The sequence below is a fragment of the Gossypium hirsutum genome, chromosome A01, assembly GCF_007990345.1.
Source record: "Gossypium hirsutum isolate 1008001.06 chromosome A01, Gossypium_hirsutum_v2.1, whole genome shotgun sequence".
Lineage (NCBI taxonomy): Eukaryota > Viridiplantae > Streptophyta > Magnoliopsida > Malvales > Malvaceae > Gossypium > Gossypium hirsutum.
This window is the reverse complement of record NC_053424.1, coordinates 117,189,914-117,323,523: the sequence shown is the minus strand read 5'-3', so window position 1 is coordinate 117,323,523 and position 133,610 is coordinate 117,189,914. Positions and strand designations below refer to the sequence as shown.

At 31.7% G+C, this 133,610-nt stretch overlaps 10 protein-coding genes, 1 long non-coding RNA gene and 3 other non-coding genes across 20 annotated transcripts; 5 read left to right on the top strand and 9 right to left on the bottom strand.

Moving 5' to 3' along the window:
- The first annotated feature begins 18,794 nt into the window (after positions 1 to 18,794).
- Positions 18,795 to 22,361, top strand: LOC107942127 (enolase). Its single transcript, NM_001327462.2, has 16 exons — positions 18,795 to 18,922; positions 19,262 to 19,325; positions 19,409 to 19,473; positions 19,552 to 19,599; positions 19,847 to 19,933; positions 20,032 to 20,112; positions 20,184 to 20,285; positions 20,591 to 20,746; positions 20,837 to 20,899; positions 20,990 to 21,067; positions 21,170 to 21,364; positions 21,450 to 21,500; positions 21,599 to 21,687; positions 21,771 to 21,822; positions 21,910 to 21,966; positions 22,078 to 22,361. Exons 1-16 carry the CDS (start codon positions 18,854 to 18,856, stop codon positions 22,156 to 22,158), a joined length of 1,338 nt encoding a protein of 445 aa, NP_001314391.2. The 5' UTR covers positions 18,795 to 18,853; the 3' UTR covers positions 22,159 to 22,361.
- A 1,815-nt stretch (positions 22,362 to 24,176) lies between these two features.
- TRNAL-UAA (transfer RNA leucine (anticodon UAA)) lies at positions 24,177 to 24,259 on the bottom strand. The gene has a single exon. It is a non-coding gene; the product is annotated as a tRNA-Leu (tRNA).
- Positions 24,260 to 33,783: 9,524 nt separating this feature from the next.
- LOC107942125 (nascent polypeptide-associated complex subunit alpha, muscle-specific form-like) lies at positions 33,784 to 57,717 on the bottom strand. Its single transcript, XM_041096266.1, has 48 exons — positions 57,592 to 57,717; positions 57,125 to 57,552; positions 56,319 to 56,386; positions 56,021 to 56,082; positions 55,802 to 55,862; positions 55,343 to 55,423; positions 53,857 to 53,941; positions 53,669 to 53,721; positions 53,200 to 53,280; positions 52,779 to 52,840; positions 52,569 to 52,621; positions 52,131 to 52,183; positions 51,882 to 51,977; positions 51,662 to 51,742; positions 51,221 to 51,301; positions 50,557 to 50,641; positions 50,297 to 50,420; positions 50,115 to 50,214; positions 49,899 to 49,979; positions 49,656 to 49,773; positions 49,374 to 49,543; positions 49,240 to 49,320; positions 43,172 to 43,303; positions 43,011 to 43,072; positions 42,800 to 42,852; positions 42,333 to 42,427; positions 41,880 to 41,996; positions 41,682 to 41,762; positions 41,021 to 41,116; positions 40,581 to 40,676; positions 40,361 to 40,456; positions 40,161 to 40,222; positions 39,304 to 39,356; positions 38,644 to 38,696; positions 38,396 to 38,491; positions 37,494 to 37,595; positions 37,296 to 37,376; positions 36,414 to 36,497; positions 36,196 to 36,291; positions 35,889 to 36,056; positions 35,535 to 35,615; positions 35,097 to 35,192; positions 34,876 to 34,956; positions 34,656 to 34,736; positions 34,454 to 34,516; positions 34,238 to 34,310; positions 33,997 to 34,076; positions 33,784 to 33,857 (listed from the first exon to the last, which is right to left on the bottom strand). The coding sequence occupies exons 1-48, from the start codon at positions 57,715 to 57,717 to the stop codon at positions 33,784 to 33,786; spliced, it is 4,482 nt and encodes a 1,493-aa protein (XP_040952200.1).
- Positions 57,718 to 63,912: 6,195 nt separating this feature from the next.
- On the bottom strand, positions 63,913 to 64,838 carry LOC107942123 (uncharacterized). Its single transcript, XR_005928257.1, has 2 exons — positions 64,416 to 64,838; positions 63,913 to 64,328 (listed from the first exon to the last, which is right to left on the bottom strand). It is a non-coding gene; the product is annotated as an uncharacterized lncRNA (long non-coding RNA).
- A 1,491-nt stretch (positions 64,839 to 66,329) lies between these two features.
- On the bottom strand, positions 66,330 to 66,412 carry TRNAL-UAA (transfer RNA leucine (anticodon UAA)). Its single transcript has one exon. It is a non-coding gene; the product is annotated as a tRNA-Leu (tRNA).
- A 1,126-nt stretch (positions 66,413 to 67,538) lies between these two features.
- LOC107942128 (histone deacetylase HDT1) lies at positions 67,539 to 70,645 on the bottom strand. 6 transcript variants are annotated; one of them, XM_016875773.2, is made up of 8 exons: positions 70,407 to 70,645; positions 69,400 to 69,476; positions 69,081 to 69,312; positions 68,812 to 68,993; positions 68,308 to 68,415; positions 68,116 to 68,206; positions 67,844 to 67,991; positions 67,539 to 67,754 (listed from the first exon to the last, which is right to left on the bottom strand). In XM_016875773.2, the coding sequence occupies exons 1-8, from the start codon at positions 70,417 to 70,419 to the stop codon at positions 67,691 to 67,693; spliced, it is 915 nt and encodes a 304-aa protein (XP_016731262.2). In that variant the 5' UTR covers positions 70,420 to 70,645; the 3' UTR covers positions 67,539 to 67,690. The 6 variants fall into 6 exon arrangements, with proteins under 6 accessions (XP_016731262.2, XP_016731265.2, XP_016731264.2 ...); XM_016875776.2 differs by having other exon boundaries at positions 67,844 to 67,976; XM_016875775.2 differs by having other exon boundaries at positions 69,087 to 69,312; positions 70,407 to 70,623.
- An 856-nt stretch (positions 70,646 to 71,501) lies between these two features.
- Positions 71,502 to 77,185, top strand: LOC107942121 (delta(14)-sterol reductase-like). The gene is given in 13 exon segments (NM_001327461.1): positions 71,502 to 71,595; positions 71,687 to 71,804; positions 71,897 to 71,967; positions 72,486 to 72,542; positions 72,990 to 73,081; positions 73,622 to 73,669; positions 73,798 to 73,918; positions 74,012 to 74,058; positions 74,974 to 75,055; positions 76,081 to 76,157; positions 76,243 to 76,362; positions 76,783 to 76,857; positions 76,951 to 77,185. Coding segments are annotated over 13 exon segments (1,110 nt in total). The 5' UTR covers positions 71,502 to 71,547; the 3' UTR covers positions 77,105 to 77,185.
- Positions 77,186 to 77,776: 591 nt separating this feature from the next.
- Positions 77,777 to 80,101, bottom strand: LOC107942119 (ribosome production factor 2 homolog). Its single transcript, XM_016875763.2, has 7 exons — positions 79,854 to 80,101; positions 79,683 to 79,757; positions 79,386 to 79,589; positions 78,623 to 78,868; positions 78,303 to 78,545; positions 78,153 to 78,218; positions 77,777 to 78,075 (listed from the first exon to the last, which is right to left on the bottom strand). The coding sequence occupies exons 2-7, from the start codon at positions 79,749 to 79,751 to the stop codon at positions 77,959 to 77,961; spliced, it is 945 nt and encodes a 314-aa protein (XP_016731252.1). The 5' UTR covers positions 79,752 to 79,757; positions 79,854 to 80,101; the 3' UTR covers positions 77,777 to 77,958.
- A 1,070-nt stretch (positions 80,102 to 81,171) lies between these two features.
- LOC107942120 (putative phytosulfokines 6) lies at positions 81,172 to 82,085 on the bottom strand. 2 transcript variants are annotated; one of them, XM_016875765.2, is made up of 3 exons: positions 81,909 to 82,085; positions 81,725 to 81,789; positions 81,172 to 81,612 (listed from the first exon to the last, which is right to left on the bottom strand). In XM_016875765.2, the coding sequence occupies exons 1-3, from the start codon at positions 82,009 to 82,011 to the stop codon at positions 81,505 to 81,507; spliced, it is 276 nt and encodes a 91-aa protein (XP_016731254.1). In that variant the 5' UTR covers positions 82,012 to 82,085; the 3' UTR covers positions 81,172 to 81,504. The 2 variants fall into 2 exon arrangements, with proteins under 2 accessions (XP_016731254.1, XP_016731253.1); XM_016875764.1 differs by having other exon boundaries at positions 81,725 to 81,795; positions 81,909 to 82,067.
- A 5,569-nt stretch (positions 82,086 to 87,654) lies between these two features.
- On the bottom strand, positions 87,655 to 88,449 carry LOC107942122 (putative phytosulfokines 6). The gene is made up of 3 exons (XM_016875767.1): positions 88,238 to 88,449; positions 88,053 to 88,120; positions 87,655 to 87,969 (listed from the first exon to the last, which is right to left on the bottom strand). Exons 1-3 carry the CDS (start codon positions 88,341 to 88,343, stop codon positions 87,862 to 87,864), a joined length of 282 nt encoding a protein of 93 aa, XP_016731256.1. The 5' UTR covers positions 88,344 to 88,449; the 3' UTR covers positions 87,655 to 87,861.
- A 10,857-nt stretch (positions 88,450 to 99,306) lies between these two features.
- TRNAL-AAG (transfer RNA leucine (anticodon AAG)) lies at positions 99,307 to 99,387 on the top strand. The gene has a single exon. It is a non-coding gene; the product is annotated as a tRNA-Leu (tRNA).
- An 8,142-nt stretch (positions 99,388 to 107,529) lies between these two features.
- LOC107905362 (uncharacterized) lies at positions 107,530 to 108,716 on the top strand. Its single transcript, XM_016832011.2, has one exon. It carries the CDS (start codon positions 107,731 to 107,733, stop codon positions 108,595 to 108,597), a length of 867 nt encoding a protein of 288 aa, XP_016687500.1. The 5' UTR covers positions 107,530 to 107,730; the 3' UTR covers positions 108,598 to 108,716.
- Positions 108,717 to 115,003: 6,287 nt separating this feature from the next.
- Positions 115,004 to 117,307, top strand: LOC107905363 (fructose-bisphosphate aldolase 6, cytosolic). The gene is made up of 3 exons (XM_016832012.2): positions 115,004 to 115,157; positions 115,786 to 116,013; positions 116,271 to 117,307. Exons 1-3 carry the CDS (start codon positions 115,130 to 115,132, stop codon positions 117,089 to 117,091), a joined length of 1,077 nt encoding a protein of 358 aa, XP_016687501.1. The 5' UTR covers positions 115,004 to 115,129; the 3' UTR covers positions 117,092 to 117,307.
- Positions 117,308 to 127,048: 9,741 nt separating this feature from the next.
- Positions 127,049 to 129,684, bottom strand: LOC107905365 (trihelix transcription factor PTL). Its single transcript, XM_016832013.2, has 2 exons — positions 128,910 to 129,684; positions 127,049 to 128,329 (listed from the first exon to the last, which is right to left on the bottom strand). The coding sequence occupies exons 1-2, from the start codon at positions 129,389 to 129,391 to the stop codon at positions 127,264 to 127,266; spliced, it is 1,548 nt and encodes a 515-aa protein (XP_016687502.1). The 5' UTR covers positions 129,392 to 129,684; the 3' UTR covers positions 127,049 to 127,263.
- Positions 129,685 to 133,610: the final 3,926 nt, after the last annotated feature.

Here is a 133,610-nt window from a genome sequence, read left to right as displayed (position 1 = left end):
GCGATTTCTGGATCCCCTGTTCTGACTTTGGAAATTCACCATAAATTTTACAAAGATAATTAGAAGTCATGCTTTATATGTACAGATTCATTATTGAGTCTAATTTTATTAGAGACAAACATCATAGTCATTGAAGCTCTCTACAGGGAGATATCTGATTTGTAATACAGAGAGGTCAGAGTAGTCGAACCTTGAAACAGGGGAGACTTTAACTAATAAACTGTACTAATTGGCCTGACCAAAAATTATATAAAAAAATTACTAGATAGATATATGAGTCTAGTTTCAGGAAAAATTTACGGGATTAGATTTCGAGTTTCGAAACTCGAGATATGATTCTTAAAGCGACTGTGATGCAGTTAGCCAGCTTTTCTGGAAATTTTAAAATGAATTGTATGAGCTGTTTAAGTAATGAATTAAGTCCGTTAACACCTCGTGTTCGACTCCAGAAATGGTCTCGGGTACGGGGCGTTATATTTTATTGGTATCAGAGCTATGGTTTAGTCGGTTCTAGGACTACTATAGCGCGTATGAGTCTAGCTATACATGCCTTAATGTTAGTATTTGATAGTGTGATGACTTCTGACGGTCGAAATTATTGTTTTGATTAGTAAATGGAACCCAATCTAGAGAGAACCTTAGCGGATGACGTTGAAAGTGTAGCGGCTGCTCCTGCGCAAGGGACATCCCCTGTTGAGCCTCAATCATCCGCGAATAATCAAGATGATGGGGCAAAACAAGCCTTCTTTACCCTGATGAATGAGTGGGTCGCACAATATGCCCGAACAAACCCGGCTGCTCAACCATTCCCGAATTTAAATAATCCACCTCAGATGCCTATAATACCATCAATTACTGATCCTGTAAGGCCAAGTAAACCTCCTGTGGATTTGATCAGGAAGAGCGGGGCCGAGGAATTCCGAGCCATAGCTACTGATGATGCTGAAAGGGCCGAGTTTTGGCTTGATAACACCATCCGGGTTTTTGATGAGCTGTCTTGCACACCTGATGAGTGTTTAAAGTGTGCCATATCTTTGTTACGAGACTCGGCCTACTATTGGTGGAGAACTTTGATTACTATAGTCCCGAAGGAACGAGTTACTTGGGATTTCTTCCAGACGGAATTTCGAAAAAAATATATTAGTCAACGGTTCGTCGATCAAAAGCGTAAAGAATTTTTGGAACTTAAGCAAGGTCGTATGACAGTATCTGAATACGAATGTGAGTTTGTAAGACTCAGTCGATATGCCCAGGAGTGTGTAGCTGATGAAATTGCTATGTGTAAAAGATTTGAAGAAGGATTGAATGAAGATTTAAAGCTACTAGTGGGTATTTTAGAGATAAAAGAATTTGTAACACTAGTTGAACGAGCTTGCAAGGCAGAAGAACTTGGAAATGAGAAAAAGAAGGCTGAATTTGAAACTAGAGACTTTCGTAAAAGATCGGCAGGTAAAACTTCATTCTCGGCTGTAAAGAAGTTTAGGGAAGATACTAATAAATCGAAGATGACTGCAGGAATTTCTATTAGAGAGCGACCATCAACGGACTCTCGAGCTACTTCGGTTGCTAGTGTGGGTAACAATCGCCAAGAAAAACCTGAATGTCCACAATGTGAAAGACGACACGTAGGTGAATGTTGGGGTAAGTCTACTAACAGGGCCTGTTACATATGCGGTTCGAAAGATCACTTCATTAGAGATTGCACGGAACTTGATGAGAAAAATAAGATGCAATGTGCAAGACCTAGTGGAACAACGACTAGAGGTAGACCACCGAGAATTTCAGGAGGTAGGGGTGGTAGTTAGAGAGGGACTTCTGATACGGCTGTTCGATCTGAGACTCGTGCTCCTGCCAGAGCTTATGCCATCTGCGCACGAGAGGAGGCATCCTCTCCTGATGTTATCACTGGTACTTTCACTCTCTTTGATACTGATGTGATTGCATTGATTGACCCTGGCTCTACTCATTCATATGTATGTGAGACTTTAGCATCCAGTAAGACTCTACCTGTTGAGTCTACTAAGTTCGTAATTCGAGTGTCAAATTCTTTGGGTCGATATGTACTTGTTGACAAAGTGTGTAAGAAATGCCCTCTAATAATTCGAGATTCCTGTTTTCCGGCTGATTTGATGCTTTTACCGTTTGATGAATTTGATGTTATTCTTGGTATGGATTGGTTGACCGTACATGATGTAGTGGTGAGTTGCAAAAGGAAGACTATTGATTTGAGGTGTGCAAATAATGAGATAGCCCGAGTTGAGTCTACTGACTTAAAGGGAGTACCAGCAATAATATCCTCGATGATCGCTCAGAGATATGTGAGAAAGGGGTGTGAAGCATATCTTGCGTACGTATTTGATAGCAAAGAGGCGGAAAAGAAACTTGAATCAGTACCAGTGGTTTGTGAGTATTCAGATGTTTTTCTTGAGGAGTTACCGGGATTACCACCTGTTCGAGAGATAGAATTTGGCATCGAACTTGTACCTGGTACTATACCAATCTCGATAGCTCCGTATCATATGGCACCAACGGAATTGAAAGAATTGAAAATGCAGTTACAAGAGTTGACGGATAGAGGCCTTGCTCGACCGAGTTTTTCACCTTGAGGTGCACCGGTATTATTCGTGAAAAAGAAAGATGGAACCATGAGAATGTGCATCGACTATCGTCAATTGAACCAAGCCATAATAAAGAATAAATATCCGTTACCACATATTGATGATTTGTTTGACCAGTTAAAGGGAGCATCAGTATTTTCAAAGATAGATTTGAGATCGGGTTATTATCAATTGCGAGTTCAAGACTCAGACATACCTAAAACTGCTTTTAGAACAAGATACGGTCACTACGAGTTCTTGGTGATGCCGTTTGGACTCACTAACGCCCCTGCGGTATTTATGGACTTAATGAATCGAATTTTCAGACAATATCTGGACAGGTTTGTGGTTGTGTTTATAGATGACATCTTGATTTATTCACGAGATGAAACTGAACATGCTGAGCATTTGAGATTGGTATTACAGATGTTACGAGACAAGCAGTTATACGCAAAATTCAGTAAATGCGAGTTTTGGTTGAGAGAGGTTAGCTTTTTAGGGCACGTGGTATTCGCATCGGGTATTAGAGTTGATCCGAACAAAATTTCGGCCATACTCGATTGGAAGCCTCCGAGGAATGTTACTGAAGTTAGGAGCTTTTTGGGACTTGCTGGTTACTACCGACGGTTTGTAAAGGTTTTTTCGATAATAGCTACACCGCTGACAAAACTACTTCAAAAAGATGTTGAGTTTGAATGGTCAGAAAAATGTCAGGAAGGTTTCGATTGATTAAAAACCTGTTTAACTGAAGCTTCAGTGCTAGTACAGCCAAAATCCGGTAAAGAGTTTGTTATTTACAGTGATGCATCCTTGCTTGGGCTAGGTTGTGTGTTGATGCAAGAAGGTCGAGTTGTGGCTTACGCGTCGAGACAATTAAAGCCGCATGAGAAAAACTATCCGACCCATGATCTTGAATTAGCGGCCATAGTATTCGCCTTGAAAATATGGCGACACTACTTGTTTGGAGAGAGGTGTCATATTTATTCGGACCACAAAAGTCTTAAATATTTGATGACTCAAAGAGATTTGAATCTGCGACAAAGACGTTTGCTTGAGTTGTTGAAAGATTATGAACTCGTCATTGATTATTGTAACACTCCTAACCTATATCCGTTGCCGGAATAAGGTTATGAGGTATTACTTGACTGAACAAAACTTCTATAAGGTCAAAGATACTTACCAGACATAAATTATCAACAATGCAAACATGTCTCATTGATTTTCCATAAGAGCTCTTATAAATTTCTAAAATGACTCACTATCAAAACATAACCGAATATCTAATAACAAATTAACTACTATCAAGTTATAACTAAAACATTTCACCACATTAGTTCAATTATAAGGCTTCTCTAAACAAAATGAGCAAGCCATCTTCGCATGGCTATAATGTATACAAAGTCGAAATATCATTCTACCTATAGTCTATCCTATACATGCCTTAAACCATGATGATATACAATCTTCTCAACTCACATAATGACTAGATAGTGTGATGATATCTCCGGCCCTTCCAACTCAAGCTAAAGTATATACCTATAAGAAATGGAAAAGAGAAGACGGAGTAAGCTTCAATGCTTAGTAAGTTTTAAGCAATGCAAACAATTAATTTACTTATAGATCGATTATTCAAATTTTCAAGAAATCATTCCTAGATAATTGCCATTTTGGCCAAGTATCCATGAACATAATGCATATTTAGCAAATTCACCTCACTTGAATCTGAACTCAATTAAAACCAAATATTGAAATTACAAATAAGATCATAAGAACTGGAAAAGCATCTCATTAACAAGTTTTAACCATGTTTGCAACAAAATCACAAATTCACTACAAGCTGTCTTCCTGAGCAACAGTCACTAAATCATTTATAACTGGAGCTAAGAAACACCAAATCAAGTACCGTTAATTTTCCCTGAAAATAGACTCATATATCTTCCATCCATCAAATTTTCAGAATTTTTGGTTTGACCAAGCAATACCAGGTTTTTATTGAAGTTTCCCTTGTTTCACTGTTTGACTAATCTGACCACTCTTCACTATGAATCAAATTTCTCATTATAAAGAATTCGAAATATGTTATCGTTTATTTCATTTGAAACTAGACTCATTAGGGAGTCTAAGAATATAAATTTTATCTTACAACCATTTTTGTACCATTTATAATGATTTTCTGAAAACAAAATAGGGGACCTCGAAGTCATTTTGACTCTGTTCCACGCCACTTCAAATATCTCATTATTGGCAACTCTTTTGCTTACACGGTTTCTTTTATAAAAACTAGACTCATTAATATTTCATGACATAATTTATTCAGCCTCTAACTCAACTTCCACAATTTATGGTGATTTTCTGAAATCACGTTACTGCTGCTGTCCCAAGTAGATTTATTACCCATTCTTTGGATTCATATTATTTAACATGTATATCACCAAATCAATCTTATATAACCTTTCACTATAACCGAATACACACATACACATATGAGATTGTCACATATACTTCTCATTTCGCATTCATGATTCAATTCCGATCAATCTAACATATAAAAGTATATAATACATACTTGACTGACTTAATGTATTGAACATATTCAATGGTAGTTTACTACGAACATTCGAAATCATAATCTTACTCCAATCATCGGCATTAAGTCTGCTAGATTTAAAACCAAAATCGAATCACCACCACAAAGCATGCGGGACTTTAAGCCCGGATATAATACCAGCACGAATGCCTTCGGGACTTAGCCCGGATATAACACCAGCACGAATGCCTTCGGGACTTAGCCCAGATATAACACCAGCACGAATGCCTTCGGGACTTAGCCCGGATATAATACCAGCACCAATGCCTTCAGGACTTAGCTCGGAAATAATACCAGCACGAATGCCTTCGGGACTTAGCCCGGATATAACACCAGCACGAATGCCTTCGGGACTTAGCCTGGATATAACACCGGTACGAATGCCTTCGGGACTTAGCCCGGATATAATTCTCCATTATCATGCACACATATATATATATATCATAACACATTAGCATTTCATTTACATTATTTGAACACAAGCACAACATGCTTATCAACCATTCCACTTTCGGCTCAATAGCCACATACAAAGAACACGATTTCGTTTCGCTATCTAACATGATTTCTATAACCATTCGGCTACAAGTCATATGCACAAATTATTTATCCCACTACGTAATTCAAGTAGAACCAATAGGTCACAATTTATTTATTATGCTTATATACCATGATTTTATCAAATCATAAGCTAAGTTTCATTACTCAAAGACTTACCTTGACTGTCGTCGAATGACTACGGATATGCTATTTGGTTAGTTTAGCTTTTTCCCTTATCCGAATTAGGCTCCTTAAGCTCTTGAGCTAGATTAAACAAATTCACTTGTCACTAATTCATTAATCATGCCTTTTATTCGGTTATATTAATAATTTAAAACACAACATCACCAAGCTATTACTCACAATCACGTTCGGCAAGGACCAATTAATAAACCTTAAATTCAAAATAACTTCAATCTTATGATTTTACAATTATCTTATACTTTCACATATAACTTATTTATGGCTGCATATATATATTATCAAAGTATCTTTCGGTTCCAAAAATCAATCATTAAAACACGTGCATGTACACACATAAACATATACTTATGAATTAAAATATAATTTCTTATGTATAAGCATAACAATGACCTCATAAACACTCATATATATATACAATAGATGCATTAACAATTTATCATTCAATGACTAAGCCAAAACATCTTTATCATATCATTTACACTTTTGCTTACAAGTATATACTCTTAAATCAAGGTATAACAATCACACGTGTATATTTTTATAAGTATGTATAATCACGTTTATACAAGTATACACATAATTCACAATTTAGTTTCGTATGCATATATCACTTTAAGCATCAAACCCAATTCATTAATACCTAATTTAACAAGTTCAAAACTCATTTCGACAATGAGGTTCTTGATTTAGAACAAGGATAATCCCTCTATTCACTATCCATAATCAAATTCGGCAACCATATACACTGAAATTTAACATTCGTTCTTTCCCTCAAAATTCAAATTCATAATTCATTTCTTGCCAATTGTCGAACATCAATAGCCATTTAGGACAAATATACCTCATACAAGCATTATTTTAACCCACTATGTACTATTCATGCATTTTAACCCTTATAGCCAATTACTATCTATCTAACTAGCCACAACTAACCTTATTCAACAAGATATAAAATCAAACATACCTCAAATTGCCTTCACAAGGGCCGAACACCATAGAGCCTAATTGTTTCTTTGTTCTTTAAGCTACGGCAATTGAAGGAAAGTAAAGCGTGAAAACTTTGTTTTCACCACCCAATTTCTTATTAATTCCCAATTTCCAACATTATTCACATTTTAAAGCATCAAGCATAAGAATTCTTATCAAAGCATCCATGGCCGAAACATGCTTAACAATTATAAACAAGAATTGGACCATGAGTTAGCTAGACAACTTAACAATAACCTCAATAATCAAGTTTCCATCAAAATTTTCAAGAGAGCTTACCTAATAGAAGAAAACAAAGCGCCAAATGCCTTAGGAATTTTTCTCCTCCCCTCCTCACAAGTTCGGCTAGGTGAGAAGACGAACCCCCCATGAAAACATTGTTTTTATCACTATTGTTATAATATTAGTATTCCTTTAATATTATAATATTCATTTCATATTATAAAACAATTTAACTTATAAAATAAAAATAATAAAATCATATTTTATTCATGATTCATCATCATTACGCCCACTACACTTAAAGATGGGCTATTTGACATGCAAGGACTCTTTTTTTGTAACTACAACTATTCAACCACTTTTTAATTTTGCCTAGCAAGATTTCAATGTTTAACAACTAAGCCCTTTTTGATTAATTCACATCAAATGACAAAAATCAAAGCATTTAAAGATTCACACATGCATTTTCACATATATTAGACATAGAATATAGTATTTAATTATTTTCGTGTCTCGATTTTGTGGTCTCGAAACCACTTTCCGACTAGGGTCAAATTAGGGCTATTACAGATTATCACCCGGGAAAGGCTAACGTGGTTGCCGATGCTTTAAGTCGTAAAGCGCTGTTTGCTTTGAGAGCGATGAATGTTCACCTGTCCGTTTCATCCGATAATGTGCTAGTAGCAGAATTAAAGGCCAAACCATTATTGATCCATCAAATACTTGAATCCCAGAAAGTTGACGCTGGATTAGTTGCTAAATGAGTTGAATGTGCTTCAAATGTGGACTCCGAGTTTCAAATTGACGACAATGATTGCTTGACGTTCAAAAGTCGATTATGTGTTCCAAGAAATTCAGAACTTATTTCAATGATTTTGAGCGAGGCTCATAGTAGTCGAATGTTAGTTCACCCGGGGAGTACAAAAATGTACAACGATCTGAAATGTCAATTTTGGTGGCCTGGCATGAAACGAGACATTTCTGACGTTGTTTCAAGGTGTTTAATATGTCAACAAGTGAAAGCAAAACATCAAGTGCCTTCAGGATTACTTCAGCCGATCATGATACCCGAATGGAAATGGGATCGAGTAACGATGGACTTTGTAACTGGCTTACCGTTGACACAGAGTAAGAAAGACTCAATCTGGGTTATTGTTGATAGATTGACGAAGTCTGCTCATTTTATCTCTGTTCGTACGGATTTCTCGCTTGATAAATTGGCAGAATTATATGTCTCCCAAATTGTCCGATTGCATGGAGTACCTATTTCTATTGTGTCGGATAGAGATCCGAGATTTACATCGCGATTTTGGAAGAAATTGCAAGAAGCATGGGGTACCAAGTTGCATTTTAGCATCGCTTTTCATCCCCAAACTGATGGTCAATCTGAGCGGATAATTCAGATACTCGAAGATATGTTGAGATGTTGTATCCTAGAGTTTTGTGGTTCATGGGAAAGGTATTTGTCTTTGATTGAATTCGCTTACAACAATAGTTTTCAATCAAGCATTAAGATGGCACCTTACGAGGCTTTGTATGGTCGTAAATGCCGTACACCCTTGTTTTGGACTGAACTTAGTGAAAGTAAAATTTTTGGGGTTGATTTAATTAAAGATGCTGAGCAGAAAGTAAAAGTAATCCGTGAAAGTCTGAAAGCAGCATCGGATCGTCAGAAGTCGTATGCGGATTTAAAAAGAAAAGACATTGAATATCAGGTTGGAGACAAAGTGTTTCTTAAAGTTTCACCTTGGAAAAAGGTGCTCAGATTTGGCCGTGAGGGCAAATTGAGTCTGAGATTCATCGGGCCGTATGAAATATCTGAACGAGTTGGACCAGTCGTATACCGATTAATTTTACTCCCTGAGCTTGAAAAGATTCACAACGTCTTTCATGTCTCGATGCTTCGACGATATAGGTCGATCCATCGCACATAATTACCCCATCTGAGATCGAGATTCAATCTGATTTGAGTTACGAAGAAGAATCGGTTCGCATTTTAGCACGTGAAGTAAAAGAATTACGAGATAAAAAAATCTCATTAATGAAAGTAATGTGGCTTAAGCATGGGGTTGAAGAAGCTACTTGGGAGCTCGAAGAATCTATGAAAGAACGTTATTCGAGTTTATTCGCTGGTAAGATTTTTGGGGACGAAAATTTTTAAGTGGGGAGAGTTGTGACAGACCTAATTTGACCCTAGTCGGAATGTGGTTTCGGGACCACAAAATCGAGTCATAAAAATTTACTTTAATTTTAATTGCATATATTTGATGTGTAATAGTGTGTGTATGAAAAATTAATGTTTTAATTTAGTCTTAGGAATGTGAATTTTCTTGAAAGGACTTAGTTGAGAAACTTAGAAAAGATGATAGGTAAATTGTAAGGATCAAATAACAACAAGGTGAGAAAACTTGGGTTTGCATGTCAAATGGCCCAAAACTCAAGTAGTGGTCGGCCAAGCAAGGATGATTCTTCCACTAAGTTGAATTTTTAATGTAATTCTTTTTATTAGTTAATGGTTAAAATAAATTAAAGAAAGGAATTATTAGAAAAAAAAAGAAGATGAATAAAATAAGAAAGCAAGAGAAAGTCTTCATCTTCTTTCTTTTTCAAGTGCCGTAAGCTAGGAGAAAGAAGGAAGAAATGTTCTAAGACATTCGGCCATCCTAAGGGGTTGATTAAGGTAGGATTCATGTTAATTTTATTAAAATTTTTGTGAAAATCTAGTTAGTAGCCAATGCCTTATTATATCCCATATGTTAATTTTCTACCTAAATAGGTAATTAAATGGCATACGGTTAGGGGGAGGTAAATGCTAAGAGTATGGTGCTTTTGATGTTGTCAATGGAAATAGTACAAAGGTGAAAGAAAATTTAGGTAGAAATGTAGTTATATGTGGATTTATATGATGTTACAAATAGATGTGAAGCTATGCTAGATTAGGAAAAATTCGGTCAAGTGTTCATGAGAGGAAACTATGTGTTTAAATGAATTAAAAATGATATTATAATTGATATTATATGTATTCGGCCATCTAATTAAGTGTATAGGTGATGTTAAATCTAATTTTTGCACATTCGGCTGTATAAGTATGCCCATTTGTGATATTACCTTTGATTGTATAAAATCGACTAAAATGAGTAATTAGTAAGGGTAGTTGCCTAATATACAAATATATATATGTATGTGTAATTGGATTATTAATAGTAAGGTGATATTATATGGTTATTAGCCGAATGGCTCAAAAGCATAAGGTAGAAAGATAAAAAATTACCATGTGTTTCTTATGATATGAAATCATTAATATTTTGATATAAATATTTAGCAAGACGGTTAAACTAGTTAATTTATTTGATTAAGCTCAAGAAATTAAAGGAGGGGAATCAAGCAAGGGCAAAGCAAAGAACATCGAGTAGCCGAGTTGGAACCGTTTTACCCAACACAAGGTAAGTCCTTAAGCATTTTTGTAAGGTTGATTAGTTTGTATATAAATAATACTAGTGAATCATAAAAGAATTCCTTTTTATAAGTATTCTTTTGGAGTGATTTTCCTATTTATTAATGTGACCATATGCGCTATTTGAATTAAGTAAATTGCCTTATCATAATGAGTTAACATATGGCACTATGTGTGCGGAATTAAGTGGCACTATGTGTGTCGATTTGGATGTTGAAGCATGAGAGAAAATCCAATGCACTGAGTGTGCGGTTTACTATGGCACTATGTGTGCGAGTGTGACGAGCACTATGTGTGCAAATTCGGTTGATAATATAAAATGTGCATGAAAGAACGAAGTGGTAGAACTAGTAACTAAAATATCGAACTTGAGACATGTGCTGAGTAGGTATAAATTTATCTAGTGCATCATGGTTCCATGCTTTGAGGAATCGGGTCTAAATCAATTGGGTTGTTTTGGTATTTTATTTGATTGTAGGACTTGGCATGAGATTGAACCGAAATTCTAAGAAATTATAGCATAGTTCGGTATGGTTGGAGTAATTGATTTTGCATTATTTGTTTTCTCTTATGATCTTTTATTAATGGACGGTATGTAAGTCTTATGACTTACTGAGTTATATACTCATTTGGTGTGTTTACTTGTTACTTATTTAGGTTTCTTTGATCCATTTTGTGTGCTCGGGACTATCGTCGAAGTCATCACACCAGCTTGCAACTTTTTGGTATCCTCTTCTTAGTTGGTCTAAGAGAACATTTCGGCATGTATAGGTTATTATGTTTTTGTTTGAACTTTGATATGTGTACTTTAGCCATGCGAATATGGCTTGCTATTTATGTTTGGATTTGGTCTTATGGGTGCTTAGTTATAAGGTTTAGTAAGTTTGGTCTTGATAATTTAGTTATGCTTGATAGTGGTTTAAATTCGTTTTAGTTAAAGTGATCAGTACTATGAATGGATGATGTTTGTGGTAAGTATTTCATGCATTGAAAATGACTTTAATCTTAGGTTCGAATTCGGTTTTGGTTGAGTAATAGTCTAAGTCTATTTGATTATTATGCCGTATGTCATGGCTGATCATTTTTGGTGTTATTTTAAAAATGTATCTAAGTATATAAAACTTGTGAAGGTACTTTGTGTTTCGCCTATATGTTTTTATGGGATGTTAATTAAGTTAAGGTTGGCCATGTGCATGTTAAGTAAAAATCAAGACTTATACATGGTATAATTTGATGTTCACTTATAATATATACTAAGGCATGTGTATATAATATTCGACCTTATTATGTTAATTGAAATTTTTTTATATGTTTTACTTGTGTATAGAGGTGTGTATATTATGGGTGTTACAGACGTGAATTTGAAAAATCACTAAAAATAGTAAAAATGAAATTAAATAATGAATAAGTTATGGAATCGAAGCTTGATGAGTCTATTTTCATATGGAAGAAGCGAAACAGGTATATGAGCTATATTTTATGAGATGTTTAAATTTTTGTGAAATAGGGCCAGAGCGATTTCTGGATCCCCAGTTCTGACTTTGGAAATTCACCATAAATTTTACAAAGATAATTAGAAGTCATGCTTTATATGTACAGATTCATTATTTAGTCTAGTTTTATTAGAGACAAACGACATAGTCATTGAAGCTCTGTACAGGGAGATATCTGATTTGTAATACAGAGAGGTCAGAGTAGTCGAACCTTGAAACAGGGGAGACTTTAACTAATAAACTGTACTAATTGGCCCAACCAAAAATTATAGAAAAAAATTACTAGATAGATATATGAGTCTAGTTTCAGGAAAAATTTACGGAATTGGATTTCGAGTTTCGGAACTCGAGATATGATTCTTAAAGCGACTGTGATGCAGTTAGCCAGCTTGTCTGGAAATTTTAAAATGAATTGTATGAGCTGTTTAAGTAATGAATTAAGTCCGTTAACGCCTCCTGTTCGACTCCGGCAACGGTCTCGAGTACGGGGCGTTACACATATCTTATCAACTCGTACTTCCTGTATCACATAATTCCATGTAACACTTACCAAACTTTGTCAAATTAGTGAACGTCTTACGGAATTGAGTACTTCGTTTACTCGATGTCATAATTCAACTATGGTCTTACACATCTTCATATATCGATGTCATAGCCCAGCTATGGTCTTACAAGTAATCACATATCACATATCGATGCCATAGCCCGGCTATGGTTATACACGAATCACATATCTCACTAATGCCATATCCCAGATATGGTATTATACAGTAGCATATATCACACTGATGTCATATCCCAGATATGGTCTTATACTGAAATCACTTGTAGCCGAAGCTACCACTATTCACTGATCAGGTAGCCAGAGCTACCATTTTTCATTGATCAGGTAGTCGGAGCTACCATTTTTCACTGATCAGGTAGCAGAAGCTACCACTTTTCACTTATCAGGTAGCCGAAGCTACCACTTTTCACTGATCAGGTAGCCGAAGCTACCACTTTTCACTTGTCATTTGTCCTTGATCAGATAAGTGTAGCCGAAGCTATTACTTATCACTTTCACTTATCTTTGATCAGATAAGTGTAGCTGAAGCTATTACTTATCACTTTCACTTATCCTTGATAAGATAAATGTAGCCGAAGCTATCACTTATCACTTGTTGCCATGGTCCAACTATGGTCTTTTCCTTCAATTCATCTTGTCACTGAACTGAATCATTTATTCAATTTTCATGCTTTTACATTGTTCACGATTTTATCATTAATACATATGAAATAACACATCATGAAATTCATAAAATTAACAAATAATCACTAAAATTTAGCCATATAAACTCACAAGTACAAATTTTGTATTATAACGATAATCATAATTTCATAATAAATATTTCACATAAAACATTATATCATTTCTAATCCAACACTTATCGATTATAATCGGGCATGTGTTTAATTTATACACGAGTCATTCATATATTTTTCCTCCTCCTCCTCTCCATCCACATCCTTGGCATAAATAACACACTTGTAAGTAACCTTATCCATAATTTTCACTAATTACTTATGTGAATATTCAGACTATCCACCCGTGTCGTAGTCACTAAATTATTTATATTTGGAGCTACAGAACTCAAAATTAAGATCCGCTAATTTTTCATGAAACTAGACTCATATATCTTCTCACCATAAAAATTTCATAATTTTTGGTTGGGCCAATTAATACAGTTTATTCATTGAAGTCTCCCTTGTTCTGCTGTCTAACAGTTTTGACCCTTATTCACTAAAAATTAATTATCTCCTCGTACAGTATTCGAATGATGTTCCCGTTTGTTTCTCTTGAAAATATACTCGTTCAGGATTCTAAACATATAAATTTAATCCCCTAATTATTTTTATCCAATTTTTGATGATTTTATAAAGTCAGAACAGGGGAACCCGAAATCATTCTGACCTTGTCTCACAAAATTTATCATATCTCATGATTTACAATTCCATCGCTTACATCATTTCTTCTATAAGAAACTAGACTCGATAAGATTTAATTTAATATTTTATTCATCCTCTAATTTCATTTCTACAATTTTTGGTGATTTTTCAAAGTTAGACTATTGCTGCTGTCCAAAACAGTTTTAGTGCAAAATGTTGATTTCCATTTTGCCCCAAAGCTCACAATTCATACAATTCAATCCTTGCTCAATTAACCCCTCAATTAAGATAATTTTCTAAATTAATACTTTTTCTAGACATTATAAGTTATTTCATAACTATTGAAATTCAGAATTTCTACATAAATCTCTAACTTCAAACTCTTTTACAATTAGGTCCCAAACATTCACTTTCTATTCAATTCTTTCAATAAAATCAGCATATAAACAATTTAAAGCTCTAATTCCATGCCAAATCATCATATACTTCCAGAACATATTCATAGCAACTTTCAATTTCTTTCATAGAATAAAAAACTAATGAATTTAACGAGTGGACCTAGTTGTAAAAGTCACAAAAACACAAAAAATTCAAGAAATAATAAATAATTGAACTTACCTGAAGTAAAAATATGAAAAAACCAGCTTAAGGGAACTCTTCCATGGTGTTTTTGCTGATGAGAATACAGAAAAATAAAGAAAAATCTAGATAATTCCACTTTAGTTCTAGCTTTATTAAGTAAATTTTGCAATTTTCCAATTTTGCCCTTAATTCTCATTATTTTCTTGCTGATTTCATGCCATTTCCGTCCAGCCCAAAGAGACCTCGGGTCTATTTTCCTTTTAAACCATCTTTCTTTTATCATTTAAGCTATTTAATCACTTCCCACAATTTTGCATTTAATACAATTTAGTCTTTTTTGTTCAATTAACTATCAGAACTTTAAAATTTCTTGACGAAACTTTAATACTGACTTATTAACACTTCATAAATATTTATAAAAATATTTATGGCTCAATTTAAAATTCTCGAGGTCTCGATACCTCGTTTTCGATTCTAATTATTTTAATATTTATTTTTAGTACACTATTCACTACTTCAAAAATTTTCCTAACTTCACATTTAACTTATACTCACTAAATTAATAATATTTCCTACTCATTTGTCTGATTTAGTGATCTCGAATCACTGTTCCGACACCACTGAAAATTAGGCTGTTACATGAGTTTTGCTGAATTTTTTAGAACTTCAAAACTTAAACTAATATTGATACTAGGTAGGGGTATCAATACTTGATGTAAGGTACTGATACCTTATTCACAGTATCGATACTTGGCCCCTGTTTTATATTTATAAATGGTTGAAACAAATTTTCACTCGAAAATTTATCCAATTTTATACAAAATCAAGTCAACATAAAGATATTATGTTTGTAATATCAAAATATTCACTATATGAAACTCAATTCACTAGAGTATGATCTTTGTTGCTATGGCAACAAATGTAGCATTCCTATATCTTGACTTGGCAATCGAGTTGAGTATAGGGGTGTTACATTATCATCATTAATATGATCTATCATGATAAGACCCTTTGAGAATTGTTCTTAAAAAATCTAGCAGTACCATTATATGACAAATATCACATATACCTCATAACATTACTAAAAACTAAAAACTAAAAATAAAAACACATCAACTTTTAAAGAAAACGAATTGGACAAAACAAAAACTATGAAAAGTGTGGGCAAAATAACACCATGAAATTGTAGACAAAACCACAAATTAAAAACAAAATAAAAACCACAAAAATTTAATGTTGAAGAAGTCATGATAAGTAACTAGCCCAAAGGCCAAAACCGCCACCGACGAAGCAAATATTTAGTTGAAAAGTTGAACGGTTAGGGTTTTTCTATAAAAAGAATAAGAAAAAGACTTGGGCAATGATTGATAAGTTAAAAAAATTAAGTGTTGAAAAATTAAGTATTGGAAAGTTAAGTGTTGAATTTAAGTTATAAAATTTGTTTGGTGTATTAGTTAAAATTAAATACTAATTATAATTAGATTGTTTGATAAAGGATAATATAATCTTAAATGAAATAGAATAAAATAAAAAATAATTAAAAAAATCATTTATTGAGTGATAAGTATGTATCTATCTAATTATCATTTTCCATTTTTTTGAAAAAATAATCTATCTAATAAAATTCGTTATGGGTTATCAACATTTTGTCAAACATAATCTTGTTAGAGTTTTAATATATAACTAGATTATGACAAACCTACAACATGGGTGAAATTTTTTTATGTAATAATCATAAAAAATGAATATAAAAATAAAATGTAGTTTTGGTTGAAATGGTAAAATCGAAACAATGAACATTATGATGTTTTATGTTCAAATCTTATCATGTGTATGTAATTTTTTAGATTTTTATATAAAAATATGAAAAGACTAAAGTATCCTAAAAAAAATTATTGCTTGATAAAAACGATGACTTTTAATAATTACATAACTGAGTTGAAATATGGTTAATTATTAATACAAACTCAATCAAACTCTTAACTAATAGTAGTGGCGAAGCCATGGGGTAAAATTTTCCATTTAGCTATTTTATAATTTATAAAATTTTAAATTAATAATAATAAAATTACACTTTGCCTCTCAAAAATGATAAAAATTTGATTCACTCCTTTAAAAATTATAAAGATATAAATTATTAAAATAGTGAAATTACATTTTTAGTAAATATATAATTTAATTCAAGGCAAAGATGAAACACTTTAATTTGATTATGATATATAAATGGTCAATTTATGTTTCTAACCTCTCTATTAATTTTAAATTTGATATTTTATTCTTTTACTTTAATTTGGTATTATTTATAATGTTATTAATTTGTTAACACAATTATTTATTCTCGTTAATATGCTTTCGTGGAATATTTTAGGATTTTATTTTATTTTTCAGTTTAAATTTTGGATTTATTTTTAAAAAAAATCAAGACTTGAAAAGACAAAAAAAAGAAGTGCAATTCCATTTTAGCAACTTTAACGAGAATAATTAATCGTGTAAACAACTTGAATTAATTAATCATGAAATGAAAGTAGAGACTTGTTTTTAGGAAAAAGAACAATTGAGTTGGAATCTTTCAAAAAGAATATGCTTACAAGGTGCCAGCAAACCATTAGTCCTCTGCAAACGTAATATTATTATCCAATCCGATTTAGTCATGTGATTGTTTCTCAAGTTAATATGTGGCAAACATAAATTTAAAAAATTTAAAATATATAAATTAAAAATTATATTTATGCTTTTCATGTGGCACTTTGATAGACTGTCATTTGACACCACCGAATTAGCTAATAGTGTTATGTTAGCACAAATTAATGATGTTAGTGTGAAGGTATCAAACTGGTTGACGGAATATAAGTTTAGGGATCAACTTAAGTACAAATAGATAAGTTCAACGGCTAAATTTTATATTATCCCAATTTCAAAATACGTGGAAATAAAATTTTTTTTCTCAGTAATTTTCAGATTTAATCATTTATGTATGGTTTGAATTATGTTTTTATTATCAAATCTTAAAATGTTATGATATAACCGCTAATTTTATCTATTTGTCAACAGTTAACTATCGTTAACAAGATAACAATAAACTAATGTGGCACGTTATATCATTATTTAATATGAAAATTTTAGTTTAAATTACACAATTAGTTCCTTCTTACTTTTTCTTGTCGAGCAATTTAACTCGTCTCCTTGGCTCATAATTTGTCTTTGTCATTAACAATGTCATAACCGAGATATTTACCTATAATAAAAATTACCTATTAGGAAGAAAACTCACATTTGAACCGATAAAATTATTGAAAAGTGCAGTCATAAATTTAAAAAAAATTAATTTTTATAAACTTTAGAACAAAATATGAAAAATTTCCGAGGCTCAAACTTAAACTTGATGTAAATTAAAAAAGTTAAACATAGTTTTATTTTAATTTATAATACTTGTTTCGATATAAAAAATAGATATGTTTCTAAACTTAAATTCAAATTCAAATTCAAATTCAAATTTAGGTATAAAAGGGTAAATATACAAATTGGTACCTAAATTTAATTTTGAGGTTTAAATTGGTACTTAAAGATTTTTTTTTAGGTTTAATTAGGTACCTAAACTTGACTTTAATGTTCAATTAAGTACTTAAACTCGCTTTTTGATACCTAATTAAACCGAAAAACTTTAAATATCAAATTAAACCTTAAAATCACATTAAAAAAAATGCATATTTACCAATCATAAAACTAAGGACCCTTTTGAATGAACATTTACCTTCAATGCAGTGCGTTTAACTTTCTTTTTATCTCACATTTAAATATCATTGTAGTATTTAATCTTATTACTACAACTATTTTTACACTAATTAAAGGTAGACGCAATCACATATCAAGTTAAATTCTAGAATGAATCTCAAATCTCAACTAATAATGATGTCTAGTCTCCATTCTCCTCGTAATGCTATACTAATTACTAAAACCATCAAAGGTACTTTAGACCACCGAATACCATGGGCATGCATCCACCGGAACGACCACCTACTCAAAAACTCGTGCTCCTCACCTTGTTTTCCGCTTTTTCTTCTCATCCTTCTAGACACACCAATAAAAAAAATCAAACGGCACCTTCCTTTTCCTTTAATATCAACGGTTCTCATTCACTTATTCTCCTCTTTATAAACCACATTTCACTTCCACCTGCTTGCTTACCTATTTGTTGCGAAAATCTCGAAGCTTCCTTTTCCGTTTTAGATCTCAAAATTCAAAAAGCTCTCTTTTTCATCTCATGGCTGCTACTATCGTCTCCGTCAAAGCTAGGCAGATCTTCGACAGCCGTGGAAATCCAACGGTTGAGGTTCGTTTCTCATCTCCTCATCTTGCTCTATTCGTTTGTTCTTTTTCATATTGCTTTCTATGCTTTGTTGTGTTATCGATCTGTGATATATAGTATTTTAGCATCGCCGTTACTCATTTACGGATTGATTATTTCTCGATCTGTTTTGTTTATTGATATTTACGTCTCGGTGAGTTGAATCGGTCGAGTAGCTGTGTTTTTGTCAAATTTTTTTTTACTATTTCTCGATCTGATTTCGTAGAGTAAACGCTGCTCCTGTAGTTATTCAGTTATTTTGAGTGTTATAATTTTTGAAAAAAATTTTAAATCGTTCTTAATGGATTTGACTGAATGTGATAGGTTGATGTGGAAACATCGAACGGTATAAAGGCTAGGGCCGCAGTTCCTAGCGGTGCATCCACTGGTACGTTTAATTTATCTGTTAATTAATATCTAAACAATTGATTTCTACTTTTTTTTTTAATTATTTGTTTTGTTTTCTTTTAGGAATTTACGAGGCTCTTGAGTTGAGAGATGGAGGTTCCGATTACCTCGGTAAAGGTGTATCGAAGGTCAGTTATCCTATTATCTATTGTTTTTGCTGGTATTAATTTATTTTATTAACAATTTGTTGCTCTTGTAAAATGTAGGCTGTTGCTAATGTTAACACAATCATCGGCCCTGCATTGATTGGAAAGGTTTGTCCGTAACCTGTAATTTCATTTTCTCTTTGTTCATGAACTGATGAAATTATTTTAATTAACTTTCAGTATGTAGTTCTGTTTGGTTGTTATTTTTGCTACTACTTGATTTTTTTGAGAGTACGACAATATGTCATGCTTTAGTAACTAAATAAATTGGGAACTAGTAGTTATGGTGAACTTGAGGTAATTATTCGTGCTATATTTCTAATTGAAATGTTTTCTTTTCAATTTATTTCTATAGGACCCAACCGAGCAGACTGCAATTGACAATTTCATGGTTCAACAACTGGATGGAACCCAAAATGAGTGGGGTTGGTGCAAACAAAAGGTAACCTTTCCGATTTCTTATTGTCTTTCGAATGAGTTTTGTTCCGAGGCTTCTTATCCTAATGATGTTATGTCTGTTTTTCTACTGTTTTTCTTCAGCTCGGTGCAAATGCCATTCTTGCCGTGTCCCTTGCTGTTTGCAAAGCTGGAGCTGAAGTCAAGAAACTTCCCCTTTACAAGGTACATTTTGGCTTATTGGACTTGTGGTTTTTTCCCCGGTTCATGTCATCTAAACTGGCTTTTCAATGCAGCACATTGCTAACCTTGCCGGTAACAGCAAGTTGGTTCTTCCTGTCCCTGCTTTCAATGTCATCAATGGTGGTTCACATGCAGGAAACAAACTTGCTATGCAGGTATGGATCTTGATATTCCTTTCTGCTCTCTTTGGGATTTGGATGTCATTTATAATGTAAATGATAAGAACGAAATGCAGACGCATCATGGACTTTTCAAAACATGGATTTTCTTAGGAATTGAACAAATCTGTGGATTTGTGAAAAATCATGAATGTTACATTTTTTAAATATTTTGCCTGAATATATATTGTTTTGTACTTCCAAATCCAAATTCTAAAATCAAGTTCTCAAATGCTATCTTATGATTTTCTTAACTTAGCTCATATCCTGGTATTGATGTTCTCATGCATTTGTGTCTGCAGGAGTTCATGATTCTTCCTGTAGGAGCATCATCCTTTAAGGAGGCCATGAAAATGGGTGTTGAAGTCTATCACCATTTGAAGTCTGTGATTAAGAAGAAGTATGGTCAAGATGCAACCAATGTCGGTGATGAAGGTGGCTTTGCTCCTAATATCCAGGTCAATCCTCAGTCGTGACTAGTTATTGATGTCTAGTGTTAATTTCCTTTAATGACTAGTTATTGATGTCTTTTCTTTGTGCAATTTCAGGAGAACAAGGAAGGACTTGAATTGTTGAATACTGCCATTGCTAAAGCTGGTTACACTGGCAAAGTTAGTGCCCCTTCTTAGTAACCTTAATAAATACTCCCGTTTTTGGACGCATGGAAATGGCTAATTGAATTTGAATATTCATTATTCTAGGTTGTTATTGGAATGGATGTTGCTGCATCTGAATTTTACGGAACAGATAAAACTTACGACCTGAACTTCAAAGAAGAGGTGACCTTTGTCACAACTCAAAATCATTATACCTATGATTACTCATCATATGTGTTATACTAACTTCTTTTGCTCTTGTATTTTTCTGTTTGGCTCGTAAAGAACAATGACGGTAAACAAAAGATCTCAGGAGATGCTTTGAAAGATTTATACAAGTCATTCGTAGCCGAGTATCCGATTGTGTCAATTGAAGATCCATTTGACCAAGATGATTGGGAGCACTACTCCAAACTAACCAATGAAATCGGAGAAAAAGTTCAGATTGTAGGAGATGATCTTTTGGTCACCAACCCAAAGGTTAGAATTAACCATTCCTTCTTTTCTTCAAGAAAGAGTGTATGTATAGCAAACTGACATTTGTATTCCTTTTTAACCTTTGCAGAGGGTTGCGAAGGCTATTGCTGAAAAAACTTGCAATGCCCTTCTTCTCAAGGTAACAATGGATTCTTCTTTTAGAAGGTCATTCTTTTATTTGTTATGGATGATGCCGGGGATATTAATCTGAGTTCTTTCTTGGTATGACTGAAACAGGTCAATCAAATTGGATCTGTTACTGAAAGTATTGAAGCTGTGAAAATGTCCAAGCAAGCTGGATGGGGTGTGATGGCCAGCCACCGCAGGTTTGACTGCTAAAACTATTGATTTGATTTGCAAAATCGAAGTTTCAATTTACTCACAGAATATTTTGATTGTGTTCTTGCAGTGGTGAAACGGAGGATACTTTTATTGCTGATCTTTCAGTCGGTTTGGCCACGGTAAATAATATTACTATCTTAAATCTGAATCGAAAATCTTCATTGTTGCAAATGTTTTGACATTTTCATGTTTTTCTTTTTAACCAGGGCCAAATTAAGACCGGAGCTCCATGCAGGTCTGAGCGTTTAGCCAAGTACAATCAGGTTCATATCCCAACCTTTAAACATAGTTTCAAGTTGTCATTAGCCATCAACATCCTTTCGAAAGAAGAGTGGTATACCTGTTTTTGTCTGATTATGTTCTCTGTATTCCAGCTTCTGCGAATTGAGGAGGAGCTTGGTGCGGAAGCTGTCTATGCCGGAGCTAGCTTCCGTGCTCCAGTTGCACCCTATTAAGATGCTTGTTTAGATGATAATGTGCTGAGACTGGATGCGTGCGGCAGAGCTTCAGTGGTTTGTTGAGACCCTAAAACATATTTCAATAATTTTGATAGCAATTTTGTACTTGTGTTCAGAATTATATCGATCTCCGTGTTATTTTTGTTGGACTTTGCCTGCATATATGCTCGCTATATTCATAAATACATGATGCTTGAAATGAAGACCTTTTACCTAGTAATCCTAGGGAGACTTCGGAGACGGGAATGCATTTCATTAGTGAAAAAAAAATGAAAAATTAGAGATATAAGAAATAAAGGATTAAAACACAAACGAGTTAAGGATGGAAATTTTAGAAAATCTTTTCCACTTGTGAAAATTAGGTATAAAATTTTCAAAGGAAAAAACAGGAGACCGCCTCGAATAGTCAATCGGTATGTGATTGTTTAATTATTTTGATTTAAAGTTAAAGAAAACTCAAAAGAAAAAGAAACATTAAAATGAACTGAAATATAAATAAATAAAAAATAAAGAATTCTTTTTCCTTTTGTTGCTTCTTTGTTTGTTTGTTTGTTTGGGTTTTTTTTTTCAATTTTCAGTTTTCAGGTTTTTAGAGATTTTAATTGGTTTTCTAGTTTTCAAATTCAAGCTATATATGATTGAATGGTCGAACCATCCAATTCAGGTCAAACTTTTACAAAGCTAGAGAATGGATGGTTATTCCAATTTTGAAACTAAAAGGTAATGGAACACACATACTAGAAAATAGCGTAACAAGGAACAAATATAACCTTAAATTTAAACAAACCAAGTCCCTCACATCTTGAGAGGCAATTTCTATCGACCCTTTTTGGTAATCCTCTATAGGCTGCCTTAATCTCATTTAAGACATTAATGTGAGATCTTCTAGGTAATAATATACTTCTTGTCATTCATTTATCTATTATTTAATAATAAATTTATCACTCTTGTCTTGGAAGGTTTAAACACAAAAGTTTAAAATATGTTGAAGCTTTTTATATTATTAATAATTATAAAAACTATAAAATTACTGAAAGAATGTATCTTGAAAATGAACTTAGACAATTAGGCATATCCAAATTCAATTGAAACTAGAAATCCTATTGTCTATGTTCATTATGCTTGTGAAAAAAAATTTCAAGTCTTTTTATATTATTATTTTGAAATTATAATAAAATATAAAATTATTAACATATGAACATCCGACTTCTTCTACATCTGGACATTGCTTGTACAAATTCATCATGCATGTGAAATAATAATAATAATAAAACATATTTTTATATTATCATTTTCAAAGTTCCACAAATTATATCAAAAATTTATTTTTATAAAATTTTTTAAGACACTGTTGATATTTTATGGGCTCTCAGTACAAAAGTTAACAGCATCAACCAAGTACTAAAAAAAATTACCCACTTGGTTCAAATTCAGGTACCAATGATATTTGCAAAAAGTTTAAGTACTAATTAGGTATAAGATGTCAAGTTCAAGGACTAAAATGTACAATAACCTTATATTAAAGCGTGGTTATGTTGTCTTCTATATGAGAAAAAAATCTAAAAAAAATAACAACAATAATTCTTCTCTTTAGAATTTTATGATTTTTTCTTGAACTTTTTATTTAATTATAATATCAAAAAAATATTTTTTTCTATAATTTTAGATTAAAAAATTATGAATTTTAAGGTTTTTTTTTAAATTAAAATATTTTTAGACTTTTAAATTATTTAATTTATTGATAAGAAACATTCTAACAACATCACAATGATATCTTAAACCATTTGAGTTAACATGCCACATTATCATAAAATAAAACAATCCAATAATGTTAATGACTATTACATAATTTTTATAAATTGAGTGACTAAAATGTAATTTTAATTGAAGTTTAATAACAACTGATGGAATTTACCCAAACAGAATATATGTCAAAATCTATATAAATACATTAAACACATTATTAAAAATAAAAAAATTAAGGTTAAATTCTAAAAAAAAAAAGAGACAAAAATTGCAGGCTGTGGGGTTCGAACCCACGCGCACTTGAGTGCAGAAGATCTTAAGTCTTCCCCCTTAACCACTCGGGCAAACCTGCCGTGTTGCTTATTTCTACCTAAAATGTAAATTATATACTTAAAGTAGTACTTCAGCGACTTTAGATCAAAATGTAGTTTAATTGAGTAAAAAAAAAATTACAAATTACAAATTGAAATTAGAATTTTAATTTTAATTTAAGTAGAAGCAATAAAAATTGTTATGCTACGTTTTTCTTGTTTTGAAAATAAATTGTTATGCTATGTTTTGTTTCTTACTGTTATTATATTATTCATGAATGATAGGTTTTTATCTCTATTATTCAATTTGATTGTTTTTAATTTTTATATTGTTTGAATTTTAAAATTTCAATTCCAACTCAAGCCGTAACCTTTAAATTCATTAATCAAAATAATAGTGAGTACTATATAAAATATTTGCTATATAAAATTTTGAAAATAATTAAATTTAACTTAAAAAATTTAACCACCATTATCTTAGTCTATACTAACTTAATCATTTTCAATATTTGAAAATTTGAGTTCAAAAACTGATAACGAAATTTGGAGTAACTAAACAAAAGAACATAAAAGACAAGCTTAATAATCGATAAATTATTTCGCTACATTTGAACTGAAAACCAGCCTTAATGGATTAAAGGTAAAATAATTTAATGACATGCAAATTAGTATAAATTGATTGAATCAAATTTAAAAAAAAATATATTTTATAATTCTTTTAAATAATTTTAAATTTTTATAAATAATTTATTTGATTTAAATTAAATGAACCAAAAATCATTGACGACCATTCCGGTTCTAAAAACATTTTCCAAAAATTTCATTCTTATATTCTTTGGAGAAAAATATAGTCTTCCTCCTTTCAAGCCAAGTCCACAAATGAAATGAATAAATATATCTTCTATTTTTTCATTTTCGTTTCTTCCCATAAAGCCTTCAATGAGACCCACGAAATGTTCATCTACAGTCAGTGATATCGTCCCAACTGCATTAGAGAATGAAGTAAAAGCCAACCAATGGAGCTGTAATAATTAGTCATAAACGCAACATAACTCTGAATCCGATCGGAGGTCGGGAGCAGTTGCGTATGAATTTGGTTTCAATTTCTTATATATATTTATACTTTCGATTCAAAGTTGTAAAAGAACCATGCTTTACGATGACCCTAAACCAGTTAACTTTTTATGCTTGAGTGCCATGCTTTGCTTTAGAATGAGATTGTAAAGCATTTTCAGCGCCAAATGATCTGGAAAGTTTTCAAGACATATGTTGGAGTTTGCTTCACCTTTGCAGCAACAACAACTGATGTTTTCCCAACCATTTTGGAAGGGTAAGGGGTTGCAGTATGTCCATATGCTTTCTTGCCATCTGCACAAGAATGAACTAGAACGGAGAAATTTGAAGTAAGGAACACATTTTACAATTGACGAAATAGGCATTATGATCCCTCATTAGTAAAATAGCAATCAAAATCTTTAAAAAGGAAAAGATGGGAGGGAAAACCTACCTGTCTTTTGGAGAGTGACCAACTTTGCCTTCTTTTTGGGAGCAGGAGGGGTTGTAGTATGTCCACTCGCTTTGTTGCCATCTGCACCAGAATGAACTAAAACGGAGAAATTGGAAATAAGAAACACATTTTACAATTGACGAAATGGGCAATTATAATCCTTTATTAGTAAAATAGCAATCAAAATCTCTAGAAGGCTAAAGATGGGAGGGGAAATCTGCTTGATTTTTGGGGAGTGACTAGCTTTGACTTCTTTTTGGGAGCAAGAGGGGTTGCGGAATGTCCACCCGCTTTCTTGCCCTCTGTACCAGAATGAACTAGAACGGAGAAATTGGAAGTAAGGAACACATTTTACAATTGACGAAATGGGCATTATGATCCCTCATTAGTAAAATAGCAATCAAAATCTCTAGAACGACAAAGATGGGATGGAAAATTTGCCTGTTTTTTGGGGAGTGACCAACTTTGCCTTCTTTTTGGGAGCAGGAGGGGTTGCAGTACGTCCACCTGCTTTCTTGCCATCTACACTAGAATGAACTAGAACGGAGAAATTGGAAGTAAGGAACACATTTTACAATTGATGAAATAAGCATTATGATCCCTCATTAGTAAAATAACAATCAAAAATCCCTAGAAGGGCAAAAATAGGAGGGAAAACCTGCCTGTTTTTTGGGGAGTGAACAACTTTGCTTTTTTTTGGAAGCAAGAGGGGTTGCAATATGCCCACTTGATTTCTTGCCATCTGCACCAGAATGAACTAGAATGGAGAAATTGGAAGTTACAATTTATGAAATGGGCATTATGATCCCTCATTAGTAAAATAATAATCAAAAGCTCTAAAAGGGCAAAGATGGGAGGGAAAATCTGCTTGTCTTTTGGGGAGTGACCAGTTTTACCTTCTTTTTGGGAGCAGGAGGGGTTGTAGTATGTCCAGTCGCTTTTTTCCATCTGCACCAGAATGAACTAGAATAGATAAATTGAAAGTAAAGAACATATTTTACAATTAACAAAACGGGCATTATGATCCCTCATTAGTAAAATAGCAATTAAAATTTCTAGAAGGGAAAGATGGGACGGAAAGTCTGCCTGTCTTTTGGGGAGTCACCAATTTTGCCTTCTTTTTGGGAGCAGGAGGGGTTGCAGTATGTCATTCGCTTTCTTGCCATCTGCACCAAAATGAACTAGATCGGAGAAATTAGAAGTAAGGAACACATTTTACCATTGACGAAATGGGCAATTATAATCCTTTATTAGTAAAATAGCAATCAAAATCTCTAGAAGGCTAAAGATGGGAGGGGAAATCTGCTTGATTTTTGGGGAATGACTAGCTTTGACTTCTTTTTGGGAGCAAGAGGGGTTGCAGTATGTCCACCCGCTTTCTTGCCCTCTGTACCAGAATGAACTAGAACAGAGAAATTGGAAGTAAGGAACACATTTTATAATTGATGAAATGGGCATTATGATCATTTATTAGTAAAATAGCAATCAAAATCTCTAAAAGGGCAAAGATGGGAGGGAAAATCTGCCTATTTTTTGGGGAATGACCAGCTTTGCCTTCTTTTTGGGAGTAGGAGGGGTTGCAATATGTCCATATCCTTTCTTTCCATCTGCACCAGAATGAACTAGAACAGAGAAATTTGAAGTAAGGAACACATTTTACAATTGACAAAATGGGTATTATGATACCTCATTAGTAAAATAGCAACCAAAATCTCTAGAAGGGCAAAGATCAGAGGGAAAATCTGCCTATCTTTTGGGGAGTAACCAGCTTTGCCTTCTTTTTGGGAGTAGGAGAGGTTGCAATATGTCCACTCGCTTTTTTGCTATCTGCACCAGAATAAACTAGAACAGAGAAATTGAAAGTAAAGAACATATTTTACAATTAACGAAACAGGCATTATGATCTCTCATTAGTAAAATAGCAATCAAAATCTCTAGAAGGGAATGATGGAAAGGAAAGCCTTCCTGTCTTTTCGAGAATGACCAGTTTTGCGTTATTTTTGGGAGTAGGAGGGGTTGCAGTATGTCTACTCACTTTTTTGCCATCTACACCAGAATGAACTAGATTGGAGAAATTGAAAGTAAGAAACACATTTTACAATTAATAAAATGGGCATTATGATCTCTCATTAGTAAAATAGCAATCAAATCTCTAGAAGGGCAAAGATGGGAGGGAAAATCTGCATGTCTTTTGGGGAGTAACCAGCATTGCCTTCTTTTTGGGAGCAGGAGGGGTTGCAGTATGTCTACCCGCTTTCTTGCCATCTCCACCAAAATGAACTAGAACGGATAAATTGGAAGTAAAAAACACATTTTACAACTGACGAAATGGGTAATATGATCCCTTATTAGTAAAATAGCAATCAAAATCTCTTGAAGGGCAAAAGTGGGAAGGAAAATCTGCCTGTCTTTTAGGGAGTGACCAGCTTTGCCTTCTTTTTGGGAGTAGGAGAGGTTACAGTATTTCCATACGCTTTCTTGTCATCTGCACCAAAATGAACTAGAACGAAGAAATTTAAAGTAAGGAACATATTTTACATGTAATGACCCAAGATCCACAGGCACCGGAAAAGTGAGTTATAGGGCCTCCGTCTTAGTGAAATAAGTTTGAAAATAATTATTAAAAATATTTATGAGCCTAGTGGTGTGTCTAATTAGGATTTAATTAGGTGAATTTAGCTTAATTTAGAGTAAGTAATAAAAAGGATTAAATTGAATAAAGGGTAAAAGTTTAATTATAAAGTAATAGAAAATAAAAAGGATTAAAATGGAAATTAAGCCATTGACTACAAATGAGGCGGCATATTGGTGAAATAAAATCAAAGATTTTTTTAGGTTTTATAAATTATAATGATTATTATTATGGTTTTATATTAAATTATTATGATTATTTAATTAATAATATATTATAAATAAATTAAATAGTAGATAATTGTATGGTAATAAAAATATACATGTGTAAAAATTACATTAGTACATTTGTAATTTAAATACTTAATTACTTATAATTTAAGTAAAAAGATATTTGTTAATTAAATAATTAAATAATTAAAATTATGAGATTTTTGTTTGAGAAACAAATTAATATTGGTACAAATGTAAAAATAAATATGTATCCAATTGTAATATTAGTATTTGTTATTAAAATAGATATTTATTAAATTAATTAAATATAAAATATAATATAAAAGAAATAAAACAAATGAAACCTAAAAGAAGTAAAAAAAAGAAAGAAAGTTACAGAGAGCATTTGAAACAGGGGAAAGAAAAGAAGAAAAAGAAAGAAAAAAGGGAAAGTAGGGTTTTTGAAGCTTGGAGTTAATTTGGTAAGTCAATTAAGTCCTTTTTAGTTAATTTTGATGTTTTAGAAGCTTTAAAACAAGATTTTGATGAAATTAAGTTGATATTTCAAGAGTTCATATGTTTCTAAATATGGGTCATGTTGGACAAATTATGGAATTAGGGATTTAATTGAATGAATTCTAAGTTAGAATTGATTAAGGGATTAAATTGTAAACTAGGCTATAAGTTTTATGTTGTAGGGACTAAATTGAAGAAATTTCGAAATTATGGAAATATGCTAGAAATTTTATAGTTAAATATAAGTTTAGACAAAATTTGAATAGAAAAAGAGAGTGAATTGGATTAAAAAAAATAATTAAGTTTAGTTAGGATTAAATTGGGAATAAGGTAGGAATTGTTCAGAAATTTAATTATTTATTATAATTAATGCTGTAAATAATAATGTAAATTACTATTATTTTCGTACCCAACAAAGAACCTGAAGCATTAGCATCAAAAGGAAAGGAGAAAGTCATCGAGGACTAAAACGGGAGAATTACGGTGTGTATTACTATAATTCGAATTTTAATTATTATTGATTGCTGAATTTTTAATTGTTATGTATGGTAAGTAAGACTTGAGGTAAGTATGTGAAATTGATATGAATATTGAGTGAAAATGAAAGTGATGCAAATTGAATTAAATTGATTAGAATAAGTGAATTATGGAATATGTGATTATTTGAAAAGTGTATTGATTGAAAAATGAATGGTGATTTGAATTGTGAATTGAAAGTGATATAGAATTGAGAAAGTGAATTGAATACCCTATTAACTAGTCGGGCGGAGTCGGTTATAGTTGGCATGCCATAGGATTAGAAGTGTTCAGGGATGCTTCGACCTCGAGTCGATGATACACTAGGTGTCACTAAATTTCTTCGGATAGATTCGATGAGGTACTGGGTACCGACTTTACTTCGGCTAGGCCGATGAGACACTGGGTGTCAACTATTACTTCAAACTATCCGATGAGGCACTGGGTGCCATATTGGTGTGTTTGGTTGGATCCGTGTATCCGCCAAAGTCCGAGTTACGTTAATAGGGTGAAAAATTGAAATGTGAATTTAAGGCATTGAAATATATATATAAAAAAAAGAAATTGAATTATGAATAGAAATTGGAATTGTGATAGAAAGAGAAAAGTATGAGCTAAATGTTCATAAGTGGTTTAAATTCAAGTTTGTGAAAAATACATTGATTGACGAATAATTAAATTGAATTGTTATTATGAAATGATGAAAATAAAAATAAAAATAAAGTATGAATTAGTATTTAAGAAATTAGCTGTTATGTATTTTAATATTTATATTTTTATTATTGATGATATATTTTGAATTATGGTAATACCACTGAGTATATCCACACTCAGCGTACGATTGTTTCCGTGCGCAGGTTAGTAGAAGTCAAGTGTCCCGGCTCAGCATCCAGAACAATCCCGACTCCAACACAAATTTGGTGATGTATATTTTTCTTTTGGGTAAAGATGGCATGTACATAGGTGTTGTTTAGTCACTTGAATATGTATATTACTTTGGGTAGCGAAGGATGAATTATAAGATTTAGATGGTTAAATGAATGAAGTTTTTAATCAATTTAGAATGATGCTATGATAGTTATTAAGTTAAAAAAATTATGTTAATGATATAAATATTAGTTATATGAATGTGAAACATTGGTGTTGGTTGTTTTGGTTTGAATTTGCAGGGGGTTTTAGGTAAAAATAAGCAGAAATGCTGCCAAAATTTTTATAAAAAAAAAATTCCCGGAATACTCGAACAAGTCCCGTTCTACTTTTAATACATGTTTGAACTTCGAGAATCCAATATAGGGACTTAATTATTATATTATACTATGAAAGTTATATTAATTGTAAATTATTCGTAAGTTGTCTAATATGTCCGGTAATGCCTCATAACCTCGTTCCGGTGACGGTTTGGGGTTAGGGGGTGTTACATTACAATTGACGAAATGGACATTATGATACCTCATTAGTAAAATAGCAACCAAAATCTCTAGAAGGGCAAAGATGAGAGGGAAAATCTGCCTGTCTTTTGGGGAGTGGCCAGCTCTGCCTTCTTTTTGGAAGCAGTAGGAGTTGCAGTATTTCTACTCGCATTTTTTCCATCTCCCCAGAATGAACTAGAACAGAGAAATTGAAAGTGAAGAACATATTTTACAATTAACGAAACAGGCATTATGATCCCTCATTAGTAAAATAGCAATCAAAATATCTAGAAGGGAAAGATGGGAATGAAAGTGTAACGCCCTAATTTTCAGTGGTGTCGAAAATGGTGATTTGAGATCACTAAATCCGACAAGTAATATTGAACAAGAATGTAATTTAACATTTATAAGTCAAGTAAGAATTTAGAAGAATTTGTGAATTCGTAAATTTAGTGAATTAAAAGAATTTATTAGGTCAAACGGGTCAAAAAACGAGGTATCGAGACCTCAAATTTGAAAACCAAGCCATAAATATTTTTATAAATATTTATGGAGTGTCATTTAGTTAGTATTAAAGTTTGGTTGAGAAATTTTATGACTTTTACAATTAGGTCCTCTTATAGAATTCATTAGTTTTTGATTTTATGGGTGAAATTGGAAGTTACCCTGGATGGGTAAGAGAAGTTTATGATGAATTATTATGAAATTTAAGTTATAATTTCATATTAAGGTAGTTTTATTAAGTGATTTTGATAGAAAATGGTATTTAGGACCTAATTGTGAAAAAGTTATGAATTGAAGGTTGGTGTTGAAATTTAGAATATCAAAGATTTTGAAATAGTTTATAATGATAAAATAAAGTGTTAATTGAGAAAAATTAGTTCAATTGATGGGTGAGTTGAGCAGGGATTAAATTGTAAAAATTGTAAATTTTAGGGTAAAAGTGGAATTTTGAAAGTTAAAGAGCATAAATTGTGAAGTGAAATAGAAATCAAACAAATACTAATGGGTAGAAATATTTTATATTATAAATCAAGAATCCAAAGAAGAACGAGGAAAAGAAAAAGTTGTAGAATAGTCTTTAAATTTCAATATCTTTTACAAATCAGCCAGGTAGGTTCATATGGTTGAATTTAGATGTTTATTTGTGAATTATTGAATGATATAATGTGTTATTTTATATGAATTTTTTGTGGGATTGTGAAAATTTTGTTAATGAAAGAATAAATGTTGAAAATGCAAATTAGGAAAAAAACGCAGGAATTGAGTACGTTTGTATCGTGACATGTGATGAATTGACGGATAAGACCATGGTTGTTCCATGGCAAAGTGTGAAATGTAGGTATGGTATTATCCATACTGAGTTGTGAAATATAGGTATGGTATTATCAAATCCATATTGAGTTAAGAAATGTAGGTATGGTATTTCAATGAGGAAAACCATACTGAGTTTATGAACCGTGGCACTGAAAAACGACGTACTTAATTTCGTAAGCCGTTTCCTAATTTAATAATAAGAAATACAAGATAAGTGAACCAAATGAATGAGATTGAGTAGTTGTTAATGTTGAGCTCAACTATGTGAAGTATTATAACAGTGGTTGTGAATGGCAGGAAACTTAGTAAATGTTTTGGTATTTTTGGAAATATTATGTTTGGTAAGCATTACTTTTAAACCTATGAACTTACTAAGCTTCAATAAGCTTACTTGTGTGTGTTTGATATTTTTATGTAGATTGAATTGAAGTGAAGTTGGTAGATCGGATCAACACAACAAGGCACACTATCCAGATCAATTCCGATAGCTTTTGTTTTATGTTTAAAGATTTATATGGCATGTATAGAGTTTAAATGAATTGTAGTGAAGATGTTATAAACTAGTTAACAATAATTTGTACTAAAATAGTTTTTGGTTAGTAGCAGTAGTTTGACTTTGAAAATTCACCATAAATTATGAAAATCTAATTAGAGGTTGAATAAGATATGAAATTAAAGCCTATTAAATCTAGCTTCATATAGAAGAAACGGTGTAAGAAAAAGACTTTCATATCAGGAGATATTTGAATTTTTGCAAGATAAGGTCAGAGTGATTTCAAGCTCCCCTGTTCTAACTTGTAAAAATCATTAAAAATTGTACAAAATAATTATGGGACATAATTTATATGGTTAGATTACTTAATGAGTCTATTTTTAGGAGAAAGAACTGTTAACATTATTTGAATTCTTTACAGAGATATAATTAAATTTTAGTGAAGGGTGGTCAGAACTATCGAGCAGTGAAATAGGGGAGAATTTAAAGAATAAACTGTACTTATTTGATAAACCAAAATTCTGAAAATTTTATGGTAGGAATATACGTAAGTCTAGTTTCAGGGAAAATTAGCAGATCTTAATTTGGAGTTCTGTAGCTCCAGATATAAATAATTTAATGACTATGACTTGAGTGGACAGCTTTGATGTGAATGTAGGTAAATAATGGTATTTTTGTATAATTATTCTGTAAACTTTGGTAACATCTTATAACTCTGTTCCGAAGACGGATATGGGTTAAGGGTGTTACAGAAAGCCTTCCTGTCTTTTCGTGAGTGACCAGTTTTGCCTTATTTTTGGGAGTAGGAGGGGTTGCAATATGTCCACTCACTTTCTGATATGAGAAATTGGAAGTAAGGAACACATTTTACAATAAATAAAATGGGCATTATGATATCTCATTAGTAAAATAGCAATCAATTCTCTAGAATAGCAAAAATGGGAGTAAAAATCTGCCTATCTCTTAGGGAGTAGCCAGCTTTGCCTTCTTTTTAGGAGCAGGAGGGGTTGCAGTATGTCCACCCGCTTTCTTGCCATCTGCATCAGAATGAACTAGAACAGATAAATTGGAAGTAAGGAACAAATTTTACAATTGACGAAATGGGCATTATCATCCCTTATTAGTAAAATAGCAATCAAAATCATTAGAAGGGCAAAGATGAGAGAGAAAACTTGCCTGTCTTTTGGGGAGTGACTAGCTTTGCCTTCTTTTTGGGAGTAGGAAGGGTTATAGTATGTCCACTCGCTTTTTGCCATCTGCACCAGAATGAACTAGACTTAAGAAATTGAAAGTACAGAACATATTTTACAATTAACAAAACAGGCATTATGATCCCTCATTAGTAAAATAGCAATCAAAATCCCTAGAAGGGAAAGATGGGAAGGAAATGATGGCTGTCTTTTCAGGAGTGACCAACTTTGCGTTATTTTTGGGAGCAGGAGGGGTTGCAGTATGTCCACTCGCTTTCTTGCCATCTGCACCAGGACGAACTAAAATGGAGAAATTGGAAATAAGGAACACATTTTACAATTGACGAAATTGGTATTGTGATCCCTTATTAGTAAAATAGCAATCAAAATCTCTAGAAGGACAAAGAAGAGATGGAAAATCTGCCTGTCTTTTGGGGAGTGACCAACTTTGTTTTTCTTTTTGGGAGCAAGAGGGGTTGCAATACGTCCACCTGCTTTCTTGCCATCTGCACTAGAATGGATTAGAACGGAGAAATTGGAAGTAAGGAACACATTTTACAATTGAAGAAATGAGCATTATGATCCCTCATTAGTAAAATAACAATCAAAATTTCTAGAAGGGCAAAGATAGGAGGGAAAACCTACTTGTTTTTCGGGGAGTAAACAACTTTGCCTTCTTTTTGGGAGCAGGAAGGGTTGCAATATTTCCACCCGATTTCTTGCTATCTGCACTAGAATAAACTAGAACGGAGAAATTAGAAGTAAGGAACAAATTTTACAATTGACGAAATGGGTAATATGATCCCTCATTAGTAAAATATCAATCAAAAGCTCTAAAAGGGCAAAGATGGGAGGAAAAATCTGCCTGTCTTTTGGGGAGTGACCAGCTTTGCCTTCTTTTTAGAAGGAGGAGGGGTTGCAGTATGTCCACTCGCTTTCTTGCTATCTGTACCAAAATGAACTAAAAAGGGAGAAATTGGATGTAAAGAACATATTTTACAATTAACGAAATGGGTATTATGATCTCTCATTAGTAAAATAGCAATCAAAATCTCTAGAAGGACAAAGATGGTAGAGAAAACTTGCTTGTCTTTTGGGGAGTGACCAGCTTTGCCTTCTTTTTGGGAGTAGGAGGGGTTGTAGTATGTCTACCAGCTTTCTTGCCATATGCACCAGAATGAACTAGAACGGAGAAATTGGAAGTAAGGAACACATTTTACAATTGACGAAATGGGCATTATGATCCCTAATTAGTAAAAATAGCAATCAAAATCTCTAGAATGGCAAAGATGGGAGGGAAAATCTGCTTGATTTTGGGGAGTGACCAGATTTTCCTTCTTTTTGGGAGCAGGAGAGGTTGTAGTATGTCCACTCACTTTTTTGCCATCTGTACCAGAATGAACTAGAATAGAGAAATTAAAAGTACAGAACATGTTTTACAATTAACGAAATAGACATAATGATCCCTCATTAGTAAAATAACAATCAAAATCTATAAAGGGAAAGATGGGAATGAAAGGCTGCCTGTCTTTTCGGGAGTGACCAACTTTGCCTTCTTTTTGGGAGCAGGAGGGGTTGTAGTATTTCCACTCGCTTTCTTACCATCTGCACCAGAATAAACTAAAACGGAGAAATTGGAAATAAGAAACACATTTTACAATTGACGAAATGGGTATTATGATCCCTTATTAGTAAAATAGCAATCAAAATCTCTAGAAGGACAAAGATGGGATGGAAAATCTGTCTATCTTTTGGGGAGTGACCAGCTTTGCCTTCTTTTTGGGAGCAGGAGGGGTTGCAATATTTCCACCTGATTTCTTGCTATCTATTCCAGAATGAACTAGAACGGAGAAATTGGAAGCAAGGAACACATTTTACAATTGACGAAATAGGTATTATGATCCCACATTAGTAAAATAGCAATTAAAAGCTCTAAAAGGGTTAAAGATGGGAGGGAAAATCTTCCTGTCTTTTGGGGAGTGACTAGCTTTGCCTTCTTTTTGGGAGTAGGAGGGGTTGCAGTATTTCCACTCGATTTCTTGCTATCTGCATCAGAATAAACTAGAATGGAGAAATTGGATGTAAGAAACACATTTTACAATTAACGAAATAGGCATTATGATATCTTATTAGTAAAATTGTAATCAAAATCTATAGAAGGGTAAAAATAGTAGAGAAAACCTGCCTGTCTTTTGAGGAGTGACCAGCTTTACCTTCTTTTTGGGTGTAGGAAGGGTTGTAGTATGTCTAACCGTTTTCTTGCCATATGCACCAGAATGAACTAGAACGGAGAAATTGGAAATAAAGAACATATTTTACAATTGACGAAATGGGCATTATAATCCATCATTAGTAAAAATAGCAATCAAAATCTCTAGAATGACAAAGATGGGAGGGAAAAACTGCTTGATTTTTGGGGAATGAGCAACTTTGCCTTCTTTTTGGGAGCAAGAGGGGTTACAGTATGTCTACTCGTTTTCTTGCCATCTGCACCAGAATGAATTAGAACAGAGAAATTGGAAGTAAGGAACACATTTTACAATTAATGAAATGGGCATTATGATCACTCATTAGTAAAATAGTAATCAAAATCTCTAGAAGGGCAAAGATGAGAGGGAAAACCTGCCTGTCTTTTGGGGAGTGAACAGCTTTGCCTTCTTTTTCGGAGCAGGAGGGGTTATATTATGTCCACCACTTTCTTGCCATTTGCATTAAAATAAACTAGAACGGAGAAAATAGAAGTAAGAAACACATTTTACAATTAACGAAATGGGCATTATGATCCCTTATTAGTAAAATATCAATCAAAATCTCTAGAAGGGCAAAGATGGGAGAAAAAATTTGCTTGTCTTTTGAAGAGTGACTAGCTTTGCCTTCTTTTTGAGAGTAGGAGAGGTTAAAGTATGTCCAACCACTTTCTTGCTATATGCACCAGAATAAACTAGAACGGAGAAATTGGAAGTAAGGAACACATTTTAAAATTGACGAAATTGGTATTATGATATCTCATTAGTAAAAATAGCAATCAAAATCTCTAGAATGGCAAAGATGAGAGGGAAAATCTGCTTGATTTTTGGGGAGTGACCAGCTTTGCCTTCTTTTTGGGGGTAGGAGGGGTTTTAGTATGTTCACTCACTTTTTTGCCATCTGCATCAGAATGATCTAAAATAGAGAAATTAAAAGTATAGAACATATTTTACAATTAACGAAATAGGCATTATGATCCCTCATTAGTAAACTAGCAATCAATATCTCTAGAAGGGAAAGATGGAAAGGAAAGGTTGCCTGTCTTTTCGGGAGTGACCAGCTTTGCCTTCTTTTTGGAAGCAGGAGGGGTTGCAGTATGTCCACTCGCTTTCTTACCATCTGCAACAGAATGAACTAACACGGAGAAATTGGAAATAAGGAACACATTTTACAATTGACGAAATAGGCATTATGATCCCTTATTAGTAAAATAGCAATCAAAATCTCTAGAAGGACAATGATAGGATGAAAAATCTGTCTGTCTTTTGGGGGTGACCAGCTTTGCCTTCTTTTTTGGATCAGAAGGGGTTACAATATATCCACCCGATTTCTTGCTATCTGTTCCAAAATGAACTAGAACAGAGAAATTGGAAGTAAGGAACACATTTTACAATTGACAAAATGGGACTTATGATCCCACATTAGTAAAATAGCAATCAAAAGCTCTAAAAAGGTTAAAGATGGGAGAGAAAATCTGGCTATTTTTTTGGGGAGTAACCAACTTTGCATTCTTTTTGGGAGCAGGAGGGGTTGCAGTATATCCACTCACTTTCGTGCTATCTGCAGCAGAATAAACTAGAATAGAGAAATTGGATGTAAGGAACACATTTTACAATTATCGAAATGGGCATTATGATCTCTCATTAGTAAAATAGCAATCAAAATCTTTAGAAGGGTAAAGATGGTAGAGAAAACCTGCCTTTCTTTTGGGGAGTGACCAGTTTTGCCTTCTTTTTGGGTGAATGAGGGATTGTAGTATGTCCACCCGCTTTTTTGCCATATGCACCAGAATGAACTAGAACGGAGAAATTGGAAATGAGGAACATATTTTACAATTGACGAAATGGGCATTATGATTCATCATTGTAAAAATAGCAATAAAAATCTCTAGAATGTCAAAGAAGGGAGGGAAAATCTGCTTGATTTTTGAGGAGTGACCAGCTTTGCCTACTTTTTGGGAACATGAGGGGTTGTAGTATGTCCACTCGCTTTTTTGCCATCTGCACCAGAATGAACTACAATAGAGAAATTAAAAGTACAGAACATATTTTAAAATTAACGAAACATGCATTATGATCCTTCATTAGTAAAATAGCAATTAACATCTCTAGAAGGGAAATATGGAAAGGAAAGGCTACCTTTCTTTTCGGGAGTGACTAGCTTTGCATTCTTTATGGGAGCAGGAGGGGTTGCAGTATGTCCACTTGCTTTCTTGCCATTTGCACCAGGATGGACTAGAATAGAGAAATTGAAAGTAAGGAACATATTTTACAATTAATGAAATGGGCATTATGATCACTAATTAGTAAAATAGTAATTAAAATCTCTAGAAGGGCAAAGACGGGAGGGAAAACCTGCCTGTCTTTTAGGGAGTGAACAGCTTTGCCTTCTTTTTTGGAGCAAGAGCGGTTGCAGTATGTCCGCCTACTTTCTTGCCATCTGCACCAAAATGAACTAGAACGGAGAAAATGGAAGTAAGAAACACATTTTACAATTAACGAAATGGGCACTATGATCCCTTATTAGTAAAATAACAATCAAAATCTCTAAAAGGGTAAAGATGGGAGGGAAAATCTGCTTGTCTTTTTGAGAGTGACTAGCTTTGCCTTCTTTTTGGGAGCAAGAAGGGTTGTAGTAGGTCTACTCGCTTTTTTGTCATATACACCAGAATGAACTAGAATGGAGAAATTGGAAGTAAGGAACACATTTTACAATTGACGAAGTGGGCATTATGATTCCTTATTAGTAAAATAGTAATCAAAATCTTTAGAAGGGCAAAGATAGGAAGGAAAATCTTTCTATCTTTTAGGGAGTGACTAGCTTTTCCTTCTTTTTGGGAGCAAGAGGGGTTGCAGTATGTCCACCCCCTTTCTTGCCATCTGCACCAGAATGAACTAGAATGGAGAAATTAGAAGTAAGGAACACATTTTACAATTGATGAAATGGGCATTATGATCCTTTATTAGTAAAATGGCAATCAAAATCTCTAAAAGGGCAAAGATGGGTGGGAAAATCTGCCTTTCTTTTGGGAAGTGGCCAGCTTTACCTTCTTTTTGGGAGTAGGAGGGGTTGCAGTATGTTTATACGCTTTCTTGCCATCTGCACCAGAATGAACTAGAACAGTGAAATTTGAAGTAAGGAATAGATTTTACAATTGACGAAATAGGCATTATGATCCCTTATTAGTAAAATAGCAATTAAAATCTCTAAAGGGGCAAAGATGAGAGGGAAAATCTGCCTGTCTTTTGGGAAGTGACCAGCTTTGTCTTCTTTTTGAGAGCAGGAGGGGTTACAGTATGTCTACTCATTTTTTTCCATCTGCACTAGAATGAACTAGAATAGAGAAATTGAAAGTAAAGAACATATTTTACAATTAACGAAATGGGAATTATGATCCCTCATTAGTAAAATAGCAATAAAAATCTCTAGAAGGGAAAGATGGGATGGAAAGTCTGCCTGTTTTTTATGAAGTGAACAGCTTTGCCTTCTTTTTGGGAGCAGGAGGGGTTGTAATATGTCACCCTATTTCTTGCTATCTGCACCAAAATGAACTAGATTGAAGAAATTGGAAGTAAGGAATACATTTTACAATTGATGAAATGGGCATTATGATCTCTCATTAGTAAAATAGCAATCAAATCTCTAGTAGGGCAAAGATGGGAGGGAAAATCTGTCTGTCTTTTGGGAAGTGACCAGCTTTGCCTTATTTTTGGGAGTAGGAGGGGTTGCAGTTTGTCCACCCACTTGCTTACCATATGCACCAGAATGAGCTAGAATGGAGAAATTGGAAATAAAGAACACATTTTACAATTGACGAAATGGGCATTATGATATCTTATTATTAAAATAGCAATCAAAATATCTAGATGGGAGGGAAAATCTGCCTATCTTTTAGGGAGTGACCAGTTTTGCCTTCTTTTTGAGAGAATGAGGAGTTGCTGTATTTCCATACACTTTTTTGCTATCTGCACCAGAATGAACTAGAACAGATAAATTGGAAGTAAGAAACAAATTTTACAATTAACGAAATGGGCACTATGATCCCTCATTAGTAAAATAGCAATCAAAATCTCTAGAAGGGCTATGATAGGAGAGAAATCTGCCTGTCTTGTGGGGAGTGAGCAACTTTGCCTTCTTTTTGGGAGCAAGACGAGTTGCAATATGTCGACTCGCTTTCTTGCCATCATCACCAGAATGAACTAGAACAGAGAAATTTGAAGTAATGAACACATTTTACAATTGATAAAATGTGCATTATAATAATTTATTAGTAAAATAGCAATCAAAATCTCTAAAAGGGTAAAGATGGGAGTGAATTTCTACCTATCTTTTTGGGAGTGACCAGCTTTGCCTTATTTTTGGAAGGAGGAGGGGTTGTAGTATGTCCACCTGCTTTCTTGCTATCTGCACCAGAATGAACTGAAACAGAGAAATTGGAAGTAAGGAACAAAATTTACAATTGACAAAATGGGTATTAAGATCCCTCATTAGTAAAATAGCAATTAAAATCTCTAGAAGGGGAATAATGGAAGTGAAAATCTGCCTGCCTTTTGGGGAGTGACCAACTTTACCTTCTTTTTGGGAGCAGGAGCGATTGCAGTATGTCGACCCACTTTCTTACCATTTGCACCAGAATGAGCTCGAATAGAGAAATTGGAAGTAAGGAACATATTTTACAATTGACAAAATAGGCATTATGATCCCTCATTAATTAAATAGCAATCAAAATCTCTAGAAGGGCAAAGATGGGAGGGAAAATCTGCCTGTTTTTTGGGGAGTGACCAGCTTTGCCTTCTTTTTGGGAGCAGGAGGGGTTGCAGTATGTCCACTCGATTTGTTGTCATTTGCACCAGAATGAACTAGAATGGAGAAATTGGAAGTAAGGAACACATTTTACAATTAACGAAATGGATATTATGATTTCTTATTAGTAAAATAGCAATCAAAATCTTTAGAAGGGCAAAGATGAGAGAGAAAACCTGGCTGTCTTTTGGGGAGTGACCAACTTTGCCTTCTTTTTTAGAGTAGGAGGGGTGGTAGTATGCCCACCCGCTTTCTTGCCATATGGACCAGAATTAACTAGAACGAAGAAATTGGAAGTAAGAAACACATTTTACAATTGACGAAATGGGCATTATGATCCCTCATTAGTAAAAATAACAATCAAAATCTCAAGAAGGCCAAAGATGGGATGGAAAATCTACTTGTCTTTTAGAAAGTTACCAGCTTTTGCTTCTTTTTGGGAGCATGAGGGGTTGCAATATGTCCACTCACTTTCTTCCTATCTACACTAGAATAAATTAGAATGGAGAAATTGGATGTAAGGAACACATTTTACAATTAACAAAATGGGTATTATGATATCTTATTAGTAAAATAGCGATCCAAAGCTCTAAAAGGGCAAAGATTGGAAGGAAAATTTACCTGTCTTTTGGAGAGTGACCAGGTTTGTTTTATTTTTGGGAGCAGGAGAGGTTGCAGCACGTCCACTCGCTTTTTTGCTATCTGCACCAGAATGAACTAGAATAGAGAAATTGAAAGTAAGGAACACATTTTAAAATTAACGAAATGGGCATTATGATCACTTATTAGTAAAATAGCAATCAAAATCTCTAGAAGGACATAATGGAAGAGAAAACCTGCATGTCTTTTGGGGAGTGACCAGCTTTGGCTTCTTTTTGAGAGTAGGAGATGTTGTAGTATGTCCACCCGCTTTCTTGCAATATGCACCAGAATGAACTAGAACGGTGAAATTGGAAGTAAGGAATACATTTTACAATTGACGAAATGGGTATTATGATCCCTTATTAGTAAAAATAACAATCAAAATATCTAGAACGGCAAAGATGGGAGGGAAAATCTGCTTGATTTTTGGGGAGTGACCAGCTTTGCCTTCTTTTTGAGAGAAAGAGGGGTTACAGTATGTCTACTCGCTTTCTTGCCATAATGGACTAGAACAGAGAAATTGGAAGTAAGGAACACATTTTGCAATTAACGAAATGGGCATTATGATCACTCATTAGTAAAATAGTAATCAAAATCTCTAGAAGGGCAAAGATGTGAGGGAAAACCTGCCTGTCTTTTGGGGTGTGACCAGCTTTGCCTTCTTTTTGGGAGCAGGAGGGGTTGCAGTATGTCCACCCACTTTGTTGTTATTTGCACCAGAATGACTAGAATAGAGAATGTGGAAGTGAGGAACACATTTTACAATTAACGAAATGGGTATTATGATCACTTATTAGTAAAATAGCAATCAAAGTCTCTAGAAGGGCAAAGATGAGAGGAAAAATCTGCTTGTCTTTTGGGCAGTGACTAGCTTTGCCTTCTTTTTGGGAGCAAGAGGGGTTATAGTAGGTCCACCCGCTTTCTTTCCATCTACACCAGAATGAACTAGAACAGAGAAATTGGAAGTAAGGAACACATTTTACAATTTTCGAAATGGACGTTATGATTGCTTATTGGTAAAATAGGAATCAAAATCTGTAGAAGGGAAAAAATAGGAGGGAAAATCTTCCTGTGTTTTAGAGAGTGACTAGCTTTACCTTCTTTTTGGGAGCAAGAGGGGTTGTAGTATGCCCACCCGCTTTCTTGCCATCTGCACCAGATTGAACTAGAACGGAGAAATTGGAAGTAAGGAACACATTTTACATTTGATAAAATGGGTATTATAATCATTTATTAGTAAAATAGCAATCAAAATCTCTAAAAGGGTAAAGATGGGAGGGAAAATCTGTCTATTTTTTGGGGAGTGACCAGCTTTGCCTTCTTTTTGGGAGTAGGAGGGTTTGCAGTATTTCCATACGCTTTCTTGCCATCTGCACCAAAATGAACTAGAACGAAGAAATTTAAAGTAAGGAACACATTTTACAATTGACGAAATGGGCATTATGATACCTCATTAGTAAAATAGCAACCAAAATCTCTAAAGCGCAAAGATGAGAGGGATAATCTGTCTGTCTTTTGGGGAGTGGCCAGCTTTGCCTTCTTTTTGGAAGCAGGAGTTGCAGTATTTTCACTCGTATTTTTGTCATCTCCACCAAAATGAACTAGAACAGAGAAATTGAAAGTGAAGAACATATTTTACAATTAAAGAAACAAGCATTATGATCCCTCATTAGTAAAATAACAATCAAAATATCTAGAAGGGAAAGATGGGAATGAAAGTGTAACGGCCTAATTTTTAGTGGTGTCGGTGTAATATCCCGAATTAAGGCCTAATTAGAATAGTGGTTTCGTGACCACAAATCTGAGATAGAAATAATTATTTTATAATTATTTTGAGGTTTATGATATGATTGTATAATTGTGTGAAAATTTCGTGAAGAAATTTTTGGCATAACGAGTTTAATTTAAAGTTAGGGACTAAATCGAATAAGTTGCAAAACTTGCATTCTAGAAGTTTTTAGTATGAAATTGCTTTGAAATATTAATTAGGAGGTCTTAAATGGTACTTTGACCAATTTTAAGTTCATGGACAAAATTAGGACATGGAAGGAATTTTTTTGAAAATTTAGTAAGGTGGGGCATTTTGGTCATTTGGATATTAAATGAAATAAAAAGGGAAAAATAACACAAAATTGGTTATAATCTTCCTTAGTTGCTGCCAAATGCTCCCTCTCTCCATAGCTAGGGTTTCTTCAACTTTCAAGCTTCATAGTAAGTGATTCCAAGCCCCGTTTTTAATGATTTTTACGTTTTTGAAATCCTGGTAACTCGGTATAGCTTATGATAGTAATATTTTGAGTTAGAGTTCATATTTGGAAAAATACCCATAGGTGAAATTTGTGAATTTTGATGTTTTATGATAGAATATGAGGTTTTAAATTATGTTAGACAACTTGTGCTACTCGGTTTTGAGTGAAAACGAGTAAAAGAGCTTAATCGGCAAAAATACTTAATAGTCATAAGTACATGTTTGAGTGAGAATTTGATGTTGCCATAGAAGGGAAAAATGATCAGCATGTTATAAAATATAAGAATAAGGAATTAATTTTAATTCCCGAGATTTGGGGCAAAAATGTAAATATGCAAAAGTTTAGGGTAAAATTGTAATTTTTCTAAAATTTGAATTAAAGACTAATTTGATAATGTGAGTATTAAATAAGCTAAATGTGTTATTTTAGATCAAGAAAGACGTGGAATCGACCCCAATCGAGGAAAAGAAAAGATTGTGGACTAAACTGCAAAATCATTATATTTTGGTACCAAGGTAAATTCATGTGTGAATAATGTAGCATAATTGTTATTTATAAGTTATTGATGCTAATTATATGATATGCTGATTTTTATCATGAAATATATGCTTTGTGGTTATTTTCGAATAAAATGCAAATTATGTGTATTATTTGTTAAATATAAAGTGCTACCGAGTATTGGTTTCGGTATTTCACGGAAGATGGCAAGGATATGTGTTCGATGAAAATCCCGTTTGAACCTTAGGAATAGATTAGGATACAAGTGACATGTCACTAGGATGGTTGAGCATCCGAACTCGTTGAGTTGAGTCCGAGTTCACTTACGGATGCGAATGTTCGAACTCGTTGAGTTGAGGCCGAGTTCGTGAGATGTAACTAGGCATCCGAACTCGTTGAGTTGAGTCTGAGTTCACTTAGGGGCGGGTTACATGATTTCTTGATTACATATGTGGCACTTATGTGCAAATTATCCATGTATCCGAGTTATATTCCGATGTGTTCAACGGGTAAAATTTCTAGTGAAATGGAAGAACACTTAAGATGCAAGTGACGTTTTGGTAAGTGTTGTGAAATGGACACTTTGGACAGGTATGTACTTAACCCTCGGGTTGAAAATAGATACAACAACGATAAGGTGGTAAGATGATGAATGATGTTTAGAAATGTGATATAAGTTTTGGTGATACTATGCTAAGGTTGTTTGGTATAATTGTATTGTTATATTACTTGTTATTTGCTTATGAACTTACTAAGCATTTATGCTTACTCCCTTCTTTTTATTCACTATAGTTTTGAACAAGCCGGCTCGGGAATTGGGACAGGTCGAAGGTTCGATCACACTATTCGAAGGACATTTTTTTGGTAAATGGCTTGTAAAACTTAAGTATGGCATGTATAGCAATATACCTATTTCGTGTAAATAATTTTGTGATATGGCGGTGATTTGGCTGAGAAAATGCTTGATAATGATAGGTCATGGAAATGACTAATCTAGACCATGTTTGATGTCATGGAAAGTTAATAGGTTATCTAGTCCATAAAAACTCATGAAAAGATGAAATTCGCCATAAACAGAACATTGCAGTAACACTGATGTGAGTTTGAAAATTTACTAAAAATCATAGAAATCGAATTTGGTGATGGATTAAATATGAAATTGAAGCCCAATATGTCTATTTTCGTATAAAACAAACGAAACAGGTAAAGGAATTATATGTTAGAAGATATTTGAATTTTTTTGAAATAGGGCCAGAGTGATTTCTGGATCCCCTGTTCCAACTTTAGGAATTCACCATAAATTGTACAAAAATAATTAGGTTTTTTATTTTATATTCTTGGAATCCTTGTTGATTCTAGTTTCAGGATAAATAAACAGCACAGTCATATAAATTTTTCACAGAGAGATATATGGTTCGTAGTAAACAGAGGTCAGTCCAGCCAAGTCCTAAAACAGGGGTAACTTTAACTAATAAACTGTACTAATTGGCCCAACTAAAAATTCTAGAAAAAAATTAGTGACTAGATATATGAGTCTAGATTTAGGGAAAATTTACGGATCTTGATTTTGAGTTTCGTAACTCGAGATATGATTTTTCTTGTAACTGTGATGCAGGTAACTAGGAAGCAGTGAATGTAGAAACAAATGATTCGAAGTTCTTAATTTGATAAATTATGTTCGGTAACACCTCAAGCTCGACTCCGATGACAGTCTCGGGTGTGCGGGCGTTACAGTCGGAAATGGTGATTTGAAATCACTAAATCCAACAAGTAAGATTGAACAAGATTGTAATTTAACATTTATGAGTCAAGTAAGAATTTTGGAGAATTTGTGAATTGGTGAATTTAGTGAATTAAAATAATTTATTTGGTCAAACGGGTCAAAAAATGAGGTATCGAGACCTCAAATTTGAAAAACGAGCCATAAATATTTTTATAAATATTTATGGAGTGTCATTTAGTTAGTATTAAAGTTTGGTTGAGAAATTTTAACGTTTGGGTAGTCAATTAAATAAAAAGGACTAAATTGTAACAAATGTAAAATTTGCTAGAAGGATTAAATAGCTCAAGTGTTAAAATAAAGAGGATTTAAAGGACAATTAAGCCTAAAAGTGAATAGACTGGACGGAAAGGGCAAGAAAATCAGCAGAAAAATAAGAGAAATAAGGGCAAAATTGGAAATTTTACAATTTTAACGTATAAAATAAGGACAAAATTGAATCTCTTCATATTTTCTCAGCCAAAACGCCATATAAGGTCTGAAGAAAGCTGGTTTTTCATATTTTTACATCATGTGAGTTTAATTCTTGCTTCTTCTTGATAATTTTTATGTTTTTATGACTTTTACAATTAGGTCCACTTATAGAATTCATTAGTTTTTGATTTTATGAGTGAAATTGGAAGTTACCCTGGATGGGTAAGGGAAGTTTATGATGAATTATTATGAAATTTAAGTTCTAATTTCGTATTAAAGTGGTTTTATTAAGTGATTTTGATAGAGAATGGTATTTAGGACCTAATTGTGAAAAAGTTGTGAATTGAAGGTTGGTGTTGAAATTAAGAATATAAAAGATTTTGAAATATTTTATAATGATAAAATAAAGTTTTAATTGAGAAAAATTAGTTCAATTGATGGGTGAATTGAACAGGGACTAAATTGTAAAAATTGTAAATTTTGGGGTAAAAGTGCAATTTTGAAAGTTAAAGAGCATAAATTGTGAAGTGAAATAGAAATCAAATAAATACTAATGAGTGGAAATATTTTATATTTTAGATCAAGAATCCAAAGAAGAACGAGGAAAATAAAAAGTTGCGGAATAGTCCCTAAATTTTAATATCTTCTACAAATCAGCCGGGTAAGTCCATATGGTTGAATTTAGATGTTTATTTGTGAATTATTGAATGATATAATGTGTTATTTTATATGAATTTGTTGTGGGATTGTGAAAATTTTGTTAATGAAAGAATAAATGTGGAAAATGCAAATTAGGAAAAAAACGCAGGAATTGAGTACGTTTGTATCGTGACATGTGATGAATTGACGGATAAGACCATGGTTCTTCCATAGAAAGGTGTGAAATGTAGGTATGGTATCATCCATACTGAGTTGTGAAATGTAGGTATGGTATTATCAAATCCATACTGAGTTAAGAAATGCAGGTATGACATTTCCCATACCGAGTTGTAAAATGTAAGTATGGTATTTCAATGAGGAAAACCATACTGAGTTTATGAATCGTGGCATTGAACAACAAATTACTTAATTTCGTAAGCCGTTTCCTAATTTTATAATAAGAAATACAAGAGAAGTGAACCAAATGAAAGAGATTGAGTAGTTGTTAATGTTGAGCTCAACAATGTGAAGTATTATAACAGTGGTTGTGAATGGCAGGAAACTTAGTAAATGTTTGGGTATTGTTTGGAAATATTATGTTTGGTAAGCATTACTTTTAAACCTATGAACTTACTAAGCTTCAATAAGCTTACTTGTGTGTGTTTGATATTTTTATGAAGATTGAATTGAAGTGAAGTTGGTAGATCGAATCACCACAACAAGGCACACTATCCAGATCAATTCCGGTAGCTTTTATTTTATGTTTAAAGATTTATATGGCATGTATAGAGTTTAAATGAATTGAAGTAAAGATGTTATAAACTAGTTAACAATATTTTGTACTAAAATAGTTTTTGATTAGTAGCAGTAGTTTAAATTTGAAAATTCACCATAAATTATGAAAATCTAATTAGAGGTTGAATAAGATATGAAATTAAAGCCTATTGAATCTAGCTTCATATAGAAGAAACGGTGTAAGAAAAAGACTTTCATATCAGGAGATATTTGAATTTTTGTGAGATAAGATCAGAGTGATTTTGAGCTCTACTATTCTGATTTGTAAAAATCATTAAAAATTGTAAAAAAATAATTATGGGACATAATTTATATGGTTAGATTACTTAATGAGTCTATTTTTAGTAGAAACAACAAATAACATTATTTGAATTCTGTATAGAGATATAATTAAATTTTAGTGAAGAGTAGTCAGAACTGTCAAGCAGTGAAACAGGGGAGAATTTAAAGAATAAACTGTACTTATTGCCTAAACCAAAAATTCTGAAAATTTTATGGTAGGAATATATATAAGTCTAGTTTCAAGGAAAATTAATATATCTTAATTTGGAGTTTCGTAGCTCTATATATAAATAATTTAATGACTATGATTCGAGTGGATAGCTTTGATGTGAATATAGGTAAATAATGGTATTTTTGTATAATTATTCCGTAAACTTCGATAACATCTTATAACCCTGTTCCGACGACGGATGTGGGTTAAGGGTGTTACAGAAAGCCTTCCTGTCTTTTCGTGAGTGACCAATTTTGCCTTATTTTTGGGAGCAGGAGGGGTTGCAATATGTCCACTCACTTTCTTGCCATCTGCACCAGAATGAATTAGATCCGAGAAATTGGAAGTAAGGAACACATTTTACAATTAATAAAATGGGCATTACAATCTCTCATTAGTAAAATAGCAATCAATTCTCTAGAAGGGCAAAAATGGGAGGAAAAATCTATTTATCTTTTAGGGAGTAACCAGCTTTGCCTTATTTTTGGGAGTAGGAGGGGTTGTAATATGTCCACTCGCTTTCTTGCCATCTGCACCAGAATGAACTAGAACGAATAAATTGGAAATAAGGAACACATTTTACAATTAACGAAATAGGTATTATGATCCCTTATTAGTAAAATAGCAATCAAAATATCTAAAATGGAAAATATGGGAAGGAAAATCTGCCTATCTTTTGGGGAGTGACCAGCTTTGCCTTCTTTTTGGGAGCAGGAGAGGTTGTAGTATGTCCACTCACTTTTTTGCCATCTGCACCAGAATGAACTAGAATAGAGAAATTAAAAGTACAAAACATATTTTACAATTAACGAAACAGGCATTATGATCCCTCATTAGTAAAATAGCAATCAAAATCTCTAGAAGGGAAAGATGGGAAGGAAAGGCTGCCTGTCTTTTCGGGAGTGACCAGCTTTGCATTTTTTTGGGAGCAGGAGGGGTTGCAGTATGTCCACTCACTTTCTTACCATCTGCACTAGAATGAACTAAAACAGAGAAATTGGAAATAAGAAACACATTTTACAATTGACGAAATGGGCATTATGATCCTTTATTAGTAAAATAGCAATCAAATTCTCTAGAAGGACAAAGATAGGATGAAAAATCTGTCTGTCTTTTGGGGAGTGACCAGCTTTGCCTTCTTTTTGGGAGCAGGAGGGGTTGCAATATGTCCACCCGATTTCTTGCTATCTGTTTCAGAATGAACTAGAATGGAGAAATTGGAAGTAAGGAACACATTTTACAATTGACGAAATGGGTATTATGATCCCACATTAGTAAAATAGCAATTAAAAGCTCTAAAAGGGTTAAAGATGGGAGGGAAAATCTGCCTGTCTTTTGGGGAGTGACCAGCTTTGCCTTCTTTTTGGGAGTAGGAGGGGTTGCAGTATTTCCACTCGCTTTATTGCTATCTGCACCAGAATAAACTAGAATGGAGAAATTAGATGTAAGGAACACATTTTACAATTAACGAAATGGGCATTATGATCTCTCATTAGTAAAATAGCAATCAAAATCTCTAAAAGGGCAAAGATGGTAGAGAAAACCTGCATGTCTTTTGGGGAGTAACCAACTTTGCCTTCTTTTTGGGAGTAGGAGGGGTTGTAGTTTATCCACCCGCTTTCTTGCCATATACACCAGAATGAACTACAATGGAGAAATTAGAAATAAGGAACACATTTTACAATTGACGAAATGGGCATTATGATCCATTATTAGTAAAAATAACCATCAAAATCTCTAGAATGGCAAAGATGGAAGGGAAAATCTGCTTGATTTTTGAGGAGTGACCAGCTTTTCCTTCTTTTTGGGAGCAAGAGGAGTTACAGTATGTCCACTCGCTTTCTTGCCATCTGCAGCAAAATGGAATAGAATAGAGAAATTGGAAGTAAGGAACACATTTTACAATTAACGAAATGGGCATTATGATCCCACATTAGTAAAATAGCAATCAAAAACTTTAAAAGGGTTAAAGATTGGAGGGAAAACCTGCCTGTCTTTTGAGGAGTAAATAGCTTTTCTTTCTTTTTCGGAGCAAGAGAGGTTGCAGTATATCCACCCACTTTCTTGCCATCTGCACCAAAATAAACTAGAACAGAGAAAATAGAAGTAAGAAACACATTTTACAAGTAACGAAATGGGCATTATGATCCCTTATTAGTGAAATAGCAATCAAAATCTCTAGAAGGGCAATGATGGGAGGGAAAATCTGCTTGTCTTTTGGACAGTGACTAGCTTTGCCTTTTTTTTAGGAGCAGGAGGGGTTGTAGTATGTCCACCCGCTTTCTTGCCATATGCACCAGAATGAACTAGAACGGAGAAATTGGAAGTAAGGAACACATTTTACAATTGACGAAATGGGCATTATGATCCATCATTAGTAAAAATAACTATCAAAATCTATAGAATGGCAAAGATGGGAGGGAAAATCTGCTTGATTTTTGGAGAGTGACCAACTTTGTCTTCTTTTTGGGAGCATGAAGGATTGTAGTATGTTCACTCGGTTTTTTGTCATCTGTACCAGAATGAACTAGAATATAGAAATTAAAAGTATAGAACATATTTTACAATTAACGAAACATGCATTATGATCCCTCATTAGTAAAATAGCAATCAAAATCTCTAGAAGGGAAAGATGGGAAGGAAAGACTGCCTGTCTTTTCGGGAGTGACCAGCTTTGCCTTCTTTTTGGGAGCAAGAGGGGTTGCAGTATGTCCACTCACTTTCTTGCCATCTGCATGAGAATAAACTAAAACGGAGAAATTGGAAATAATGAACACATTTTACAATTGACGAAATGGGCATTATGATCCCTTATTAGTAAAATAGCAATCAAAATCTCTAGAAGGGCAAAGATGGGATGGAAAATCTGCTTGTCTTTTGGGGAGTGACCAACTTTGCCTTCTTTTTTGGAGCAGGAGGGGTTGCAATATGTCCACCTGATTTCTTGCTATCTGTTCCAGAATAAACTAGAACGGAGAAATTGGAAGTAAGGAACACATTTTACAATTGACGAAATGGGCATTATGATCCCGCATTAGTAAAATAGCAATCAAAAACTCTAAAAGGGTTAAAGATGGGAGGGAAAATCTGCCTGTCTTTTGGGGAGTGACTAGCTTTGCCTTCTTTTTGGGAGTATAAGGGGTTGTAGTATGTCCACTCGCTTTCTTGTTATCTGCACCAGAATAAATTAGAATGGAGAATTTGGATGTAAAGAACACATTTTACCATTAACGAAATAAGCATTATGATCTCTTATTAGTAAAATAGTAATCAAAATCTCTAGAAGGGCAAAGATGGTAGATAAAACTTACCTGTCTTTTGAGGAGTGACTAGTTTTGCCTTCTTTTTGGGTGCAGGAGGGGTTGTAGAATGTCCACCCGCTTTCTTGCCATATGCATTAGAATGAACTAAAACGGAGAAATTGGAAATAAGGAACATATTTTACAATAGACGAAATGGGCATTATGATCCCTCATTCGTAAAAATAGCAATCAAAATCTCTAGAATGGTAAAGATGGGAGGGAAAATCTGCTTAATTTTTAGGGATTGACGAGCTTTGCCTTCTTTTTGGGAGTAGGAGAGGTTGTAGTATATCCACTCATTTTTTTGCCATCTGCACCAAAATGAACTAGAATAGAGAAATTAAAAGTACAGAACATATTTTACAATTAACGAAACAGGCATTATAATCCCTCATTAGTAAAATAGCAATCAAAATCTCTAGAAGGGAAGGATGGGAAGGAAAGGCTGCTTGTCTTTTTGGGAGTAACCAGCTTTGCCTTTTTTTTGGGAGCAGGAGAGGTTGGAGTATGTCCACTCGCTTTCTTACCATCTGTATCAGAATGAACTAAAAAGGAGAAATTGAAAATAATGAACAAATTTTACAATTGACAAATGAGCATTATGATCCATTATTAGTAAAATAACAATCAAAATCTCTAGAAGGACAAAGATGGGATGGAAAATCTGCTTGTCTTTTGAGGAGTGACCAAATTTGCCTTCTTTTTGAGAGTATGAGGGATTGTAGTATGTCCACTTGCTTTTTTGTCATCTGCACTAGAATAAACTAGAATATAGAAATTAAAAGTACAGAACATATTTTACAATTAACGAAACAAGCATTATGATCCCTCATTAGTAAAATAGCAATCAAAATCTCTAGAAGCAAAATATGGGAAGGAAAGGCTGCTTGTCTTTTCGAGAATGACCAGCTTTGCCTTCTTTTTGGGAGCAGAAGGGGTTGCAGTATGTCCACTCATTTTCTTGCCATCTGCACCAGAATAAACTAAAACGGAGAAATTGGAAATAAGGAACACATTTTACAATTGACAAAATCGGCATTATGATCCCTTATTAGTAAAATAGCAATCAAAATCTCTACAAGGACAAAGATGGGATGGAAAATCTACTTGTCTTTCGGGAAGTGACCAACTTTGCCTTCTTTTTGGGAGCAGGAGGGGTTGCAATATGTCCACCGATTTCTTGCTATTTGTTCCTGAATAAACTAGAACGGAGAAATTGGAAGTAAGGAACACATTTTACAATTGACGAAATGGGCATTATGATCCCACATTAGTAAAATAGCAATCAAAAACTTTAAAAGGGTTAAAGATGGGAGGGAAAATCTACTTGTCTTTTGGGGAATGACCAGCTTTGCCTTCTTTTTAGGAGTAGGAAGGGTTGCAGTATGTCCACTCGCTTTCTTGTTATCTGCATCAGAATAAACTAGAATGGAGAAATTGGATATAAAGAACACATTTTACAATTAACGAAATAGGCATTATGATCTCTTATTAGTAAAATAGTAATCAAAATCTCTAGAAGGGCAAATATAGTAGATAAAGCTTGCCTGTCTTTTAGGGAGTGACCAGTTTTGCCTTCTTTTTGGGTGCAGGAAGGGTTGTAGTATGTCCACTCGCTTTCTTGCCATATGCACCAGAATAAACTAGAACGGAGAAATTAGAAATAAGGAACATATTTTACAATAGATGAAATGGGCATTATGATCCATTTTTAGTAAAAATAGCAATCAAAATCTCTAGAATGGCAAAGATGGGAGGGAAAATCTGCTTGATTTTTTAGGAGTGACCAACTTTGCCTTCTTTTTGGGAGCAAGAGGGGTTACAGTATGTCCACTCGCTTTCTTGCCATCTGCACCAAAATAGATTAGAACAGTGAAATTGGAAGTAAGGAACACATTTTACAATTAACGAAATGGGCATTATGATCACTCATTAGTAAAATAGTAATCAAAATCTCTAGAAGGGCAAAGATGGGAGGGAAAACCTGCTTATCTTTTGGGGAGTGAACAGCTTTGCCTTCTTTTTCGGAGCAGGAGGGGTTGCAGTATGTCCACCCACTTTCTTGCCATCTGCACCAAAATGAACTAGAACGGAGAAAATGGAAGTAAGAAACACATTTTACAATTAACGAAATGGGCATTATGATCCCTTATTAGTAAAATAGCAATCAAAATCTCTAAAAGGGCAAAGATGGGAGGGAAAATCTGCTTGACTTTTGGAGAGTAACTAGCTTTCCCTTCTTTTTGGGAACAAGAGGGGTTGTAGTAGGTCTACCCACTTTTTTTGTCATTTACATAAGAATGAACTAGAATGGAGAAATTGGAAGTAAGAAACACATTTTACAATTGACGAAATGGGCATTATGATCCCTTATTAGTAAAATAGTAATCAAAATCTTTAGAAGGGCAAAGATGGGAGGGAAAATCTTTCTGTCTTTTAGGGAGTGACTAGCTTTGCCTTCTTTTTGGGAGCAAGAGCGGTTGCAGTATGTTCACCCGCTTTCTTGCCATCTGCACTAGAATGAACTAGAACAGAGAAATTGGAAGTAAGGAACACATTTTACAATTGATGAAATGGGCATTATGATCCTTTATTAGTAAACTAACAATCAAAATCTCTAAAGGGGCAAAGATGGGAGGAGGGGTTGCAGTATGTGTATATGCTTTCTTACCATCTGCACTAGAATGAACTAGAACGGTGAAATTTGAAGTAAAGAATACATTTTACAATTGACGAAATAGGTATTATGATCCCTCATTAGTAAAATAATAATCAAAATCTCTAGAGGGGCAAAGATGAGAGGGAAAATCTGCTTGTTTTTTGGGGAGTGACTAGCTTTGTCTTCTTTTTGGAAGTAGGAGGGGTTACAATATGTCCACTCGCTTTTTTCCATCTGCACTAGAATGAACTAGAATAGAGAAATTGAAAGTAAAGAACATATTTTACAATTAACGAAACGGGAATTATTATTCCTCATTTGTAAAATAGCAATCAAAATCTCTAGAAGGGAAAGATGGGACGGAAAGTCTGCCTGTTTTTTGTAGAGTGAACAACTTTGCCTTCTTTTTGGGAGCAGGAGGGGTTGCAATATGTCCACCCTATTTCTTGCTATTTGCATCAAAATAAACTAGATCGAAGAAATTGGAAGTAAGGAACACATTTTACAATTGATGAAATGGGCATTATGATCTCTCATTAGTAAAATAGCAATCAAATCTCTAGTAGGGCAAAGATGGGAGGGAAAATCTGCCTGTCTTTTGGGAAGTTACCAGCTTTGCCTTCTTTTTGGGAGTAGGAGGGGTTGCATTTTGTCCACCCTCTTACTTGCCATCTGTACCAGAATGAGCTAGAACGGAGAAATTGGAAATAAGGAACACATTTTACAATTGACGAAATGGACATTATGATATCTTATTATTAAAATAGCAATTAAAATCTCTAGAAGGGCAAAGATGGAAGGGAAAATCTACCTATCTTTTGGGGAGTGACCAGTTTTGCCTTCTTTTTGAGAGCAGGAGGGGTTGTTGTATATCCATACGCTTTCTTGCTATCTGCACCAGAATAAACTAGAACAGAGAAATTGGAAGTAAGAAACAAATTTTACGATTGACGAAATGGGCATTATGATCCATCATTAGTAAAATAACAATCAAAGCCTCTAGAAGGGCAATGATGGGAGGGAAAATCTACCTGTCTTTTGGGGAGTGAGCAGCTTTGCCTTCTTTTTGGGAGCAGGAGGGGTTGTAGTATGTCAACCCGCTTTCTTGCCATCTGCACTAGAATGAACTAGAACAGAGAAATTTGAAGTAATGAACATATTTTACAATTGCTAAAATTTGCATTATAATAATTTATTAGTAAAATAGCAATCAAAATCTCTAAAAGAGTAAAGATGGGAGGGAAAATCCGCCTATCTTTTGGGGAGTGACCAGCTTTGCCTTCTTTTTGGGAGTAGGAGGGGTTGCATATGTCCATACGCTTTCTTGCTATCTGCACCAGAATGAACTAGAACGGTGAAATTTGAAGTAAGGAATACATTTTACAATTGACGAAATGGGCATTATGGTCCCTCATTAGTAAAATAGCAATCAAAATCTCTAAAAAGGAAAAGATGAGAGGGAAATTCTGCCTGTCTTTTGGGGAGTAACCAGGTTTTCCTTCTTTTTGGAAGCAGAAAGGGTTGCAGTATGTCCACTTGTTTTCTTGCCATCTGCACAAGAATGAACTAGAATGGAGAAATTAGAAGTAAGGAACACATTTTACAATTGACGAAATGGGCATTATCATCTGTCAAGATCACACTAAAATATGGGTGAAAACCATATTTCTTACCTACTTCATTAATGCAAGCAAACGTGTATTTAATACATGAAGGAGAAGTTAACACTAACTGACTAACAGCAGTTAACTACCTCAGCTTAACAACAAACTAACTGTCTAACTAACTAACTGCTAATTCCTTAATCCTAACATCCCTTGAGCTTGTTGTCTTCCTCTCCAAAACTGCAGCTCCACTGATTGAAACTCAAAGTTGACTTCTAAATCTGTTGAACAAACCTGCTGCTAATGGTTTAGTCAATATGTTTGTAACCTACTATTGGCTCGTTACATGTCCTACATGAAATAGGCCTCGTGCAACTTTCTCCCTCACAAATAATAGATCCAACTGAACATGTTTAAACTTCGAATGCATGACCCGGTTTCCTGCTACTGCCACAGCAGCTGAGCTGTCACACCACACAAATGCTTTGCCTCGAAGAGGAATACATAGTTCAGTTAACAAAGACTGGATCTATATCATTTTAGTAGTAACATGGGCGAGACTTTTGTATTCAGCCTCGGCAGTTGACCGAGAGAATACCTACTATTTTCTGGAGTTCTAAAAGATCAAATTTCCTCCAAGAAATACACAATAGCCGGATTTAGATCCACGATCATTAGTGTCGGACCCCCAACTAGTGTCTGAAAATCCCTCGAGTAAGAACTTTGAACTTTTTGTAACACTCAGCCCATGATCCAAGGTCCCATGCAAATAGTATAGTATTCTCTTGACAAGTTTAAAATACATGTCCAATAGTTGGTGGATGAATTGGCAAACTTTGTTGACCGCAAAGGCTATGTCTAATCTGGTAATCACCATATACTGCAGCACCCCAACTATGCTCCTATATAGGTGTGCATTTTCAACAATGTTTCTTTCATGAGCTGACAATTAACATGTTGTTATCATAGGCGTGGGTGAGTCATTGAACCTGTCCATAGATGCCCTTCGTAGGAGATCAATGATGTATTTCCTTTGGCTAAGAAAGATTCCAGTGGATATGTACTGAACTTCAATACCTAGGAAATAGCTTAGTCTGCCTAGGTCTTTCAATGAAAATCGATCATCAAGCTTCTGTACAAACCAATCTATGGCTTGAGAGTTGTTCTCAGTAACTAAAATGTCATTAACATATATTAGAACATATATTAACTGAGAGCCCGATCGATGAACAAAGAGAGAGTTGTCAGTTTTGGAACCAACAAAGTCAGTAGCTAACAGAAACTCTTTTAGCTTGTGGAACCAAGCCCGAAGTGCTTGCTTAAGGCCATATAGAGCTTTCCTCAATTTACACACCAACTGCTGACCCTTGTCTCCTTGCTGCTCAAAACCTAGTGGTTGTACCATGTAGATTTCCTCCTATAAGTCACCATTCAGGAAGGCATTGTTAATGTCTACCTGCCTAAGAGACCATTCCAATGAGACAGCAAGAGCCAGCACCACCCGAATAGTCATTGGTTTGACAACAGGGCTAAAGGTTTCCTGAAAGTCAACATCTGTCTCTTGGATATAGCCTTTGACCATAGTCTACCTTTGTACCGAGCCACCGAGCTATCAATATTTCGCTTGACTTTAAAAATCCATTTACAATCCACTGCCCATCGCCCTGCAGGTAAAGGCACAAGGTCTCATGTATAATTGGCAAGCAAGGCATTATATTCAGCTTGGGCAACTGCTGTTCAATCAGGGCTTTGAAGTGCTTCAGTAATGGAAGTAGGCACTTGTTCAACCAAGACAGAGGTGAACATTTTGGGCTTGAAGATCCCACTTTTAGACCTAGTCTGCATCAGATGAATGTTTATAAGAGGCATAGTCTATCCAGAAGAAGTAGACGAATTGACTGCAGATGAGGGAATAGGTGAGTTTCTAGAATCAGGCTGTTCAACAATAAGCTCCATGCCTGACAGTGACTGATTAGATCCTTCCTCAAGAGCAGATATACCTTGGTCTACAGGAGGAGGGACAGTTAGGGCTAAAGAGGTACCTGCTATCACCATGGAAAGATGGGATTGATAATGGATTGTCTGGACTGACTTCAATGAGGAGAAGGAGGTGAACCCATTTTGGAAAGGAAAATGTATCTCATCAAAGGTGACATGCCTAGAGACAAACACTCGACCACTTCTATCAAGGCATTTATATCCTTTTTGATTGGATCCAACTCCAAGAAATACACACAGATTGACCGAAATTACAACTTGTGTTGATGATATGGCCTCAAACATGGGTAACTTGCATAGCCAAAAACCTTTAGGTAGAAGTTGGAAGGTCTGACTTTATAAAGTACCTCATAAGGACTTTGCTTCTACAGAATAGTTGTTGGTAGCCTATTAATCAAGTGAACACCATGAGCAAATGCATAGGACCAGAATTTCAAGAATGAAGTTGCTTGAGCTAGAACTGTCAATTCCATGTCAATAATCTGCCTATGCTTCCTTTTAGTAACCCCATTTTATTCTGAGGTGCGAGGACAAGTGACCCTATGTTGGATGCCAAGACGAGCAAGCTCCTTAGAAACTAAATGATGTTCTCCTCCTCAGTCAGATTAAAGTATCTTGATGGAGCAACCAAACTGAACATGAACCATTTGATTAAACAAGAGAAAACATTGAAACACTTTTGACTTGGACTTTAGAAAATAGACCCAGGTGTATCTACTGTACATATCTGCAAATGAGACATAGTAGAGAAAACCATTTGATTTGACATGAGAAGGGCCCCAAACATCGGATTCCACTAATTCAAAAGGTGATGAATACAATGTTTTGGAAGAGCTGAAAGGCAGCTTATGTGCTTTACTTAACTGACAAGCTGAATAAATAGATGATACATTAATGAGATTGAAAGGAATGTTACAATTACGCAAAACAACACCAAGAGCATTTGAACAGGGGTATCCAAGTCTTTTGTGCCACAACTCAGGAGGAGGAGAAAGTTGAGCTGTACACAAAAATGTCGAGGTGGACTGTGAGGATGCAATAGATGGGCGGAGAGGCAAGCTAGAAACGTTGAATCTGTAAAGACCATTATGCATGTGGCCCACTAGAAGGGTTTTCCTTGTCTGTATATCCTTTACAAAACAAAGGAATGGGTGAAATTCAAAGTAAACTTCATTATCTCTGGCAAACTGACTAACAGACATTAAATTTTTGCATACAGTAGGGACATGGAGAACATTTTAAAGGCACAAAAGCCTAGAACCAGCCAGCACACTAGTGGAACCTACATTAGCAATAGGGACAGAACCACCATTCTCTATTGACACATGCCTCATACCTGTATAGAGAGCAACATTTGTAAAAGGTGTTATATTTGGAGTGATATGATTTGTCGCACTAGAGTCCGGATACCAGGCTTGGTCAGAACCTGCAGTGAAGGAAGGTCGAGATGATTGATGGGAGTATGATGCATGAGGCTGATAACATGGACTGCATCTGTGAGAGCAAGTGGGCCCAGAAAAATTTCTCTAATCTTGGAACTGATGATAGTTAATTGATACTAACTGGTTGGGACTGACCCCCAAGAATGTTTCTTAAAATTTGTGGTAGCAGGTCTAAACCAAGTGGCCAAATTTGCCACATAGCTAGCATTGTGGCTTAGAACGAGACCAGTCTCGACCATTTGTACAGCCCTTGCCACAAGACCAACCATGACCATGTCCTCGATGACCATGTTTGTACTCCTGTTGATAGTTATTTGAAGTCCCAGTGTGCTTTGAAGTTTCAACAGTATCCTATTTTTGATGCGAAACCATGGTTGCTTACAATGGCACTTCTGTTAGGAGAGCTATTTGCCTTGTTTCACAATCAAGTAACATCTCAGTTAGTAGGTCAAGAGACGTTGGAGTAGCCAATGCAAGCACGCGAATGGATTCGTATTCCATCGAAAGCCCTACTAAAATGATACTGACCAATTCTTGCTTAGTAATTGGACTACCAGCAGCGATGAGACTATCACTCAAGCTCTTCACTTTGGCCAAATATTCTTTAACTGTAAGATTTTCTTTCTTGAGGGAGTATAAAGCATGACACATGTTGGATATTTTGACGTCAGACTTGGTGCCAAATCTTTGTTCAATGACTGTCTAGACATCAAAGCTGGTCTTGGCCATCGTGAGATGCACCAAGATCTCATCGTGACTGTAAAAAGCAACCAAGAAGCTAGGAACTTGTCCTACTTCTTATGAAGAAGAAACGATGATTATCAACGAGCTGGCCATCAGGTCCAGGTATGAGAGGAGATGGAATAAAGACTGTGCCAAGTACAAACCCTTTCAAGCTCATATCCTTCAAGGATTAGTAAGATTTAATGTTTCCATAATAAGAAGTTATGTTCACTAAGCTTGACTGTATCATGTTTGGAGAAGTACTAGATGTTCGACAAAGGAGTAGTGATCTGACCTTGTGAAAGGAGCGCTCCCTCGGTGTTGGTCGAGTGTCGTGGTGTATCACTCGCAGGTAAGGTTTCAGTAGCCATGAACGAAGCAAAAAGGAGAATAAAGAGAAAAAAAACTCAACTATGCCGAGAACCCTATGGCTCTTGATACCATGTCAAGATCACACTAACGTATGGGTGAAAACCATATTTCTTACTTACTTTATTAATGCAAGCAAACGTGTATTTAATACATGAAGGAGAAGTTAACACTAACTGACTAATAGCTGTTAACTACCTCAGCTTAACAACTAACTAACTGTCTAACTGACTAACTGCTAATTTTTTAATCCTAACTGTCGAAACCATTTTTGACTTTTGAAAAACGGGGATCGACTTTAAAATATGTTATAGAGTCGCCACCAATCCTTTTTGTTTAGGTGTGATCGGATCACTTAATAAAACATTTTATTTTATTAAAATATTAATTTTGGCCTACGAAAGTTAAGAAAATGGGTTTGGGAGTCGGTTACGTACGAGGAAGGATTAGTACCCTCGCAACGCCCAAAATTGGTACCTAATTGATTGATTAATGTCCTAATGTTGAAAATTTGAAAAGATTTTAAAATACAATCCCATATAAAAATGTTTGAATATACTTGAATTGGATGCTAAGACTTTCTTGTCCCGAAGGAATAAAATGTCATATCCAACACGTTAGAGTACAATATTTCAAACCCTCGATACGAAGATCATCTTATGATTTCCAAAATTTATGCATTGAAGTTTTAAAAAGATATTTGGTTATTTGGTCAACAAAAAATCGAAACCCAGCACGTTAAGGCACGATTTCTCGACTTTCAAAACATGAAATATTGCCTTGTTTTTTTAATTTAAGAAAACATGGACGAAATTTCGAAAGGATATTTAGTTATTCGGTCAAACGAAAAATTGAAACCCAGCACGTTAGAACACGATTTCTTGAATTACCAAACATGAAATATTACCTTGTTTTGAGAAGTTTTTAAATAGGAGCAATTATAAAAACGAATTTGAAATACATTTATTTGGCTTGTTTGAAGTAAACAAATAATATAAAGGAAGATAAATTTGAAATCGACAATGTAAAAAAAAACAATTTAAAAGTAAATTATGTGTATATAAACAAATAATACATGCAAAAATTTGAAATAAATCATAAAATAAATAAAATAAAAAATAATTAATACATAAAATATAGAGTTTAACATATAAATAAATTTCAAAATAAGTATTATAAGAAAAAATTTAAAATTAGTACCATACAAAACAATTTAAAACCAAAATTGATAAATAAAAATATAATATAAATTATGTACATAAAAATAATAATTTATACCCATATAAAATTTTAAAACGAATAATGTACATATTAGAAAGTTTTAACATAAATGAATTATATAAATACAACCATATTAAAATATACAAAACAATATATATGAATAACAATATATATAATATGAAATCAATAATCATACAAAATAATTTGAAACGAGATTTATTCATCAACAATTAATAATATACATAAAATGAAGAACTTAGTATAAATAATGTATATATAAAAAAATAATAAGAAAGTGCTTGAAATAAACAAAATATATAATTTAAAATTGGGTCCTTAAAAGAAACAAATGATATACATAAATAGATTTAAAAGAAAAAATATATAAACAAGTTTGAAAGAGAATTTAAATAAGTAATTTAATATAAAAGAGAATTATATAAATCTTTAAAACATAGAATTATATAAAAGAGAATTTTAAAATGTACAAATTATAAAATAAAACAAATTTTAAAAAATATATATACACATGAAAGTATAAAAATAATGAACTAAGATAATGTAAAAATCAATGAAATAGCTCAAAATAATATATTAAAATAATTTATAAAAAAATGAGTAATAAATAAATTAAAAAGAGTAAAAGAATTACATAAACTAAAAAAAATTAAATTGAAGCAAAAACAAAATCAAGAGGATAATTTAGAAACAAATCAAATTATTAACAGAGTCAAGGACTAAAATAAAATATGCACAAACAAACGAGGACTAAAAATGAAAATTTCCCAAGTCCCAAAACACGGCGCTTAGGCGCGGAATAAGTTGAAATGGCGCGCAAATTCCAGGGAAAATTTTAAATATATATATAATAGGGCCTAATTAAATATCAGCGCGAAAGGGAAGGACTAATCGCGCAAATATCCCTTCACTGCAGAAACACGCGGATCCTGAGGGCAATCGGGTTAGGTCACAAGTCAGAGGCTCAAAACGGTGTCGTTTTGGCCTTTGAGAATGCCCTTCGAAACGGCGTCGTTTTCCCTTTGCTATTTAAATTAAAATTTTATTTTAAAATCATTTTAACCATTGTTTTTTTAAAAAAAAAACCTAAAACTTTAGAACACTCTCTCATTTCCTCCCATTCTCTTCCGGCTTGCGGGCTTCATCGACGCCTAATGCGTCTCCATCTCCGACGGGGCTTTAACCGAATCCCCAGGGATCCGTCTGCCCTTGGACCGAAGGAGCAGTCGTTGACTGGGTCGACACCGAACCACAAGTAAGAAAACCTTCCCCCCTTTTTGCATGATAGATTCAAAATAAAGTAAGAAATAAAAGCGAAAAAATAAGGGTAAAAATTGATGAATGAACCATCTTGGAGTATATTTGCTTTCTGTATTCAATTGCTATGTATGCCTTCTTTTTACAGTACAATCGGCCTTTTTTTATAGCTGAATAAAGAATAAAATAAAATAAAATCCAAAAGCCTTTTTTTTTACATTTTCCAGCTATTTTGTTGTTAATTGGTGCTGTTATTTTGTCGTTTTTCACAAGTAAGGAGGCCGTACGGAAGCGTGAGGCTGCGGACATGGCACTATGTACGGCGATGGAGAAGCCGTTCGTGGGCAGCTACGCAAGGTCTTTGCTAGAGTTTCCAGCAGCTGAAATTGTTTGGGTTGTCTGGGCTTGTTTGGGCCATTGGGCCAGTTTTGGGATTGGGCCACTGGGTCCGTGCTAAAATTGGACTACTGAGTCCAAGTATTTGGGTTAAGGTTATTAGGCCGGTAGGTTTTGGGTTTCTATTCGGGTTTCGTGTTAGGTTTATTTAATTTAATTTGGGCTAAAGTTTTATTTGTGAAGTGGGTTTTAGAATTTGTCCTCAACTTATATTTGGGTTTGTACTTATGGACTGTAAACTTTAATTTTTATTTCTAGTTTATAATCTATATTTTGGGCTTTTTATTTGGTTTATTTATTTGTTATAAACAGTTCTAAGGGCTCAGGCGAAATGGGCCTTCTACTTGTCTTTTGGGGAGTGACTAGCTTTGCCTTCTTTTCGAGAGAAGGGGTCTTTTTAGATGACTCAGCATGTCTCTTCTTGCTTGGTCTAACCTAAGGAAAATCAGTCACCAGTGATTATAAAAACTAAGTTAAAACTTAGGCTGAAGCCCCTCAAAGTCCTGAATGACAAACCTAGAGTGTATATATCCTTACCTAGAGCCTATTAGCTGCATATGATACTAAATTACTAATAGCTAGACATCAAACCTGCTCCTGGACTTTTCATCCTTAGTAGAACTATCCTATTCATCCTCATCACTACTATGATTGTCTTTTTTAAGTTCAACAATCTTAACCTGCTTTGTCGTAGTAGGATAAGATGCTACAGGCTTTGACTTTACAAGATTCATTATAGGTTCAGGGAGCTCCTCTTCAAACTCGGTATCTGTGAATAAAAAATGAACCATAATTTACAAATTTATACTATATTAACAAACATCAACAAATAGAAAATACTAGCGTAATAACTTACCACTACCTTGAGATGTATCAACATAATAGCCAGTAACATATACACTGCTATTCTTCCATGTATGGAACAGCTCAAATTTGTCATGCAATGCCAAATCTAATGCTATCTGGGGGCATTTCTCTTGGGAAAGTGTTCCAACCACAAACTTTATTCAATATTACCGCTACAATTGTCTCTTTCTATATTGATAATCTTTGTAGCAGCTAATTCTTTATGCAATATGATTTGTTTAACTGATTTTTTTCCCCCAAATTTTGAACAGGATTGCGAGCACTCCTTTTGTTAGTTGGGCTCCTTGGGATTGGGTCTAAGATGAATTTTGTATCACCAACGGTATGTATTTATCACCTTCATTTTGGTACTTGATAGGATAATTGACATTTATCACCTTCATTTTCTACTTAGTTACCATCATTAAATTACTATGGCTACAATTGATACCTTATCAATTCTCATCAGTTATCTTTATCTCCCTTTATTTAGTAATTAATGATTGTGGGATTGTGTGACATTTATCTTTATCTCATTAGTTATCTTTATCACCCTTTATTTAGTAATTAATGATTGTGGGATTGTGTGACATTTATCTTTATCTCATAAGTTATCTTTATCTCTCTTTATAAGATAATTGACATTTATCACTCTTGAAAGTTTAAGCAAAAAATTCTAAAATATCTTGAAGCTTTTTATATTATTAATAATTATAAAAAATATAAAATTACAAAAATGTATGTTGAAAATGAACTTAGACAATTGTCTAATTGTCTATGTTCATTATGCTTGTGAAAAAAATCGAAGTCTTTTTATATTATTATTTTGAAATTATAATAAAATATAAAATTATTCAAAAATGAACACCCAGATTGAATTTAGACAAATAAACATCTGACTTCATCTACACCTGGACATTGCTTGTCCAAATTCATCATGCACATGAAATAAATAAATAAATAAACAAATAAATTTTTATATTGTTATTTTTAAAATTCTACAAATTATGTCAAAAATATTATTTTTATAAATTTTTTAAGACATGTGTTGATAGTTTATTGGCTCTCAGTACAAAAGTTAACAGCATCAACCAAATACCTACAAAAATTACCCATTTGGTTCAAGTTTAGGTACCAATTATATTTACAAAAAGTTTAAATACCAACTAAGTACAAGATGTCAAATGCAAGGACTAAAATGTTCAATAACCCTATAATAAAGAGTCGTTATGTTGTCATGTATATGAGAAAAAAAAATTAAAAACAATAATAAAAATAATTCTTCTCTTTAGAATTTTATGATTTTTTCTTGAACTTTTTATTTAGTTATAATATCAAAAAAATATTTTTTCTATAATTTTGGATAAAAAATTATGAATTTTAAGTTTTTTTTTTAATTTAAAATATTTTTAGACTTTTAAATTCTTTAATTTATTATTAAGAAACATTGTTAAAATATTACAATAATATCTTAAACCATTTGAGTTAACATGCCACATTATCATAAAATATAATAACTCAATAATATTAATAACTATTACATAGTTTTCGTAAATTGAGTGACTAAAATATAATTTTAATTGAAGTTTAATAACGATTGATGGAATTTACCCAAACAGAATACATTAATTACATCAGTATCACATGCAAGCAAAACAATACTAAAACTTCATCCAACATCAACATATATGTCAAAATCTATATAAATACATTAAACACATTATTAAAAAAAATTAAGGTTAAATTCTATTATTAGTCCTCGTACTTTGTAAAAACTATGGAATTAGTCTATGTACTCTAATTTAATCAATTTTTATCATATACTTTTCAAATTAGCCACATTTAGTATATGGATTAAATCCACAACTTTCACAAAATAAAGTATTAATAACAAATTTTATTCAAAAGTTAAAATAAAAAAAATTGCAGGCTGTGGGGTTTGAACCCACGCGCACTTGAGTGCAGAAGATCTTAAGTCTTCCCCCTTAACCACTCGGGCAAACCTGCTGCTGCTTGATACTTGCTAAAATTTAATTTATATACTTAAATTAGTACTTCATCAGCGACTTCAGATCAAAATCTAGTGGCTTGCATATATTTTAATTGAGTAAAAAGAAGTATTAAAAGTTGAAATTAGAATTTTAATTTAAATAGAAGCAATAAAAATTGTAATGCTACGTTTTTCTTTTTTTGAAAATAAGATGTTATGCTCTGTTTTGTTTCTTAATATTATTATAGTATTCATGAATGATGGATTTTTGTCTCTATGATTCAATTTGATTGTTTTTAATTTTTATATTGTTTAGATTTTGAAATTTCAATTCTAATTTAAATCATAACCTTTAAATATATTAATCAAAATAATTACGATATAATATATTTGTTATATAAAATTTTAAAAATAATTAAATTTAACTTAAAAAATTAAAACCACCTATACTAACTTAGTCATTTTCGATATTTGAAAATTTGAGTACTAGCGAAATTTGGAGTAGCTAAACAAAAGAACATAAAAGAAAAACTAGTAATCGATAAAGTATTTCACCATATTTGAACAGAAAACCGGCCTTAATATCAATAATGGATTATAATGAAATGCAAATTAATATAAATTGATTGAATCAAATTTAAAAAAGAAATTATAATTCTTTTAAATAATTTATTTGATTTAAATTAAACGAACCAAAAATCATTAACCACTGAAAACGTTTTCCAAAAATTTCATTCTTATATTCTTTGGATAAAAATATAGTTTTCCTCCTTTCAAGCCAAGTCCACAAATGAAATGAATAAATATATCTTCTATTTTTTCATTTTCGTTTCTTCTCATAAAGCCTTCAATGAGGCCCATGAAGTGTTCATCTACAGTCAGTGATATCGTCCCAACTGCGTTAGCTATGACACTCAAATCGGGGAATGAAGCAAAAGCCAACCAATGAAGCTGTAATAACTAGACATCAACGCAGCATAACACTCTGAATCCGATCGGAGGTTGCAAGCAGCTGCGTATCAACTCGGTTCGATTTCTTATAAACTATTTATACTTTCAATTCAAAGTAGTAAAGAACCAAACAATCAATACCGAACTGTAATGAATTTAGTTCTAGCTGGCAATTTCATTCAAGACCTTATAAACCTGTTAATTTGTAATTTCATTCAAAAGGACCATTTTCAAACATAAGGCAATTATGTACTACTACATTAACTACATTCAACTAGTCATGTCCACTTGTCCATTCTAGAAACAAACAAAATTTGAACGACGACCCTAAACCAGTTCACTTTTTACGCTTGAGTGCCATGCTTTGCTTTGGAATGAGATTGTAAAGCATTTTCAGAGCCAAATGATCTGGAAAGTTTTCAAGACACATGTTAATATTATTCCAAATGTAATTACTAGTAATTGGTTTAAATGCTGGATAGAAAAGAGGAACTGACCTGCCGCAGGACTTGCAAGGGAATGAACCACCGGACTTTGGAGTCTGCTTCACCTGTGCAGCAGCAGCTGATGTTTTCCCAGCCTTTTTGGAAGGGTGAGGGGTTGCAGTATGTCCACCCGCTTTCTTGCCATCTGCACCAGAATGAACTAGAATAGAGAAATTGGAAATAAGGAACACATTTTACAATTGACGAAATGGGCATTATGATCACTCATTAGTAAAATAGCAATCAAAATCTCTAGAAGGGCAAAGATGGAAGGGAAAATCTGCCTGTCTTTTGGGGAGTGACCAGCTTTGCCTTCTTTTCGGGAGTAGGGGTCTTTTTAGATGACTCAGCAGGTCTCTTCTTGCTTGGTCCAGCCTAAGGAAAATTGGCACAAGTGATTATAAAAACTAAGTTAAAACCTAGGCTGAAGCCCCTCAAAGTCCTGAATGACAAACCTAAAGTGTATATATCCTTACCTTCTCAGGAGTCTTTTGATCCTCATCTAAGCTTTCTTCATCACTATCATCCTCATCACTGTCAGCATCATCAGTATCATTCTCACCATTAACCAGCATGCGAGGTTCCTAAAATGATAGACAGAATCAACACTAATTAGACACGGTATTTCATAGATTGGGTTACGAGGCAACAATGAAAACAGCAATATACAAACAAACACTCCTATCAACACCAAGCTAGAGACAGAAAAGATTCATTTCAGAAAATCATCAGGTGAAATAAAGAAATAGCAGTAAGGTAAAAAGCTAAAAAAAAACAAGGGACACGTTGAAAGATTTGCTAGGTTCATTCCACGGGTAGTGTAGGTATACATTTACAAGTATTTATCCTGATGTAGCAGTTACTGGTAATCGTTCACTACCCCCCTCTTTCAACTATTCAGATTTATGATTAACCCATAAAATCATGAAGAGCCTATCAGCTGCATATGATACTAAATTACTAATAGCTAGACATCTAACCTGCTCCTCACTGGACTCTTCATCCTCAGCAGAACTATCCTCTTCATCCTCATCACTATTATCATCATCTTTTTTAGGTTCAACAATCTTAACCTGCTTTGTCGTAGTAGGATCAGATGCTGCCGGCTCTGACTTTACAAGATTCATTGTAGGTTCAGGGAGCTCCCCTTCAGACTCAGTATCTGTGAATAAAAAATGAATCATAATTTATGGATTCATACTATATTAACAAACATCAACAAATAGAAAATACTAGTGTAATAACTTACCACTACCTTGAGATGTATCAACATAATAGCCAGTGACATATACGCTGCCATTCTTCCACGTATGGAACAGCTCAAATTTGTCATGCAATACCAAATCCAATGCTATCTGGGGGCATTTCTCTTGGGAAAGTGTTCCAACCACAAACTTCTGATTTTTGAATTTGAGATAGAGACAAATGGTTTCCTTTCCTTTTTCTTTCTTGTTATCACCAGTCCCCTCACCAAGGGCAACCTGAGAGTTATATAATGGGAAATTTTATAACTAGATATAAATAATATCAACACAAAAATATGGAAATCAAAGTTTCTTAAGAATTACCTGTGAAAGATGCAAGATCCTACTGCCATCATCCTCCAGTTCAACCTCAAAGTTCTGTCCACTTTTAACTTCAACACCTACATATATATAGCCAAATATGGAAAGCTCATAATTCATTACATTACAGAGGCAAAAATGGAAGGATACAATGATTGGAAAAAAACCATAAAAAAAATTACAATATGTAACATTAAAAAAACAACAACATGCAGTCACTGTTAAGAATGGAACACTTCAAAAAGATAACATCATGAAATACAAATACACGATACCGACAATAGTAGCAAAGAGAACATATTCTAAACTGTTCCCTAACGGTACTACCATATCAATTACAACCTCAAAACAGTTTCAATATCTTAGCATGAGCATGAAACAAAGTCATAAACAAACAAATCAAAGGAGAACGACAGATACAAATTCTTAATACAAATCCTAAGAAATAATAACTTAAAAACAAGAAAAAACCCCATTTCAATCATTTGCTCCCCCTTCAACCATTCTAGGGTTTTACAAACTCTAGATGATAGCGATACACAGGGACGACGGAAGGGGAAAAAAAGGCACAATGACAAAACATAGAACGTAATTTTTATTTTTTATTTTATTAAACAACGAATGGAAAAAAAAAGTGATTTTCTTTAAATATTCATGAAATGAAACCCAAGAAAACAGTTCAAAAGGCAAAAATAAACTTAAATACGAAATGTAATGCATTTTATGATGTTAATCTGAAATTTTACATAAATCTTAATAACAGAACAAATGTCGCTTAACTCATATATTAATAAGATTTTCAACGCTAAAGAAAGTAAAAATTGATCTGCAAAAAAGAAAAAGAAAAAGAAAAATCTTGACGGAAATCAATATCTGAACACAAGATATTAACAAATCAGAGATCAACATAATAGAATGAAGAAACACAAGCAATCATTAATTTCAGCCGATTTAGTAACTCAAAAGAAAAAAAAAAGAGAACCAAAGCGAAAGGAGAAAAATAAGATTACCCCAAAACTCCATGGAGAGCGTGACAGAAGCAAAGTTAGGGTTTTTCCGAGTTCTTTTTTGAGAAGTAATTTCCCAAAATAAAGTTGGATTAAAGACTTAGGCAATGGAGAGAAATAGAGAGAATCGGGGCATTGGCTGTGATCTGGTGTTGCGTATAGCACCGTAAAAAGATTCTACTGTGTGGCCTTTCTTTAGGGTGATTGTTTGGCCTTACATAGCATTTTTTCGGTAAAAGTGCACCTATCTTATAATTTTGTTACGATTTTTTACTAGGTACTAAACTATTAGTAAATTTATGTTTTGATCATTTAATTTTAAAAAATTATAAAATAGTCACTAAACTATTTAAATATTTTAATATAAGTCATTAACTATCAGATCAATTTGAATTTAAGGTATGTTCACTGATCATCGAATCGTTACTTGGAGCTTGTAAGCTGAACTTTTTCTCTCAGTGACTTAGATAAGAACTTTCGAATAGCTCAACATCTTAAATGAAAATTTTTAAATAATTCAATGACCATTTTGTAACTTTTTGAACTTGAGTGATCAAAACATAAACTTACTAATAGTTTAGTGACCTTGGGTGTAAGGCTAAATTGATAGAATGTATAAATATTAATGGGCTAAATTTATTATTAGACCAATAAAAAAAGCCAAGTCAAACTTAGGCTATCAACTTAATGACATGGTGACTAAAAAATCTAATTTTAAAATTTTGGTGATTAAATTTAAAAAAAAATATAATTGGATGATCAAGATAGAAATGCTCTCATAATTGAGTGACCGTTTATGTAGCTTATAAAAGGATCTCATCTAAGTCATTTCAAACACAATGGCTCAGTGACTAAAATAACGATTTTGGATAGATTATTGGTCAAATTAAAAATTTTCATAGTTTGGTGATCAAAATAAAAACACGAGAAAAGTTTAGTGACAATTAGAGAGTCTATCCCAAACTTTAAGTTTAAATTCGAAATTGAGATATAGTTTAGGGGCCAAATATGAAATAAACCTAAAAAGTTACAGCAAAGTGAAATTTTAGTAGTGGAAGGGCAGTTTACGCCAGTGTGGTTAGCGGAGGAAGCAGAGCTCAAAATTTCTTCAAATCCAGATTCAAACTTCATCATGAACAGAGAAATGGATCTGGGTTTTCTTCTACAGGCTTTAATTCCCTCTTGGATCTCTGTAATCAACTATTCCTCATTGTTTCAGTACATTTTAGCTTTTCTTTTGAAAACTATATATATATATATATATAAAAACTCTTTTCTTGTAGGTTGCTGTATTGTTGATATTCTTTGCTTACTTAGCTATTGCTGGATCTATGTTACCTGGAAAACTTGTTCCTGGAGTCACATTACAAGACGGGTCTCATCTCTATTACCGCTGCAATGGTCTCTTTTTATGTTGATAATCTTTGTAACAGCTAATTCTTTATGCAATATGATTTGTTTAATTAATTTTTTCCACCCCAAATTTTGAACAGGATTGCGAGCTCTTCTTTTGTTAGTTGGGCTCCTTGGGATTGGGTCTAAGATGAATTTTGTATCACCAACGGTATGTATTTACTAGTTTGCTACTAATGGAATCTGATTTTCCATGTATTTGTCTTTGGTTGAATTGAATGGCATTTTGTTAAGCTTCTATTTGTGTAAATTGTTAATATCAGTAGGCAAAAAAGGTGCTTTAAGTAAGCTTTTTTTACTTTTTACTTTTCTGTGAATTTTGGTTTGGTTTCTGTATAATGCAATTCATTTACCAATTGAGGCCAGAATTTAATTCACATCAGCTCAAATATTGAAGATACTGGCTTTTTCTTCTTCATTTCCCCGATATCTTTCTGTATTTGATTCACCATTTTGAATAGTTAGAGTGATTCAGAGGGCATGCTTTGCAACTGAATGTCAAGGGATTTATCTTATATGTATGTGGTCATATTGTTTCGTTTTCTGGTTGTATGTTGTTGAATTGCTAGCCTGGACATATTGCTTTTAAACCCCGGAAACAAGGGATTTGAGATTTTGTATCTTTCAATGCAAAACTTTTCAGTGGCTGTTTTATGCAAATGTTTGCAGGTAATATCCGACAGAGGACTTGAGCTGTTATCGACAACTTTCATATTCAGTTTTCTTGTAAGTTGCTGTCAATTTTCTGATAGGTTGTTTTAGGCATACAGTAATCCTTTATTTGCATGAAGTACTGAAACTCCTTAGAGTCTAATTCGTATTGGTAGAACATTGGGAGCATGCATTTATATTCAAATATAACTTGGTTTATGCTGTATCAAATGTTTTTAAGTCTTGGAACTTCTTTTTAAAATTATTGGCTTGCTAAGATCCTCCCTATGGAGTGACAATATAAAAAATGCACAAATTGTCTGCCAATGTGAATAGGTCAACTCATGACTTTGGCAGAATTGTTGCTCAGGATGTATAGCAGCCTCCGTGGTGTAACTATAGGCTATTGTTTACACTTTAGTCTTCCTTTTATATCTTTTTCTTTCCTTGGTGTGGAATTGCTATTTATTTAATTTTCTTTTTCTCTAATTTGTCTTTCCATTTGCCATCTCCCTTTTTCAGACAATGGTAGTACTCTATGCTGCTGGCTGCAGGTCACGCAGTAAAGGTTCTTCATTAAAGCCTCACATCACAGGGAACCTGATACATGACTGGTACTCTTGTTAGCAAGTTACTTTAATGTTTTGATGCTCATCCTTTTAGCAGCTTCTATGACCTGCATGAAAGGAATATTTCTATTTTGTGTTATTTAACTATATTTTTTTAAAAGGAACAGTTAGGATATAGAGGAATGCTAAATTTGTCATCCCCCAGAAATTCCTTCATATGTGTTCTTTATCTCCTACGAAAAATCAAACGTTAGGCTTCTTGTAATCATGGGATTGTTTAAACCCATCTTATTTTGGTACTTGATAGGATAATTGACATTTATCCCCTTCATTTTCTACTTAGTTACCATCATTAAATTGCTATGGATACAATTGATACCTTAACAATTCTCATCAGTTATCTTTATCTCCCTTTATATAGTAATTAATGATTGTGTGACATTGAAAATGATAGTTTCAGTTTTTCTGTTCTTTTCTCTATTTCAAGTCGATTTTTCTACCTTTTTTTTTCTGTGCTGCCTTCTAAAGTAACAAGAAAATAGCTATTGGGGTTATTGACATTTGTGCCATTGTCTGATCTTATAGGTGGTATGGGATACAGCTTAATCCTCAGTTTATGGGTATTGATCTCAAGTATGTGATTCACTTTTACTGATTATTTGATATTATATAGTCTTGGTTGTTTGGTCTCCTTATGATATCTGTCTGTCTATGCTATGATGAACATATTCCGTTTACTGATGATGGAATCATCTATGTAGGTTCTTCTTTGTTAGAGCTGGAATGATGGGATGGCTAATTATCAATCTATCAGTTCTTGCAAAAAGTGTTCAAGATGGCTCTTTAAGCCAATCAATGATCCTTTACCAGTTATTCTGTGCGGTAATCTGATTGTTCTAATGAAGTCGCTGAGAATTATCTTACATGTTTTATACCAAAGCTAAGTAGCTTTTGTTTCATGCATCTTTGTTCCAGTTCTACATCCTGGACTATTTTGTGCATGAGGAGTACATGACCTCCACGTAAGTTCCATTGCGTTTATGCTACAATTATCGTAGAATAACTTCTAACTCTAATCATGCCACTCATTAGCCCAATTAAATATCAGAGATGGCTAGCTAATAATTGACTATGTCTCTCAGTAAGGTCATTGTTCTTCATATTAGTCAGCCAGATTTAGACCTTGCAGTCGTGTATTTGTATCTTGTTTGTGTTTTTTCATATGTAATAATCATGTTCAAGGTATTATATATTATAAAGTTTGATAAGTTAATAATTCGTGTTACATAGCTTTTGCCATGTTTGTCTATCCATGCTATGTTCATGTTGTTTCTTTGTCATTTTGTGTTTTATCTTCTTTCTTTTTTATCCAATGTTCGTGATGTATAACCATATTGTGTCTGGAGTTGCGAGGTCTAGCTAGATTAGGAGAAGTTATGAGGATTAATTCCTAATAGTCATCTTTCGGTACCAAGCTCCAGTATCTAATGATGACATTGCTCTTTATGTTGTTGAGCTTTGCTGGAAGTAGTTATTAACATTAGTTTCTAATATTTACCAACTTGAAAGACTTGCATTGGACAAGGTATTCATGTAACTAAAGCATGTCGTCTAATGTAATTCATCCACAGTATTCTAAATAATACCGTTGAATAACTGAGATAAGTCAAGCTACATAAGTAAAACCATGTTGAATATGAACAAATTGTTCTCAAAATCAAGCTTTAGTTTGTAAATGCTTGCTTGCCTTGTGCTTGATGTTCAATTTAGAAAGAGAATTATGAATCCTTGGTTGAAATATGGTTTTCTATATAGTTATTTCTCTCCTTGAGCATTCTTGTCTCCTGTCCCTTGACCCGAGTTATGTAATGTTTTTATTTGGTCATTTCTATATGAGAAACCCACTTGACTCACTAGTATTTGCTTTTGTTTTACAGTTGGGACATAATTGCCGAAAGGTTAGGCTTCATGTTGGTGTTTGGAGATCTAGTGTGGATTCCCTTCACATTTAGCATCCAGGCATGTAACTTTTACTTGGATAGAAAACTTTATCTGCAAATTGCACATAGGGATGTAAATGAGACAGCTGTACGCGCAAACTATTCAGTTCAACGCAAGAAGGCCTGAAATTTGATTTGGTCATTCTTGAGTTGAGCTTGAGCTGCTTGATCTATTGACCAAACAGAATTTGAGTATCTTAATACTCGACTTGAGCAGCTTGTAAACCTAATTGAGCTTTTTTTTATAAACATATTTTAATATTTTGATATCAAATTTCTGCTTTAGCCAAAAAAAATTGTATATGGAACGAGCTCGAACTTCAACTTGAGTTTGAGTATTTAAATCATCTAAACGAGCTTAATTGAGCTGAGGTCGAATAATTCGATTTTATTTCAAGCTGAGCTTGACCTTAGATAGTAATATTGTATTGAGCTTGAGCTGAGTTTCAAGCAGTGAGTTTTGAATCAAGCCTGAGTTCGAGCTTGTCAGTGTTCGAGTTCGACTCAGCTCGATTACAGCCCTAGTTGCACCACATCGTTCTTTATGAGTTCCATAATCTTGTGAAATAATAGAATGGTTCAATTGTTTGCATTGCTTGAAAGTCTATCCCGGAAAGCAGGCTCTATTACTGCCATCATTTTCCAATCCTTGTTGGGATGCTCTAAGTGATGGCATCATTGTGTCTTTAGACATATGGTTCGTATGCTCTGGGTGATGGCATCATTATGTGACTGCTTGCGATTTGAATCCATTGATGAATGTTTTCCATGCTTTATGGTATTCCGATAACTTTTGGAAGGCATCTAACTTACATTTTTTATATCATGGAATCCCCGTATTGCTGCACCTATTTAAAGCTGTTGCTCCTCTTTATAATGGATTCAACCGTCAAATAGATATTGGAATGATTTGTACAAAAGAAATCAGTACTTTTAGTGAGAAATATGTTCTCAATGAAACTTTAGATGCACTTAGCACTTTGTATCAAGAAACAATATCGGTTTTGACTTTTGTTTAATATCTCATCTTCACCTTTGCTATAGGGTTGGTGGCTTTTGAATAACAAAGTGGAGCTGACAACAGCCGCTGCAATAGCAAATTGTTTTGTTTTTCTGATCGGGTAACTTTCTGCCAGCATGTAGGATATATTTTCCTGATTTGCGTGACTTTTTACTGTGTCTTAATCACTCTGTGTGAATTTGCAGGTATCTTGTATTTAGAGGAGCCAATAAGCAAAAGCATATATTCAAACAGAACCCAAAAGCGCTTATATGGGGTAAACCTCCAAAGGTTATCGGCGGAAAGCTGCTTGCTTCTGGTTATTGGTAAGATTTCCATCTCACCATTATTCCCTCTGGTCATTTACGTTATTGCAACTGTTAGTTTTGATTTGTCTGGTGCAGTTATTATGACAAATAAGCCTAAAATGATTTTTACACAATCGTAGTCTTTAGACTGATCAAAGATAGTCAGAGGGAATGTTGGAGTTTATCGAATTAAGTTTTCAAAAACCATACATGTTTCAAATCATCCCTGAATGTGTTATATAACATACGTGCTGCGACTCTTTCTTGGACACATATTTGGCACCTCAGATAAGTATATGTTACTTAGGGTATAAGCTTCACAAATATAACCATAATTTTTTCAGTAAGATTGTGATGTACCAATCTGGCAAAAGCTTTCTCGAGTGATTTTTCCTATGCTCTTGTTGCTTCTTATCTGATTGCAGTATTTCTTTATAGGGGAATTGCAAGGCACTCAAATTACCTAGGGGATTTGTTGCTGGCTTTATCTTTCAGTTTACCTTGCGGATTAAGGTAACTTTCTGAATTATATGCTTGATAACACCGACATAGTCCTACCCCTTATCTGCTTATTTCGTAAAACCATTTCCCCTGTTGTTTTCACAGTTCCCCGATTCCGTACTTCTACCCGATTTATCTGTTTATTCTATTGGTATGGAGAGAAAGACGAGATGAAGCACGATGTGCAGAGAAGTACAAAGATATATGGGCAGAATATTGCAGGCTTGTACCGTGGAGAATATTTCCATATCTGTATTAGTCACAAAATGCTGGAAAAATCTATTCAAATTGCTTGAGTTTAACTTGTAATCATGAATATAGCTTGCATCTTGGTTAGTTTTTTTGACTATTTTACTAGGACTTGATTGTGTTGGATATCAATAAGTTCAAATTTTTAAAAAAGTTTTTCCAAGGTCATATTCTCTTACTAATGTATATATGTAATTAAAAAGAAGGGTAAATTACAAAAATAGTCACTTTTGTTTGCCTCAGATTATATTTTAGTCATTTATATTTGAAATGTTACATTTTTTTTTATTACAAAGTGATAATGTAAGTGACTTTAACTTAATCTGAGACAAACAAAAATAATTTACCCTAAAAAGAAATAAAGAGTCAAAATAATTAATTTGTATTTTTTTAAAAATAATAAATTCAAATATTTAGTGTACTTATTTAAATTGACGGATATTGCTCTTTGAATTTGTTCCAACATAGTTGATAATAGTCTAATCAAAATTTGAATGTGTTTTATAACATGCCCTGAATTGGTGCAAAAAGGGGTCTTAACCAATATTCTTAATCGATGATCAAATTGATTAGATCACTAATTTTCTGATCAACCGGTTTCATACTTCTACTCGAACTCGTCCCCCCGCTGGTTGACAGTACAGACAACATTGTTTTTTAACTTGAATACTTTTCATTGCTCCTCTATTCCAAAATTGGATGGCAAAAACATCCAACAGTTTGTTACAGAATTCATTTTTGCCTTTCTTTTTTCAATAAAATTTAAGGTTAAAATAAAAGCAACAATCCAACATAAAAACCGTAAAACAAAAATTACTAGATTATATAGTTGAACGCCTTAGCACACATGCATGCAAAACGGCTTTACTCAGATTCTTCCTTCTGTTTTTTTGAGGCATGTTCGTTTGCCTGTTTATTCTTAGCTTCTCGGCGCTCTCTCTTCACACCTTTAGCTTTGTTCGGTAAAGCCATTTCTCCGACCTATAAGAACAAGTATCGTTCAAATAACAGGCAATACTCGAGTTCAAAAAAATACACAAAAATCAAAGTCGCCTTACCTTCTGGTCAGGAATGTAGATCTTGCCGATAGTTCCTTGTATTGCATCTGAGCTAACATTTTTAACCTATAAAGTGAAAATTTTGGTTTGTTAACCGAAATCCGAAGTTCGTTACAAAGTGTTATGAGTTGATGTGCATATTCATCGTACCTTCTTCTTAGGTTGATCTTTAGCAGTTTTCATTGCTTCTTTCCTCAAGCCTTCGTTTGGTAGACGGTGACGTCGAACCACCAAATCCATGGAAGGGCCTACTTCAACGAGTTCCATCCTCGGAACTACAGTGCCAGACTTTTTTAACCGAAGGGCACAATGCGTAAGGTATACCTTATTCGAAGAAATTGCTGTACATATGTAAGCACGGTCCAATCCAGCAAGGTTTATATTCTCCACAACCTGAATTAATTATGGATATCTTCATCAAAATCTTTTTAAAATAGAAAACCCAAAGTGCTAAAAAGCAAAATACGAACCTCTCCTCGTAAAAGATCAAGCAAAACTTCCTTCAAATGTTTCAGCTCATCTACATTCTCGAATCCTTCTCCAATGAAAGCAATGAAAGGCTTAGATCCAACCCGAGGTGCTATCTTCTTGTCATAAGTGAATGATTCAATGGATTTAAAATTCTCAACCCCAACCTCTACGAGATCGTATACATGGTGATCATACATTCGCCCTAGAACTAGATTGTTAGGTCGCTTCTTCGAATGTGAACCGTACTGTCAACACAAGAGCACATAATCAAAACGATGATCAAGAAAACTACTGCCTTGCAGTTACAAGAAAATCCGCTAAGCAAAACAGGTTTTTACATCTGATTAAGCATTGATCAAACCGAGCTCTATGCTAAAACAGTAAAACCAACAAAATCAAGGACAGTCGTAAAAATATATTCATCATTCATATACCTTCTTTACTAAGAACCAAATGCTACATAACATAAGTTTATAATAATGCTAAATTAAGGTTAAAATATGCCATAGGTCCCTGTACTCTTCTCAAATTTGAATTTTAGTCCTTATACTCAATTAATAGCAATGTAACTAAAACAATACCTTGTAAGGAACCTAAATTTGACAAAATAATCGTAACAATGTTAAAAGTTAGACATAAATTCTGGAATCTGAAAAGTACAAGGACCTATGACATATTTTAACCCAAATTAAAACAACAAAAATAGTTGAAATCAATGAGAAAAAAAGAAGGAAGCTTTAGGGTTTAGATTCAATTACTTACAACAAAGATACTGCAATCAGTTTTGAGAGAAAAGAATTCTAAAGAAGTTTCACCCCCACTTTCAAATGGCCTTATATTATCATTCTTCCTTGTAAATCTCACAGCTCCACCTTTTTTTAAATGGTAAATTTCACTCAAAACACTATTCAATGTGCCACTCGTCTTTGTTCCTTGAAGTATCAGTGTTTTCTTTCCTGTTTCCACCTGCCGAACACAATTTCAATTAAACCCATTTTATTTCACAACTAAAATCTTCATTAAAAATAAAAATTTTTGAAGAAATTCGTAGTGCCTTACGAGCTTTGGGGCTCGTTTATCTAGTTCCCTTTTGACTCTTCCTTTCTTTGGGGTCTTAATTTTCATCATGGTTGCCTGAAAAAATAAATAAAGATGAAAAGTTTATTATTAAAAATATTGGATTAGAAATAAAATTGCAAAATAAAATAGAGGGAAGAGCTCGCAACTTACAGAAGATCAAAGGCGGACGCAAATTGCTGGTTATTGGAGACGCTAGGGTTTTTTCTTACAGTTTTGTTTTTGAAATTAGGGTTTTAGATTTTTAGAGTGGACAATTATATTGGTTTTCATTGTTGGACTTAGGCCCATTCTTCGACTGAATTTATTTCTTATTAGTAAGTTTACATTTTGGTCCTTCAACTTCAAAAAATTACAAAATAATCACTAAATTATTCGAAAGTTTTTAATTAAGTCACTAGGTGTAGTTGAGTAACCAAAACATAAGCTTATTAATAAATTAGTGACCTTGGGTGTAGTTTACCCTTGTATTTTCTACGGTAATTTCATCAGACACCCTTATACTATGTTTTAAATTCTAAATTAGTCTCTAACTTCAAAACATTCTAATTGAGTCTTCAAAATATAATTTAACTCTTTTCATCAACTTACGTGTTAGCTTGGGTATTAGATGTTAACTTGGATATGAAATGGAAAATATTTTAAAATAAATTGATCAAATTTTAAACTTAGGTCTAACATTATTAAGATATCATTACGTGAAATTATCTTTTAGGAATATTATATATATATATATTTCCATATATCTAAGAATATATTTAGGAATATAAAAAATAACCTTTTAAAATTTTAGTGACAATCTATTTTTTTAATAAGTCATATTCAAGTTATCCATGTAGTAGATATACATATTTTTAAATTTTGACCCACCTATTTTAAATATTCTCCAGGTGAGATCCAAGCTATCATTTAACACCCAGGCTGGCATTAAACTAATAGAAAATTTTGATTGATACGATGTTGATACTTTGAAGATTCGAATCCAAATTGGGAGAGAGAAATGGGGTTGTTTGGGATCAAACCTAAATTCTCATATATACATCATAATGCTTTAATTACCCAAAGTTAATTATATGACCGTAACTTATATTAATAAGTAATGTAATCTTTTTTTTATGTTAGAATGAACTTTGGTGAGAAAATTTAACTCATTCAAAAGAAATTTTCGAAATATCGCTTCTCGAAGAGTTGATAGTACCCCCAACAATTGAAAATTTGTAGAGGGCATCATGGTAAACACTTGGGCTAGCCAAGTGGTAACTTGCAAGTATGTTGCTTTTAAGTCTTGGTTAGTGATTCGAATCCCCGTACACAAATGTTACATAATTAATATTATGCACAATATTAATACTTTTTTCGTGAGTTTTTGTAAATCATATCTCTACATCAACCAAATTAACATAATTATAACAAAGTTAATATATATTATATCAACTTTTAAATAATTTATATATGCATTTTGTTCCTATCATTTACTCGATAATAGTAAGGATTTATCGATAGAGAGATAATACAAATTACAACATCTACAACTTCATAACTACGCACAATTTTTCTATCAAACACATCATAACAAGAATACATAAAACTATATATATTATAATTCCTTTGTATTTTATTAATTATGGATAATTTTTATTATTATAATTTTAAGGTTTATTTTTTTTATTTTTCAATATATTTATTAGAGCGAGTCCAATAATTAATTCTTCACATTCTGTAGGCCTATTAATGGAGTTGATGATGATCACGATTTTTAAAACTATTTTATACCCAGAACGAGTATCAGACCTCTACCACTGATTCAAGGCTTATTACTTTGACTGTATATGTAATCCAGACCAGCATCTGCAATCATCCTCCTTTCCAAACATTCTTCATCTTTCTCATAACACTTTTCTGCTCCAATCAACTGCACCACCAAATAACCCAAAGAAAATAGCCATATATATATGTATGTGTATATCTATATGTATGAATAAGAACTTAGGGAAAAAAGGGATATCATATATATAATTCCTTACATTTGAGAAATCATCTTTAGCATCTGCTTGAATGATCATCTCGTTTGCTCTAAACTCCTTTTCACCTGTTTCTTTACAATTAGAAATGTCATTTAGACCCCCCAAAAAAACACCATGAAGGAGAAATTAAAGCTAAAACAGATTAAGAAACAAAGGGTGCAAAAGGGTTTTTATTGAAACGAACCATGGTTGATCTGCATGAGCAAACGAGCAGATGTTGAGAAGCAACAAAGAAGAAGAAAAGCTAACGACAAAAGGCTTATAAACCCTACAATCTTTTGCTTCATCGTTTGAAAGACAACTTAAGAGAGATATGTATGAATACTGTGAAGAATGAGAGAGGCTCAAAGGCTATAAGTCTCTATATATAGCCGCATATCTATGCCCACAGCTTAAGAAAAAACATGGGTAAACTACGCCTAAGTTAATTAAACTATTTATAAGGTTAAGTTTTAGTTACTTAACTTTAAAAAGTTACAAAATTATTTAAAAGTTTTCATTTGAATCACTAAGTTATTAAAATTGCTGTTGTATGACCTTTTTTTGTTCACATTATCTGCACCAATTAAAAGTTCTTCTTCAGCTGTTCTTCTTCCGCTTTTCTATAGTTTAATTTTATTTTCATGAAACAATTTGAACGTTACAAATCTATGAACTAAAATTCAAACAACTTTCTTTTTTGATCTTCAACACTAACTATCAAATCGATTTGGATCTAAGCTATGTTATTCTATTTGTCGATAGGTACTAATCTGTTGTATCAAGCATTGAATCGTTGCATGAAGCTTGCTACCCAAACTTAAAAAAAAAAATTTAACAGTCCAATAATTTAAATAAAAATTTTCAAATTATTTAATCTCAAATAAAAACTTTTAAATAGTTAAATGACCATTTTGTAAGTTTTTAAAGTCGAGTGACCAAAACGTAAACAAGCTAATAATTTAGTAACTTTAGTTATAGTTTATCTAAATAAAACCAATAAGTGTTAGTGGGCACACGACACATAGATGGATGTATAATTCTAAATTTTAACATTGATTTATACTATATTAAAATGTAAAATTTTATCTTTGGCCCCTTAATTTTTACAAAATTTTAATTTAGTTAATGGTAAAATTACACTTTATCCAAAAATGATAAAATTTTGATTTAGCCTTTTAAAAATTATATATATAAGCTATTAAAATTATGAAATTATATTTTAGCTCTCATAAAAATATATAACTTAATTTCGACTCTCCAAAAAAATTTCTAGCTTTGCCCTTGGAGCAAAATAATATTTCCAATAAAATTATGTCGTTAAAAACTTATTTTGGTGTTATATGTATAAATCATAATAACAAGTTTATCCCTCATTTTTTCTATAATTTTATTCAATTTAATCCCTACTCTTTTATTTGAGATCAATTAGCCTTCGAACCTTTTATTTTGAGCTACATTGAATAGATTCCAGTACAGTGTAACGTTTTTATTAGAAATTGCATCAAACATTGAAGTTGTAGCTCCCATGACAGTTCATATGTATTTTATTGCTACCGTGCTATTACTTTATCTTATATGTCATGTTAGTAAATATTTTAAAAATTCAAAAAATCATAAAAATAATTATAAATTTTAAAAAATAAAAAAATTCTCCAATATTTAAAAAATGATTTTTTTTCTTTTTTGCATTTCAAAGAAAAAATAATTTTTTTATTGAAAATTTAAAAAATATATAAGTTTTTTTTCAATTTTTTAAATTTCTTAATGCATTTTTATATAATTATTTTTGGAACTCTTAATAATTTTTATTTACACATTTTTAATTTTTATAATTTTAAATTATTTGTTAACGTAATATACATAACATAATATTATGTCAATTAATTTGTTTCAAATAAAAGAGTAAAGACTAAATTGAATAAAAATATAAAATTTAAAAGTTAATTTTGTTTATAAAATATGACATGAAACACTTAACAAGATAATTTGATGAACTTGAAGGGATTAAAATACAATTTGAGATATAAAATGTACATAAGAATTACCAAAGAGTCAACCAGTCCAAGATGTGAACTATGACTGTACCCCCATTATTTATTTGGCCGACAGCTGTTTCTCATTTAGATCCTTAATATTATTATTATTTGACAAAAGGATCCTTATATGTATATATATAAACCATATATGTGTTAGCTTCATATCTTATTTTTGTACGTGGCATGTATCTATTTAATCATAATTAACAATTATAACATGCAAAGGTGGTTGAATTAGGTCTTACAAGCGAAGGTGATTTGTTGTATAAAAAAAAATTGGTTGAATTTGAAATTCATATTTTGTAAAGGGAATATGCTTTTAAATAATTATTTTTAAAAATAGTTATTTTTATGATATAATGTCTTTATTCGAACATTGTACTATGAGTTGTTTTTAATTAGAATGAAATTTAGAGAATATATATATATATAAATTTAATGGAGTCTTTCTTTTAGAACTCAATTTTTTTATTTCAATTTTTATTTTTGATGTCTATATATAGAGTACCGTAATAGCAGAGCCAAGGGGCGGGCAGGGGCTCTGGTCCCCTCTAAAATGAATTTTTTTTCATTTAGGCCTTTTATAATTTATAAAATTTTAAATTAGTAATGGTAAAATTACACTTTAGTTGCTAAAAATAATAAAAAATTGATTTAAACCTTTAAAATTTATAAAGATATAGTCTATTAAAACGGTGAAATTGTATTTTTACAATTTAATTTCAGCTCTCAAAAAAAAATTTCTAGCTTCGCTATTAGAATACCAAGAAGTATTTATGTACCTTTTTGAAAGGACAAAACATTTCTTTTAACAAGTTAATAAATAGTTAGGTCTATTTACATAGAGAAACCTCTATTTAATTACATTCTATGTATATATATATATGATGTAACATTATAAATAATATAAAACTTTAATAGTCTATATTTTATTTGAAAATACTTTATATAATATATACAACATACTTATATTTCTTGGGAATAATTTAAGTTTAGTTAAATTACTTAAAAAATAATTAAAATTAAAAAAAATCGAAACTAGATGCCTGAAAAAAACATAAGAAAAAGTAATTGAAATTTAAAAATACATAAATCAAAAATTAAAAAAAAAATTATTTATTAATGGTGTGCATGACTATGATTTGCTTCTGCTAGTGGATAAAGGTTGAGTTATTGAGAACTTAAACACTGAGGTTCATCATATGCAAATGTCATTTGTGAGTTCTCTTCTAAATTATTCTAGATTTAAGTCTCATTGAATGTGAATCATATTCGAATACATTTTAATTTTCAATCTGTTATGCTCTACTACCAGTTGCAACTCACTTTTTAACTGAACGGGCTACCAATTACTTATTTTTTCGGCATTTCTTGACCTAATTAGTTTGACTACTTTATGCATCTTTTTAAGGATATTGAGCACCAATTTTCATAATCTTAATTGGTGGAGGCTTCTGGTCAAGCAAACGTATTTTTGAAGAGTTCTAGTATGATTTACTTGCTTTATACATCTTTTTAAGGATATTGAGCACCACATTGTTCAAACACGTTCATATTTACAAAGACTAACCCAAACCCATTTTACATCTACCTATATTATTTTAATTTAATATTTAATAATTTTATATATTTATTTATTTATTGAAAATTTTTATATAGTCATATTAACATTATTTAATGTTTACATTAGAATAGTATTATATATTTAGTAAAATTTTATTTTTTTAATGTGTTATAAATTATATAATATATAAAAATAATATAATATAAAGTATTATAAACTTAAAAATGGATCAAGCTGAGTTCAAGCCTTGAATGTTTAAGCCAAAGCCCGACCCATATTTTAAATGGGTCTATTTTTTTTGTCCAATCTCATTTTTGAGGCCTAATATTTTTACCCAAAACCTTTCAAATTTCAGGCGAACCTTCGAGTTAGGACAGATAACCCGACCTATGAACAGTTCTATTCATAAGTCTACAACTATTTATACAAGGAGGACTTTTTTTTAGTTTATATATGGTTTTATGATGAAATTAAATTGTTCAAAATTTATCTGGAACCACTCTTTATAATATATAATATTATAATATATGTTCTTTTTTTATATGCAGTTGGATTGAATTAGGTCGAGTTTGAATTTATTTTTTTTTCTTTAAAACTTAACCCATTCAAAAAATGAACCTCTATTTTTATCAAAATTTATTTTTCGAGTTTTACTTATTTATGTAAATCTTCCCATATTTCGAGCACACATTCCTTTGACAACTCTATTTGTGGTAGCCATAAGCCAATAAAAATTAAATAAAGTTTAAGACATTGTTTCTAAAATAGGCCTTAGCCCATTTATTAAGAAATCTGAAAGAAAAAAAAGCATAACCCAACTCAAATTCATATGCCACAAAAGCTGGTTCTGGCCTTGAGGTTCCACTAGAAAAATATAAATATGTTAAAAATGATAAAAAGTTGAAGTTTTAAAATTATGTTGTTTTGGATTCAATATTTTTTTAGATTTATTATGAGTTTAAATTAATTTTTATAGAATTTATATAAAAATAAATAAAATGACAGAAACATTCTCATTGTAATAATTGTTACTTTATAATAGAATAGTTTTCGATAATTTTTCGAACTAAATTGATGTTTAATTGATTAGTGACATAAATTCAATAAAAAAAATTATATATAGTAAAATGTTTGACGTTGAAAGGAAGTTGATTAAAAATCTGTCACATGATTCATTTTTTTAACTATTTTTTAAAAGAGAAATTAACATATCTTAACATTTATGTATTACATGACTAATTAATCTACTTATCCACGGAATTTAAAATATGTAGTTAAGGTGGATAAATAATTTTTTATATATGCTAGAGTTACGGGCCGAAAATTAAAGCCTGTAATCATTTTGTACAGAATGTCCCATGAAGGTCAATTGATTAAATAGGGATCATTTGACTTGTCTGAACTAGCCCGGCTCGTGAAACATTTGGAAAAACCCATCTACTTGAATCTTTAGTGGCCCAATAAAACACTTTAGTAAAACTAAAATTACCAAGATAATTAATATAAATCCTAAGGGATAAATATGTATATAGTACTTGAATCCCTTAAGACTGTCATCTTGTAGATAGGCACAAATCTTGACCGTTGATGTAACTCAATCAATATCGTTAAACTTGGGAGAATTCAACTATAAATAGAGACTTTCCACTTCGTTTGTATTCACTCAGTTGTAAACTTTCAAAGTAATATGTTTCTTTTGAGAGAATTTACTCAAGCAATTAGTGTGCACTATTTTTTTGTGGCTTCTTTTTTCTTTCAAGTTTGCTTCCGCTTTGATTTGGTGCTTTAGAGAATTTCTGTAAGAATTCTCATTCTTTGAAAGTAGGCTGACTTAGGTAGGATTTGATTTTGAAAGTAGGCTGACTTAGGTAGGATTTGATCCCTAGAAATCGTCTAAGGTTGTGTAGTTTGCTAGGCTAAAGTTCGAGTCCCATAACACTAGATATAAGATGTAAAGTTGGAGAAAGTGGACAATTCATACGATGTATTGATTCTCGAAAGTTGTTAGTAATGATTTTGGAAGTCTCAGTGCAAAAGTGGTGTCCTTATATCTTCTGGTAATGGAAACGACTTACATAGATAAGAAGTTTCATGCACTAGATCTCTTACTACACGGGGTTAATAGGTAGAGTCATGAAAAATCTTATTAAGATATGATACAACGTGATCCAACTATATTATCGAGAGTTAATAATAAAGTTATAATAGATGTTTTTACTACAAATTTATCAGAATATGATAGAAGGAATCTTTGAATAAATTCTTATGTGAACTTACGATAATCCACTTGTTCGGTCAATAGGTGCTTCTAATTGGTGTGCCTCTCCTTGGATCCTTGGTTTCATAGATGCCTTAAAAAGCTTTATATTATTTATTTTAAAAAAGTTATAATTAAGAAACAAAGAAAGATACATTCAAACTTTGCTAAATTAATGCTAGATACATACATACATGCATACATACAACTTCATAATTACACAATTCTTTTTTCTATATTATATATATATATATATTAGCCCTTTGTATTGTATATTTATGGATCATTAATAATAATTCTAAGGCTTATGATTTTGAGTATAAATATAATCCAAATGAGCATCTGCCATCATCCTCCTTTTCACACATTCTTCATCTTTCTCATAACACTCTTCTGCTCCCATCAACTACACCACACAGATAAATAAAATGATGGACAAATTTTAATCATCTGATTCACTTAAAATTTAATCTAAAAGAATTTTCTTACCTCTGAGAAATCATCTTTTGTATCAGCTAGAATCATCATCATCTCGTTTGCTTTAAACTCCTTTTCACCTGTTTTTTTTTTTTTACAATTCAATACATAAATTAGACCCCAAAAAACACCCAAAATAAAAGAGAGAATAGATTAAAAGAAACAAAGGGTGGTAAAGGGTTTTGGTTGAAACTAACCATGGTTGTGGATTTGCAGCAGCAAACGAGCAGATACTGAGGAACAACAAAGAAGAAGAAAAGCTAAGAACAAAAAGGTTATAAACCCGGAAAATTTTGCCTTCATTGTTTTAAGAAGAAAAAGAAGAAGAAGAAGAAGAAGAAGAAGAAGAGAATAGGTTGTAATGAATGTGAAGCAGAGTAGGCAAAGGCAAAGTGTGTATAAATAGCTGTAAATGGTGGGAGAAAGAAAAAAGGCGTTGAAGTCACATGCAGCAGAACCTTAACACGACAGTTACAACTCTCAACAGAGATAGTGGGCCTCCTTTTTATTTCCTCTTTTTGATTCCCCCTTGTTTCTAAATGAGTAAAAAAGAATATTTAAGGTAAAATATCATTGAGGCCCCTAAATTAGGAGATAGATTGTTTCATGGAGGCCCCTAAATTTCTGTTGAAAATTTCATTCATTTGTAATGTTAAAAACTGATGAAATTGACAGAATAACCATATAGTGATATATGTCATTCTATATACACATCATGTTGACATATAGGGACCAGTTTTTAATAATAAAAATAGATGACTTTTTTTGCAAAAGGACCAATTTGTTATTTAGTCTAAAGTACAATGACTAATTTACCCATTTTTAGTAGAATGAGTAAAATGCAATCTAACTTCTCGTATAGGGGCTTTTACCGAGAATTTAATGCCTTTCTAAGCATTTTAATCAAAGAATGTAAGATTACTTTTCGTAATAAAATTACAATAATGTAAGGTTATGAACAGTATGCTATATTATTTTGTTTGGTCGGAATCTAAGATTCAATTATTTGATTAAAGGAGTATAAAAATAACTAGAAGCGCATTTTACTAAATAATCATTATTACAGAATTTGTTCTTTTAACAACTTTAGTTCCTTCAATATTTTTGTCTCTATTTCCCTAAATTTATGATAAATTATTACGATTCATACTTTATTATTATTATGATTTATATATTAATAAGTAAATATATAATGTTGAAATAAATTTATAAATTTTAATTATAATAAATGCGTAAATAATATATATATAGGTTTTTTAATTTAAAATTTATTATATAAATATTAATATAATGAATTGGACAACGATGTACATAAAAAAGATATAAAATTTAATTTTTATTTTTATTTTTATTTACAATTAAAATATTTTTCATATCCATTTTAAGATTCATTAAGATTAATCTTTTTGAAAATTAAAGATACTCTTTTTAATAATATCGTCTTTAAAATTTAAACTCGTATTCTTTGTTTAAAACTACAATATATATATTACCATCATATCCTATATATATATTTTTTAATGTGTATGAACAATTATTAAAGTAGAGGGGAATAATATAATAAGACTTAAACAAGTGTCAACAAGTCAAAATTTGAAGTATACGACTGTGCCTCCCCATTATTTGGCCGACAGCTGTTTCTCATTTGTACCACGTTTCACACTTTCAATAGGCTTAATTTTTTTATATTTAAATTCTTTTTTAATAAAAATAATAGTTATTGAACTTTAGCTCGATTGATATGAACATTATTATTAATACAAGATGACATATATTTAAATGCGTTAAGACACATCATCCTTCTATTTATAAATTAAAGAAGAACTATGAATAATTCTCAAATACAGTGTAAAAAAAACAGAAATGATAATCCTATCACTATGTGTAGACTTAAATTAGACTTATAATTTACCCTGTGCTAAAACCTATGACTACCAAATAACAAATAGGTCAAAACTATATAGTCTTAGCTTCATCAAAACTATCTACTATATATACTATGAACTTTACGTATTAAATAGATAATGTTATATTATTTTAATTTATATATGGTTCTTAAAGTCAAGAAAAATATATATTTAATTATATTAGTATTGGTTTTTTAAATGTTTGCTTTATTTTTTCTTAATTATTTTTATTAGGGGACCAATTTGTGGAAATGAAATAGAATAAAGTCCAAGTCTTCTCCTCAACCCAATTTTTAAAAGTAAAATTTTAGTTCGATCGATATAAATATCATTATCAATTTAGGAGGAAGTGGATTCAAGTGCGCTGAAGTGCTTTATCTTCCTATTTATGGGTTGAGGAGAGGCTATAAATAGTTCTAAATTTTGTATAAAAAAGAACAGATATGATCATAACTTATATCAGATTGTTAAAAAAAAAGTTTAAAAACTTGAGATTTTTGGTAAATGTATCATGAAGGCCCATGTAAGAGTAAACTGATTTTTTTTGTAAAAAAAATCATTCAGTACTATTGTTAAAAATTGGTCATCATACATCAATATAAGATAGAAATGAGTGAAAATTTTAACAAAAAAGAACCAATTTACCTTTTGATTTAATATCCAATAACTAATTTATCTATTTTTTTAGTAGAGTCAAAATACAATTTGACTTCTAATATAGAGGTCTTCATGAAACTTTTATCAAGAATTTTCTATTTATTATTTTTTTGTTACAACGATGATTCGAAGCGAGACTATTCTTGAAAAAGATAAATACTCAACCAATCTAATTCTTAGGACTCTTTTGAATGTGAGTTTATCTTCAATTTTCCTTTTATCTCATACTTTAATATCTAATCTCACCATCAGTATTATTTTTTTTCGTCCATTGCAAGTAAGCATTGTAATGACCAATTTTGGCCCGGGCCCGCTAAAACCCCAATCACATATATACATATAAAATATCTACAAATAAATAAATAAATAAAATAAAGTCCATTTAATTAGTGACCTATTACAAGCCCAAACAGCCCACTAAAATTAATACCCTAGCCCATTTACGAAACAGTCCAAAGCTTCAAGGCCCGATAGGCCCAAAAATACTAAAATTAGACAGAGCCCTAGCTGTCTGCTTGCGCTGCAGCAGTCTGAGCCCCCCAGCGCCTCCGTCCACGCCAACCCTGGCCTCCGTACCGTCCAGTACAGCCTCCGTACGCCAACACTATCCCGTACCCGAGCGCCACGCACTTGTGCCTGCGAAGAAATGGACAAAACGACAACAGACACAACAGCAAATAAAAAGAAAGAAAAAACATTGTATTTTTTATTAGCATTTGGCTATAAAGCCTACTGATTCCGATTGTAAAGGGGTTCCCTTTTTGAAAACATACAGAAAACATATGCAATAGCAAAGAGAAAAGGTAATAGACAAAGAGAAGGTGGTTTTCCCTTCTTCTTTTAATCCTCTGTTTTTTTACCTGTTTCAGTTGATTTGCTTGTCATTTACATCAAAAAAAGAAAAGGTAACGCCTTACCGTGAAAGCATGCCGCGAGATCCCTTTCTCTTCGCCGGAATCGAACTGTAGAGGGGGTCTTAAGGCAGAAAAAGAGACTCCAAGGCCCGAACGGTTTAGTCTTCGTTCATGGTGGTAGATTGGAGCTTAGAGGGACATTTGGGGGCTGATTGATCAACAAACGAGGGAAAGGGCTAGGGTTTGGCCGAATGACTCAGTTTCCAGGCCTTTTAAAGGGTTAAATAAGACGCCGTTTCAAGCTGATTTCAACGGCTCAAAAACGACGTCGCCTGGAAGAGCCCCAATCCAATCCGTTTAGCTGCCCCGATGACCTGCGTGTTTTGGCGGTGAGGGTATATTTGCAGCATCGATCCCTCCTTGTTGCGCCGTGTTTCATCTGACTCTCCTTTGTATTCCTTTTTATTAATTTAGACATGTAGTTTTCACATGTTTGCAAATAGATCCGCGCTTAAACACGACATTTGGGATTTGGGATATTGCCAGTCTTAGTCCTTAGCTGTTTTCGTGCATCGATCATTGGTCCCTGGGTTGTTATTATTCTGTTTTCAAATTGTCCCTTGGATTTTGGATTGATTTTAATTAAACCCTTTTAGTTTATGACTGTTATTCTTGACTACTTATTCATATGATTGTTTCACAGTTTCTTTTATTATGTTAATATCTTTATTTTATTTTCTATATACACATATATTATAATAAAACTTAAGTTATTTTCATACTTATTATACTAGTATATATATTTGGTTTCTATACGTTCTTAAACTCGTATATTTTATACATATATTTTCTATATATATATATACACAAATATTAATACGCTATTTATTTTAACAAATTTTTTCTATTTCTAAAACACTTTTTGCATTATGACTTACCAAATATTTTCTTTATGTATATATGAAATAATTTTAGAAACTTTTTAATTATGAAATTATTATCTTTTTTAATGTTTATTTATATTACATTGTTTTTTTGTGTTTTATATAGCCTATTATTTAAATGTTTTGATATAAGGATGTATGGTTCTTAGACCAACTTAAAATTATATGTACATTATCATTAATCTCATTCTTTTTATAAAATTACATGTACATTCCTTATAAATCTATTTTGGGGCATTATGTTTTGTTATGTATCATATATTTTTATTATCATATATTCTGTTAACTTTTAAACGAATTTATGTTTAAATTATTTTACATACAATTTAATTCAAATTTCATTTTCTAATATCTATTTCAATAGTCATATATATTCTAGTTTTTATTCAAACTTATCAATTCATATAGCATGAGTTTATTAATCCTATACCACTTTGACTTTTAAATTCTATTTTGTTTTGCATGTATTTTGTTGGTTGTTCTATATTGTAGCATATATGTTACCATCACATGGTATTCATCCTGTTGATATGTCAATTATTATTCATACATGATTGAAATTAGGCTATAATTTCTAGATTAATTATATTTTAATTGCTTATTCTGCTAGTCGATTAATATTTTTGTTCATCATGCATCGTACCATCATAAGCACCTATTATCCCATCTCATTGTTTCCATTTGGTTTTTCGAAATGTGGTTTTATAAAATTCAATTTCTACGATTAATGTCATCTTATTTCAAATCGAATTAATATGTTTTCAAGTATTCATCCAAAAATTCCTCAAAACAAAGACGAAATTTGATGTTCGGCGATTCGCGGAATCGTGCCCTAACGTGTTGGGTTGTAATTTCGCATTTGCTCAAAATAATCGAATTTCCCTTCGAAATTTCATTCATATCTTTTAAAATCCCTTAAATGAAGATGAGATTTGATGTTTGGAAATTCGCGGAATCGTGCCCTAACGTGTTGGGTTGCAATTTCGCATTTGTTTAAAATAATCAAATATCCCTTCAAAATTTCACTCGGCTCTTCTAAAAATCCTTTAAAACGAAGGCAATACTCGGTGTTTGACGATTCGGGAATCATGCCCTATCGTGCTGGGTTATGATTTCTCGTTTAGTCAAAACAATTGAATATTCCTTTAGGTTTTCACTCGCTATTAGAAAACATTCTTAAAAACGAAGACGATGTTCAATGTTTGGCGATTAGAGAATCGTGCCGTATCGTGCTGGGTTGCGCTTTTTCATTTGTCCAAAATAATCGAATATCTCCTTGGAATTTCACACGTATTTTATAAGGTAAGGCAATGGTCAATGTTTGGAAATTCGAGGAATCGTACCCTACTGTGCTGGGTTTCGATTTTTCGTTGGACTAAATAGTTGAGCATCCTTTTGTGATTTTCAAATTATAAATTTTCGGTCATCGAAACAAGAAGATTTTTGACAATCAACTCGGGTCACTCGAACGTTATTAGAAAAGAACCACATTTCCCAAACATTTTTATCTTAGACCTAAGGACAGTATTTAATTGATTTGGTACCAATTTTGGGCGTAGTTAGGGTGCTAATCCTTCCTCATACGTAATCGACTCCCGAGCCCATTTTCTCATATTTTCGTAGACCAAAATCGTTATTCTAGTAAACCAAAACATTTTATTAAAATAACCAAATCCTTAGGTGACTCAATCACACCAAAATAAAAGATCGATGGTGACTCCATATTTTATTTTTAAAAAGTCGATTCCCCTATCTTTTTTTAAATTAAAATTTTGAAAGAGGGATGGTTTCGACAAGCATAACACTTATCTAAACGTATCCTTAGAGTAAAAGCTTCTATAAATTTAAGGGTAATTTTTTTAAAGAAACGAGAGGGAATAAAGGCATGGTTAGTAGGGAAGAAAAATTGACGTCATTGCTTGGGAAAGGAATAAAAACAAAGGGAAAGCAAACCAAAAATTCAACGACAAAGTCAGGTATTGTCATGTCTTGATCTATTTTGGGGGCTTGGAATTTGGAATTTGAAGGCAAGACAAAAGTCACCACCCCCCACTCACGAGAATTCCATGAATAATTTAGTGGTTCTTATTTATTACCCTTTTCCATTTAGGGTGATTGGGAACTATTTCAGTGTAAAAATCAATGGGAATGAATGGTGTGTTTGTTTGAAAATTTATTTACCAAAATAGTTTAGTTTATATAAAAAAATATCTACCTAAATTTTATAATTTTTTTATATAATTTTTAAATTTTTTTGTTTTCAAATTGCATACTTAAAAGTTTTATTTTATTATCATTTTAGATATCATTTGTTAATTCTTGTTAAAAAATTAAACCAATCAAATTATAACACATGCTAAATAAAAAGTATTTAAAATTAATATTCAATATAAATTAAATTAAAAATAAAATATATCATCTCTCAATCTCTCACTTTTCATCTTTATTTTTTCTACAAAGAAGTCTTTAAAGTGTCATTTTTTGAATAACTGACTAAACCCTCAAACAGTAAGTATTGTCCTCATAGGGGTTTTGTCTCTCGTACTCTGAGGAGAGCCTAAAGAAATGCACAGAGTTTAAGTAATGCATTGATTGGTGGAGATATGACTTATAAGCTTATAGGAGAAGTGTTAATATTGTGTGTAATATTAATTCTGTATATTGCATCGTAGGGGTTTAAACTGCCAATCAAGGCATATGTAGCTTTTAAGTTGCATCCATGATGGCTAGTCTAGCCAAATGGTAGTGTTCTTATCCAATAAAACCCTTAAAGGGCATGAGTTCGAATCCCACCAAGGCATTCTAGCCAAAACTTTATGAACCCAAATGTGCTCTCCTCAAAGTAGGAAGACAAAAATTCAAGGCTAAAATATAGCATAAACACTTTGAAAACAATATCTCCGATCGGTTGCTCAAAAAATGATATTTCAAATATCTTTCTCTATAAAAAAGTCGACCCCAAAACAAATAGATAAAAATACCAAAAAACAAACATAATCATCATAAATACAAACCACTTCATTGATATAATATTCTACTTACAACCTCCCAAAAGAAAATATCTTCAACTCTCTCCTAATCTCTAAGGCTACTATAGCTCTTTAGAAAAATAAAATGTTATTGCAATTATTACAACCTATTTTAACTTTTAAATAAGAGGATGATGCACTTTAGTGTACTCAAACTCACGTTTTCTTATATTGGTAACAATACCGACACCAATTAAACTAAGACTCAATCAACTAATAATTACTAATTTTTAAAATTCAATAAAAGCAATGAAAATATACTCTCCACCATGATGGGGCCATTTGTATGAATACATGTGTTGTAAAATCTAAGGTTGTCATAGGAAAATCATGGAGTTTGGTCCTACTTGTCCTTTTTTAAATTTACTGAATTTCATTAATCTAAATAGATTTTACTTTTCCAATGTTTGAAATTTGATTTCAATAATTGAACTGCTAAAGGCATTGTGTCAATCTCAGTCTAAACTGTGTGAAAAAGCTACCTCACTTTTGTTTGCTTCTTTCACAAAATTGAAACCTTTAAAACATTTTTCATGAAAAATGAAAAAGGAAAGAAAAGAAGAGATGGAGGATTGGACGTTTTTGGCCAGAAATGGAGAGTTTTCAACGAAGGGAAAAAGAAAACACTTCTCATTTTTTTAATTAAATCTAAAAAATATTTTTATTATTAATAGTAGAGTAAATTAGATTAATAGTTACTCAATTATTAGTAAATTTTTTTTGATCATCTAACTATGAAAAGTTATAAAATAATCACCCAACTATTTAATTTTTTTTTATTTTTGGGTGTTTTTATTTTTACGTTAGTCAGTTGGTGAAAAAAATTGAACAGCTGAGTGACTATCTTGTAACTTTTTATAGTTGAGTGACTAGTGATATAGTTTACCTTTAACAGTATCTTCATATGGATATATGTATATATGTGTGTAAGGATTATCGGATTGCACTTATGATAAGGTATTATCTACTTTAGAGGTGAAGATCATTCTCACAATTTTGTCTTTTTGAAAAAGAGGCACCTTATAAGGAAAAGTGACCCTTGTTACATGCGGCTACAATTCAATTATTGACTAGTCGATATAGGATCTTGTTCCCCTCAACACTTCTCCCTATACAACAATGTGGATTGTGTTATCTTGAAGGATGGATGGATCCTGAAATATTAATCACATGACTTATTATTTTGCCATATCTTATATTTGTGAGGTTGATCCCTCGAATAAGACTTTTTTAGAATGTTGAACAAACTTAATCCAAACATTTTATTTATGAATTTTTACTTTTTTAAATAAAATAAAATTTATCACATAAGGATGATGAAAGAATCACGAATGAATTCATCGTTGAATTTTCAGTTTATCATTTTAAATAATCTAAAAAAATTTCTCAAGCATAGATCTATCAATTCATAAAATCCAACAAAATCTATACAAACAGTTACAGATTCTCAATGTTGTCAAAAATTATCTTGACGATGCAATCAACTTCTATGTTCAAAGAGTATGAAATTTGAACAACTAAGTGATATCAATTTCCAAGATGAGAGTGAAACATAGATGAATGAAAAGGAGACATATGGGATAAAAAGCTTTGACTATTGCATAAGTTTCAAGTTGCCTCTATATATTTCATTTTTCAACATAGAATTGGAAAAGAAAAATGGGGGACCATAGATTGAAATTTAGGCCCTTTTTCCTATCTTTCATGCATGCATGGAATAGATTTTTTTATACCAAAGTCACTACCTTTGATTGTTGCCCCCTAAATGGATTTTAGTGATAGAGAGAATGAATTAGCTATGTATAACTTAAAATTAACCAATTATGTTTTAGGGTTCCTTACCTAATCAACTTTTTTCAGTAGTTAAATACCAACATGAGAAATGTTCACATTCATGTGAATTGTACAATTTTTAGGGTTTGTATAGTATTACGTCTCAAAAATATGTTTCAAGTCAAATTAGTTTTTCGAGTCATAGTCATAAGCAATACTAAATAAATATTTATTCATGTTAAAAATTCTTTTTAATTTGGATTTTTAAGTCAACTCGAAAAACTAAAATTTTTAATTTCTGGCTTTTGGAAAATTACGAGTAAGCTAAGTTATTTATTTGCTCTCATTATCTGCTTCTGGTTGCTGGAATTTTTTTATTACTTTACCAATGCTTTTAAACCAGATCAGTGGTCAAATTGATCAGGTCATTGGTTTATCAATTCAATCGGTTCAATTAAAAAATTATTAAAAATTAAAAAAATCCTGGTTCAATCAATTTTTTAATCAATTCATACCAATTCTCAATCTAACTAATTCAAAATCACTTCCTAGACCGATCCCCTGACTAATTCAATCCTATTCAAACAACACTATACCTTACATCATCTTTTCCAAAATAAGCTCTTTTCTTTTAAACCCTATTTCTCCATTCCTTGTGATTTCTTTGTTTAATAAGATAGTGGGAATTTAAATGAAGACTCTTGTATTAATTTTAACTATATATGGAGTATAATAATTGAGCAACTGTTAATTATGTTTTACTAATAAAGAAATTATTTTAATGGGAGACAACTTTTATTTTTGCATATTTTTTGAAAAGAAATGCTTTTGACATGGAGTAGATGTGCCATGCTATGGCCTCCACCATCCTTCTTTCTTTGTATGATTGAGGACTTTTCCTTGTTGATGTCTTTTATAAGATTATGCAATAATATATATATATATTAACATTGTTTCTATTCCTAGGCAAAAGGACAATAACCTTAACTTTCTTATATAAAGCAAAGAGAATTAAGTATATGAAACTATGATTTCACGTCATTTTTATTCCTTTTCAATAGGAGAATGACAAATCAGATTTTTCCTCCTGACTTTTAGCATTTTTAGCTGGATTTAAATTTTTTGGGAGGAAAAGGCTGAAAATCAAAAAAAAAAATCTAATTTATCATTCTCTTATTAAAAAATGATAAGGATAATGTGGAATCATAATTTTAGACCATCCTTTCCAATAAAGCAAAAGACTTTTTATAATTTGTAATTGCCATCCTTGGTTATTTGTTTACAAATTGAACACGTATATACACATAAACCTTGAAATATTTATTCAAACCCTTTATACCTAAATACATGTCTACGCATGTATGCATGCATGCATGCATGCATATATGCTGAAATTATTCAAACTTAGATATACGGAAAAGACTATTTGGTAAGAATTCAACTGAAAAATAATAGGTAGATGTAAAATCTTAAAAGTGATTATATGAACTAACTGAATTAAGCATCGGATTTTTATTTAAGAAATGATTATAAATGTTAAGTCTCGATGATGTGAGATTCAAATCTACTAGATGCTATTATCTAGAGGTGACTACATAAACTAACAGGGATAAATTCAAACACCCTTTATACAAAAATAGATATGAATATGTATGTGTGTTTTAGTTTGACTAATGTTCACTGAACAACCCAATGAACAGATGTAGTTCATGATCATTATGTACCAATATGGTAATATATCTGTGTATGTGTGTGGATGAGAATTGAGATGAATTTAATGGCCTACATATCTCATCCATCCCCCAACAAAAATGTTGGGCAACAATAGAAATCCAACAAGGAATCTGTTTATAGTCATTGTCACAATTATCTCAATGTTTGCAATATGAAACATTGACCATTTGTTTTGTAGGTCAAAAAGGCTAAAAGAAACAGCCCATAAATATCAAATCTAGTAGATATTATGGCAATCCAATGTTGGTGGGTTTTGACATCTAGTGGACTCAATTGTACTTACTTAATAAAATAATTTATTTTATGGTCGAAATATCATTTTTCATCATAGGGTTTTTATAAATTATCTGCATTGGTTTGAATGTAGAGTTGAGATGGCCGAGTTGGTCTAAGGCGCCAGATTAAGGTTCTGGTCCGAAAGGGCGTGGGTTCAAATCCCACTCTCAACAATTATACAGTTTTTATTCCCCAATGTTGGTCCAATTTCCAATTTAATCCCCTTACTTTCGAAAATTTGAAAAGTTTGTTTTTCTTTATTTATTTTAATGTTCAGAATGTCGTCCTTGTACTTTACAAATTATGTAGTTTTTCCCTCAATGTTGGTCCAATTTCCAATTTAATCCCTTTACTTTATGTTTATTAAAAAGTTATTTCTTTTATTTTAAATTTAAGATAATTTAGTCCAATTGTTGATAAATCTAAAAACTTCGAACTTGCATATACCTTGTTGAACTAAATGTTGGTCTGATTATGAATCCTTATGAAAATTGCAAAGCTAGTTTCTAAACTTTAATTGTCTTAATTTATTCTTATATTTTACGGAAATTGAAAATTTAGTCCAATTATTGGTATACTCATAAATTTGAATGATTTATTTTTATTAATTTCTCACATATAATCTATTAAACTATTAATTTTCAGGTCAACTATTTAACGGTTAATAACATTATTGAATTATGCTACTTTTTTTTATTTTTTTATAGAAGTGTAAAAGCTAAATTCTGATAAATAAAATAAAAAAGATAAACATTTTTAATTTTCATAAAATAAATGGATGAAATTCATAATTAAGTATTGAAAGGTTGGATAAAAGTTTATGGGATGGGATTAGAGATTTGAAGTTCTAACCTAAAAATTTTAAGATCTATTTACTGAAATAGAGACAAAAGGGTTCATGGAATTGATTTTGGATAAGGATTTAAGTTATAACTGATCGGATCTATATACTTCAAAAATGATAGAATTAAATCAAAATACACTTATTGATATATTAAAATTTATATATATATAAATAAATATATATATATAATACGTATGCAATACATGAAATTGTTAGACCTAATTTGATCACATTTCAAAATTTTATTTGGATCAATTTTTTACGGGATAAATCTCAAAATTATAAATGAACTTTGATGTAATATGCAACTTTGTACATGAAATTTTGATTTGATCCAATTATTATAAATTATTAATACAATTATTGATATACTATTATTTTATGTTTACTTCTTACATATACAAATAAATTATATTTATCCAGTATAAAATAAATTGATGTATTTATTTCTTTAAACGTGTATTACTGAATCAAAATTAAAGTTTCATGTATACATTTGAACAAAAATCAAAGGTTCATATGTATAATTGTATCAAATCAAAATTTATGTATTAAATTGCACATTAAATCAAAGTTCATATATAATTTTGAGATTTATCCCATTTTTTTGCTTGAAAATAATTTAGATGGATTGGAATTTTATAAAATGAATAAAGACCAATGAGATGAAAGGTCCTGCAAAAGCCCAATTTCTATTCTCTTTCTTATTGGACTACAAAAGGGCTTTTCTATCTTACCCTTTTGACTTCACATCCATTTATTTAAGGGAAATGTACACCAATAATCACTAAACTTTGATTAAAATAATATTTCAGTCACTAAACTTTTAAAAGTGACAAATCAGTCACTAACATTTACGAAAAGTGACAAATCAGTCACCTGAGCCCATTTTTCGTTACAGACGTAGTGGACAGCTAACTTGGCCCGTTAGAGTGCCACATTGGACATGACCGGATGCTTCGGATCCTTTTATCAGTTTATAAGGATTACTAACTAAATAGAAGAACCCTAGCGAGAAGAAGAAGAGAAGAAATGGAAATACCCACTGTGATTCCGATGTGCTACTGTGGAAACATAGCCAATTTAAGGACTTCTTGGTCCAATGACAACCCAGGTAGGAGGTTCTTTGGGTGCAAGAAGTATGTGATTGGGTATCAAAATGCATGTCATTTTTTCACCTGGTTTGATCCACCAGTGACCCGTTCACGAATTGTGGTGTTGGGTGTTTTGAAAAAAGTCAGGACAATGGAGGACGCAAGAAGGAATGAGAGAAAAATATGGTTGATGGTGCTGTTATTTGTAATTTTGTTGTGGTTGGTGAAATAAAAAACCAACTTATGGTTTCTTCTAGATCAATAGTTTGATGGACATTGGTATTGTTCAGAAACATTGGTGGAGGCAGTGTTAAATACAAGAAGGGGTTTAAGGTGTGAGTTAAAAGTATGTTATTTGTAATTAATTTGCTTTATGTAATGGATGTTGGAAAGTTTAATTTATGGAATCTTTGATTTTTCTTTATGGAATTGATTGAAAATAACAAAGATATTTTGTACAAATGAAACAAAAGCATAAAACATTACAAAACATTGTAATTCATTTATTAAGTAATGTTCAAGGCAGATGACTTACTAGAGGGTTTCGGTCGACTTCCCCTCTGCAACTCCTCTTATTGTGGTCAAATTTTTCATATTTATTGCACTTCATTTGCAACCCATTCTTGGTCAGATATATATTCCAGTTTTAGTTTGTTCGTATATTATAATAATTTTTAGTTATAGTTATTTGAACATATTTTATTTTGTAAATTTACTTGTACTTCTTTTTACAAGTCAATTTTTTATGAACTTTTGAAATTTTTAATACATAATTCGGTATTTGATTTTGAAATTTTTTCTAATGTGTACTTGAATTTGAAAAAAGTTACGCATTTTGGTACCTAAAGGTAATTGTGTTAACTTTTTAGTGTTTAATTTGGGTTTTAAAATTAATTTGATGAAAATTCATAATTAGCTAATAAAATTAGCAATTAACTTTTATCAAATAAACCTTAAAACCCAGTTTAAATCACATCAATCAGTTTGTATTTAACAAATTAAATGCAAAATTAAATAAATTCATAATTGACACTAAATTTATTATTAACAAAAGTATGAAAAATTCAAACCTAATGATATTAGCTATAAGTTTTCATCAAATTAAACCCAAGCCCTAAATTAAATACTAAAAAATTAACATTGTTATCTTTATGTACCAAAATAATAACTTTTGTCAAATACAAGTATTAGATTGGACAAAGAAATAACACATGTACTATATTACAAACAAATATCAAACTCGAGTACCGAATGATATATTAAACATTTTTAAAAATTCACAAGTTTGAAAAAATAAAATTTAACAGTTGAGTTTTTTAAGGATAGTTATAAAAATAAGTAAACCATTCACGTCATTGGTTCAAAGGTAAATTTGTGTGGGTTTCAAGTTTATTAGCATGAGATCTAGGATTTGATCGCGTATTTGTGAACCATTTACCCTATTTTTTATGTAGGGATAATATAATCTTTGGCCTTTAAACTTGGCAACTAGGTCCACTTTGGTACATGAACTTAGCAACTAGATTTATTTTGGTCATTAAACTTGAAATTTTTTGAAGTTCGATGATTTCTTTCAAAAACATTAAAAGTTTGATGTCGTGGTCTGTGAGATTGTGCCACATCATCTTTTGAAAATTAAAAATTTTATATAATTTTTCAGGTGATGACGCGATACAATTTTGGAATGTCATATACAGTGTTCTAATAACCAGATCAGTGATTGAATAAGTTAGACCACTGGTTCTCGATTCAATTAATTTGATCAATTCAATTGCTAAACCAACAAAAATTAAATAAACAATTAAAAATAAAAAAATATTAAACCGGTTCAACTGCTAATTTTTGTTCAGATTTCAATTTTTACCTGTTTCAAGTAGTTTCCGATTCAATTAGTTCAACCTTTTTTTTTTGGACTAGTAATGCAATCGGTTCTCAATCCAATTGGTCCAACTAACTGATCCAGTCATGTTCAAAGAATACTAGTCATCATCAAATTTTGACGGAATCCAAATTTAAGGACCAAAATAAATCTAGTTGTCAAGGTCAGGTACAAAAAAAAATACATATGTCAAAGTGGACTAAATTATCAAATTCAAGAACCAGAAATTAATGTAATTACTTCCTTTTTAAGGCAGTCGTGCCCATGGAGCCTAATGCACTCATATAATTTACATTTTATATGATAGTTGACTAATTTGAAGATGGTGTTAGGATTAGGTATTTAATTAACCATTTTAGTGCAATAAGGTGAAGGTTTGGTGATTGTAGTTAAAGATAAAAAGAAATCAAAGCTTAATTTTAGATAGATGATTGGGTGCGGTGCCGTATGTTTAGTTTACTTTTTGTCTTATGCTACAGTATCGCTACAGTATCTAATCTCACCGCTACCACTGTTTTTACACTAATCGCAGGTAAACGCACTACCTATCCAAACTCACTTTAAAAAAGGATTTTTTCTTTCACTAATATCTTAAAGAAAAAAGTACAAAATTTGGAACATGAAATTCAACCCTGCAAGACATAGTTTCAAAGTGGTTGGGATGGAGATATAACAGTGTCTAACAATTAGATAAGTTGGTACCAAACTCTCTTGTTTTAGAACACAAAAAGAGAGAGGTTGGAAGTTGCTTTCTTTGTCTTTATGGCTTGCCATAAATTTCTTTGTCTAAATTTGGTTTTAATTAGGAGGTTGGGTAACCTTGTGAAATTGAACCCAAATATGAGAAAATAAAATTATGATAGCAACTTAATCCGTTATGTGTGGTAATTATATACATGTATTCGAAAATTCAATTTGATTAATCAGAATTTAAACTCGATTTATTATTAAAAAATTTACATAACTTAAACTTGAAAATGATCTAAATTTAGAATGTTATGAACTCAAAATAACCTAAATTTAAGTGCTAAACTTAAATGAGGAACTTGAAATTACCTTGCCCGACAAACAAATAACAAATTCTAATGATACGAACCCCAAATAATTTAAACCCAAAACAATCCGAATTCAAAATTATTTGAAGATTTGTAACTAGAATAGATTTAGCCTAAATTTTTTTCAACCCAAAATCAACACAACCTACATGATTAAACTTTAGTATAATATCTGAGTCCTTGGGGCGAAACTAGGAAAAAATTTTAGGGGTCAAAATTAAATTGTCTATATTTTTATAATTTTTAAAAAGATTAAATCAAATTTTCATCATTTTTAAAGGGGCAAAGTGCAGTTTTTCTTTACTAATTTAAAATTTTAAAAAAATTTAAAGGGTCAAGGCCCTCCTAAATCCACCTCTGTGAGTCCTTATACTTTTCATAAATTTAAAATTTAATCTTTATATTTTTATTATCAAGAATTTAGTTTCTATACACAATAAAAAGCTCAACTTTATTAACAAATGAATCTAAATTTCAAAATCCGAAAATTATAAAAATTAAAAATTTTAAAATAAAAATACTAAGATTAAATCCTAAATAAAAATAACTTATATTTGTCTGTATTTTTTCAGGATAAATGTAGTAGTCTCCAAGATGATTCCTTTGGGGAATCTTTTTTATCTATAACTTTCCTTCTTATCTGTCACTGAATTAAGTGTGTTTTCTTTTAACAGATTTTGTTTCATGTTTGTCTTTAATGATGTCCAAACTATTGGCCATCTGCCATGTCCTTGGTTAGTTAATTTCCCATTAAAATATCTCCTAATTTACACTTGATAATTAATTTCAGCTTCACTTAAAAACAGGTGAGCTTTTATCATGTAGTTATTATTACAATAAATGACACTTGCTTTACCATTTAAGCATGTTAAAAATTCTTATGTCTTGTCATGTAGATTTTCTTTCATCAGAAATGGGAAATCTTTATCAAGGTAAGGTATATTGAGAATAAAGATTTCAACTATGGAGAAATTATTATTGGAGGGTTAATTACGAATTTTGAATATGAATTTTTAAAAAAAAAATTATTTTTTTGTTAAAAGATATAATTTTAATTTTAATTTTAATCCTTTTTAAATGTTAATAATTTAATTTAATCTTTTTTAGCTTTTTTGTTAAATGAAAATTTTACACTTTAACCCTTCTCAAAAGTTAAAAATTAAATTAGGGATGAGTATTCGATTGAGTCGACTTGAATCGAGTAAAAAAATTTCGAGTCGAGTCGAGTTAACGAATCTTATTATTTATACTCAATGTTGCGTTTACATGGACAAATTATTTAACTAGTAGACGAGGCATAAGATTATTTAACTACATAAATAATATAACGGTTCTGCCTTTTAACTTAATGAGTAAATATTTACCAAAACGATGTGGTTTTGCTTTTTAACTTAATGGTTTTGACTTTTAACTTTAGAAAATGTAAATATTTATCAAAACGACGTAGTTTTACCTTTTCTTATTCAGATTTTCAAATAACTCGAATTGTGTAATTCATATTCGAGTTAAACCGAAAAACTTAAATTTTTATTCGAGTGGATCCGAATAATTTGATTAACTAAAATAACTTAGACTATTTAATTCAAAATTTAAAATTTTTATCGAATTTTTCGAATTAAGCTTACCCCTAAACTCAATTTAAATATATTTAAAAAAAATCAATTTAGATTAATTTTAATTGTATAGTATGTGAGTTTTCTCCCAACCATTGTTATGGCAACAAGGAAGATATGGGTTCGAGCAAAGCTGACACCATATGGGTTCGAGCAAAGATGACACCAAGTGAGATTGGTAGGGGCCAACCCCCCTAAAATTGAAAAATTTATCACATTGGTCTTTTATATTTTATAAAATTACAAATGAGTAAATGGTCAAATTAGACTTTACCTCCAAAATAATAAAATTTTAATTTAACTTTTTAAAAATTATAAAAATATAAGCTAATAGAATGATGAAATTACATTTTAGCTCTAAAAAGAATACAAAACTTAATTATGTCCATCCCAATTTACGAGTTTGGGAGCTATGGATAATAGTAAAAATTGTATAACAAAAATACAAACTTTAACATTTTACCTATTGGCAAAGGGTGTTTACCTCTTTACCCAAATAGTAGGTTTGAGTTGTAAAGTTACCTGGGCAATAATTTAGTCTCTCTACTAGTGTGAGTTGTATAAAAGAAAATGAAAATTCAATTTGTAAATGAAGTTTAGGAGAGGATGGCTAGGGTTATGGGGGTATATCCTTTTTAGTCATTGTCATCTTTAGCTGTGTAGTAGGTGAATCTGAAGACAGATTTTTAATTAGTGGGGCCAAAACTCATCATCATATCATCATGATCACCATCATCACCATCAATCCAAGCCCATGTTATCCAATAGCATTCAAAGTCACCCCACAATCCCATGTGTCTGTTCAAGTGTATATTAAATCAAATTCCTCTTGTTTTTATGGCTCTAACTTGACCTTTAAACTTCATTAATAATCCCTTTCACCCACTATTATATGGTATTTTAATTTCTGTTAATGTCATATTCATGTCATGTATTATGTAGTTAGGTTATCTGTTTTGACATTTTCCCTTTACATTATTTTCTTATAATATGGGACCATGTCGAGAGTTACTTGATGTTAATTTAATTAGATTCGTAATTAATCTAATGAATAAAGCACATGAAGCTAAACAACAAATTGGGCAATGGTCTTTGCTTTAAGGTTACGAAAACATCTAATATATGCATCTAGTTACTTTACTTTTCAAACTTTTGAAATTTAGGGTGAATTTGGATGGACGACCCGTTTACTTGCTGTTAGTGTAAAAATAGCAGTGGCGATAAAATTAAATACTATAACGGTACTATAGTGTGAGATAAGGAAAAACTAAATGCACTGTATCGCATATTACCGCCCATCCAAACCCACTATTAGTCTCTCTCTTTTTAATTGTAGGAATCCTATTTGATAATACTATTAACTTGATTTTGTGTTATTAATTGGACATTAGTTATTGAATGGTTAAAATATGTTGTTAGTCCTTGTAGTTTTTTAACTTGAGATTTAACCCTCTTACTTTTTTTAGCCTAAAAAATCCTAGTTCAATAATTATCGTCATATGTAATTTTCATTAAAATATGTTAACAATGTTTTTACTTTTTGTCAATTATATGTCATGCCAAATAGGACTGAGATTTTTAAATAAAAAAAGTAGGAGGATTTGATTTTTAACTTTTCAAATACATAGACTAAATATCAAATTTTATCAAAATATAGGGTCTAACAACATAATTTAACCTTATTAATTATCAGTTGGAGTTTGATTTCCAAATCTGAGACTTGAAATAAAAGTAAAAGGATTAAATTTCAAAATTTCAAAGAGTAAAGGGACCTAAATCATATTTAAACCTTAAGAAAATAGTATTTAATGGGATTCCCTTTTGGCTCTTTTCATTGCTACGGTTGATTTCTGTTCATCCTTTCGTCTTTTCTGCAACTATGAATTAGAAAAGACAGTTCCACATGGGAGAATTTACATACAGAATAAGACCTTCGATCTTCCTTTTTTTTTCCAATAAAAATGAGGAAATTTTTTTCCTGAATTTTCATTTTTCCTTTTTCGATTTTCTTTCTGGGTTTTCATTTAAACAATGAGGAGCATAACATCTTGTTACATTGAAAAAGCCATCAAAGTATCAGATTCTTATTGTTCATGGCCTTCAATTAATCAAGCTTATATATCACCCAACCATGTTCCTTCAACCCCAAACACTATAACATGCATATACAAAGCTAAAACCAGTCCCCAAACACGCCTTTTCATCACCCTCACATGGTGTAATATAAGCCAAGGCTTATCAATCAAAGTTAGTGACAACTTAAACCGCATCTCCGAATCTTATCATTTGAAGAACAACAAAGGTAACAAAGGGTTTAAAGCGTGTAATTCGGAGATTGAAGTCATTTGGGATGTTTCCAATGCCGAGTTCATCAATGGATCACCGGAACCAAACAGTAAGTACTCACTCATTGTGTTAGTCGACTCACGCATCTGTTTCATACTCGGCGATAACATAGAAGAACAACACGAAAAGGCTGACCCGTCGTTCAACTTGATATCGAGGACGGAAACTTTTATAGCCAACACGGTTTATTCCACCAAGGCAAGGTTTTGTGAGAGTGGGTTGGCTCATGATATCTTAATAAAGTGTTGTAATGGAGGGGAATTATGTGTAAGTATTGATAAAAAAGAAGTGTTTCAAGTGAAGAGATTGAAGTGGAATTTTAGAGGGAATCAAATCATATTTTTGGATGGATTATTAGTGGATATGATGTGGGATTTGCATGATTGGGTGTTTAAGCAAACAAATGGGAGAGCTGTGTTCATGTTTAGGACAAGGAGTGGGTTTGATAGCAGGCTTTGGTTAGAAGAAAAAAGTGGGTGTTTGGAACATAGTGACAAAGGAAGAGGTCATGAGTTTTCTTTGTTGATCTGTGCTTGTAAGAATCCTCGTTAATTTCTTTTTTTTTTTAAATTATGATTTAAGAAGGATATAGATGGTTAATTTGCTGATTATAGGGGAAATTATATGCTTAAGAGATTGAAATTTGTAAATGAAACTGAAATCTTTTTTCATGGATTGTTTCTGCATCAAACTCAATCGTTATACTTATGAGATAATGTCTACTTTTGATAAGTTTGAATCAATCGAAGGGATAAGCTTATTTATTTCTAGGTCAAAGAGCAATAATTCTAGTCATCGATATATATATATGTATGTGTGTGTGTGTTTGAATGGCCTTTGAAGAACTTTCCTATACCTCTTTTTTTCTTCTTTTCCTCTGCTTCCTTTTCCTCACCCATTGTTCCTTACCGAGATCTTTTAGATGGAATCCCATCGATTTGGATATCCATGTCTCAAAAAGAGGCGAAGCTAGAAACTTTTATATGGGTTAAGATTTAAGTTTTATATTGATGAGAGTTAAAATATAATTTTATTATTATATTAATTTATATTATTATAATTTTTGGAAGGATTAAATCAAAATTTTATCATTTTTTTAGACTAAACTATAATTTTATAACGTATTAATTTATAATTTTATAAATTTTGAAGGGATTAAAACAAAATTGTTCCATTTTAGGAGTCCAAGACCTTAACTCTCAAGTTTAACTCTAGTTGATGAAAAAAACAAGGCGGACAAAATTTTACCCTTTTTAAGTAAGTGAAGCTAAAATTGAAAATTCCTAACCTTTAGCCTTTTGACTGAAGGGGGAAAAGGGTTTGTTTTTATTAATTCATTTTTATTTATGTACATTTTCCCTAACTAATTCAAGTTAGAATCCTAATTTGATGTACGAGTAAGAATGACAATAGAGTAGAATGAAACGATTTTTAGACAATTCAAATCTTAATTTGATTTTTATACCTCTCGTATTGACATTTAAACTCAACCCTAAAACTTTAACTTGACTTGTCTCTAAATATTACAAATTTTTTATATATTAATAAGATTAAATAAAATATATAATAAATACATTTAAAAAAAACAGATATAGTTTTAAAAAATGCAATTCAATCCTGTAAGAAATAATTAAAAAATTCAAAAAGACATTTTTGGTAAATTTTTGTGATAAATGGTGTTGATTTCAAAATTTTAATTGCATAACTGAATATTTTAATTGCAAATCAATCTCTCAAATTGAAGTCAAACCGAAATTCGATGGATTCAAAGATTTGAACATCTTAATTTGACAAATTTTTTTTTTTAAAAAAGAAAAGGAAAAATCAATGAGTTATCACATGAAATAACATCAATTAAATAATAATAATAAACCATAAATTAATTCAAATCCTTAGCAATACCCCCACAGTTTAATCTAATCTTTATATCTATCCAAACAGTCCCTAATCTACCCTCATTCATTTTTGCTTTTTAATTTTTTTGATAAGGAGTGATGAGAAAGACGTAAGTTGGTTTTAAGGAGCAAGGGCTTGACTTCACACGTCTCTCTATTTGTCTTATCTATATGTCCCAACTTTCCCTTTCAATAATTAGTATTTAAAATTCCTAGCCATTCAAAATAAAATTATTTTTTGTCGATTGAGTCTCAATTCGATTGGTATGGACATTATTTCCAATGCAAGAGAATGTGGGTTCGAGTGCGCTGAAACGCATTGTACAAGCCCAATTTGCAGGCCCAGATTAAACCAAATGACCCACTAAACTCAAACCTAATACCTAACCCTAGCCCAATTAGCTCAATACCCAAAACAAAAAAAAGAAAAAAAAAGAAACCCTAAATCACCTAATCTCACTGCCTTAGTTGCATTGATAGTGCAAATAGCACTTGCCTCCACCACCGTTTGCCTGCCATACAAAAAGAAGAAAAGACATTAAGTATATATATATATATATAATAAAGTTTGTAAATGACTATAAAAAGGCCATACTAAAACCATTGTAGAGGGAGAAGAATTTTTTTTTGGGAGCAAATATAAAAAAAAAACATTTGACAATTTTTAGATCTAAGCACAAAAGAAAGCAGAGATCCAAGCAACACCAAAGAAACAGGAAAATAAAAGTTGAAATATCAAGAATCAAAATCTAAAACAAAAGGTGATATTACATTATTATTATTTTCTTTCTATTTATTATTTTTTTCCTTTTTATTTTATTTTCGAATTTGCTTACCTCTACATACAATATATCATAAGGACATAAAAAAAAATAAAAAAAGCAAAAAACGTACCTTCAGGAATCCAGCCACAGCACGCGGTGGCCGACGACGGCGACCAGCGGGGCATATGGCGGCTTGTTCATCGGACTTTAACTCTGGCTAGGGGGTGAGAGAGAGGGAACTCGCGACCCGACCCGCCTAGAAAGAGGATCCGCGCATTTTTTTAGCGGAAGGGCTATTTGCACATTTAGCCCTTCCGCTTTTTCATGTCTCTATAATCAAGTTATTGCTACTTTAAATTCGGCCCTGGAATATGTCCCGTTTTTTCAATTTGGTCCTCGACCACGCGCTGCTTTTTAGGATGGGGAATATTGTGTTTTCAGTACTTCTAGGATATGCGCATGCTGCAATTTGGTTGTTTTTCTTTTTGTTTTCTTTGAAATTCACCCCAAAATTCGTTTTTGCTTCGATTTTCGTCCCTCTTCTACTCTTTCTCATTATTTACTTTAATTTTAATTTTATTCATGCTATTATATTTTAATTACTGTTATATTTTTGTCATACTTATATATATATGTATATTATATATATTATATAGTATTATTAATAGTTTTACTATTATTGTTTTTATTTTTTTTATGACACCTATGTACTCTATAAATATATATGTATTATGTTCCATATCACACATATTTATATATCAATATTATATTATGTATATTTCTTTTTAAATACTATATATATATGTATGTATATTTAGATATTATATGTATGATATTTATGTTATGTACATACTTTTAATATTATCATGTATTTATTTTTTACATATGTATATATCTATGTAATATCATTAATAGTTATTTTTTAATATTATTATGCATATACTGTGTAAATATTTTAAATATTGTATTTTTATTATGTATATATTTTTAATACGGATACATTTTTATTACTCGTATATATATTTTAATATTGTATTTTTATTGTTATGCATATACTTTAATACTATATCATTTTTATTTTTATTTTTATTTTTCATATCATCTTATGTTTATGTTTTTCAAACTATATCATGTATATATATTTATATAGTTATTAATAGTGTTTTTTTTATTATGTTTATTTCTAATATGTATGTGTTATGTATTTACTTCTAATACTTTGTATTGTATATTCTTACTATAATCATTATTACCATCACCATTATTTTTATTACCATATTATTGTCATTTTTTTATCATTCATTATTCCCTATCCTTTATATATTATTATTGTTATTAACGTACATTATTACTATCAATTTACTATTAATTTTACTTTTATTATTACTACTATATTATTATTATTATCATTATCATTATTATTATTATTATCATATTTATACTTATATTTATTTTATCCTAATGTCATTTATTATTATTATATATATACATATCCTTTTACTACTGTTTTTATATACATATATTTTAAATATTATTACTATTTTTTATTACCATTATTGTTATTATACTTGTATCTATATGTATTTTGTTTTAATACCATTATTATTACTACTTCCATTATCTTTTATCTCTAACTATTATTATTATTTTATATATATTATTATCTATATTATTATTATTACTATTATTTTTTATTGTCATGGTTAATATTTTATAGCTATTATTTTATTACTAATATTACTATTGTTATATCTAGTATTATTTTTACTTTCATTATAATTACTACTATTATTATGGAGTCTTTAACATTTTTAATTTATTCGGTCATTTTCAAATTAGCATTTTTACGAAGAGGGATCGTATTTCAATGTCTTTCAAGCTTTCATTTTTTTTGACACTAAGACACTAATTAATCAACTAGGTACCAATTTTTCGGCGTTCGAGGGTGCTAATCCTTCTTCGTGTGTAACCGACTCCCGAACTTGTTTTCTTGATTTACGTGGACCAAAATCGTTGTTTAAATAAATTAAACCATTTATTAAAAACAACCACTTTTACAAGGTGGTCCAATCACACCTAAAAAGATTGGTGACGACTCCCGTTTTCGTTTTTCTCCAAGTTGATACCCGTTTTCCAAAAAAATGGTTACGACACGCATTATCCTCCTATTTATGGGTTAGGGAGGAGTTATAGGTAACTCTAGATATTGTGTCAAAAAGAACTAAAAATGATCAGAACTTATAATGAAATTATTCAAAAAATATATAATGAGATTGGGGCCAAGGAAAGCCTAAATCTCAATTTAGGCATTTATGGTTTTTCAAGTTGTTTCATGAAATTCAAACAAACAAAAAAAGGGGTCTAGGAGAAAGAGAATGTCATTTTAGTTGCCTTTGATTAGAGCTTCACGCGGTGCTACAAGACCACGATGAGATTTGAATTAAGAATATTATGAATATCAAACGTTCAATTTTACTATTTCAACCATAACATAATTTGTTTTTTATATGAGCGTTTTATAAATCATTACATAAATTTTTTTCCACTTATATAGTGGGCGTACTATATTCTTGCGAAACATAAGAAGTTTCAGTTGTCACCAACTACACTTATTATACACCCCAATAGAGGTCAATAGAGGTGAATTTAAAGGGGTAAGCAGGGGCCTTGACACCCCAAAATGGAAAATTAACATTTCAATCCCCTCATAAATAATAAATTTAAAAATTAATATATGGTAAATTTGTACTTTGAACCCAAAATGGAAAAAAAAATATTTTACTCCTTTCAAAAATAATGAAATTATAAAATATTAAATGATAAAACTATATCTTGGCAGCTTCAAAATTTATAATTCAATTTCGACCCCTCCTAAAATAATTGTTGGATTTGTCCTTGCACCCCAAAGGATTTTTACAACTTAACAATGATGACACTCTTAATTGTACATTAGATTAAGGTAGATCCACGATTTGGGCTAAAAATAAAATTATGTATGCATATTATTCTAATTGTTTATATAAAATATATGAAACGATTATCTTCAAAATAATATAATTTACTTTGTAAAATGATGATGATGATCTTTATGTCATTAGTGATTAAAGGTCTGTTTGGCAATACTTTTGAAAAGTGCTGTGAAAAAATACTTTTGAGAAGTACTTTTGAAAATTTCAGTGTTTGGTATTGCTGTCAAAAAGTGCTTTTGAGAAATAAAATGTCCATTTTAGACATGATATTATAAAGTAACAAATATGTATTTAAATAATGTTCAAATTAGTTAATATTATGATATTTTAGCAATAATATAAAAAATAAATAATTATAACTTATTGTTAATATTTTAATATATAATATTAATTTTAAATATTTCTAAGTAATTAATATTAATTGTTTAATAAATTTAATTAGAATATATAAACTATATTTAAATATTTAAATATAATAATTAAATATTTGTAATTAGATATTGACACAATTGTATTATTTTAAAAATGATTTTTTTTAATTTTTAATTAATGCTTTTAACACATTTGTATTATTTTATTTTAAAATGTACTTTGAATATATAACTCATATTAAATATTAACATAATATAAAAAATATAAACTTAACAAATTAAAATATTACATATATTTGAATTAAACTTCAAACAAAAGAAAAAAAAGGGGGAAAATGGATTCTAACGTTAGAAAAAATGAAAAAAAAAAAGAAAAAGAACAAATAAGGCTAAAAAAGTAATATAGCATCAAAAGCACTTTTGGGCTGAAAAAAGCACCAAAATTTCTCCTTTTTCATCTGAGAAAAATGACTTTTCTTAAGTTGAAAAGCTTCTATTTTTTACCTCTGTTCTTTATTGCTTTTTGTGTAAAAGCACTTTTTCCCCTAAAAGTTCATCACAAAATCAATGACGAACGCAGTCTAACTTGTGCACAAACTTAATCAAGGGCTTAATAGATAGTAGGTTTGCTTATGAGTCGAGCTATCCACTCAAACTTGAAGGTCCACTCGAAATTTGAGAAGGTTTGGACAAAAATATCAGGCCCGAAAAAGGGCATGGGCAAAATAGTTATCCTGTTAAAATATGTGTTGGACTTGAGCTTGAATAGTTAAGGCTCGAGTTTGATCCAATCCATTTTCTATGTTTATTATTGAGTATAACTTCTACTTCAGTTAAATTTAAAAAATAATCTTTTCAATTAAATTCTGTTTATTTGTTTTAAACTCTTTTACAATACTAGAGATAAAAAATTCAAGGGCAATAAACAGCGTTAGTTATTCTCTTCCATTAACTCTCCATTTTTGCCGCCTACTTTTCTCATTTAAAAACCGTTTCCCTCCCCTTTTCTCTTCCACTCTTTCTTTTTTTTTCCCTTCCAAACAGACACTCTCAAGTTTCTTTTGTTCTTCATTTTCCTTTCAATCATGTCTTGCTTCATTAGCAAATACGCCGGTAATATTTTTTCCTTTAATTCTCGTCGTTAAATGTATATGTTCTTATATAATCTTAACAATCTCTTTCGATTGATCTTGTTTGTTTGATGTTAGATCGATAATTTGATGACAAAGTTTGCTAATAACTGTTTGATTAAATTAATTGAGCAATGAATTTATAATTTAGCTTTATGCACTAATCACATCACTGATTTTTATATTTGATTTAGTTTCGTTAATCTATGCAATAATCACATCATTGAAACTAGGTCAATCTGAGTTGGAGGTTTTTACAGACGAGAAACCTTCTTTAATTACAGTTTAATTAGATTAATTTAGTAATGACTTTATAATTTAGCTTCATGGCCTATTCACATCACTGATTTTTAGATCTGATTTAGTTTCGTTAATCTATGCAATGATCACATCACTGAAACTAGATCAATCTGAGTTGAAGGTTTTTACTAACGAGAAACCTTCTTTAATTACTGTTTAATTAACTTAATTTAGGAATGAATTTAGAATTTAAATCAATTGATACATGCAGGAGTTAGGTAATAAGTGGAGTAATAGGTCACTATGTTTCAATTTATAGTTTCTTTCGGATCTTTGTTTTTGTTATTATAATTTTATATATAATGTTGCAGATGAGCTAGCTAAAAACGCTGCCTACATCGGCACACCTGGGAAGGGAATCCTTGCCGCTGATGAATCCACCGGCACAATCGGCAAGCGTCTTGCAAGCATTAATGTAGAGAATGTTGAAGAAAACAGGCGAGCTCTTCGTGAGCTCCTCTTCACTGCTCCCGGTGCTCTCCAGTTTATCAGTGGTGTTATATTCTTCGAGGAAACACTATACCAAAAAACTGCTTCTGGTATTATTATCCTTAATAAATTAAGAATGTATCGCAACTTGATCTATTGAATCGTAATACATAATTCGAAATTGTCAAAATGGATATCAATTCGTTTACTTTGTGATGTTTTGGCATTCTTTTGTGAGGTTTTGTGCTTGAATTTAAAGAGAACAATTTTGATTTATGTTTGCAACATAGCCGAACGAGTTCCGTCATGACAATATGGATTTTTAATGGATTATAGTTGGTTTCTAAGAATTGGTTCTTGATTGCAGGCAAGCTTTTTGTTGATGTGTTGAAAGAATCTGGTGTCCTCCCTGGCATCAAGGTTGACACCGGCACCGTTGTCCTTAATGGAACCAATGACGAGACTTTCACCCAGGGTCTTGATGGCCTTGCCCAGCGTTGCCAAAAGTACTACGAAGCTGGTGCTCGGTTTGCCAAATGGCGTGCTGTACTTAAGATCGGCACTATTGAACCAACCGAGCTTGCAATCCAAGAAAACGCCAATGGCTTAGCCATGTATTCCGCCATCTGCCAACAATGTGGCTTAGTCCCCATTGTCGAACCCGAAATCCTTGTTGATGGACCACACGACATTAACAAGTGTGCTGCGGTAACCGAGCGTGTCCTCGCAGCTTGCTACAAAGCTCTAAACGACCACCATGTGATGCTCGAAGGTACATTGTTGAAACCCAACATGGTGACACCCGGTTCCGATTCCCCAAAAGTTGCACCCGAGGTTATCGCCGAACACACGGTTCGTGCCTTACAACGAACCGTCCCACCTGCAGTCCCTGCAGTAGTGTTCTTATCTGGTGGACAAAGTGAAGAAGAGGCTACCGTTAACCTCAATGCCATGAACAAGCTCAAGACCAAGAAACCATGGTCACTGTCATTCTCATTTGGACGAGCTCTTCAACAGAGCACTCTCAAGGCCTGGGGTGGGAAAGCGGAGAATGTGGCGAAGGCCCAAGAGGCTTTCCTCGTTAGGTGCAAGGCTAACTCCGAGGCAACTCTTGGTACCTATAAAGGTGATGCAAAGCTTGGTGAAGGTGCTGCTGAGAGCCTTCACGTTAAGGACTACAAATACTGAGAATTTGGGCCTCTGCTCTAATGTGTCATGTTTTGAAGACTAACTTTGGCATTTATAATTAGGCTTTTATTTCGTTTTTTTGGGTGTGGGGGGTTTTCTGTCGTTTCCCATCGAATTTTGGGGTGAAATTAAACAAATCTGCATAGGAGCATTTGTGCTCGTTAAATGTGGACTCTTAATTTTGTTAAATTTATATTTACACTAAATTTTGCTCTACCTTTAACAAATATTCTTAACAATATTTTTTTAAACAATTGATTAAGTTAATGCTACGAGTTAATTCAATATTAATTAAGTCAAAAAAATTAAAAACCTAAAATTTTAAACAATTAATAAATATTACTGCATGATATTTTTGTCTTTTTATATATTTTTATATAAAATTTATATAAAAAAGCAATTTAAAATTTAAACTTAGAATAAATTTAAAAAAAACTCAATAATAATAATACTTGAAGACAATAAATTCTCTAAATTCTTAATTTTTTCATTTTAATTAAAGCTTAATTATTATTTTATGTAAACTTTTACATAATTTCTTTTTTTATTAAGTCAAATGTGCCGTAATCTAATAATTAGTTAGGGATTTGGGAGTTTAAGAATAATATAAGAAATGAAAAAAATTGAATAAAATTTATAAAAAAATATTAAATTTAGAATGCAATTCACTAAATTTCTTCCTAAATGAAGCACATACAGCTTTGGTTGCCACAGTTTTAAGTCCGTCCAAAGTTTTAATAACCTTATAAAACAAACTTATAAAAAAAAAAAGTTGGATTATGACTTTCACACCTTATAAAATATTAAGAAGTACTTCTACTATAATTTATCAAAATTTAGTTTTTTATTTTATGAAAATTAAGAAATTAATGCAATTTGAGAATACCCTTAAATCTTTAAATTGTTTATATGAGAATCAAAAGTTTAACAAATTTATATAAAAAAAATTAACAAAAATTAATAATTCAGCAATTTATATACAATGAATCGATAAAAAATAATTATTTAAGTTCTTTTATTTAATAATAATTGGGTTAACTTTTTAATTTTAATAAAAGATTATGACCAAATTTTGAAAAATAAAAATAAAAGATGAAATTAATAATTGAACATAAAAAACATGGCACGTGAAGTGTTGCATAATGGGCTGGGTTCAATGTCTTGTTAATATTATGATGCTATGCTTAAAACTCCTTTGTTAAATATTATAGAAATGTTCATAGATCGAGTTAATTTTATGTATAAGCTTAGCCAGACAAATATATAACAGCTCTTGAATGGACAATGAGATGGGCTTAAAACAAGGGGGGAAATAGTTGAAGAAATTGTGAACTTTTATAATTTGTTCTTGGGGAAGAAGGATAACAATATCAGTGCTTCAACTATTGATCTAATAAGATAACTTTTTCCAACTTTTGGTGAGAAAGAATGATTTGATCAAGTCTATCGAGAATGAAGAAATTAAGGTTTCTATGTAAAAATTGTGACAAGGCATCTAGATTAGACTTGTTTATAAGTCAGGTCATTTATTCAAGTTCGAAAATTTTCTTAAAAAATGGGAATGTTTGGACAAAATACAAGACCTAAAAAATAGATTTGGGTAAATTTTAAGATCTATTTTCTATATGGGCTAGGCATTGTGTGAGACTTTTTTGACCTAAGCCCAGCCTAGCCCAGCCCAAATATATTATGTTATAAAAAATATTATATTAATTATGTATGTTAAATAATAATTATGTATATTTCTATTAAATTACTAACCTAATAACAATTAAATTCATTAGCCAAAACTTAAAAAAAGAAAAAGAAAAAACTTACCCAATCAAAATATAAAATATTAAAAATTATACTTAATACAATAAAATATTTATTATTTTTTGATATAATAAAACATTTATTATATTTATAATTATTTTTTTAATATAAATACTTTTTAATGTATTTTTAACGTGTTAAAAACGTTTTTAATGCATTTAGTGAGTTATATTTTTTAAATTTATTTTTACATAAAAAAATAATTTAAAAATTCAAATATAGGTGAGTCGAATAGGCCCGCATTTATCTTTTTAAAAATGGGTTGAATTTGAGCAAAAAAAAAAACTTAAACATTTTTTAAGCTGGACTCAGACTTGAAAAACTAGTCTAAATACCTTGCATGTTTGAACCCGATTTAACCTAATCTATGTAGACCTCTAATCTGGATTCGATGGTCCTGCTCATTTTCTGCAAGCTATTTGAGAAATTGTGGGCGCGGATGATAGTAATATAGTGAAGAGTTATTTTAAGTCGGGGTATATTCATTCAACTTTTAACTCTACTATTGGTGTGTTGGTTCATAAGAAGAATAATCCTTTATGCATCAAGGATTACATGCCAGTTTCGTGTTGTTCTGTAATCTAGAAATGTAAAATGAGGATTATGGTTAATAGGTTGATGTAGTTGCTTCCTCGATACTAATCAACCTTCACTCAAGGGAGAGGCATATCAAAGAATATTTTGCTAACCCAAGAGCTTGTCAAAGGTTATGGTCAATCATCTTTGTCCCCAAGGTGTACATTGAAGTTTGATCTTCAAAAAGCCTTTGATTCAGTGTGTTGGGAGTTTTTAAAAGTGGTTCTTGATGCAGGGGGGGTATATATATGTCACTGTTATGAATATCTGTCTTGTATGCTTAATGAGGCAACAACTAACAAAATTTTATAGTGTCATTCCACAACTCAGAAGATCAAGCAACTCATTTGTGCTTCGTGGATGATTTGCTCATTTTTGTTGAACGAAAAGTTGGAGTTCAATGTGTTCTTAAGCAATTCTATAGATTTTCTGGTTCGAAGCTAAATCCTAGTAAAAATGAGATTTTTTTTTACAGGTATCTCGAAATCTGAGTTGCAAGAAATTCATGAGATTACTGGTTTTGTTGTGGGGAAGCTTCCTGTCAAATACTTAGGGGTGCCCTTGGTTACAAGGAAGTTATCTATTAGAGATTGTGTTCCTATGATTGAAAAGATCGAAGGGAGAGTGAATAGGTGGTCTACAAGAATGCTCTCTTATGTAGGTTGAGTCCAACTGGTACATGCAATGCTCTTTTATATACAAAACTATGAGGCTAGGCACTTAGTTTTGCTAAAGGCTGTGATTGCAAGGATTAATCAAATATCCATGAGATTTTTTTGGAATGGCAATGATGACAAGTTAAGGGTGCTATGGTTAGCTGGCAACAAGTTTGTAAACCAAAGAGTGAAGGGGTGACTTGGATTAAAGGACTTGCAAAGTTGGAAAATGGCCTGTGCCATGCAGCAGATTTGGTTCATAGTGATTCAAGTTGGTTCTTCGTGGATAGCTTAGATCAACAATTATAGATTAAAGGGTCGACCCTTCTTGAAGATCATTTCGTTGTCAACGGAGTTGGAGTTCGAAGTTTCGCTTTTTTTTTTTCTCAATCAAGAAAATTTATTAAAATAAAATAGATATATAAAACGGTGTCTGCAATTACACTAATACACCACGGTAACATTCAATTTTTAACAATGAAATTTTATTTTTATCAACGTTCTTACATAATTCCATTACTAACAAGTGTTGGGTACAATAATAAGACACATTATATTTCTACAAACCTGTAAGACAAACATTGTTAAGAATGATAGTCACTAACTTTGAATATAAACCCTAAAGAACAGAGATTGTTTTGTTTACCACTATATTATTTATATAAGGTTAATTTTTTCTTTAGTCCTTATACTTTGAAAAAGTTTTAGATTTAATCCCTATACTTTTATTTGGTCATTTTTAGCCTTTGTAATTTTTAAATTTCAATCCTCTCCAAACAGTAATTGTTAAATTCATTAAGTAAAGTTATGCTATTTCTAAAATCTGATGCACCAAATATATTATCACATGTGTAATGTTATGTTAGCTTATTATTTCCATATATTACTAACTAAAAATCCAATTAATGGATTAACGACGATCATTTGCGTCAAAAATGAAATTTCAAAATTTGAAAAGTATGGAGACTTAAAATATCCAATTAGAGAAAATGAATTAAGGGTCCGTTTGATTGCTAGTAAAATGTTTTCCGTAAAATGATTTCTGGAAAATGTTTTACTTTCTGTAAAATGATTTACTGGAAAATATTTTCTCGTGTTTGATTGAATCTGTGTAAAATATTTTCTGCTGTTTGGCAGATTTCCTGAAAATATTTTCCGAAAAAGTTGTTTTTACATATATTAATATATATTAATAAAATTTTTATATTTTAAATTATTTTTACATATATTGCAATGATTTATTTATAAATAAATCAAATTAAATATATAATAATACTCAATTATTAAAATATAAAAGCATTGCAAACTACTTCCGAAATTTACTAATTAGTAGTGAATCAATTGTAGTGATCTCCTGATGAAATTACACTCAGCATAAAAGCAATTTTTTGTTGTCTTACAAACAACACAGATAGCATCATTATCAAATTTCAGCCACTCTCAAGTATAACCAATTCCTTAGCCAACCAATCTACATTGTAACACAAAGCTAACTCCTATAAAATTTATCCCAATGCACACATTTACAAACATAAATATGTATATATGTATGCATTCAACAAATACATAACCATATTCATGCAATCAGCTATGTTCTTTGAAAGCTACTACTAGATCAAGCATTGCCCAAGGAAACTGCTGCTGGAAGGCCAAAAGCAGTGTGTTCTCTATCAGATTGATTCCTCATGCTAGTTTGTTCAGTTTGACCCTGTGATGATTCTGGTATGCCACTACCAGATGTTCTTTCATGCCTTTGTGAACCCTGTTCCTTTGGTATCCAAAAACCCCGAAGAAGTAAGTTCATATCAATTGGAATTTTATGTATTGGAATTTTATCATAGACACCTGTAATACAAAAACACTATGAAACTTTTTATAATAGGAAAAAGTAATTATTCTATTTTTGTAAGTCTAAGTTTCATCATTACTATGCAAGTATTCACTAGAAATAACATAAACAAAACAGATAGCCAATCCTGCTTCACTAAACGAAAGCACCAAACTTTTGAATTCTCTTCGCCATTAGAAAAAAAAACATAATTAAGGAATCATCAAAACCGAAGAATGTAGCCATCAACGAAAATTTCCATCTCTTTTTTATTTCTTCTACATCCCTTTCTCACCTCCAAAGGAAAAAAGGGTTTTCAGTGCACGAACATTAAGGTTTTCTAGGATTGTAATAAAGGAAGGAGCATAGGGGAACGGTATCCGCTCCCTCGTTAGAGAGAAATTTTAATGGAACATAATGGATTCTTCAATAAAAGTTCCATTTTGTACAAACAAATTAGCAATCTAATATAAACACTATTAAGAACATGTAAGCAATCTTTTTATTTTCTACTCATTAACCAAACTAACAGCTCTTACACATGAAATGTAAAAACAAGAGGGCTACTATTATGAAAATTTTGATGTTATTTGTCATGGAATGCAAACTTAGATACAATGCAATCTGCCCAGGTGCATAAAAAAGGCAATATAATTAATTTTATGATCTGTTTGGTTCCCATTACCATAAAGAGCAAGCAATAACTTAAAGAGATGAATGATGCATTATTCGAAAATGAGAAAACATCTAAAGCTCAATATTGCCCTAGGCACAAGCCACGCTATAGGCAAAATGAGCACTCACCTGATGCCGACAACCACAAAGTTCAGCACTTTCATTTTTCCTAATGCAGACAACCACAAAGTTCAGTGGTAGACCAAACAATAGACAAAAGCTGTGTTCCTAACCAAAAAAACAGACACAAGTTTGTAGTTTAACTTGTGTTATTGTTATCTACACATTGTGATCTCTCATGCATACAAATATTACATAAGAAATGGACCAAAATTAAGCCTTCCCACATGTAAAATATATGTCTATATTTATTAAACTTTCTGTTGAGACTCAAGAATGGACACTCAAGAATTGAAATTGGTGTCAAAGCAAGAATGGTGGATACATTTTTAGTTCAACTAGTGCAGCAAAAGCATTAAAAGTGCCTTAAGTGCATTAATGCAAATCCTATGAGTTTCAAACTTGCAGAATTACTACTTCTGCTTGACATTGCATCTCAATTGTAAATTCCACCCCTTAGTTTACAATAAGCAGAGCGCTTCCACAACAGAAAGAAATTTGTGTATAGAAATAACATAAATATATCAAATATTCATAACAATACTCCAGTGAAATATACATTGCCAGTACTCATTTCAGTTCAAATAGAAGCCAGTGAAAGAAGGTAATAAATAAATTTTTATCACTGAGATCATAAATTCTTAATCAAGAGAAAATGAATCAATTAGATCAAGAGATAATAAGATTTAAGTACTAGAAAAATCCAGTAAATTTTGAACAAAAATTTCAAGATACCTAGTGCTCGAGTAATTAACAGAGATCAAAGCAAACGACAGCTAAAGATTACGAGAAGAAAAGGAAACACTCATTGATTAGTAGGAAATTGGAGGTTAGCCAAAGCCAATGAGATGATCAAGGGATGAAGCAAATCCTCCAGGACTAAAAAAGAAGGAAGAATTCGTGTATGAAAGTTGGGGAATTGAGCGAAGGAAAAATAAGGCAACAGTGCGTGAATCTAGGGATACATGAGTGGCTTCATTCCTTTACCTTTTGGCTTTTGTTGCATTTGGAGAGAAAATGGCGAGAGATAGAGATAGCGAGGCAGAGATGAGGAGGAGAGGCAGAGGCTTTGAGGAAGGGAGAACCACTGTTTAGAAGAGAAAGGAAAATGTCTTACGGCTTAGAAATCGGTAAGACATTTTCCGAAAGTTGGCATTGATTTTACCCGTGTTTTGGAGTTGATTTTCCAAATGGAAAATTTTTTCTACCAAACAAACACCGGAAAAGTTGGAAATGATTTTCCGGAAAATCATTTCCGTCAATCAAACAGAGCCTAAATCTAAAACTATACACATAATACATGACTAGTATTTAGGATTGATTAGTTTTTTTATTCTGAGGATATTTTGCCATGTTTACGGTTTGTTTTCTGCCTTTTATGGAATATTGTTCAAAGGATTCCACTATCGTACTCTCTTTATTTTAATAAAAATTCTTTTAGACTATAAGATTAGTAATTGAATTTAATCAAATAAATTTAATCAATACTATTTGGGTTAGGACTAAAATTTTAAAATTAAAAAAATATAGGGACTAAACTAACCAATTCGAAAAGTAAAAAGACTAAAATTGATCAAATAAAAGTATAGAGACTAAATCTACAACTTTCACACAGTACAGGGACTAATAGCAAAATTTAACCTTTATATAAAAAAGCCAAATATATTATATAACACAAACCATTTCCTTCACATTGAAGCAAACTACAGAAAAGTGCAGCTTTTATCCTTCCATGGCAATAGAGTTGTGTGAGAACTCACTGAGAAGCCATTAAAGACTTAACCTGTTATCATCCCAGTTGCAGTATAAAGGTTCTTTTTCAGTGTTTACATCAATGATGATCAATACATCCTTCTTTATACATGGTTGAATAATAATTATATATTCACAGGTCAAACACTCAAACTGGTAAGCCCTAGAAAGGGGTGGACTAGTGGTGCATATTATATGATAGATAATGCTTATCATTTAGAAATTATTGCTAGTGCTAGTGTGTTACAGATTTCAAGGAATGGAAAGGGTTGTTGCCATTTATGTTCAAAGTGACCTGAAAAAAGGTTATCTTCCCAAAAATTTCAGTTAATTTCCAGTAATCAGTCACATCAAATGGCATCATCTTCTCATATTTGCTTATTAATTGTATATATATATCTATATTATAATATATCCTTTTGACTGCTAAAATGCACTGCAAAACTACTGTCTTTTTTAACACCTTGGGACAACCATAGCTTGCTTCAAGATACACGAAATAGGTAAAAAAGAAAGAAAAAAGAAAGCTGAAATTTATTGATGTGAAAATGACTGCAATATTGTCTGTCTTCAACCTTTGTTTTGGTCCCCCATTTCTGATGTGGGAAGCTTCTTTACTCTTTCCTATGTACGGATAGTCCCTATCTATAAAAGGAAAAACAAAAAAGAAAAAAGCAACAGTTGAGGTAAAGTGTGGGAGATCATAAATGGGTGTGTATACGTACATGAAACTGAAAGATTTAAGAAAAGCTTCCATGGAAGGAACCATCAATTATAGCTTCACACACACACAAACACAAACACGTAGTCATATATACATATATAAATTGAATGCAAACTATTGACCTGTTATGGTATTATGCATTCTTGGAGTTGATGGAGAAATCTTTTTACAATTTCCAAACTATCCATAACCATAACCACCATTCAAAGATAATATGGATTTATGCACACTTAGAATCCATATTTTCTTTATTCTTATAGTATTAATTATACACCAAGATAAAAGTACAAACTTTTAAAATTGATGTAATATCCTCTTTAACTTTCAATATTTAAAAAATATACAAAAAAAAATATAGCAGTTTCCTATTCTTTTTTATATTAAGGGTTAATTTTAAAAAAAAATGAGAAAAGATAAAAATTATTATTTTATATTTTTAGTTGTTTTCATTTTTTTTTGTATATTTTCAATCAATTTAGCTTATAAATTTAATTTTTAGTTTTTTAGATGAAAGGACCACAAAGAAAAGCAAAACTGTAAAAAAAAAAAGAAGATGATAAAATTACACAATGTGCAAATGTTGATAGTTTATTTTTTAGAATCAAGACTAAATTAACACAATATATAAATATTGAGAGTTTAAGTTGCTATTATGCCATTTTAAAACTTGTCACATTAGTCAACTGCTGGTGACAAGAAAGATAAAATTAAATAGTTGAGTGACTATTTTATAACTTTTCATATTTGAGTGGTAAAAGAAAATACTAATTATTAGGTGAATACTAATATAGTTTACCCAAAAGATAATAATCCATAAAATTTTTGGAGCTTTCCTAGTACTTTTCTTTTCTTTTCATGAAAATGATCAAAGTAACCTGATCTGCTGATCAGTAGCTATAAAACATAGACACTTATAGGCAGGCCATATTTATACATATATGTCCATAGTTTATCTTCATAGATTAATATTCTTAATGTAACATGCCAATTCTTATGAAAAAGACATTCTTTTTGTTAACCCATCAAAACAATCCAGTTGCCACCATTAAATTTTGCAGCATTGTCAACCTCATATAAGCTCCAAAAATAGAAAAAATAAATTGCATTTAAAAAAAAAACCAGCATTATTTTTCTAACAAAGAATCCTTTATGATTCACCAAAACTAGTCAAGGCATGTGGGAAATTCAGGGTTTGTTCATTTCAAGCTATATTATAAGCATAACTTTCACCATTATGTACAAAACAAGTTAAGCATTTAGTGCTATATATATATATTATCTACGTGTGTATTTCAAAACAAGGTCTATTTTGATATGAGTGTATGAATATTGTAGTTTTTAGATAATATGATTATTTTGCTTCTTATTTATTTATTTATTTATTTTTGGTGTTAATAGGCAAGAAGTTTCAAACAGAACCTTCCTATTCATTGTTTTCAAGGAACAGTAATTTGCTAGGTAATGATTAGACTGAGAGAATGATTTGTTTTGATGCAATATTGATGCAATAATGATACTTTAAGAAATAAATTAGAACGTTTTAAAGTTTAAAACCGAACTATTACCGGCCATCAGCGTACTTCTATACAAAAATTTGTACATAAAATTCAACAGACGTGGGGGCAAATGCTCTCACGCATGTTATATAGCATACAAAGAAAGAAAATATCAACAAATTTACATTCATATCATTAAAAACTAATGATGAAGTAAAAAAATCAACAAATTTGCATGCATATCAGACAAGTGTTTAATGAAGAAATGAGTGATTAGAGCAAAACATTTAATCCATTTTCAGTCCCCCAACAAGATAATTTAAACCCCATTATTGGTATTAATAATAAATGTGCAGTCGCTAACAACAACATAAAACACAAATTTCCTATACATATATAAATATAAAAATTCTCATAATCAGTGAGCTTCTTGCTTATACATTTGTAAAAATAGAGTCAGTACGTACCCAATTGCATAAACATCTCATCATGTGGGATTAGAATAATATTGAAAATCTTGTTCTTCTTTTTCATTGGTTTTCTCCTTTGTTGAGCTTCAAACCATAGCTTTCCCAATAGTTCTCACCGTCAGCCATTAAGAAACGAAAGCAACTGTCGTTTACACCATTGCCTGCAGCACCAGCAGTAGCATTAGAGTGACTCACTGAGTCACTGTAGAGTGGTTCATTGTTGTTGTGATAATAGTCACAGTTCTCCTTTCTTTTCTTGTTACTATCTTTGTTTTTCATTAAATAAGCACCAATGCTTTCCCATTTTGTTTTGCACATTAAAGCACTCTTTTCAAAGCCTAAACAAGCCATTTTAGCAGCTACTTCTTCCCATAGGATCTCTTCGGAACAACCTTCCATGGTGGTTTTAAGTTGTATTAGCCTAGAAACTTCAGTTTCTTGCCAATCATCTGGTTTAACAATGTCCTTTAATTGTTTACCAGTCAAGTTCTGTAAAGCCTCCATTAAAGCAGAATCTCTAGCTTCAATGCGAGCTCTTTCTTTAGCCCAAAGCTTTTGTTCTCTTTCAATCCTTGCAGCTTCTTCTTTCCTCCATTGTTCTTCCCTTAAAACCCTTTCTTTTTCCTTTTCTTCAAGGGTCTTTGTTAGCTTCTCAAGCCATGTTTCTTGTCTATCCATTAGTTTCCTCATCTGCAAATCAATGAACTCTTTAATCTTTGCCTTCCAACACTTACTACTACTACCACTACTCCTTTTCTTTTTCCTCTTCTCTGATGAACCACCATTGATCTCCATTTCAGTGCTCAAATCATTGTCATCTGAAGAAGAAGGCTCAAATTCAAAGGAATTTGAGAGACTAAGGCTATCACAAAGCTTTTGAGAGTGACCAATATTGCAATTTTGAGTACCATGGAACCCAAAACTGTTCCCAGTAAATTGATGGCCCGAAACTGAATTACTTGACTCTCCATATAAAGCTTCAAGTTGTCTAAAGAATCTATAATGCTTACCATCTTGTCTTCCAGCTTTCCCTTCTTTAGTTTTCTTGTAATATTTGTACAAGTTTTCAAATTTCTCCCTACATTTTTTCCCACTCCTTTGGTATCCATGGTCCTCACACATGATCCTACAGTAACAAGAGAAATGGGGGATTGTAAAATGGGAACCCTAAAGATTGGCTATTAAAGGATCATGTGATGATTTTTTGCCAATGCTATGATAAAATAATACTGTGTTTCCTTTGCTGAACATTTTGCAGTTAACCCAATAAAGCATGTCATTGACCATTCAAATATACAAGGCGAAGATTGGATAAAACTAGTAGATGTGTACTTAAAACATACAAAAGGTTACTAATTTTTATACCAAAAGAAAGAAAGAAAAAAGACAAAAATCTTTACACAATAATGGAGGCAACATATTTTCAAAGGAAAGAAAACAACTCAGTAGAAGGCTTATTGATTACTGAAATGAATAACGATCAGCCCATAAACATCACCTGGTTGACTGGTTCTGAACTCAACTTGTTCACAGTATAGTCCTTTTCTTATACGACAAGACATGGTTTAGTTAACATAAATTAAGATTTAAGCTACTTATCTTTCTGTTGGAAATCATGTAAGAATGAAAACGAAGAACCCATTTTAGTTGATTGTTTAAAAAAAACAAAGAAACCCGTTGGAAAGAGAGAATTAGGGTATATATACCTGGAAACTTCATCCCACAAAGGACCTTTTTGATTAGCTTCTTTGAACTTAGGATCAAGCCGAGATCTGATCTCAAGAAGTGTTAAAGTTTCTTGCCTAGGCCATCTTCCAGTTCCTACATCACCTCCAAAGGCAATAGCTTCACCTTCGAACCCACAACTAGCACTTGGTGTTGAACCACTATTGACAGCTGCAGCCATAGCAGCCGCGGGAGTAGCAGCAGCAGCAGAACTGAACTCGTGATGAAGTCCACCACGAGGCATCAATTCATGACCAACAACTTGTCTACCCACCATTTGCATCATATCAAACTGGTGGTGATGCTGAAGCGGTGGAAGGTTCCGGTCACCGGAGGAAAACAACTCTGAACCCTGTTGAACCGTTTGGAAATGACTTGGCCTTCCGTTGAGTAGTTGCCTAAGATCAGGCATACCATATTGATGATGCTGATGATGATGGTGATGATGATTCTCCATTTCCATATCGGAATGAAAGGAGTAGTGAAGAGAAGATAAAAGGGAATCAAGAAAGAGAAGGAGAGTGGGGATCGTGTCTTTCACGAAAAAGCTAGAATATTGAAGCAAAGGACAATGGTCCCATATATGTATAAAAGTACGTATGCAATGGTAGTGACACTGTGGGAGCGTGCGTGAGAGAGAAAAAAAGAAAGGGTATTTTTCACTGGTATGGACAAAGTAAAAGGAAAGTGGAGGGAGGAACACACGTATGGCAGCATGCAACAACAGCAGCAATAGAAGGAAAGAGAGAGTGACAGAGGGACACATGGGTTTAAAAGCTAAGGAAGACGACGAAATAAACTGTGCAGGAGAGATGTGAGTCGTTGCTGATGCATATACAGTATCTAAGGGTAGTCGCTTTTTGACTGCCCCATCTCCCTTTCTTCATTTTTTGTTTTTGCCTACGATTACTAGTCGTAGCTTAGTAGGTGGTATTCCTTATCATTACCTTCGAATTATGGGTTTAATTTTGAATCAAATTATTTCAAAATTATCGACTAAATTATAATTTTACTCCCTATTTTGTTATTAAACTTGGGATTCCATCCCTTTATTTCTTTACCCAATTTTAATGTTTAGCATTTGAATTAGTACACTGTGGTTGAATCAGTCTATATGAGTAATCAAACTGATTGAATTAATGATTAAATCTTTTTTTAAAAATAATTTATTCATTCAATAAATTAAGTCAATTGGATTAAGAACTAAACTTCTGGTCTGATTTTTAAAAACTTTGTGTTAAGATTGTAATTAATCAAATTAAGTTACAAATTTAAGGAGAATGTTACATCAATAACATTTGAACCTTAATCATCAACCTGCCAACGATTGCTCCTATTGGCATATTTTATATTTAAATTAGTGAAATTATCTTTAACATATTAGATCAAAAAGATCATTTTAAAAAATAGAAAAAAAAACAATGAAACGAATTGATTTACGTAACATCAATAACTTGTCGATTCGATTCAATAAGATGGAAATCAATAAGATGGAAATCAATTCATCTCGATTCGATTCACGTAACATCAATAAGATGGATTTACGAATTGATTTACGTAACATCAATAAGATGGAAATCAATTCATCTCGATTCGATTCAATTTCGGTTTATTTCTAAAAAAAACTATAATTTTTTCAAAAACCAATCTATGTTCACCCTTATTTGATTTCAACTTTAGACTTACACGATGCAATTCATTTACGTAACATCAATAACTTGTCGGCTAATCATGCAATTTAATTTGACAAATTTTTTTTATTCCTACTGTTATTGGTTAGGAATGATTCCAAATCATTAGGATTTTCAAACCCTAATTTCATTTTCTCAAAATTCATAAATTAAATTAAAATACAATGATTGAATCTGAAATTTGATGATAATACAAAGAGTAACCTCATAATTTGACCAAACTAATGAAAAATCAAAGCCTTAATTAGACAACTTTAATCAAATAAATTATATTTACTCTAAGCTTTAAGCTGAGTGGTGATACAGTGAGTATTTGGCTCCTTTTTCAGACCTATGGGGGTTAGGCACATTGGCCGAAATTGTTGGCCGTTTTAATACATTCTTAAGCAACTCTTTCGCTGGCTTCTCACTCACTACTAACACATTAAATTTTTGGTCATTTTCAATTAATATCTTTATTTCTCCAATGTTGATGATTGGCTCATATTTTCACTTGTTATTTTCTAAATTGCACATTCTTGATGGAAACATTTTTTTTTCTTTTTAAACATCAAAATTCAAACCCTAAATACAGAGGTTTGATCACTTACTCTTTTGAGAATATATAATCCAAAATGCTTTTAATTTTAATTATATGATGTCAATACACATAAATTGTGTAGAATATTACAAGATTCGGAAAATTGAAACAAATCAAAGAATTTTATTTGTAAAATTGAGTTACAATTTTTAGAAGTTTCTTAAATACAATAAAAATTCTTTGATTTTTCTCTTCAATGAAACTTTGATAAAATAAGTTGTTTAGATTTGATCTTCGGTAGATGCAGGTTGCTTCAGAGGTCGTCAAGACTTGATCCAAAAGTGTTTGAGACTTGATTTTGTGTCGATGAGGTTCAGTTCAAATGTCATAAAGACTTGATTTTGAAAATAGGTTTGGAGAGTTGCTTGCTTAATATTGTCGTCTAAGAATTGATCCAAAATCCTTTGACACTTAATTTTGGGTTGATGAGGTTAACTTCAAGTGTTTTTGGGACTTGATATTGAAAAAAGAGTTTTATCTACTTTGTATTGACACAATATGAATTGAAGATAATTTTAATTTAAGGGTCATCGAGATGTCTTAATCTTAACATCGATGTGCAAATTATTTAATGGAATGAATTAATATTAAAAAGAATTATTTATGGATAGAAAATCTAAGTAATTAGGTTGCTAACCCTAAACCCAATTCAAATACAACTCTTGCAGTTTTTCTCTATAAACATAAATTATGAGTGTCGATTTTCACAAACACATATCGAGGGGAAACTTCGTCGAAATTTAGTGAAAATTTATTTGAGTTATTTTTTCATGAACTCAAATAAATTCTATTTTTCTAGTTTTAATAAAATTTTATTATGACTTAGCAATATATATATTGTCAAATTAACGTGAAGTATATATAATATATTATGTGAGTTGTCATACCAACATAATAAAAAAATTAATGTTTAATCAACATTTTTATTAAAAAGTGATTTGACTTTTTTAAAAAAAATTATAACCAAATTTAATTAAAAAAATACAAATCAAATTGAAAAAAGATATAAATGTTGACAACTAAATTTGAGATTATATTTTATTTATCAAATATTCCTTAAATATCATATAAATTCACAATAATTGAAATATAAATATTTAAAATAATTGCATCATTTAACAGGGAAGCATAAATTTTAATGCAACAGCTAGCCGACAACAAATTGTTAAATGAAAGGCAAATCAAATCAATCTTTGCAATGCATTCAATCTAAGACCAAGGTAGGTCTTTTTTCACATTAGCAAAAAATCTGGTTAAAGTATTTGGGATGGAAAATAAAGAAAAAAAAGTTAAAAAAACGTAAATTGAAAAAATTAAATTGTTTAAAAAATAGAGATTGATTGTATAAAATTAACTTAATTTTTTTTGTTTGAAATGATTATTTAACGTGTCACGTCAGTTTGCCGTTATACTATTAACGACAATTAATAGTTCAATGACTAAAATGTTATAACACGTTAATGTAAGTGACTAAAACGTAACATTTCAAATATAAATGACTAAAATGTAATATAATGTAAACAAAAATGACTATTTTAATAGTTGAAATAAAGAAAAAAGTAGAAGAGAACCAAAAAAAAAGAAAGTTAAAAGAATATAAAAGAAAAATTAAATTGCTTAAAACAAAAAAAATGAGACCAATTATATAATTTAACATAAAATTTTTGTTTAAAAGGATAATTTTCCTAAAATTATTGCTTCAAACAAGTATTGTATTTTTTGATAAATTACAATAATATAGTAAAACTCGAACAATAAATGTGACTAATATAATTTAAACCCAGACCAGAAGCGAAAACTTACATTTAACACCGGTTAAAGCTATTTTTCTTTTTGGGTCTTATCTATTTTTCTTTTTTTCTCCACATTTTTCTATCCAATATAAATATATAATACATCAATTTTTAGGTGAATATCCACCGACATGATGAACTGCCTAATTTTTTTTTTTCTTTTGTCGAGCTAGGGTTTTATCTTTTTTCATAAATAAAGCATGCCGCTGAACCCGATCTGTGCATTACCTTTTCATTTTAATAATCTTTTTTTCTCGCGAATATTATTAAAAAAATACTAAATAATTATTCATCTATTGATGAGGTATTATTACTCAATCAAAATAATAATAATTTATATAAATTAATATTTTAAATTTATTTAATTAACAAAATTTAATTTTGTATAAAAAGAGCAATCTATCACAAATAAAGTCACAAGTAAGTTTGGCTATGTTGTGATAATGATTTTGACCATAACAAATCTAACGTACATGCAACAATTGTTAATGTAATTTGAATTTAACCTAAATTTGTATTAGAATTAACTTGATATAAAAAAAATGTTTTAAGCTAACCTTGTTTTACTTAAATCGCAGCCTCACATTTATACATCTAATTCAAAAATAAAAGATTGTC

Coding starts and splice junctions, on each gene's coding strand:
- LOC107942128 (XM_016875773.2), bottom strand. Junction 69,313..69,399: donor GGATCTTGCATCTTTCACAG/GTAATTCTTAAG, acceptor TATAACTCTCAG/GTTGCCCTTGGTGAGGGGAC. Junction 68,207..68,307: donor ATCAAAAGACTCCTGAGAAG/GTAAGGATATAT, acceptor AATTTTCCTTAG/GCTGGACCAAGCAAGAAGAG.
- LOC107905365 (XM_016832013.2), bottom strand. CDS start 129,391: ATGGAAATGGAGAATCATCATCACCATCATCATCAGCATCATCAATAT. Junction 128,330..128,909: donor TTGTGGGATGAAGTTTCCAG/GTATATATACCC, acceptor TTGTTACTGTAG/GATCATGTGTGAGGACCATG.
- LOC107942122 (XM_016875767.1), bottom strand. CDS start 88,343: ATGAAGGCAAAATTTTCCGGGTTTATAACCTTTTTGTTCTTAGCTTTT. Junction 88,121..88,237: donor GCTGCAAATCCACAACCATG/GTTAGTTTCAAC, acceptor AAAAAAAAACAG/GTGAAAAGGAGTTTAAAGCA. Junction 87,970..88,052: donor CAAAAGATGATTTCTCAGAG/GTAAGAAAATTC, acceptor TGTGTGGTGTAG/TTGATGGGAGCAGAAGAGTG.
- LOC107905362 (XM_016832011.2), top strand. CDS start 107,731: ATGAGGAGCATAACATCTTGTTACATTGAAAAAGCCATCAAAGTATCA.
- LOC107942119 (XM_016875763.2), bottom strand. CDS start 79,751: ATGATGAAAATTAAGACCCCAAAGAAAGGAAGAGTCAAAAGGGAACTA. Junction 78,869..79,385: donor CTGATTGCAGTATCTTTGTT/GTAAGTAATTGA, acceptor TTGTGTTGACAG/TACGGTTCACATTCGAAGAA. Junction 78,546..78,622: donor TTGATCTTTTACGAGGAGAG/GTTCGTATTTTG, acceptor TAATTAATTCAG/GTTGTGGAGAATATAAACCT.
- LOC107905363 (XM_016832012.2), top strand. CDS start 115,130: ATGTCTTGCTTCATTAGCAAATACGCCG. Junction 115,158..115,785: donor CTTCATTAGCAAATACGCCG/GTAATATTTTTT, acceptor ATAATGTTGCAG/ATGAGCTAGCTAAAAACGCT. Junction 116,014..116,270: donor ATACCAAAAAACTGCTTCTG/GTATTATTATCC, acceptor TCTTGATTGCAG/GCAAGCTTTTTGTTGATGTG.
- LOC107942125 (XM_041096266.1), bottom strand. CDS start 57,717: ATGGTCAAAGGCTATATCCAAGAGACAGATGTTGACTTTCAGGAAACC. Junction 53,281..53,668: donor CTCTTGCTCCCAAAAAGAAG/GCAAAGTTGGTC, acceptor ATTCTGATGCAG/ATAACAAGAAAGCGAGTGGA. Junction 37,596..38,395: donor AGTCACTCCCGAAAAGAAAG/GTAGCCTTTCCT, acceptor ATTTTGGAACAG/ATAGCAAGAAATCGGGTGGA.
- LOC107942127 (NM_001327462.2), top strand. CDS start 18,854: ATGGCTGCTACTATCGTCTCCGTCAAAGCTAGGCAGATCTTCGACAGC. Junction 20,747..20,836: donor GCTTTGCTCCTAATATCCAG/GTCAATCCTCAG, acceptor GTGCAATTTCAG/GAGAACAAGGAAGGACTTGA. Junction 21,823..21,909: donor TTTCAGTCGGTTTGGCCACG/GTAAATAATATT, acceptor CTTTTTAACCAG/GGCCAAATTAAGACCGGAGC.
- LOC107942120 (XM_016875764.1), bottom strand. CDS start 82,011: ATGAAGCAAAAGATTGTAGGGTTTATAAGCCTTTTGTCGTTAGCTTTT. Junction 81,796..81,908: donor GCTCATGCAGATCAACCATG/GTTCGTTTCAAT, acceptor CTAATTGTAAAG/AAACAGGTGAAAAGGAGTTT. Junction 81,613..81,724: donor CTAAAGATGATTTCTCAAAT/GTAAGGAATTAT, acceptor TTGGTGGTGCAG/TTGATTGGAGCAGAAAAGTG.